General features: G+C 39.9%; 6 protein-coding genes and 1 long non-coding RNA gene across 26 annotated transcripts in view; 4 read left to right on the plus strand and 3 right to left on the minus strand.

Annotated features, from left to right (window-relative positions):
* Nucleotides 1–8,423, minus strand: part of LOC144072851 (uncharacterized) — a 56,043-nt gene extending 47,620 nt beyond the window's left edge. For all 4 annotated transcript variants that reach the window (XR_013299958.1, XR_013299957.1, XR_013299955.1 and 1 more), the window contains exons 1-2: nt 8,219–8,423; nt 5,171–5,257 (exon numbers count right to left, since the gene is read on the minus strand). This is a non-coding gene — a long non-coding RNA (uncharacterized LOC144072851). The remainder of the gene's footprint in view (nt 1–5,170; nt 5,258–8,218) is intronic.
* A 9,813-nt stretch (nt 8,424–18,236) lies between these two features.
* Nucleotides 18,237–25,620, minus strand: paqr7b (progestin and adipoQ receptor family member VII, b). Of its 2 annotated transcripts, XM_077598693.1 has the most exons (3): nt 25,439–25,620; nt 22,362–22,430; nt 18,237–22,069 (listed from the first exon to the last, which is right to left on the minus strand). In XM_077598693.1, the coding sequence occupies exon 3, from the start codon at nt 22,061–22,063 to the stop codon at nt 21,005–21,007; it is 1,059 nt and encodes a 352-aa protein (XP_077454819.1). In that variant the 5' UTR covers nt 22,064–22,069; nt 22,362–22,430; nt 25,439–25,620; the 3' UTR covers nt 18,237–21,004. The 2 variants fall into 2 exon arrangements, with proteins under 2 accessions (XP_077454819.1, XP_077454818.1); XM_077598692.1 differs by lacking the exon at nt 22,362–22,430.
* A 1,378-nt stretch (nt 25,621–26,998) lies between these two features.
* On the minus strand, nt 26,999–29,713 carry stmn1b (stathmin 1b). The gene is made up of 7 exons (XM_077598387.1): nt 29,579–29,713; nt 29,058–29,089; nt 28,357–28,529; nt 27,908–28,060; nt 27,683–27,835; nt 27,419–27,610; nt 26,999–27,339 (listed from the first exon to the last, which is right to left on the minus strand). The coding sequence occupies exons 2-7, from the start codon at nt 29,071–29,073 to the stop codon at nt 27,301–27,303; spliced, it is 726 nt and encodes a 241-aa protein (XP_077454513.1). The 5' UTR covers nt 29,074–29,089; nt 29,579–29,713; the 3' UTR covers nt 26,999–27,300.
* A 985-nt stretch (nt 29,714–30,698) lies between these two features.
* Nucleotides 30,699–36,273, plus strand: LOC144072949 (serine incorporator 2-like). The gene is made up of 10 exons (XM_077598386.1): nt 30,699–30,866; nt 31,524–31,685; nt 31,775–31,962; nt 32,086–32,165; nt 32,247–32,384; nt 32,479–32,648; nt 32,883–32,973; nt 33,343–33,493; nt 33,672–33,878; nt 34,579–36,273. The coding sequence occupies exons 1-10, from the start codon at nt 30,828–30,830 to the stop codon at nt 34,715–34,717; spliced, it is 1,365 nt and encodes a 454-aa protein (XP_077454512.1). The 5' UTR covers nt 30,699–30,827; the 3' UTR covers nt 34,718–36,273.
* A 4,215-nt stretch (nt 36,274–40,488) lies between these two features.
* Nucleotides 40,489–75,623, plus strand: hivep3b (HIVEP zinc finger 3b). Of its 11 annotated transcripts, none has more exons than XM_077597584.1 (13): nt 40,489–40,789; nt 41,740–41,909; nt 41,990–42,140; nt 58,725–58,770; nt 61,150–63,481; nt 64,281–64,570; nt 64,646–66,556; nt 67,096–67,235; nt 68,237–68,254; nt 70,685–70,860; nt 71,046–71,147; nt 72,111–72,763; nt 74,093–75,623. In XM_077597584.1, exons 5-13 carry the CDS (start codon nt 61,498–61,500, stop codon nt 74,720–74,722), a joined length of 5,904 nt encoding a protein of 1,967 aa, XP_077453710.1. In that variant the 5' UTR covers nt 40,489–40,789; nt 41,740–41,909; nt 41,990–42,140; nt 58,725–58,770; nt 61,150–61,497; the 3' UTR covers nt 74,723–75,623. The 11 variants fall into 11 exon arrangements, with proteins under 11 accessions (XP_077453710.1, XP_077453714.1, XP_077453703.1 ...); XM_077597577.1 differs by having other exon boundaries at nt 40,490–40,789; nt 72,108–72,763; XM_077597580.1 differs by having other exon boundaries at nt 40,490–40,789; nt 41,990–42,084; nt 72,108–72,763.
* A 2,758-nt stretch (nt 75,624–78,381) lies between these two features.
* On the plus strand, nt 78,382–100,642 carry phactr4b (phosphatase and actin regulator 4b). Of its 6 annotated transcripts, none has more exons than XM_077597593.1 (16): nt 78,382–78,505; nt 83,283–83,392; nt 83,513–83,557; nt 89,266–89,436; nt 89,685–89,765; nt 91,377–91,874; nt 92,943–93,284; nt 94,300–94,431; nt 95,818–96,337; nt 96,892–97,190; nt 97,722–97,920; nt 98,101–98,156; nt 98,566–98,627; nt 98,724–98,861; nt 98,939–99,015; nt 99,122–100,642. In XM_077597593.1, exons 3-16 carry the CDS (start codon nt 83,545–83,547, stop codon nt 99,135–99,137), a joined length of 2,604 nt encoding a protein of 867 aa, XP_077453719.1. In that variant the 5' UTR covers nt 78,382–78,505; nt 83,283–83,392; nt 83,513–83,544; the 3' UTR covers nt 99,138–100,642. The 6 variants fall into 6 exon arrangements, with proteins under 6 accessions (XP_077453719.1, XP_077453717.1, XP_077453720.1 ...); XM_077597591.1 differs by having other exon boundaries at nt 78,479–78,626; XM_077597594.1 differs by having other exon boundaries at nt 78,479–78,626; nt 83,513–83,554.
* A 283-nt stretch (nt 100,643–100,925) lies between these two features.
* rcc1 (regulator of chromosome condensation 1) lies at nt 100,926–106,048 on the plus strand. The gene is made up of 10 exons (XM_077598049.1): nt 100,926–101,018; nt 101,688–101,779; nt 102,935–103,122; nt 103,269–103,448; nt 104,052–104,151; nt 104,255–104,377; nt 104,462–104,602; nt 104,933–105,052; nt 105,129–105,281; nt 105,421–106,048. The coding sequence occupies exons 2-10, from the start codon at nt 101,704–101,706 to the stop codon at nt 105,594–105,596; spliced, it is 1,257 nt and encodes a 418-aa protein (XP_077454175.1). The 5' UTR covers nt 100,926–101,018; nt 101,688–101,703; the 3' UTR covers nt 105,597–106,048.
* Nucleotides 106,049–108,512: the final 2,464 nt, after the last annotated feature.

Here is a 108,512-nt window from a genome sequence, read left to right on the forward strand (position 1 = left end):
AGATTGCACTATAGCAATTTTAGAGTCTCACATAATGAATTCCTTTCATACAGACGTGGTTATGCATGGAGGTGTGGTCGTTGGATTACTGGTAATGTTCTTTGGGTGGTAAATCTTTTTTGCCATCTGCAGCACTCATGTCGGCTATGGTCACATTTAGAACGCTTGATGAAATAGGACATACATTTTAAATTTCCACTTAAAAATGTTACATGCATGCTAGCAGTTGTGATATATATATATATATATATATATATATATATATATATATATATATATATATATATATATATATATATATATATATATATATATATATATATATATATATATATATATATATAGATAGATATATAAAACCCTCGATACTCTTTCTGTTTTAGGGACACATTAGAGCAGGGGTCGGGAACCTTTTTGACGAAGAGAGCCACAAACAATTCATATTTTCAAATGTTATTCCTTGTGAGCCATACCACGAATTTAAAAGTCAAAATACATACCGTATTTTCACTACTATAAGGCGCACTTAAAAGTCTTAAATTTTCTCTAAAATAGACAGGGCACCTTATAATCCAGTGTGCTTTATATATGGAAAAAAAATTAAAATGTGTCATTCATTGAGGGTGCGCCTTATAATGCGGTGCGCCTTATAGTCGTGAAAATACGGTACATGTAAACAAGTGCCTTTTCAATTTTTTTTGTAATTTCACCACTTTTAAAGTGGAAAAAACTGAATATTTTTTAAAAGATTCTTAGTTGCTAATCAATGAGAGGGTGCATTCCAGAAGAGTGTACTGCAAAAAAATGAAGATTAAAGCAAAAAAAATGAAGATTAAAGCAGTTCTAAATGTAATATCTCAGTTCTGTCAACAGCGATTTCCATATTTTAGCTCACAGGTTAGCAAAGAGCCAGATGCACCCATCAAAAGAGCCACATGTGGCTCCCGAGCCATAGGTTCCCTACCCCTGCATTAGAGTGTTGAACCAGCCAGCATGGATCATTTTTGGATGTGGGAGAAAATCAGAGTACTCGAAGAAAACCCACACAGTCGGAAGGTTGGAACTCACTGGAGATATAACCCTCGACTTAGAACTGTGAGGCAAACATTCTGCCTCAAGCAGAAAATGCAAACTCCAAACAACTATCATACGACTGCCTTGAGGCTGTAAACATGAAGTTACATTCACCACCTTGATTTTTGTTAATTAAGGAGAGAAAATGCAATCTATTTAAAAATGCAGTAATCAAAAGTAAATTGAAATTCCTATTACAGATACTCATTTAAAATTAATTTGAATAAAACATTTTATTTAATGGGTTTTATCTTGAGTAGACCTTCATCTGTAAGTTTAAACTTGGTCTGATGACTAAGCAAGGCTGAAAAAAAAATCTGACTTTTGTATCTATATTTTTTTTCCTTCAACTGATGTACCAGTATAACAAACATATCCTTTCAATTTCGTTTTTTCATTCACACGTTTTTAAGCAGCTTATTCCAACACTTCTTTAGCCACCGAATACAATCTGAAATCAAGTTATACAGAATATGTCACGATCTAGATGAAATACAAAAGAACACTGAATAATGAACATTGAGTCATTCATTTTGGACAATAATATATTAAAATTACGAGACTCTGTGGAAAGATTGCAATCTGGTTCACTGGGAGTACGGTAATAGTCTGGTCACCTTGGGTATTGAAAATGTCACTTACATTAATAACATAGAGAAAATTAAATTAAATTGCATTGTGTAATAGAAATATTTCTATGCATTCTCGAATAATTATTTTTTTTCAGTTTCCTGGGCAACCAAAAGGGAATTGCCAATCTTAGGTTAATTATAGACGATAGATGAGTGCTTGCCAATATGTCTGGCCTGAATAACAGCAAACAATAAAGAAGCTATGAAATGATGACCATGTTAAAAAAATGAAAATGAATGCACAAATGGAGTCTTGCCATCATATTTGCCAGGTTTTTTTCCCTATTCCATTGTTATTCCAGCCAAATTAATGCACAAGGGAACACCCTGTATTTTCAAAAACTGTGTATAAATGAGATAATCCTAAGGGGAACAATGAAGTTACAAGGTCTAGATGTAAAAAAGGTAAAGGACTTCATGTACTTAGGGTCAACAGAGCAAGTTGTTGGAAAATGTGAAAAGGAAATGAAGAACCATGTGCAGGCAGAATAGAACAGCTGAGTATCAAGTGTGTTATGTGATCCGAGAGGGTCAGCGACGACGAAGGGACAAGGTCTACAGGACAGTGCTAAGGTCAGCCATGATGCTTACGAACTAACGAACTAATAGGCACTCATACAAACACGGCACAAAGATACCTCACATTCTGAACAAAAACTAGTATGCCTTTGCTCCAGTTGGCTCGTATACAGTGAAACTTGAAGGGTTTGAGGTCTGCGCCTCAGGCAATGTTGACTCTGTTTTTAAGTTTTATACAATTAACAAGGCATTTTTAGGACCATTGTTGATGGGTGCAGATGTCTGAGTATTAAAGCATATAAACAAATACAAAGTCAATAGTTTGTACAAAGTTGATGATGTTCAGCAATAAGTGCGGCATTCTGTTTAATTGCGTTTCAGTGAATCTCGTTAAGGATGAAAAACAGTATTGAATTATTTGGATGGAGAAGGACGTGAATGTCTCCTGTCAGATCTAGATGAGAGCTTTTAAAGTCGCAGAGGTTGATTGAATAAAACCCCTTATTCATAATTGAGGAAAATGTGAGCTTTTAAGGTAGATGTGAATATGAATCCCCCATCCCTCACAAAGTTAGGAATTATCTGAAAAAGCCTCTGACTTTTATGGGCTTCTGCTTGCCAAATTTAGTCTCCATGAATTGTTTAAGAAGCCTTTGATACAAAAACAATCTGAGGAATAATGCATAGAAATTCCTAGAATATGCTGACCCAATGTACATGTGATCCATCAATATATAACAAAGGATACATATATACATATATATATATATATATATATGTATATATATACATATATATGTATGTATATATATACACATGTATATATACATATATACACATATACATGTATATATACACATATATACATATATATGCATATATATACATATATATGCATATATATGCATATATATATACACGTATATATACATATATAATAATCACACATATGTATACATATATATACACATATATATATATATATATACATACACATACATATATGTACACATATATACATATATGTACACATATATACATATATATATATATATATATATATATATATATATATATATATATATATATATATATATATATATATATATATATATATATATATATTTATATATGCACATTGTCAACAACAAAATGAGCCTGGACTTGACAGACCGCCAGCTTGTAAAAATTGCTAGGAGGAATTTATGATCTGCCACTGACTGCTAAAAACAGTTGACCATCTGTGGCAAAGAAAATTCTTCCAGTGCTACTGTGATAGTGAACTGGATTTCAATTAGTTTTGGTGTGACAGCACTTTTCATTGTGCTGACAGCTGTGTAGTCAGCGTGCCAGGAACAAAATAAATGAATAACCACAGAAAGAACACTTATCGTCATGCCACTTAGTGTCTGCTGTTACTCTCTACGTGGTAGACAATGTTTAGTCTGTTAAGCCATGGCCACATCACATCAACGTAACATGACCGCGTCTGTCTATCTTATTGAGGTAATGACTATGGTTTGCGCAACATTACATTGTTTGAGACCAAGGCTTCACTGAGATCAGAACCAAAGATTTTGGGGTGTCGAAACAGAGAAATAACCAAGATTGAGCTAAGTTCAAAGAAAATAAGAATCAAATGAGGAATGTTATGTTTTAAGGTCTCACAATTTTACAGGGGTGGTGAAGGGTTTAAAGGTATTATTTTTCTTTTACCCAGTGTTTCGCCATATACTGTCAAATGAATGAACTTGTAGAATAGCAGATCAATTCTGGCATTGACAGATATTGCTGTGGCTAACATAACAGCCAGAACAATATAAAGCAAAAGCAAGACTTTTGGTACTCGAGACCAACGTTTTGAGTGTTACACCAGTGATGAAATTATTGTTATGAAGGCCCAAATGCGTTAATTCTACCAAAGTAAGACATACTACCCTACAGTGGGCTGTATTGAATATTTCACCCAAACCTTCAAACTATTAGTTATCATTCACTACCCTTGCAAGTTAAATGAAATGTACTTCTTCTGCTGACATGCTCTTCCAATAAATTAAGCTATTAAAATTGAGTTTTCATGTAAACTTAACTGAGATGCTATGGACTGCTTCAGTCCATATGGAACTTGAAGCCAGACCCTTTAGGACCACAATAGGCAAACATTGTTAAAGATTGCCCAGTAATTATAATAGCAGATTGTGCCATGGTAACTGTTTAAATTTATGTCAGCCTCCTTAAAATTATACAGAATTTTGTATGATAGCGCCGTACCAGGCTTCTGCTGAGAAACAAAACAAAGACATATCATGAAGACACTAGATTAACACCAGGCCAAAGTTACCTTTGCACAGTGGGAGGTCACTTGTCAATATATAGGTTGTGCCTAGCAGTGCGCAATATTGCTGCGATTACAAACACAGCTATGTTATGAAGTCCTGTGTTATACCTTCTTGGCGAAAAGACTGTGACCAAAAGAGCAGCACCCTTGAATGTTACTCTCTCCATATTGACTGATTCAGAAAGTAATTCTGAGCAAACAGGTGCAGGGAGCAAGAATGTACACTTCAAAATGGCAAGCAAGTCAAACCATGAAATTCTAATATTTTCATTGGAAAGCACCAATCCATTAATAGGGCAGTGACCCTAATCCATAATAAAAGCATGAATAAATGTGCGGGTGAAACAATGGTGTCTATGGAAGGATTTAGTGCCAGGATCCAGCTTCCATTCCTGTTCTTGTGGATAAGTAAGGTGACAAACAATTCCTTTTGTTCAGTTTGCAGTTGAATTACAGCCCTGGATTGCTGGAGAATTTCCCAGAGTAAATATTCTCATCTATTTCCAAAAGGGTAAATTGTGCATGAAGTTCTTTTTAAATGACAAGTCACATTTCTCTTTAGGCTCATTTCACATTATGTTTTCCTACGAAAAGAAAATGGTCTTACCTCAAGTTAGATGCATATTTAGATTTTATGTTGCTTTATGTGAATTCACCCCATTGGCTCCGTTAATATGCTGGCTGTCTTCTCCAGCTGAAAGATGACAGAAGAGAAGACAACTTATCGTATTGTTAAGTGAAGCTGAGATAGCAATCAGGGCATAGAAGAGGTGCCTGCAGAGACATCCCAGGTATGGTGTCAAAGATCAGCTGTTAGCCTCCTTTTAATGAAGTGCGTCTCATTATGATACCTGCTTTTTTCTCTAACTGTCATGACAAGTGAGGAGCAACATACTACTTAGCTTACAATGCTGCTCAGGTGTCTGCTTGGGCAATTTTGTGCGCGAGTTCTTCACAGCGATGCTTAAGATCGAGAAATACCTTAAGATTCTATTCACAAGATTTCAACAGATCTATCTATTATCCATGCATATTTGTATGCAATTGTTTAACAATAGTCAAATGCAAGAGATATGGGCTGCCCCTTTAAAAAGCAATTAATGTAGGCAAGTAAATTTCATATGCAAACCAATCATTCTATATGACATACACTGGCGATTCCCAAACTTTACTACATACAAAAAGAAGGCAAAAACAAATTACAGGTCTGTCTAGAGATACATGTTTAGTACATTTCCTGATCACACCTAAATCGAACGCAGTAATATTTATTGTTATTCACAGAGGCGGCTTGAGTGGTTAGCACGTCAACCTCAGAGCTCTGGGGTCCTGGGTTCAAATCCAGGTTTGTCCACCTGTGTGGAGTTTGCATGTTCTCCCTGGGCCTGCGTGGGTTTTCTCCGGGTACTCCGGCTTCCCCTTACATTCCAAAGACATGCATGGTAGGCTGATCGGACACTCTAAATTTCCCCTAGGTACGAGTGTGATAGTTAATGGTTGTCCGTCTCCTTGTGCCCTGCGATTGGCTGGCCACCAATTCATGGTGTCCCCCACCTCTGGTCTGAAGTCAGCTGGGATAAGCTCCAGCACCCTCCCCAGCGACCCTAGTGAGGATTAAAGCGGTTCGTAAAATGAATGAATGAATAAAGAGAATAAGATTCAGTATTCATTTTCACACTGTTCCTCTTTTACTGATTTCAATGGCTTTTTTGTGTGTGTGCGACTCTCTTTTGTCTTCTCTTAAAGCATTTAAAATGCATGGGGTTTAAACCTGGAGATTGACGTGGCCTGTCTAAATCCACTTCTTGGCCTTGATAAACAGTTTTGTTAGCATCTTTTTAACTTGCCAAAGAAAATGCTTCTGTAGACTAGCTGCTGGCATCATGTGTTACATCATTGAAGTTTAATAAGCCCATCTGCTAGAATCTATGCAAAGCATTGTCAAACACAAGGTCCTTTCTTTCAGCAAACTTTATCCTTGCAGTCACTTTGCAAAAGGTTACTCTTTCTCTAATCAGTATATAAATCTTTACTCCAGACTTTTGGGGGTTGTCATTATACTTTTAAATAAATTCCAAACTGACATCCTTTTCTTCATATTAATAGACGCCATTCATCTTTTGTTGCACCAACAATTGTATCTTTGCATCTTAATAGCTGTTGTTTTAATTGGTCAACTAAGTAACTAACCTTAATGGTTTTACTCCTTTTTTAGTCAATGTCTGTGCAACTGACTGATTTTTTTGCTTGACTAATCAATGTGACATGACACATTTGCATAGAAAAGACATCTGTCATTCACAATCCCCAAAAATAAATAATTGGTGGATTGTTGTGCAAATACCTTTTTTCATTCATTCATCTTCCATACCAGCGAACCTCAAAAGGGTTGCGGAGGTAACCCACCTGTCTTCAGGCAAAAGGCAGACTCCACCCTAGACTGGTCGCCAGTCAGCCATAGGGTCCACAGAGAGACAAACGACCATCTGCACCCCAAATCATACTGCCACCTCCAGGAATTGAGCCCGCGCCTGCCTGCACGGAAATCAGGCGAGTGAACCACTACACCTCGAGGCGGCTCTGTGTAAATACCTTTAAATAAAAAATAATGAACAAAAATAATACCATACCATTTCTTAAATGAAAAACTAAACAATGCCCCCTCATTGTGCAGAGGCTCGCTCGCCTGGCTTCGGTGCTGGCAGGCACGGGCTCAATTCCCGGTGGTAGCGGTATGATTGGGGGTGCGGATGGTCGTTTGTCTCTCTCTATGCCCTACGGCTGACTGGCGACCAGTCTAGGGCAGGGATGGGCAAAACGGTCCTCTAGGGCCAATGTGGGTGCAGGTTTTTGTTCCAACCAATATAGAACTCGATTTTATGTGGGCCGGACAATTTTAGATATAATATTTAGAATTTTTTTTATAAATGGATTAAAAGAACAGGATTAAAATTCCTGAATATTTAGTTTTTTATAGATCTAAAACAATGTTTATTTTAGCTTTTTAAAATATTTTTAGATTTTACAAAATGATTTTTGAACTATGACACAGAAAAAAAATGATCAAAAAATTACAATTATTGATTTAAAAGGGGAAAATCCGGAAATTTAATATAAATCTATATATACTCTTCATTTTAATTTGATCCTAAAACAGAAAGTCGGCACTCATGATTTACTTTCTCGGGCCGCACAAAATGATGCGGCGGGCCAGATTTGGCCCCCGGGCCGCCACTTTGATACATTAGATTTCTGCAGGATACAAGCACCTGACTGCAATCCACTGATTGCACATGTAGGACACCAGATTGGTGAAAATACATTTGGGTTAGGCTCCAGCAACCCCTGCAACCCTTTCAAGGATGGCAGGTATTAAAGATGAATGAATGAACACAAACTAAACAAATCAGTTTGCACTTGCAAAAGACAACCACCTACCTATTCTTTGTCCTGCAGGAATGTTTTTTGCACTTACCAAATGGTGGTCTAGTTTGGATTGCACTCTGCAAAGGACTCATTGATATAGGCAAAAATAATTCCGAGGTTTATGACAGCAACTATATAACATACGCTCATAACGTGTAGGAATGTCAGTCTACAGTTTGTCTCATTTCCACGTGCGTGCTTGTGTGTGCGTGTAAGACAGACTTCCTACCTTTTGTCGTGTGCACATGGCTGGTCTCCAATCACACAAAAATGGACGGTGGGTTCTTTTCACCCCATTAGCCCGTGTGTGTTTTCAGAGAAAAGGGGGAGACGTTTCTGATGAAGAACACATCTGCGGCTAACATCAGTTTCTACTCTGTGGAAACAACCAACTTCCTATCACAGTTTCTGTGATGCTAGCGTCCCCTGTTGCCTAGGGGAGAATATGACAGCATCATGAAAGCTGTCAAACACTCAGCAGGTGGATTTTTTTATACTCTGCCACAGTTTGGCAGATCATTAGGAAGAAAATTATTCATCTTTTGAAATGTAATATCCATCCAAAAACCTCATTTTCGACTATTAAGATAACATGGAATTAAAAATGACCACAGTGGCTCGTGCATGGTTTTAGTCATTCAATCCTTTATGCATAAGCAGTTACTGATTTTTCAGTCAAAGTCAAGTTTTTGAAGTTCATGCAGATAGAAAAAAAGATATAGATCAGCGTCCAAAATTTGTTTGATTTTGATTTCATTCAGTCCATGACCTTGAAGAGATAGGATGGCTGATGGGTGTATCGATTAGAAATTCTATTCTGACTGCCTGAGACATTAAAAATGCAAACCAGTACAGAGCCTTGGATAGGATGCAATTCCCTCAAGACCAACGCGGTGTGCCAAGTAACACAAGGTCCAGACAACGACAATAGAAAATGCTAATTAACATTTTTGTATGCAAGAACTTCACCACTTTTTATATTTGCCAAGTAGCTGATGCATATGTCATGGTTGTTGAGTAGCCTCCAGTGGCTATTCAAATGGTAGGAAATATTTAAATTCCATAAGCGCCGCCTACAACAGCTGCTTTTACTTCATCCGCCCACTATGTATGGATGCATTTTTGGGATTACAGCAGTGCATGTACATAGTTTGAGACATTGCTGGATATGTGGGAGCTCCATTTGACAGTGTTCCATTGGAATGTCATAATACTTTTCATTTTGTTTACTTAATGTATGTGTGAAAGTAAAGCTGCTGTGTTGGACTAAAAAAAGGAACATGATGAGAGCACACGCTAAACATGCTTCTTGACATGAAATATTGAGATTACACAAAGCCTCAATGGGAAACCTTTTGTTCCAAGATATGAAAAATATCCAGGTTACAAAATGTCTAACAAAATCAAGCATCCATGAAATGTAAATACACATCCTGTTTTGTTTACGTGCGTGTGTACGTATGTTTACTTAGCTGCCACTTGTAACTCCACCTCATTGCAAAACGTCTGCATGAAATAATTTTCTTATCAGTGTGGAAGCATTTGGAAGCTCTAACGTCAGCCCATTCAAACATATTTGGTCTGCAACGAAATTGTGAGATCAAATACACATTGTAACAGCTCGTTGAAAGTTATGATAAAGTACAGGAAGCTCAACTCATCTCATTTTCTGAACCGCATCATCCTCATTAGGGTCACGGGGGGTGCTGGAGCCTATCCCAGCTGACTCCGGGCCAAAGGAGGGCACAAGGAGACGGACAACCATGCACAATCACGCCCATACCTAGGGGCGGTACACGGTCGATTGGTCGCCGGTCTTTTGGTCGCCCGGAAGGTAAGTGATAATTACCATTTAAATCGTTGCTGAAATTCCCTAAATACAAACTGCGAATTACTATTTAGTCATACTTAATGCCCTAGTAATTATTAGGCTAAAGAAAAGCTCCAAATTTCCCGGACTTTTATTGTTTTTTGTTGGAGAACTTGTTAAGACCCTGACTGACGTAGCTTCTTAAAGGACAACGCATGTACATACAAACTCTTATACACTCACACGTCGGCTCAGTGAAACTGCTCATGGCCATTGTTGGTTTTTATTGATGCGTAGACCATGTTGTTTTACCTTGTTTTGTCGCCGGTCTTTTGGTCGCCCGTTGTCGCGGTCGGGGCGACCAAAAGACCGGCGACCAAAAGACCGCACACGCCTAGGGGCAATTTAGAGCGTCCAATCAGCCTACCACGCATGTTTTTGGAATCTGGGAGGAAACCGGAGTACCCGGAGGAAACCCATGCAGGAGAACATGCAAACTCCACACAGATGGACATGACCTGGATTTAAACCCAGAACCCCAGAGCTGTGAGGCTGACGTGACCCAGGAAGCTTTTAAATATAATTATAAGCAGCTTATTGCGTGGAGTTGGAATAACTAGGTGTTCTGATGCCTTTGCCATCATAAAAAAAACCTTAAAGGCTGCGGGTTCTTTCAGGGCTGACAAGGTTTGATCTGGTTTGGAGGCCATAATGAAATGTGCTGTTCATTAGGTCTGTAATTCAATTGGGGGGCTCGTGGGGGAGTGCAAGTTATTGCTTTGGCTTCCATGACAACAGTGCCTGGGAGTTTCGACTCGTGTTTGGAAGGATTTTGAAATAGATTTAAGGTTATTGGGAGAAACGGCATTGTGTGGATTGTGTGTTTGGATTGAGGATATATTTCAGATTGTACTTTCTCATAGTAAAAATACATTTGATAAATGTTATTATTAAATGTTTCATCCACGGTTTTAAAGTACCAAGGCATAGTTCAAAATTATAGGCTAGTAAATGTAACAGTGGGATTTAGAATTGCACTTACAGTAAACATTTATTTAGTATTCTGTTCAGGTGATATGCATAATATCAGAAGTTAATATCAGTTGTGATATTTACAGTTTTTCCTTCTTGTCCTTGCTGGAAGATTGAGCGCCCCTCCACGGTCATAGTTCAGACATATTGTGTCCTGGGCTGCCTCATCACACAGAAAAAAATGAATGTTGTCGTCCTTAAGTGTGAAAGGTTAAAGATGGATGTTCGTGCAGGTGTGTTCAGCTTTATTTAACACTGTCACGATGTGATGATCACAGCCACTGCCTGGAACACTCTTTGACAAAAAGCATGGGAACAACACAAAATTTCGATAAAAGAACCTCCACTAAAATGTCAGTCAACATTATCAGTACTGAGGACAGATTTTGTTCTCTATTATGTCCAAGGTTCAAGCTCTCACCATCCTTTTTACAGACCATACAGACATTATTTCACTGGTATTTTCCAATTCATATCTGTTATTCAACCTAATACTTTAAGGTTATTTTGATGTTTCTCTTCTAAATACATAGAATCTGTTTGAAAATAAGAGCTGAAAACAGTTATGGGCATAAACCCTTGTTTTTGTCAGGTTTTTGCCACTTTTTGTTTTAGGGGTGTTTAAAATATGAAACCTGAGTTTTTCGCATTTTTGTGTTCTTTTTTTTATCTATATGTCCCTAAATGTCACAATAAAATTACTGTCATAAATGAGAAAAAAATAAATTGCCTGATGGGAAATATAAAGGCATTTTTTCTGTTTTAACTTTTGTTCACAATCAAAGATAATAAATTGAGTGCAAGTATGCGTGGATGAGCACACAGAGCAGATGATGTACAAATAGTATTACAGACACAGAGTTAATATAAATTATGCATTCAGTATGAACAAGCACAACACTTGAGTGCTGTTTTACCCCATTTATCTGCAAGTAACTGTTGAAAAATTAAATGTAGTCAGTTGCAGGCAAAGCAGTCATGCTGATCTGATAAACAATATACACTTCTCACTTCCCCCACGTAATTGTGTGTGCCCATACTTGACTCTGATTCATGCCGGAAAATCAAGTGTCCTCATCTGCTTGTCTTGCTGTTGCTGTTGAAAAGCCCCGCTCAGGTGCGCACTCTGTTTTTGCCAGATGTTTTTCCACGGAGGACGAGATAACAGGATTAAGTCGCATTAGCATAAGCAAATAGTCTCAATGTGCAGCATTGATGTGGTGGGTCCAGTTGTGACCTTTGTAGGGACTATATCCATCCCAAGTGGGCCATTTTCTATAGGCAAAGTATGTACCTTTTATTCAACTAACATACTAAATGTTTAAAAGTAAATGAATGCCAAATAATTGGGAATATGTTTAATGAAACTCAAAAAAAGCAAGAGAGGGAACAAAGACTATTCCCAAATGATGAATACATGCTTACTGCCCCCTCCTCAGACTCTCAAGAGATGGATGCAGATAAGGGGAAAGTGAACGAGAAAGGGGTAACAGCTGAGTACGAGGTGACCCCACTTATTCCACCAGAACTGAATTTCAAACAGCCTACTCGTTAAACATGAACACTTGTGTTTGAAATGTAGCATGACTGATTGGTTCATAATTTGAATCTGATTATTTTCCATTTGTGCAATATTCCGAGATACGTTTCTAAAAGCAAAAGCATGGAAATCTGACCGTCATTACATTTTGGTTTTTTGAAATGTATCCTTCCAAAACCTGCCACTCACAAAAGCTTAAATTTACAGTCATGCTAATCTGAAACTCTCCACAGTTCCCTTAACTCTCATACCCATCTGTCTCAAGAGGGCTCTCAAAGCCTAGATTTGAAAACACATTCTCCAAACCCTCTTAGGGAAAATTAACACTGGACTGAGGCAGTCTGAGCCACACTTTGCTTGTTTTTCTCAAAAGAAAAGGCTGGTTAAAAACCCCCATCCTGTATTATAATGCCAACACATCTGAGGAAGGTCTGGGGGACTTTGAGTGTCAATTCAAAAATAACAATACCATCCACATTCATCAACACTTTTACATCATAGATGCATTGGATTACAATACTATCATAAAGTACTTTTCATAAACAAGTTGGACATTAATCTGCACTATATATTTACCAGTGAAACCAGGTAGAAACCGTGAGGGATTTACATGTGAAAATGGAAAAAGTGTACTGTTATGTAAAAGTAATTAAGTGTATAACCAAAGCGTGAAGCTATTATTCACGTTGTGCTGAATCTGGGGCCCTTGGGGCATGTTTTCTGAATAGTAATCCCTGTTACCATAAGAAATACAATGATCATATTGAGAAGTTGTCACATGAGATCAGAAGGCTTTCCAGGTTTTTATGGAGGAATAAACAAAAGGAGTAAATTGTCTGGCATAGTTTTTTTTTCATTTTGTTATTATTATGACACTAATAAACTTGTAATGAAATATAGTACACTATGCTGGAAGAATATAACCAAGGTTTATGGCATTAAATCATTTTAAAAGAAAAAAAATACTGTATTAAAAAAAATAATAATATTCAAAGGGAATCCTGCAGTAGGGAAATATTTGAATGGGACTTCAGTGAAGGATGCAAGGCTTGGTTCTTCTTTGTTTAGCAGTAAGGGTACAGAATAACATATTTTTCTTGTCCGGTATCACTTTGAAACCCCTCGTTGGGAGAATTCGCATGTTTCATCTAATTATTACACTGCTCAATGTTCAGTAAATGTTTTGGATTTCTGTACAGCTTGCTTGAAAAGGCTGTGGCTTAGGTCTTTATATTCTTTGAAACGTTTCATTTCCAGATGTACAAACTCTACTGTTTGATTAAATATTCAGTCTGAATTCGACAGTGTTATCATAAATGGACCCATATTCCTTATCACCAAATGGCAGTCTCCTGCATAAATATTTAGCCCAGAGAGCTGCGACCACAGAAGAATACAAATACTTTGTCAGCAGACCTTCACGCCAAAGGCAAACAGTTTGTGGTCTATCACTGAGAAAAAGATTGAATTAATAAAAAGTAAAGCAAAACAGCATCTGTACACCTGGCTCCAAAAATGTTTACATGGAGTTTTTAAAAGTGCATAATGAGTATTTCCCCATCTGTGCTGCACCACATCATCGCTTTTCAGGTGTTGACTTTCTCTTGGTCAGCTTCTCAACTTGCAAGAGTTTGGGTTATGGAAATTGTTGAGGCTGATAGAAAGTGTATTGATTTTCAAGTCTGATTTTTATTTCAGCACTTACATTAACATTGACAAAGAAAAAAAAAACCATTCATCAAGACCTTTTCACCATTGCAACAGGTTATTAAGTGTATATGTACATATAGGGTCCATTGGGGTGCAGCATTTACTTGAACACATGCCACTCACTATTAGAGGATATAACGAACACTTAACAACAATTCTAACGACAGTTTGATTTCGCAATGGTTAATACAAAGTGGATCCGGAATAAATATGGTCAAACATAAATATGCGGAGGTAGGGGATGCAAGTCATGCGTGTACATAAGGTGGTACGCACCTAAAGGTAAGTCAAAAAGACAAAAATATTACTTTATAAATATAGTCATTCCTTCTCGGTCAGTGGTCTTCCTATGGTTTTTTTAGAAGTGAATTTGGAAAGAAAAGATTTTAAAAAATACAGTATCCTGACAATAGAAAGAAATTATATGTTATTGACCATATTTTCATGTAATTTCAGCACCAAAATAATGACGTGTAAGAAAGAAATGCATTGTTTAGATGTGGCTGTGTTGGTACCCCTGCAGTTGACATTGAAATATGTAATCACTTGTGCAAAAACAGCTGTCTATCCTATTTTTCAGGGTTTTTCCATTTTTATAATAGCCAAACAGCAAAACTTTTTAAAATATATTTCTTAAGGAAATTTGAGAACTAGCTGCAACTGAGTAAAGTTGCCAAAATCTGACAAAATTGACTCTATGAATTATTTTTACAGGCTGCCAAACTCAGTATTTTTCCAGATGTGAAACTGTCAGAAACATGGTCAAAATAGGCAATACATAATTCCAACAAATTGCATGGCAAAACTTATCAGTTCTTAAACACTGATTTCCTGTACCTTCTTGTTCCAACATATTTTTTCAAATATAAAAAAAAAGTTTTTAATTGGTTATGCTATTTTTTCACAGTAGATGCAGAATTAAACAGAAATCATGTGTTTTTATCAGGCATACTAGTCCACTGCTCCTCTTCTCTGACCACCATCCATCATCATATGTCAATCCAGAGAGATGTGCGCTCCAAACTATGGCAATGGCCTCTGCACACAGACACTTCTATTTAGATTTGTCAAGATAGTCTCGTCACATTGTTTGAATTGTTTCTGGGTGATAAGCATGGTGGGGAGAAAATACTAAGTATTTGGTTTCTGTATCTATTTTATCTTTTGGGTTGTGAGTGTTGGGAGTATATATGTGAAATCATATAAATATATAATCTATAATCCTTATAAAGCGTGATTTATGGGTGTGTGAGTTTGTGTGTGTGTGTGTGTGTGTGTGTGTGTGTGTGTGTGTGTTAAGATTTTCTCACTACGTTTGTCCAAACCGTTCAACGTAGAGAGTTGAATTTTTTTTATGGTGGCCAGAAACGGTAGTCGGGTCCTAATAGACAATTAATTTCTTCACCTTCTCTAAGTGTGTAAACTCAATCTTTTATTTGTTAAACACCCATTTTTCAAAATATTTTTTTAATAGCGCAACAATTGTCTTGTGGTTCTAAACAAACCTGCTTGTAAAATATAAAGTCAAAACCATTTCATCTGAAAGCAGGCAGTTAAGTAATTAAATAGTGTGTATATAGAGGAAGAGAAATGAGCCAAGGAGGTTTGCGACATGTAAAAAAAGAATACTGAGCCATCTGGTGCTTTTTAGAAAACACTTATCATTGCACAAACAGGAGGAATAATCTGCACAGGTGATGAGTTTTGGAATTGTAGTATAAAGATTACGTTTGGGACAGTTTAAACAATGTCATTTGTGCTTAACATGGAACAAAGTTGTACTTGACAAACTAATAGATGAATCAACGGCTGGGCAAGACCCTTGATAACATGGACACATTGTAATCTGCCATTCTGGACAAGGCTAGTAAATTCATTTGAGTCATTTGTCACGTGTATCATATTCAGGGCTGTAGGGAGTTGGATTCTGGGTGAATCCTGGCAAGACTACACCCTAGACTGGTCGCCGGTATATGAACAGGCACATACTATCGAGACACAAAAATAGCTACACTCGGATGCTTATTTTCACTAGTGGTGTCCCAAGTAAAAAATAAAAATAAATAAAATAAAAAACACCACATTAGCAGTGACCTTTACATGTTGGAAAGAGAATATTTTGCGTGAATACAAATAACATTTAATTAACTGTACTAAACCAAACACTCATGTTTTCGCAATAGGACTGCTACTAGAGAACACAATGTCCAAAGTTGAGGATGTTTCTGTCTAAGTGGTTATTCAAAAATGTTTGGAGACTAAGTCTGTACTCTGAAAAGAGGTTAAAGGACAGGAAGAGGGAATTCATTATCCTTGAGCGGCTCCAGGTTTTGGCAGGAGAGACAAACTGAGATAGGGTCTACGTGCTCACTCCTCACCTCCGCCTTTCACTAGTATCTCCACTACTAGCTCATGATAAATGGGCTCGACTGGCAGGCGGACTCATTGGTGAAGCTCGTAGCAAACGGGCAAAGATTGAAAAAAAGTAGGTCATCTTTCAGTAAATTCATACTGTAAGAGATACGGTATAATATTTTTATTTTTATTGCTAGCTTGTGAGGATAGAGCCATAGTAGGTCTTATTAAACCTTAGTCTATAGCCATGAAGCCAAACCACAAAGCCAATTATAAGCCTATTATAACCTCTTACCTTAAGAATAGTAACTCTGATGAAACCCAGAGCCAGACAGTGTCCCCTAGGAAAAATACAAACATATTTTTGGGGGGGATTGATTAAAATTTAGTGGATTGGTTATGCAACGTCCTGTGAACAGTATATAGTCTATTCTAATATACATATAATACATTGGATATTTTACACATATACAGTATTTATATCATTAATTTTAAATTCTAATAATTATTTGTAAACCAATTTTGTTAGACACTATGCAATTCAATTATCTAAGACAATGTAGTATATTTTCGAGGGAGGGCCAGGCAAAGCCAAAAAAGCTCAATGGAAAAGGAGATTGTTCACAGGAAAAGGAAAGGAATTCTGCGCGGGAGGAAGGGAAGCAGACAGAAAAATTCATGTGGTCAAGTGGAAGCAACTGATGAAGTATAGGAAACAGGCTGTAAGGCAATAATCACTATATCTACCATTGGAGTTCTGACGGCGGGAAATACAGTGAAATATTAACATCCAAATTAGATACATTAGGAGTCATGTCCTAACCCTTAAATAACAGTGTAAGTTCATTGTGAGAAAGGGTTGTTGTGAGATGTTCAAATCTGCATAGCATATGATTTAGCACTTACTGAGGGTCAGAGGTGATATGTGGAGGCGGGCACTAGCCGATAGTTTGCACCAGTTTATGTTGCAAGCAACATAGCATCTCATTTAACTTATGTAGACTTATGTAGATGTGGTATAGTGTTCCCAAGCAATAGATCCTGACATACGTGAAGAGAAATGGTGAATTGTAAGCACAACGAACTATTGTTGCACATAAAAGATGTTTTCAGAGCAAAATGTGCCAGTTGTTCCATTTGCAAACACCTGCAAGAGACGCATTCAGGTACTATATGTTCTTTGACTGCGGGTAATGCAGTGTGCCAATGTGAAGATGTTTATTAAGCCAGGAGCAATTTTGTGTGCTGAAAAGTCAGTTTAGAGATAATAATGGCTTGGTAGAGCTCAACTTTGTTTCATTGCATCTGAGAAATTAATGTCTGGTGTTTGATTTGCTATTGTTTGTGAGCAAAGATCATACTGCCATTCCATTTTTTATGAAGCTAATTGCTGTAGGTCATATTCAATGTTAAGTACTAATTCTATTATAGCTATAGGAATCATTGACTAAATTATATTTGTTCAAAATGATGACAACAATTAGAGCACCATTTAAAGCTAAAAAATAATTTTTTCCCCATCATTACAGAGCATAAAAAATGGATACCAAGTTACAAGGCTGCTCTCTGGTGGTAGTGATGTGAATGGCCTTTAGATGTGCTGTCTTAATTTCATATTAAAATTTAAAGGTGATGAAAGACAGTCATAATTGACTTAATAAGTGGTTTGGATAGCAATTTGTAGTTGTTTCTAATTGAGGTTCTTACTTGAGAAGGCAAGTTGTGCATTTGTTGTTCTTTTCATATTTACTTGTATTTCAGTCAGGCAAAGCAACACAAGACAAACACGGAGGGCAAGAGTTCAATTAATGCAACACTTTACTTCCCTTAATTAGTACAGTCAATCACACAGTCAGGAGGCAAAAGACATTCTGGTCATTCTCACCCTGCTTTCTATGTTGAAAGCAAACCTGGGTGGCATCTTTAGAGGCTTTGTTAGCACATTCACTTTAACACGTATTTCGGTTTCTATTTTCCAACATGCAAATAATGCACCAGGACACAATGTGTCACCTGCAGACAATAAAACAAAAACGGTACAAAAAATAGTCCGAATTTGATCATTAGCGGAGAGAATATCACAACTTGAAATAGATGTACTACACGTATAAAATATCCCCAAATCTGATTTATGTGCCAAAGGAGTAATATTTGGGGGGCATTTTTTTTTACCCTCTGTGTTAAAATGTCAAAACAGAATAATGGAATACTCACAATCAAAGTAGTTTAAAAAAAGACAAATAGAATACCCACAATAAGTTTTTTTTTTATCAAGACATGCGTGTAAACATAGCTAATGTGGTCAGCCACAATATGTATAGTGCTGATTCAGGCAGTGCATGACCAGTCATCTGATTCGCAGTTAAACCCAATGAAGGGCTTTTGTCAAGACATCATTTTAAGTCATCTCTGAAATTATCTTTCAATAGTGCCATCAGTGTTGAGAAAAAAACACATTCATTTAACACCATCCAGAACAGAGTGCAGCAATGAACAACTCCTTTTTTTTAAAGTTGCATTTAACATTTTGCAAGCTAAAACATTATAATTGAACCTAGAACCTAAACAAATGGATGCTTCAATGCTCCAATATGTATTCATAGCAATCACCTTGGAATCTGGTAAGCAATAAGACATTGAAATATTAAACGTTTGAAAGAACACACCAAAATAGAAATGTGGAGTATTCCTTCAGTAAAATATGCATTAATCTCAAAGTGCTGTCAGATGGTGAGCATCGTGACTAATGCCAGATTTTCAGGAGGAATAGGTAATGCTTACTGTGCAGGGAAAGCTGTCACACCATAACATCTGTATCATATAGACAGACATGCTTAGAGGCACGTACAATTTCATCATACAAAAACAAAATGAAAGCTAAAGTAGAACAGTATAGTGCACATACAAGCTTTGACACCACGGGATGTGAAAAGGCAAAAGCTGAACTTCCAGCCCTTTGAGTATAAATAAATCAGTATTGTCGGGACAAAAAGGTCAGTCCTTTCGCAACCCACACATCGCCCCTTGAAATGTAGTATTTTTAAACTTTTTTTTTTAACTTTCCTCAAGTACATTTGACCGTTTGGTTTTGCCAGATATAATAAAAAAATACGATAATGCTCATATCAAGGAAACAAATTGAAATAAGAAAAAAATATGATAACATGGAGGCCTGGTGGCTTGAGTGGTTAACACATTAGCCTAACAATTATGGACTCTTGGGTTCAATCCCAGGTCGGTACTACTGTGCGATGTTTGCATGTTCACCCTGGGCTTGCGTAGGTTTTCTCCGGTCAGAAAATGAATGAATGATAACAGTTAATTAACTAAACTTAGTTAACTTGTGTTAACTAAAAGTTGGTTTGACCGCCCAGAGGGAGGGATCAAATTTTCATACACTTTGTTCTATTTTTTTTCTTGCCGAGGACCTAAAATGGCTATTCATCCGTGATTCATGGACGGATCAGAGTTAAATTTAGTACAGGGGTGTATACGCTTTGACGCTGAGAGCTCAATTTTTGATATAATATCTCTGGGCAAATGAATTAACTGCCGACTTATCATACATAACCTGTAGGTTCCAAATAAAAGCCATATGCAATTTTTGGGTTCATTTATCATGTCTCTGGGCTCATGACACATTTAAAAAGTCAGGCGGATGCAGTTCATTTTAAATTGTTTTTTGGGGGGTGATTTAAAAAAAAAATTTGATAAATTATTGGGCCAATAGTACAAAAAAAAGTTTTTGATAAATTATTGGGCCAATAGTACAAAAGAAAGTTTTTGATAAATTATTGGGCCAATAGTACAAAAGAAAGTTTTTGATAAATTATTGGGCCAATAGTAAAAAAAAAGTTTTTGCTAAATTATTGGCCCAATAGTACAAAAAAAAGTTTTTGCTAAATTATTGGGCCAATAGTACAAAAAAAAGTTTTTGCTAAATTATTGGGCCAATAGTACAAAAAAAAGTTTTGGGATAAATTATTGGGCCAATAGTACAAAAAAAAGGTTTTGATAAATTATTGGGCCAGTAGTACAAAAAAAAGTTTTTGATAAATTATTGGGCCAATAGTACAAAAAAGTTTTTGATAAATTATTGGGCCAATAGTACAAAAAAGTTTTTGATAAATTATTGGGCCAATAGTACAAAAAAAGTTTTGATAAATTATTGGGCCAAAAGTACAAAAAAAGTTTTTGATAAATTATTGGGCCAAAAGTACAAAAAAAAAGTTTTGATACATTATTAGGCCAAAAGTACAAAAAAAGTTTTTGATATATTATTGGGCCAATAGTACAAAAAAATGTTCCTTTTCTCTGTTTTGTCTCTTGATTAAAGACATTGAATGCCTGAGAGGAAAAAAAGGTCACACAACCGGACAAAAGGTGAACACATGTAGTTATGCTAAAATATGTTCCCATATGGATTCAACTCTCCCCTCGCTGACTAATAAATCTGTTGAAATTGTTACATTGTAGTTTGGCAGATTACACAAGAACGAAATCAATGTAAGAAAATAATTATGAACAAAAACAGTTTCCATGGAGCAACTTCCGATGTAACATTGCATTTAATTGTATTTTTTATGGAGAGAAGCGTGCACACGTTTGCGCACATAAAAGGCAGTGAGCGCACTGCAGCAGGTGGTGAAGATAAACAGGGCGACCGCGTCGTGAGCGAGATCGCCGTGTAGTCGCTCGTAGAGGGGCCGGCGCTCAGTGAAATCTATTCGCAGTCCTTCGATCTGCAGCAGGGTGCTGACCATGACGAACACGTGAAAGATCTGGTGGCCCTGCCCGATGAAGTCGCACCTTCCCGGGAACCAGCTCTCTGGGTGGGGGCAGGAGAAAAAGTAGGCGCCGATGAGAAAAAAGAGCACTTGGTAGAGATGATACACGGCGACCAAGTCGGAGCAGCCGTCCTGGTAGCACGTGTAGATTCGGTGAAGCACGGGACTGATGTCCAAACAGTAGGCCATGGCCGAGGGGACCACTTGGAAAAGCTTGTGGGTGAGCTTGGGCAGCGTGGGACTGGCATATTTGCCATAGCAGCAGCCAAAGCATGTGAGCCACGACAAGAATGCAGCGGCAGGTAAAAACAGCCCTTGCACTCTGGCGTGCCAAGACTCCTCGATGGCGTAGTAGTAATGGGTCAGCGCACTTCCGTACTGGTAGACGGCCACGCCCACGTAGTCGAGGAAGTAGAACGTGTAGTGCGAGAGCTCAGATTTGGCAGACAGGAGATGAGCGAGCGCGCTGAAGGAGAGGTAGGTGAAAGCGGAGAGGAGGATGATGAAGAGGGGCTGAGCGTGAGGGTCTCGCAAAAAATCAACTGTCTGGGCGAGCTCCTGCCACTTCACCAAGATGATGAGCGCAGCCAGTAGATGGGTCCATACGTTAATTGTCTCATTGTGCCTTTGGAAAAGCGTGAAAAAGTAATAGCGCCAGCTATGGTCTGGCTGTCGATAGCCAGTCAGGATGTGGCGCTCTTGGAACACCCAGGGAACGTCGGACACTTTAACGGTGCAGGGTAGGGTGGGGAAAGCCGACTCCAGTAGCTGAGGGATCTGACGTAGCTGCTGAGCGTTGATGAAAAGGCGACCGATCTGCTCCATCACCACCGTCGCCATGGCAAACTAGGAGCAAGGAGGGAAGGGGACAGGAGACAATAGTCACATTGGTTTCAAGGAATGTAAGCTGTGTCGAGGCATTATAGACCCCATGTTAATGGAGGTTTGTCACCAGCTTTACCGTTAGAAGATTTACACTGCATGAAAATTATAGATAGGTGTTGCATATGGGCAAACTAATCGGAACTGACCTGCCAGAAATTGTCAAAACTGATTTAATTTAAAAATAAAATAAAAGAAGTAACACTCAAACCCATGTCTCATAGATACATGCAGCCGGTTCGAGGCAGCCACTTACCCACTAGGTCACAGGTGTCAAACACACGGCCCGGGGAACAGATCCAGCCGCCACATCATTTTTTGTGGTCTGCGAAAGTAAATCATGTTCCCACTTTCACTTCATATTTGTCACTAAATTACGAATTATTTAGCCCTCAACGTTTCTCACTGTTAGAAAAAAAATAGTTTTTTTTTAATAAGAAATCAATATAAAAGGAATCCGTTGTTTTTGCCCATTTCATTTGTTTAATAATGTAAATAAATTGAAAACATTGAGAATTTTAAGTCAACGTCCTCAAACAAACCACTATCACAATAGCTGCCGATTTGATAATAAATTAGTCAATCATGGTAGCACAATTTGGCAGAGATAATGGACGAAAGACAGCACAACAAAAATCTGCCCTTCTACAAAGATGAGATTGTCTGGATAATTTGTACGACTAGTTTGACGAGCTAAAGGTCTGACATTATGAATGTGCTTAGGAGATAAGGTGAGGAGGATTTTTTTTCTAGACGGTGTGGGTAGGACTTACAATCTGACAAAAACATTGCATTGTCAACAAGGCCTTCGTCACAGCGAACACGTGAGTAGTTTTTTTTTCCTGCCAGAAGTATTTCACATGCAATTGAAGCACTCCTTCTCAGGAAAACAGATTGATCAAATAACTGCTAGAAATATATTTATTTCAAGAGTAATTGATCAAATAACTGCTGAAGGTTACTGCTTACTCAAATTGAGTTATGCCATGAGTTAGTGTATTTTTTAAACCTTTCAAAGACTTCTGGGAAATGTGTTGTTTTGAATGTATGGTATGAATCTTTGAAATAAACAATCTGGCAAGTACAGTACGCCTCTCCATACAATGGGTTGGTGAAAACAAAACATATATACATATAGAGATGGCTACATATAAGGGATTCACTCCAAATATTGGCAAACCATGTTACAACACTTCCTCTAGCAAGGTGACTATGTTGTCATTTTTGAGTGCAAGACTAACTTTATAAAAATCACATAACTGACCTCTGCTCAATTGTACATTGAGAATAGAATTTCTCACACAAAAATCAATAACAAATGCCTTAGATAAACAGCCTTTTAAATTTGATATAAAAAATTAATCGTCAATTACAACCCTGCCAAAATGTAAAAGGTAAAAAAAAATGATGACATTGTTTTCTGAGTAATGGCATAGTCTTCACTCATAAATACTACTTTGGCCTGGAACGCAAAATATGTTAAAACCACACCTAGCTCAAGTGCCAACTGTCTATCAGAAAAACAGACCTATTACCTGAAAATGAAATGCTTTTTGCGGTGCAAATATTTTTATGCCTTTACATTCAAGCCACAAGGGCCAGAATTCAATTCTGAATATGATTATGCACAAACACCTCAAAAACAACCAGCCTCTGCTCAGTCTACAATAGAATGAAGTTGTTTTTCTACAGATTCAAGTTACCCAAAAAGTATCCACTTAAACTGTGGTCTCAAACATTCCAAACCGTCCGTCACTTTACCAAATTGTTTGCTCAAGTTCTCAAATAGTGGAGGTGATGGTGCCCGCCAACCATTTGAAAAAATCCCAGGGGGAAAAATTAAACACAGAATTGGTGAAAACCAGTTTAACTCCATATTATTTTGTACTAGGCCCACATTACCGTTCTCATACCTGTCAGCCTCAGCCAATTGCTCCCCTTACTAATGATTGCAACGCCCCTTATTAAAATAAGATAATAACATATTTACCCACATGGGGTGCACTTAAGTCTAAAAATTTCCCTGAAGTGAACGGGATGCCCAATCAGTCGGTGCGCCTTTTGTATGCACTAAATTCAATATTCTGTACATGTCGCTGTATGACGCTGACAGCTTGACTGTCTGGGTACATTGCTTGCTGACACGCTATATAATTATATGGTGAAAAGGCATAAGTGACTGACGCGTGTCCACATATCATGCTCAAAGCATGACAACATTAACAATCGAAACGAACAACGATGACGTTTTCATCTGCTACCAGTGACCGAGGCGATCCGGATTAGTGAAAAAAAAAACTACTTTTTTCACCCGTACAAAAATTGTTACACAATTGGAAATGATAAAAAAACATAAAATACCGGAAATACCTATAAGTTGACAGGTATAAGTTCTTCACATCTATTTTAAATGTAATCTAACTTCCAAATCTTCTTACATCATGTTTTACCTAACAACCCTATTATTTTTATTCTTTCATGTAAACTGCACTCAATTCTAAACCTAATCTAGAGGAACTGGGCATCTATCTAGATTTAGAATTTGGAGCTGATCCCAATATCCTTCCTTCAATTTTCATGATGAAACTTTACAGTTTCATACCTGTCAACCTCTGCCGATAACTGCCCTTAGAAATGATTATGATTCCCCTTACAAACCCCCCAAAAACCTTACAAACACCGTACGAGTCGTACGGTGTTTGTAAGGTTTTTTGGGGGGTTTGTAAGGGGAATCATAATCATTTATAAGGGCAGTTATCGGCAGAGGTTGACAGGTATGCAGTTTGAAATCTCGTTTAAAAAAAAAAGCAATCTATTAAATAGCAGATCTGTGAAACAGACAGTGAATTGTGAATTTCTGTTTGTGTGCATGTGTGGGTGCGTTGATGTGGGAAGCCCGTACAGTAGTGAATGGCACGAGATTACGTAACAATAAGCATCCGACGTCCACACCCTTCCCCTCCACAAAGGTCGTGTACGTACACGACTTTGATATCTTTGAAAAAGATTAATTAATACGGTGGATTAAAGTCAGTGATGACGCAAACATCAGCGTTTAACTATAGCCTACAACGCGACGGGCCTGTTGCATTCCTTCTCAATTCTATCAGTCTAACCATGCACCTGATTCGCGCGTGCATGAATTCAAAATCATTTTTTTCTCTTTTGATCTATATTTTGCCGCAGCTAGGAAATTTTTATTCCCCGATAACACGCACCGCCAAAGGAAGGGGCGTTTAGCGTGTAATGACTGAGATAACCCGTCACATTTGGTAACGCTCGAGGCGGAAAATCTCCCTCTTATCATTGGAAACGGTAAAATGACCCACATACCTGTAGATGATGAAATCAATTCAATGTCTTGGTATTAGCCGACGACGATGGACTGAAAGCCTGATAAATTATTAAAAACATTGTGCGACGAGTGACACGGATGGAGGACAGCCGTGGCTGGAACAGTGCTTGCTTGCTTGTTGGGCGCAGACTCCAAGAGAATGTCAAGGTTTTCTGACAGACGGCTCTTGCAACCAATCAGAAGACAGGGTTGGACATCTTTTTTTTCCGCAGGGTTCTTCACATCAGCCAATTACAGCCATCGTGTAAGCTTATCATCCCGCCCACTCCACCGTGATATTTTACCACATTCAAAATGATTTGCAGTTTCCATATTTCCAAAGGATCAGAAGTTATCAAGTGAAACTTGTGTAATATTATAACCACTAATCATATATTCATGTTTTAATGCCTTTTTTCCAGTTTTAAGCAGTCTGTACCGTTCACGTAAAGCTGGGGAAAAACAATAACACCAAATTCTTGGTACTACACGCCTCCTACGTGGAAAAACAACTATAGAAATATTTCTACACAAACACAGATGTAGAAGTGCAGCAGTTACAAAAGCCCAATTTGTTGGTGAACATTTGAGCCTCAAAAACTCCACAGAGTTCTTTAAAATTCTTCATACACATCAATCTTTATTCACCCACCAAAATGAATAGAAACAGTATTATCACAGGGTTTCTGTCAAAGATTATAGTTGCAGTGTGAGATTTATGTCAAGTGATTTACCCATCTAAAAGAAACAAATGTTTTCATTAGACCGGTCAAGAAATTGTAACTTCACTCATAAGGAAAGCCATAACATTTTCTAGAAAACAAGATAACCAGCGTGTTTGCTCTGGTGACAGCAAATACCAACATGATCTTTTTTGTCATCCAATCAATCCGCCATTCTTGTGTGGGACATTCACTAACAAAGTCTCCTTTGTTTGTGTCTGTCAGAGGTCTGCATTGTGTAAGGAAAACTCGAACTTGAAGTTGTTGGCTGTGGATTTCCAAGCATTTTGCAGTGACTTATGCGAGAAAGAAATGCATGAGGTGTCATTGGTGTCCAAGAAAATGGAATGTTAATAGGCTCCAACTCACCTGCAAACCACCCCTATGATGCCAATCTATAAGAATGGTTGGATGAGTCACAGATAATTGACATTAGAAATAGCTTAGAGTCAGCCTACAATAATAAGAAAGGTCTAGAAACCTTGAGCTTGTTGGCACTTGTGTAGAATTAGTATAGTTATTCAACTGTTTTACTTGACAAATGACAACTGTCCAATATCAGCCACATCTCTCAAATGATTACCTACCAAACCAACAAATTGAAGACTGGAAATGAGGAGCAGTTCTGCACGTTTCCCACAAACTCTAAAATATTCTGACTTTAATTCGCAGTTAAAAGCAAAAAGTACAAGTACCATAAGAGTCAGAAAATTATTTGCTCCAATGCTTTCCTTTTTTGGCAGGTGAAAACTCACTCCGACTGTTAGTGCCCTTGGGTATCAGCAGGGTGAAATACTTAACAGGAAAAAGGCCAGGAATTGAAATGTGCCACTGTACTATCTTTTTATCTGGAGTTTATTTTAATAGTGCATGAATACAGGGTCAACAAGGTAAAAAGATGAAAAAGAGAATGAACAATACCTGTACCTTGAAACACAAACTGTCAGAAGTGCTTAGTATACTAACCAGAATGCCCAATAGAAAAACATACCACCACAAACAGTTCAGTGTATACAGCTGCCAAAAGAACTACACGTAAAAAAAGGCACTAAATTTTAAACTGGAACTATTACAATAGATGTAATACAAAGCTTATTCTTGATGCTATATGAATGCATTTTTCGCCTTTCCAACTTTAGTTAGGATCTTGTCTTCTTCAATTCTTCAATCTTCTTGTCCTGTTGAAAAATGAGAATTTAAAGTTGTTTTTAGTGGGCCACTAAGTTCCAGATTTAGAGACCAACTTTAGCACCCTACCTTCTCTTTGAGTTTCTTATCAAGAGCGGCCAAACGCGCATCCCGCTTGTCTTTGTTTGCCTCCATCTTCTGATGAAGTTTTTCTTGAGTGGTCTTGCTAAAGTTGCAACAGTCATCTAAAGCCCTCTGGAGCACTTCGCGTTCGCGCTCTCGTTTCTCAGCCAATTGTTTGAGCACCTCAGCCTCGTGGTTCTATGAAAGATAAAAAGTTGGTGTTTGGCCCTGAACAGAGAATTATTTTTAATAAAAAAAACATTAAAAGACCTTGTATCTCTCTTCTGCAGCCAGCATCTTCTGAGTAAGCTTCTCCTGAGTGCTCTTGCTGAAGTTGCAGCCTTCTGCCATGGCCCTCTGGAGCACTTCCTTCTCACGCTCCCTTTTCTCTGCCAGATTTTTCAACACTTCAGCCTCGTGGATCTGGCAAAAAGAAAAACATGTTATATTTAACTTGTCTGGTGGTTGACTTATAAATATGTGTTGTGATGATACCATATGTCTCTCCTTTGCAGCCATCATTTTTTGAGTAAGTTTCTCCTCTGTATTCTTGCTGAAGTTGTGGCATTCATCTATGGCCCTTTGGATCACTTCCCTCTCGTGCTCTCGTTTTTCCGCAAGGCTTTTCAGTACTTCAGCCTCATGGGTCTTTAAAAAAAGTTGCGTTAATTCTGGGGTCAACAGTACTTCTGAACTCTACAACTGAAGAAGAAACTGTAACAGAGATTATACACCAGGTGTTTCCAAACTCCTGCCCAGTTTTACTAGCCTGCAGCAAATGATGAAAATATCATTGAATACGGCCCATGCGAGAATAAATGAAGGCTGCATTGCGCTTGTTGGTTATAACACTAGAGGGAGCTCATCACTTAAACAGAACATCTCTATTAGCTGAGGGGTCAAACCTGAGTTGTTGAAACAAAAGCAACTCTTATTGAAGATACCTTGCGTCTCTCCTCAGCAGCATCCAGCTTTTTGATAATCTCATCCAGCGAGGTTTCTTTCTTTATGACAGGGCTAAGTGGAAATTGCACTTTTGCATCAGGAGAGGTGGGTCTCAGGATGAGTTCAAATGCTTGACCTGAAGCACGCCTGCTCAGCTCCTTAACTTGAATTTCTGTAGAACAAAATGTGTGTTGGCACGAACCTGTTAATGTAATTTAGCATCAATAAACTGGCAACTATTAATATTTCACTCCCTTTATTTAAACATCCTGATTTTGACACAATAAAGATTTAAATCAAGTTTGTTTGTTTTTTTACTGCTAGAAAAAAATGGGCAACGATTGCCTCTCACTGGCAAACTGGTTGTAATGACTATTTTTCAGTGCAACTGATGATAGACATCCAATCATGTGGTTCTTTTTACTCTTCTGATGAGATGTAAATTTAGATTTGTCACTAGGAGACATTGAGTCCAATTGAAGTGGAATGGCTGGCAGAAGCATCAAACAATTCACAAAGCTGTGCCAAAGCAGCTTTTTTTTGCAAATAAAAATACAATAAAATCCTGATTCCGCCACAGGAGAAATCATTATTTTAATTATACATATTAAAAGTTGCCAGAATGTATTTCACCAACAAATGTGCATTTCCCAAACGTTTTTTCATTTCAGCGCAGTGCAAACCTTTGTCTTTCACTCACCTGCAGTCTCTGCCATTTCAGCCGATAGGAAACTAGTAGAAAGAAAAAACGGTTTTTTTTTAATTCAAACAAGAATCCACAATGTTGTTCTTTGGATTTCAACTACTAAATCAACATACAGCGTAAATACAGTTCAGTTATTTATGTTAACACGATGACGACAAAGAAACGTGCAAACAACAGTGTTTTGAAGACTACTTAACCATAACGGCCATGGAAGATTATTAGGGACGACTCATTTTCACAAATGTGTATTAATAATGAACATGTAAGGTTATAAACAAAAAATTAACTTGGTATATTGTTCGAGTGCTATCTCAAAAGTGGAGTTTTGTTCCAGGTGTAACCGTCTATTGTTGTCGTGTCGCGTGTACAGCGGCCATGTCAAAGGTCCTTTACCTTAAGTTGACTTTTTATGATGGTTAACACAATTTCAAAAGTCAATAACTTTTCAAGTATCCACAATTAGCTAATAAACCAAGAGACTATATTTAAACGGTAACGTAAGGCATTGTTCTCACCTATCACTGTAAGAAACTGGTATCAAATTTCCAAGTTCTATTTTGCCAAGTAACCCGCCAAAAGAGCAGCCTCGCGCACAAACTCAGACTTTTGACGTGAATCCAGCTCTGGCTTTTTATTGGTCAAAATCCACCAATTGTGGTCATGTGACTTCTTTGGGCGCGTTGAGGGGTGAATACATAGATATCAATTATTTAGGCTAGATGTCTGATGCACGCTGCAAATCAACGGTCGGGCGCGTCGTTCATTTTGTGTCATAGCAATAATAAATGAAAAATAAAGCGTATCCACATGAATTAAAAACAGTTTCTTATATATACATCTACTGCTTATATTAAACAATGATAAAGAAGGCAGGGATATTGCAATATGCAAATACGTTTTTATTACAATGCTGTAAGAGTAGTAGTATTTGAACTCTAGAGTTAGACATGATATCTATGAACGCATGGGGCGTGACCGTGTGACATCACAAATTGTAATAATACTTTGTAATAAAGGCAACGAAAATTATCCAAATCGGTGCACACAGTAGTGTTCAATTCCATATTTGCATGCGTTCTACTTTACAAAATCAAGAATGTGTTTGTGTGTTTCTTTAGTGTCTATACCAGGGTTGGGCTTCCAATCAGAAGAAAAAGCCACTATTTTAAGTGAAATGAGCCACAGACATTTCTGTCTTAAGTAAGTATATAAATGTAGAAAAGTTCAAAGTAAGAATGTTCTTATATATTTTAAAAATTTTGTTCAACAAAGTTTAGTTTATCATTGCTGATAGAACTGAGTTTGTACCCAATAGTGTGTACTATTGACAAAAATCTGATATTTAAAAATGCACTTTTTTCTTCTGTACTCAAGTACAAGCACGTTCCTTTTATTATTGAATACATTTTAATATGAATAATAACCCACTCCTTCATTAAGTCGTTTCTCATGCAATGGTATGACTAGGAGCCCACTGATATTGTGAGTGTAAAGAGCCCAGAGTTTTGGTGCTACTCCACTAGTTTTGATCACAGCACTACTATATTTATATAGTATTTCTTTTTATTTATTTATCTGTATTGTTAGTTTACTCCCAGTTTTTGAAATCCCACCACTAGGTGGCGATGTTTAGCTCAACACTGTCTACCGTCCACCCAGCAGGAACTAAATAAAAAAGACATTTACCCAGTTTGTCAGCTGACTGTTTCGTACGGAAGACGGCAAGAAAGAATACTCAGCTAAGTTCAACATTTTGATGCCATCATGGGGGCATGTTTGGCACTGTGTTCGTTAGCCAGCTGTGTAAGTATATCGTCCCAATTTCGGGCACTTTTTAAAAATATTTCGGATTAAACGCCTGAAAAACACCTGGCCAGATGGTAAACGTCACCGAATACCTACTAAGATCGAGTTCTGTATCATCATGTATATGTGCTGTTAAGATCATTTCTGTGGCTGTGGGTGTTTAAATAATATATAAATGTAAACAACACCAATCTAACGACGTGTTTCCCAGGAATTTAGCCGAGCAGCTAACTCGACTATATGTCTTGTTTGCTGCTTCTTTATTCTAAATTATTTTCGTCTCTGATGTGTTTTGAAGAACACTGCTATTTAATATTTAAATAAACGCACCCAGTATCGTTGATCGTTTACCGTTTTGAGCAAACTTTCTTTGTTTAAATGAGGTCGAAATGTTTGGTAAACGCACGTTGGCCTAACCCCCACCAGGTGGCGATATACCAGGTTCCTAAACCTTGTAATCCCAGTGATAGTCAGGGAGGAATTAATCATAACCTATAAAATCAATGATTAATGTCACTCAAATTATTTGTAAATTTACACGATGGTATTATAGAAATTAACACCTTGTTCCCCAACACATTGAAATTGATCAAATTTGAGCTGTTGAAGCTTAAACTTGAATTGTCTTGTGCTTTGTGTCTCCATTCCCCGCAGGCTTCTTGTCTTTGTGGTTCGGCGCCATGTTTGCTGTGTGGATGCTGTCCCTCATCCAATAACTCCACAGTTACACGACTGGTTTTCAGCTTCTTTTTATTCTTGGGGACCTTGGTGTCTGCCATCATGATCCTTCCTGGAATGGAAGCTCAGCTGCGCAAAGTGAGAGATTTTGTTGTTGTTGTTTGAATCAATTTCTCCTTTACTATCAAAATGTATTTAAACATCATTTTATTTTTTGGATGTTCCAGATCCCAGGATTCTGCCAAGGTGGAAGTACTATTCCTGGCATTGAAAACCAGTTCGACTGTGATGTGATCTTGGGCTACAAATCTGTGTACCGCATGTGCTTTGCCATGACCTGCTTCTTTTTTCTCTTCTTCCTCATCATGATTCGTGTTAAAAGCAGCAAAGACCCTCGTGCAGCTCTTCAAAATGGGTAAATATATATTTAGACTGTATATTTGTATATTCACTAGTGGAGTTTTGTCTTAAATGAGTTTGTGTGGTTCACTTATCTGGTGCATTGCTGAATGTCTGTGTTTAACTGTCTACTTTTCAGATTCTGGTTTTTTAAATTTCTAATCCTTGTTGGAATTACCGTGGGAGCCTTTTTCATCCATGATCCAATATTCAATACTGGTGCGAACAAAATGCATTTATAATTTACTCATAATTTTTGGTGGTGTTGCGAGCTGTTTCCATTTCTTTTTATCTTCACAGTGTGGTACTATTTTGGACTAACGGGCTCCATCCTCTTCATTATCATCCAACTCATTCTCCTCATTGACTTTGCTCACTCCTTGAACAAAGCGTGGGTAGAAAATGCTGAAAATAATGACAACAAATGCTGGTATGCAGGTATTGCATATTTTTATGGTATTTTCTATCATTTGAATCCAGTTATGCAAATGTGTCTGTAAACATTCTATTGACATTTTAATTTGCTTCCCAGGCCTGCTTACTATCACAACCCTCAACTACGCCGTAGCTTTTAGTGCTGTCGTGCTGTTTTATGTGTTCTACACGCAACCCGATGACTGCACAGAGCACAAGGTTGTCATTAGCCTCAATTTTATCTTCTGCATCATCGTCTCTATTGTCTCCATACTCCCCAAAGTTCAGGTAACTTTCTTCTTTAAAATGCATTTCCATGTCCCAGTTGTGTTTCCGTCTAGATAAATATTTGTCTCCAAATGCGCAGCCTAAATCTCATTATTTAGAAAACGTTTAAAAGCAAAATCCTGGTTTAACATTGTTTGCTTGACTCATCTCCTAAGAAAAATATTAAATTATATTATTTTAAGTGTCCTGTCTTAGCGTCTCATGGCATCCAGATGTTCATTGTGTTGATTTCAGGAAGCCCAGCCTCACTCTGGGCTGCTGCAGGCGTCTGTCATCTCCCTCTACACCATGTATGTCACTTGGTCAGCTATGACCAACAATCCAAGTGAGTCATTGACACTTGTATTATTGTGAGTGTTTCAGTTTTTAAGAAAGTATTTCCAACTGAGGCCATGGCTCATTCAGAAATGTTAAGAAATACACCTTCAATATTGAAAATGACCACTTCAGACCAGCACCTTGTTCATTGAACTTAAATTTAACTGGCATTCCTAGTTTTTTTATATACATTTAGTCCTTCAGCTTTTCATCACGCAGAGGTTGATACTTGAAGGCTGTACTTCAAGTGAAGGTCTTTATGAAGTCCATAAATGTAGTATCGTGGAATAATAATGTTGCACGCTGAAGGTTAGTCACAATGATCTTATTAATTATTTGTACTCAAGGTGTATTTGTGTGTGTCCTGATGTCATAGATCGCAAATGTAACCCTAGCCTGTTGAGTCTATTGACGAATGTCAGCTCCTCCACACCCTCCGATGAACCCAAGCCAAGCTATTTGCAGTTATGGGATGCTCAGAGCATTGTCGGTTTGGTCATCTTCTTCTTATGCACCCTCTATGCCAGGTGAGTTTTAACAGTGGTACCTAGGTGATCATGAAGAATAAGATTTGGATATCACACCAAGCAAGAACTATACAAAATAATCAGAGGCTCACAATATGCCCGAGCATGAATTTTACCTGTTTAATGCAATCAAAAATTCCAAAATGATTTCAGTGTGCTTATTTTTTTTGTGGCCCAGCATTCGCTCATCCAGCAATACACAGGTCAACAAGTTGCTGCAAACAGAGGAGGGCAATGGAGACAGTGGAGGTGTTGTGTTAGACGACGGTCAACGCAGGGCTGTGGACAATGAAGAGGACGGGGTCACGTATAACTACTCGGCCTTCCACTTTCACCTGGCTCTAGCCTCCCTGTACATTATGATGACCTTAACCAACTGGTACTTGTAAGTATGACTTCCCAAAACATGACTACACGAGTAATCGAACACCCAGATTGTTTAACAAACATTTTTTCCCCTCCATTTTCTGTTGAATAAGTTATTTTTTTTAACTGGTATTCTAAAATTTCTGTTTGCTGTTTCTATATCTGCCATCATTTTTTTTCTATATGCTTCATTTTTATGCTTATATCCTTATACATATTCTTATCCTTATACATTTTTACCCACCACTAGTTTACTTTTCAGTCGTAGAATATTTATACGTATACGTTTCTCTGAATCAGTTGTAAGGTAACTAACAAAGTTCTGTCCTTTTTTGAAAAAACAAACTTACTTTTAGCCATTTTTTGGTGCCAGCTCTAAAGCCATTTTGTCAAGAATATCATCTTTCAATAATTTTTTACTGCTCACAAAAAGTACTTTGGAGAAAATTTAGAGCGTACAGAAAAGAACGAATATTGGATTTTTATTCAGCACACCAAAAGCATGTAAGAAGTGTTTGCATCATACAACAAATGTGACGTCAAAGCCAGTGCAGATAACTGCACAAGTTATTGTACCTAAAATGCTGACCACCAGAGGGTGCACAAAATGTCTGTCTTCAAGTGATGGAAATTTAAACTGAGGGCCACTTTTGACACTGCATTTACATAATGCATGAATTCGGTAATTTACTTCATGGTGCCTTTTTTTCCTCTCACAGGCCCAACACCAGCACTCAACTCATGCAAAACAGCATGCCTGCCGTATGGGTAAAAGTGTGCTCCAGCTGGCTCGGCCTCAGTCTGTATCTGTGGACTCTCATCGCCCCCCTCTGCTTCACCGACAGAGATTTCAGCTGAGCTGCAGGTCCTTTTATTTTCACTTGCTTTTATGCTTTCGTGGTGTGCTTTAGAGATTCAAAGGGCCACAAATTGAATGGAAATATACAGGAAACCCATTTCAATTCTTTTTTGCCTTTGCCATTGTGATAATCAACTGCATATATTATTGGCCCACGTTAATGGAAGCTTAAGCTACAAGGAGTTGTGTTTAGCCATTATTCACCTTACTGGGCCAATTCCTGCCACCTGATTGGGTGTGAGCTTGTGAGCTGTTTTTTCCTTTATGCTGAACTTTAGTTACCTGACAATCAGAGAGGCAGTTTTGAAATAATGCAATTGTTTAGTTTAAAAAAAAAAAATAATGTCATGCTGAAGAACAACCACCAGATTTCCAATTAGCCACGTCTGGATTCCTCTCCCCTTCTGGGGGCAACGGGGGGAAACCTCCTTTCGAGCCCCAGCGAGAAAGGAGTGCAAAAGTGAGATAAGAATAAAATGGCACACCCCGCACATCATGACGAGGGTTTCCTATTGCAACACAACTATATGAAAGCACAGCATTACACACCCGGAAGACTAACATAGCACTTATTTGATATCAAATCTTCCTAGTCAAGGTTATATATCCATGTTGTAACACCTTCCTCGTATCTGACTGTGTTTGGCCTTGTCGACCATGCTAAACCATCTGTACCTGTATAGCAACAACCAGGGAAACGTATTGATCTTTGGCAGAATGCCTTCCTCTTTTGATTCACACCGGACTCCCTGTGTTGGTGCATATGTCATCATTTTCAACAATTTACTCTGCATTATGCTAATCAAAAACCAGTTTGAAACCATGATCTTGCTCTACTGCTTTGCTGGTGGCTAAAGTTGTTGCTTTCAAATAGTTGTGGTTAGCCACATTTCACTATGAATTACATTTTAGTATTGCTTTTTTTTTTAAACCCCTATCACAATATGTAGTTTTCAGTGTTTCCTTTTATCAAATCAAAAAACAAATATTTGACATTTGAGCAATCTAAAAACAAACCTATACTGAAATGCCAAAATTAGCGTAATTGCACTTTTTACCCCGTAGAAGAGCAGTTACATGTTTTGTCCAGCGCTAGACAATGCCGGCCAGTATAGTAGAGGAACTAATATTTTATAAAATAATCATTTCAAACCAACCAAATTAATTGTTCTAACCTCCCACACAACACTGATTGTCTAGTCTAGTGAATGTGAGATGTTTATTCTATTAGTCATTTGTGAGCTATTTTATTCCATCGGTCATTTCCGCCCCCACGCAAAACAATCAAGTGGCTTGTTTAAAAAAAAAAAAGTGTTGCACCTGATCCTTTTTATATTGAATTTGTTTTCTATGGGTTTTTTTCCTCTTTTGTTTTTAATCTTCTGATTTATGGATATTAACAAATTGCTCATGCCCATGCACCGTATAAAGTGCCTTATACTTTTAATTTCATTAAAAATTGTGGATACTGATATTTGTGTGCTACCAGACATAACAAAGCCTATGTATTGTATGTTTTGGTTTTATTACAAATTAAAATCTTTAAGCCACTCTATTCTGATGCATTTTATTAATGATATACAATTACTCAAGTTATCACCAGCTCTTGTCCACCAGTGATTCACGTGTGGGTTTAACTGATTCTTTTGAAAGTCCCCTTATCTTTGCCTTAAAATTGATGTAAATGTGCTTGCTTTTAGATTCACTTTGGGGTCATGATGTGTTACCAAGTGTCAATTTTAATCTCTTTGAACATGCAGGCATTGTTTCAGATTCCTTGGTGATATTTCCATCTTGCCAGGCTGGAAGGAAAGTTCCTGTTAGTTTTGGCTGCCATAATGGTGGTGCACTTGGAAAAATCTGAAACTGTACATGACACACTCCCTTTTGCTGGCTTACTTCACAGCAACTTTAAACAACACCACCCAAGCTTAATCCATGTGTTCTGACTACTGGGTTTGTCACACTGCAACTAATTTCCTCTTGATATATTAAGGGGGCAACTTTGGGATGGCAGCTGTTTTGTAAAAAGTTCCAACCCTGACAAAGATAATGCTCGGTTTTGATGGTCTTTGGTCACAGCGATAGTCCATTTCTTTATGGAAGCTAATGCAGCAGTTAATTTAAATGGCTGTGAATGAGTGAACATGCATAATTTAAAATGCAGAGCAGAACCACTGAAAGATTTTAAATCATGCAGTTGTCACAAGGTCTCTCCAAAGCACTGAAATGGTAAAACACATCATATCAACCACTGTTTTACATAAAAGGTGAAAAGAGAGTATGTGCTTCTTTTTTGTTGTTGAACTCTTCACCCTCTCCATGTCCTTGCATTAGCTGGCTATGAAGCAGGAACAATCAGTGTTTTTCAGACTGGAAATCCTGTCTTGTCCGCTTTCAACAGTGCACTTCATTCATATTGGCATGACACGCGGGTACAAGACTGGATCAGAAGCTCTGTTAACTCTTACACAGGCATTATGGGCAAAAGCGTAGCTATTGTACTAAACAAACCCAGGAAAAAACATACCAACACAGAAAACAGAAAGCCCAGATGTTTAATTTAAATGTATCTTTCAAGTGTGTAACCTTAACATATTTATTTCTTGTCTCCTTTTGTAGTCAAATCAGAATATCTATAACTTTCAATAAATCTTTGCTCTCGAAGTATAAGTACCTCTTCATACAGTCAATGGTGGTTTGTGATGAAATAACTCAGTTGTAAATTAGTCTTATTTCCACTCTCACCGCCATTACTACAAATTAGTCATTTTCATGGAAAAAATTAAAGTAGTTTGCTTTGACCAACTGTTGTCATAAATCTTAGCTTCACTTCCTCTGTTATCTGACACAATTTGTTGCTGTAATATGAGATCAGGAGTTGCAATGTGCTAATTATTATGGACCACTTAGTGTAGCATTAGTTTGTTTGGTATCATGGGATTTTTACTCGCAGATCCACTTGGAGCTCAGGTTTTCCCTGACCTCAATCTTCACTTATACCATGATGTAAACATCAGGCAGTGTTGTATTTTTTTGTTCCTTTTTTCTTTTCTTTTACAATGTCTTCATAAAAAAGTGGACAATGACCTGATGTAAGACTACAAGTGGACAAGACTCAACAACATTGCCTGTTTATGCATGCGAGTCAAGTCTGAGTCATCCTATTTTGTTGATCTGACGATACCGAGTCCTGATCCAATACCTCAGAAATGTACTATCAGAGGAAAAAAAAAAGTGTGAATGGTTGTCTCTACATATGCCTAATGACTTACTGGTGACCAGTCTAGGGTGTTTCCTCCAATGTGTGAAATGTAAATAACTGGAAAAAGTTCCTCAACATTTTTTCAATTTGGGGTTTTCTTTACCTTTGCATTCCCTGGCTGCAGTGACAGCCCACTGTGATTGGTATTAGGACTCCAAGTATGCATGCAAGACCCCACCAACTCCACATGTACACAGACACACACATGCATGCACACCCACACACCTCAACACCCCCCTCAACCTCCACAGCTCAGAGGCGCAGCTGATGCAGTTATATAAGTCAGTGCAGCCGGCGTCTGCTGTGAGCCAAATGCCAAGCCAGTCTGGTTACATAAGCCGGTCAGAGTCATATTGTAGCATGCAGTAGGGAACACTCGCCGCGTCTTCCTGCACGCCTCCCATCGCCTCCTCTTGTCTCTCACTTCCTCCCACACATCTTTCCTTTTTTTTCCTCTCCTATTTTTCTAAACAGTCCAACTCTCTCCAAACCTTGCACTGTTGCTTTCCTGTCTTGGCACAGTGGTTAAGCACCGGGAACAAAGAGACACCAACTGTAGCGATGTCGCTGACTTTAAGTGAAGGTGTTTACATTGTAAAAAGTACATATCATGGCATGAAAAAGTTTGGCCACCACTGATGATTTTCAACCTTTTCCACCCTAATTCAATTGTCGTATGGATCAACAATTGCGTTTAAATATATCATATAGTGCACAAAGTGGCACGGTGGTACCTCTACTTATGAATTAATTGGTTACAGAAGTAATTTTGATTTTTTGTGAGTTTTACATTAATTAGCATCATTAATTCCAGTCTTTAATACTACCCCAATACAAGTGTACAAGTTTTGTATAAAATAAGTATGTAAATATATGCATGCAAAAAAGAGAAAAATGATAGGAATATTGTTTATTAAGTCATTAAAATAAATAAGAAATACAACAACAAGTTCCATTGGGGTGGAATAGTGAGTCATACCTGAGCACACACACTCATAAACTTACATTTTAGCAACTTGAAATTACGTTACGCACACTCAAGAGCCAACCCCAAACTCAAGAAACAACTTTTGAAAAACGCCTAAGGCACACGAATCGGGAACTAATTGCCGGCCGTAGATGATCAGCCATGGTCCCCGAGAAGATTAAAAACTGCACACGGTGGGCACTACCCTATTTCGGAACAGCAAAGTGTTTGTGCTTTGAAGGGTTAAATGCGAAAATCAATTTGGCACCTTCATGTTATATATTTTGGGGTCAACTCCGGTCCTGGAGAGCCCCTATCTGTCCTGTTTTCCATATCTCCCTCCTCTACCACACCTGAATCAAATTATTAACTCATCAGCAAGCTGTCCAGAAGCTTGATACCAATCTCGATTATTTGATTCAGGTGTGTTGATGGAGGGAGACATGGAAAACAGACTGGATAGGCCGCCTGGGTGTCAAACCGGTCCTCAAAGGGCCGCAGTGGGTGCAGGTTTTCATTCCAACTCAACAAGAGGATACCTTTGGCAAGTGTAATCAGTTTATTAAAGTCAGGTGCTACTTATTTTAGAAGACACCTGATTGGTTAAAATGCCGGCACTGGATCGGTTGGAACAAAGACCAGGACCCACTGCGGCCCTCGGCGGAATCGGTTTGAGACATGTGGGATAGGGGCTCTCGAGGACCAGACTTGGCCACCCCTACTTTAACCAATGAGATTTCTGCAGAAAACAAGAAGCACCTGACGGCTTTCCACTGATTGCACTTGTTGTGAACCAGATTGCATACCTGTCAACCTCTGCCGATAACTGCCCTTATAAATGATTATGATTCCCCTTACAAACCCCCAAAAAACCTTACAAACACCGTACGACGCAAGTTTACTCGCGGTAACCAGACAGTGTAATTTACTCTATGTGTATCTACGCATGCGCATGTCATCCTTTATCGATATTGCCGTACGCACCGCTAAAAAAATACATACGATTGAGGATATTTTTTGCTGGTATACCGTGACAATAGTAACGATCGATGACAGTAGCGTCGTTGGCTACCAGCCTACGAGACTATCTGGATTTTAGCCAAAACGGTCTTGTTGAGATCGGTTTTCATAAATATTCGCGATTAAAAAAATAAATAAATAAATCCCCGTACAAAAGTCGGTGTACGGCGTACATGATTTGAAATGGTAAAAAAACGTATAAAATACGTATAAAACGTACAAGTTGACAGGTATGAGATTGGTGAAAAGGTGTCCTCTTTGTGGGTTGGAATGGAAACCCGCATCCATTGTGGCCCTTTGTGGAATAGTTTTCCCACCCCTGATATATATACTCATGTATATAGAGAGAATAATGTATTTTTCTCTTTAAATAGGCCTATTTCGCTTGGCCTCCGTTCATTATAGCCAATTAAGTTAATTAAGTTCCGTATGATTGGTATAAATTGTCCCACTCATGGTGGCTCCTTGTCACTCATGGCTATTCATGAGGTGGGCGGGACCGGGCCAGCCCACTGGAGGAGGCTGAGAGGGGGGCGGTGCCCACCGGACCTGCCGTGCGGGGTGGTGCGGAGCCACCGAGTGTGTTCTGCGTAATGTTGTTTTGTTGTGGCCAGCAGCTGAATGTGGATCCGCCGTCTTTCTTGACACCACGGCGGGGAGCCCCGTGACCCCCCTCGACCCTCCTTCCTTCCCTCCCTCCGCAAAGAGCCGTGGGCTCGCAAAGCGACTCCATCCGTCGCATCCCAATCCAGGAAATGCGGACTGCTGGCCCGTTCGCCACCGGATAAATGGCTGCAGCGCTCGTACAGTAGCAAACTGGTAAATATAAAGCCGTTAACACCGTTCCTGTGTGGTTTTTGACGCTATTATGTCAGGGGCTTGTCATGGTGGGTGTGAAGTTGCTGGCAGAATTGCGTTGACGTTTCCACATGCGTGCAGTGACATGAAGTTGGCTCGCTCGTTGTCTTGAACACGAAACGCACTGTTAGAAAAATTAAATTATGATACGACTGTTTTTTTACGAGTAGGGCAGGAAAGATGGGCACCGCAGAACACTCGATTTGGGGTTTTTGACCATTCAAACTGTATATATAGTGAAAGACCCGTGCAATAGAATAACCTCATTCGACCAGGGAGCGACCGTGCCTGCTAGTGGGTTCTAATGTAAACGCGTGAACTTATTTGTTGTGGGCTACACATAGCACATTTCTACTGTATGACATCATACTTTTCTGCCCAGCTGATTTTGTGCTAGCCTTTTTCAGTGCTAAAGGCTTATTCTCGTTGGATTATGTTAATAGACTTTGGTGAAATGTGTGCCATGTGAGGGGCTTGCCTTAAAACCTGGGCTCATGTTTGTGGAAAAACATCTGGCCACAGAGCAGGTGGATTACTGATGGGGTCTCCTCAGGCCACATCCGTTTTTCTTATTGTTATTGTTATTATTGTCCTTTTCTTATAACTACTACTAAATGAATAATATTTATTCTGTAAAATCAAAATTGTCCTCCAATGGTGATACAAATATGCATAGTTCAGGTGCCACTTTGGTTTGTTTATTTTAAATGACTGTCCTAAATGAATCATAGCATGCATTTTGCATAATCAAGAAACAACCTAAGGAAAAGTGTCACAAAATGGATATAATATATAGTAATATATAATTACATGACTTGTTGTTGGAAGAGATTTTTTTTGTTTTACAGGCCTATTTAGAGGAAAAAAAGATATATGTTTTTAAAAGTAAAATTTAAATCATTTTTCCATAGCATTCCTGGTGAGGTGGGCGAGTGGTTAGTGCATTGGCATCAGAGTTCTGAGATCGAGGGTTCGATCCCAGGTACACACCTTCCTGTGTGGAGTTTCCATGTTCTCCCTGGGCTTGTGTGGCTTTTCTCCGGGTACACTGGTTTCCTCCTACATCCCCAAAACATGCAGGGTAGGCTGGTTGAACACTCTAAACTGCCCCTAGGTATGACTGTGAGGGTGAATGGTTGTCCGTCTCTTTGTGCTCTGCAGTTGGCCGGCCACCAATTCAGGGTGTCTCCCGCCTGGTGCCCATAGCTGGCTGGAATAGGCTCCAGCACCCTCTGGGACCCTTGTGAGGATAAGAGGTACAGAAAATGAATGAATACCTAAAGAGGTTACACAACTGCAGCCTGTTTTAAAGGTACTGTAAGGTCAAATTGATGATATTTTTTCTAAATACATGAAATATGTTTGAAACTAAATGCTTATACCATGGGCACAAGCTGAGGACAAGTGAGTGCTGAATCTCTGAGTTATTAACAGAAAGTCTTTTGGTGTGATTTTTGCATGTTCGCCACCCCTGATATAGTGGTTCACCTGTCCTTACGGTGTTGCTTGATACTACTATTGTTGAATATGTTATACCCGATACCCGATGTAGATCGGGAAAATATTTTTGCCGGAAGCAATTACTTGTGTGGGAATGGTGCTCTCTATTGAGAAGCTTAAATTCATATTGCCAAGTCACAAACAGAGCTTCAGGAAGAATGTCCTTCAGACAGATAAGTTAAGACTAGCATTTTGGCAAGTCACATCAGTTCACTACTTGTAGAAACAAATGAAGTATGCAAAGATAAGAAAACCACCTACTGTGAAAAATGGAGTAGGCATGGTCATGTTCTGAGGCTGCTTTACAACATCTAACAAAGAGTGTCCTTGGTCTTAAGTCGTAATTATCAAACCATTATAGAACAAAATCAGATTCAAATCTGCAGGTAATGTCCACAAACAAGGGTTAACACAAGAAGTAAAAAAATATCAAGAATGTCAAAAAATAATAGGTTGGAATGCTCAGATAAGAACGAACCCTGGTCTGAAGAATTGGAATGAATTAAAACATGCATTATGGGACGGTCACCATTCAGAAACTTGCAACAGTTTGAGCAAATGGTATGCAGAGTACCCGTGAAATGGGGCAGGAGACCCATTGAGGGTCACTAACGTAATTGGTTACAGTTCTTTCCTCAAAAAAATGTGCAGCAAAAATATTAAGTGAAAGTTAGTTAATATCCTTCGTAGTTAACGACAACTGCTGAGTTTCATGAATTTGGCCATTATCATTTTTATTCTTGTATAGAAGCAAACTAAAATATTTTTCCAAATGATACAGATGTTTTCCCAAGCATTTTTGTGTAAATGCCAGTCATGGGTTTACCACCGTGGTATACCTCCTCACCTCTATTCTCTAAACGACTGCACAGAAATACAGCACAGTATCAGGCCACAGCGGTGAAGGGGGATGAGTGGAGAAAGTCCAATATGCAATTATTTCTTATTGAATCAGCACAAAACGGCAGGCTCACGGTGTGTCGCGCTTGTCTGGATGGAGACCACTTGTGGTGCCGGCTGAAAAAAAGTCGCAAACTCAGCAGGCACTCATAGAGTGTGCTGCTCCATTTTTCCTTTTTGGAGGGAGATGGGATGTGTTATTTGCCTTCATAATGTGGTAGAGAATTGAACATAATAATAAATGAATAAACCTAGTATAATACCCTTTTTGCTCAGAGACTAATTGTTGGCTGCAGACAGAGCGCGCGTGTGTGTGTGTGTGTGTGTGTGTGTGTGTGTGTGTGTGTGTGTGTATGTGATGACCTCCCTTTCAGGATGTCGGTGAACCACATTTGTTCATATTTTGATTTTTGAATAATACTGCCTGTGTGGGTAGTGTCAGGATGAGCATCTGGCGTAAAACCAAATCCTTCATGTGAATCGACTGTTTTGCTGTTGAGACCCCGGTGGGCAAAAGCCAAAAAGTCAGTCAGACAGTTAACTTATTTTTAAAAAATAGATGGATTTAGAAATATTCTTGAATTTATATTGAAGTTCAAACTTTTTGTAACAGACTTAAAAAATCACTCATTTGAGATTCAACAACATTAACATCTGTCTGATGCTACAAAAAAGAAGCACACATGCACGGAGTGGATTCTTTGTGCTTCGGCACTGAGTTCACGTAAGGTAACCTGAGGTGTTGCGGAATGTGTTGTTGTCTCAGAGGTCTGACTTATGGAAATTATGAATGGCTGCTAGTCTCCTTCCTGAGTATTGTCTAGGTACATTTTAGTAGGGCATCATGTCTTCCAAATCTCTTTAGGAGCTGGAGAAGTTTGAAGCTCCCTGTCACTCTAAATCACTTGCCTTCATGTAAAATCTTACTTGGTTTTCTGTGTGGAACTGTGCAATATAAATTCTGTATATTCCGCAATTGTGTTAAGAAAATACATTCTTGTTGATTTTAAAACTGAATTATGCTCAGACGTGGCAAAAATACTCTCACTCGGTGCTTTTGAAGAATTATAGACATGCCAGTAAAAGTAGAGTGAAAGTATTGATTTAACTGTAATCCTTGCTATCTAATGTCTTATTTTGCTTGTTTTTAAATACCAAGATAACATTACAGCAGGCAATTTATCTGTGGCCATGGCATTCTATTTTTCACCAGTTTAAGCGTTTTGCTCAATTGAAGATACAGTAGGCTAAAATAGCACTTTTTAATGTGTACTCGTGTGGTTAAGACATTTGTTTAAATTGCCATCAGTTTTTTAGCCCCAGAGAAGGCAAAATATATGTTCTGGTTGGAGTTATAAATAAAACCTTTTGAGACATGCTTTTCCTGGTTCTGAGTTGAGTATCTAGTAGACGTACACAATGATTTTGTTCAGACACAATGCAAGTAAAATGCACCTCGGTCTGTTTGCAGGAGACTTAAGTCAGTGTGTACCTGTACTTCTTTGCCTCCCACTGGTGCAACACTTAGATGCAAAAGAACACTTTTCTGCCAGTTGACACCGCAACAGTTTGTACACTCGATTCACCTGGCATCCACTCGCCCCTCCAGCACACTGACTCAACCTTGCAGGTGGCAACGTGTTGATAGAAGTACACCCAATGCCAAGATTAGACAGGTCGTGTGGAGTTCCTACTGCATCAGACCAACCCTTTTTATAGAGATTTCCAGTTGTGATAGTCACTGATGGAAAGAGCAGGAAAAGGTTTAGTGCAAGTTTTGTTTTTTATTTCACACACGAAGAGAGTTTAGTTTTAATGTCACTTCTGTACTGGGTGTTAAACAGATGGCGTGTCTGTGAGACTGAAAGAAAAGTGAGCATGAGTGTTTGGTGACGAGCGGTCTGGCCTGCCTGAGTGATTGCTCAAAAGTACTGAACGTGCTTGCGTGTGTGAGCATGCCAGACGTTTTTGTTTTCTTTAACACAACATGCAACAACTATGCCAATGGTTTGCTAAAAGAAAAAGTAAAAGTATAATTTTTTTTTTTTTTTTTACATTTACCCAAAAAATCCTAAATTTGAGGGGAGGGCCTAATCCATGAGTAAAATCATGAGTATTCTAGTTTACCGATACCAAAGGCTTGTGAAAACATCATCTCATTTCATTTTCTGAACCGCTTTACCCTCATTAGGGTCATGGGGGGTGCTGGAGCCTATCCCAGCTGACTCTAGGCCAGAGGCGGGGGACACCCAGTATCAGTGGCCAGCCGATCGCAGGGCACAAGGAGACAAAGGACAACCATGCACCCATACCTAGGGGCAATTTAGAGTGTCCAATCAGCCTACCATGCATGTTTTTGGAATGTGGGAGGAAACCGGAGTACCCGGAGGAAACCCACACAGGCCTGGGGACAACATGCAAGACTCCACACAGGTGGACGTGACCTGGATTTGAACCCAGGACCCCAGAGCTGTGAGGCCGATGATATATATATGTGTGTGTGTGTGTGTGTGTGTATATATGTATATGTATGTGTGTATATATGTGTATGTGTGTATATATATATGTATGTGTATGGATATATATGTGTGTGTATGTATATCTATGTATGTGTGTATGTATATATATGTATGTGTATATATGTATATATCTATATCTATCTATCTATATCTATATCTATATCTATATCTATATCTATATCTATCTATCTATCTATCTATCTATCTATCTATCTATCTATATATATATATATATATATATATATATATATATATATATATATATATATATATATATATATATATATATATATATATGACCTATATTTAAATGATTAGGGTCAGTGTGTGTGTGTCTGTTTCCAGCTCATGTCAGCAATATGCAGTAGGCTAGTGAGGCGGCCTGGCCCTTCCTCATTTGTGCCAATTTCAGTTATGTAATGTTATGTGGACAAGCAGAACGGCAGCAGTGGATCTCCCGAGTATGGGTAGGAGAGGTTCATTGAAAACGTCCTTTCACAAGGGTTAATCATTACATGCATCTTTGCGATTGCAAATTTGAAGGTTTGGTTTTATCCAATACTCTACGTAAGTTGCTTAGACACTGTAAGGTTGTTATGACTAGCACACAATGTGTCTGGCTTTTCCTCTGCACACTTTATATTTTAATCTCCCCTGAGTATCAACTGTGGGCTTGTTTTGTGCATGTGTTGACTTCGGTAGTGGCGAGAGTTGTGTAATCATGTGATTTTAAGCTTTTGTCCTTGTACACCACAGGTATGTAAAAGAAGGGCTTGGTCAGAATGCCATTGTTGTAAATGAGGAGGCCATGATCATGTAGGGTAATGATCATGTACTCGAAGACATAGTACACAATGAAGACAAAAGTTTTGAGTCACTTGTCCTGTACGTACACCTGCAGGAATGTTGACATGCTTCTGGCATATTGAACTGAAATCACATTTTATTGCACCCCAGTCAATGTTTTATAGCTTAACAGTGCTGAAATGTCAATGGATGAGTAAAACATTAGGAGGTAGTTTCCCATGGAAGGTCTTTGATGAGTAAAGGAAGATGCCCTCTTTAGTGTGTCAATGTGTTTGTGTGTGTATTGATTAGGAATGCAGCAGAGGGATTGTATTTCACCACTATCTTTTTCTTTCACATACTCACTCTTTTGTCTGCAGTGTTACATCAGACTGGCAGCTCCATTTTTACTAATTACATCTAACCACACTGGGTTTTTGTAGCAGTGTAGATCTATGGCCATTGCTTGACAACATGTGACCATGCATATGGATGAGTGGATCTGGAGACGGAGCAGCCGCCCTCTCCTCTTTCCTTGTCTCAGCATATGCTTTAAGGTTCCCCCGCAGGAACAAGGCCTTCAGGATTGCATGGGGATTTCTTCTATGCGGGAGTCTAAGAGGGGGCTTTTGGGAAGTACTTCTAGGCCTGCTCCACTTATGATGAGCTCATCTCACTCGTGTCCCCAAAAATTCCCCACTTAGCTTGTGACTTAAGTACAGATTGTTTTTAGATTCCTTTTTTTAACTTGGGGATATCAGGACAGTATTTAGTAGAATCCCTTTTTTTCTTTACTGATTTCACTAGAGATGGAAATTTCCTTGATAACCAATGGTAAACATTATTTTTCTCCATATTATTTATAATATGTAACAATCTCTTTCTAATGCTTATATTTATCTGACTCCCCCTGCAGCACCTAGCTTTTGGTCATTATTTTTTTCGTTTTTTTTAAGGGAAAAATATATAAAACACAGCCGTGTGAACTTTTGCGTCCCTGATAAATGTATTTTGCCTTTGTAAAACGTGCATTTATTGAATTACATGCCTTACTATAACATGGGAAGCAGCTAAAATTTGAGTCAACTTTGAGCCTTGCTTTTCATTTCCTGTGTTTATCTGTCATTTGGTGAGTTATGAAAGGAAAATGTAAGCTTTTTGTATCGATCATACATGTTGTGTGATCTCAACAACATTGAATAATGCAAATACAAAATGCTATGAAAACCTGAAGGAGAACGGTGTGAGTATGGGTGGCACACATGCATTCGTCAAGACATTGTCTCTGTTGGCAAGCTGCACCTTACTTTGTCAGGTAAGGTCATTTAAAGATCACCTCACTTTAGAAGCTGTTAATTATGCACAAGTGTGGTTGACTGTAATCACTTGCTAAGGTTGTTTGCTCTTCAACTTATTTAAGGTTAAAACCCAACAGATTTGCAAAAGATTAAATTGAAGTTCAACACAGAACACTTTTTGCATAAGCCTACTTTTTTTCCATCTAACCAAGCTGTGAACGGAGTAAATTGAGCAGATAAAAGTGGAGCAGGCGGTTAGTAGCCTATTCTGTTGTTTTGATCCAAACATTTTATTGAAGATTGCTTTGACCAACTGACAAAGGACCTGTGGCCAATGAATTGAGTTGTCTTTTGTGTTAAACTGCAGTAAAATATACCGGTGTTAGTTGGTTAGCATGTAGTCCAGCTGCCATAGGGAACAATGGCATGGAAACCAGAACAACAAAGCTTTAGCTGAGGTTTTTGGCCAGCATCGCCAACAGTGCACCCACCAGTAAAAAAAATATCTCAATTTTTATTTCCGATGATAAATCATTAGTTTTTCAATTGCTATCCTGAAGCAAGAAGTAAAAACTCTAGAAGCAACTTCACTTCTGTATCAGGCTTAATAGATCCTCTGTGTGGATGCGTCCTTTTTCTCCCAGTCATGAGGCTGTGTTAATGGTGCTACAGCCTCCGGTTTGAATTTTTACGGTAAAATATGTTATTCTGACTTACTTCCTCCTCCTGATTGACTTTCAATTTTGTATTTCAACACGTCACATGATAAACACCATTTTTCCATTGATTCATACGCCCTCTGCCGGCTTCTGTCTTCCCGTTACGTCCACGTTTTTTTTTAAGTTATCCACAACTGTTACATGAATGATTGTTTTTGTACAATTTCAATCCTTGTGGATCTTTCGTGAGTCTTGATAGTTCATTTTGAAATACTTCTTGAGAGGATTCTATCGTTAATTAGTGTGCAAAAATATCTTTCATATTGAGACTTTTAAAGAGCAATGCTGTTCTTTTCCATTTGATGTCATTTCACACCATGAGGTTTATTTTTACGACATGTGTTTATGTACACTGTACAAGTATGCCCCTACCTGTTTATATACATTAAATGCTTATGATGTTTTTGCTGATGCATCTATATTGCTGCCCCCAAAGTGAGTCGACCGTTTCAACTAATTGAAGGTCAATATTTGCTCTAGTGTTCCCTCAGACAACTTTCCTGGCATGGTCTAGTCGGAACACAGGCTGTGCTCTGTGCTTCAGTAGAATCAGAGGGCCTGTCATATTCTTGGTCTTGCACTGCCAGACTAATCTGACTTCCCTAAATTTATGCCGTGAAAACATTGTGTTTTTTCCAAGAGGTATGGAAACTCCCATTTTCAGTAGGATTTTTAGGATGTATTAGTTGAGGAAAGATGCGAAACCCAGTAGTCCACAAAAAATGGGTCTTTGTCAGTCATATGTCAGTGAATTACTTCAACATCACTGAGTTATCCTGTCATATTGGTCACATTCTTCTGATGGAATGACCTCTGAAAAAGAATCAGGTTTTTTTGTGATTAGTCAGCTGGCGAAGCCTACATAGCCCTTGCTACCTAATGATTACAGCGACTTTTCTCAGTGGCATGACAACACAATATTGCAACTCCCCACAGACTCTCCTCCTTTCTTGCTCGAGCAAACCGCCAAAGTTGCTGACGCATACTCGTTCATTGTGAAAGTGAAAAAATAAATAATTAATTAATTGGTGGGGGTTCATTTGGTGCCTGTCATGGGTCTTTATGTTTTTTCCATATCTAGAGAGCAAATATGGATGAGGTGAGGAAATTTTTAGGGGGCTGATCAGTCAATATGGGCATATACGTATTAGCTGAGGCATATTCCAGCATATCCTACAGTCTGTGTACAACTTTACACTTACGTTGTTTAAAACTAAGCTAGGTGTTAGTTAATTGCACTTGTCAGAAACAGCTATGACAAGGTCCTGCAAATTCTAAAAGGCTTCATTAACGGGTTGTTGTACAAATAATGGTAATTTCGGTAGCTGCTGGAGTTTCAGTGATGGATTAATGTTGGTCACTGGGAAATGCTGGTCTTGATTCATTTTTGTTTTTGTTCCAATATCGCAAATCAGTCATGCATTGGTAAAAATGCAACTTTCTATTTTCTTATTCCCTAAGTAATATTGCTTCTAAAAGCAATTTTTGATTTCGATACACTGCAGCATGACGCCTACCCTAGACTTAATTGTTTTAAATTTGACTCTCTCAGCTCTGGACATCTGGTTTCCTCCCACATTCCTAAAGCATGTATCTTTTGTGAACCCAAAGAGCCCCTTTGTCTTAATATTAGTGACAAATGTTGTATGTTTCCTGTGAATGGCCAGCTTCCCGTAAAAATACATTTAAAAAAGAATAATAATAATAATAATAATATAAGCTAAGAAAATTGATCTTTTAAAGATTATGATTGAAATACACCTCTGTGAAAAGAACAAAGAATACTAAACGAAGCTGTTCTTCGATCTAAGGTGTTTTCAATTATGTAAGCCTGCTGTCATTAACTACCAATAGTCAGCAGTCTTGTTGTTTGCATCCAGGTAGTCACAGAGTTTTGCACTGTCAGCAACAACAAGGAGCAACCCCAGCTAGGTCAGCGCAGAGCCTGAATATTCATCAGTTCTGCTTGTGCCATGTTTATACTCAGTGGAAACGTTTTGCCCTGGTCTTCACCCTCGAAGAGAGGTAAAGGCCTTTTGGTTGTATCTTTAGATTCATTTACCTTGGACAAAAGTATCCTTGGGGAAATTAGAAGCTCCTTGAATGTTACCTTGTGGAAGAATTAACTCTCTTGACGCCTCTTCTCCGTTTGCTCTTGGTTTCTTTTTCTTCCTAACAGCCTCCTAACCAGGTGCTATCTTTGCTCATAGGCATTATTGGGGAATACACTAGCTCAAGCAGCAGGGCTGGTTTCCCACTCTCTGCCGTTGAGCAGGCGTCCATTACTGTGGGTGTGCCTAAATTACACAGGAGAGGGAGACCAATCTGAAATCTAATGAAAGCTAGTGAGTTCGAAGAGTTGGATTGAGGGTTACTTGATGTATAAATCTTCTCTATGAGTATGTCAGAAAGTTCCTAACACACTCATTTTACATTGGCCAAAGCTTTGGCTCCATCTTGGCAGGCTGGGAAAAGTTGGCGGAAAGTACTATCAGGTGTGTTATCTGAGAGTGTCAGGGACGATGAAGGTAAAGGTCGAGAGCACAGTGGTAAGGCCCGCCATGATGTATGGCTTGGAGAGAGGAAAAGACAGGAGGCGAAACTAGAAGTAGTGGAGTTGAAGATGCTGAGGTTCCTTAGGAGTGACCAGGTTGTCTAGGATAAGAAGAGACAAGAGGCCAGTGAACATAGTATCTTCTCTTTTTCACAAATGCAGCTACAGTTATACCCAAAGCTGCATGATTCGATGCTGAAAATATCTTGTGCTAATGTTCCCTTCCTGCCAACCTTTGTAATTCACACTTTATTGCTTTTCTCTGCAACAACATTGTGATCAGATTATTCTTGGAGTGTGTGTTTTTCTTGACGTTGTGTAATTGTGTATTGTGTTGCGTTGCTTTCTGCGCTGTTAACATGTTGTTTTCAAACGTGCCTTTTTGACAATCACAAATACTGTATGCCTCTCTGCTGAGGCACAGCAGAATTCAAGTAAGAGGGCAGCTATTTATGTTTTCCAACGCCAATCATCTTTTAAGTATTCCCTCTTTGACTGTCATTCATTTTTAGTTGTGGCTGCCTCCAAATTACTTCAGTGGGGTTGTTTTTAGGTTTTCAGTGACATACTTGAGCAAATATTTAGCAATTAATCTATTAGGTTTTACTTCCGGTGGGAACGATAACTGCATGCCAGTTGGCTTGCACACATTAAGCCTTTTCACCAACATGTATGACTTGAGCTTTTCATTCAACCTATGTTAGCTGTGTAGTAGATCAGTTTAATAGAGTTATGCTCCAGCAAAATAGGTTTGAGGGCATTAAACATAACCAATTGTGGTCTGTTTGTCTCCATACATTTGAAAATTAAGATGTCCAAAATTGTTCGATTTAGTAACATTGCTGTATTGTTGTTATTATTATTGTTATAGTATCAATTGACCTTGCTGATTTGGACTTAGCCAGTTGATTTAAAATTATAACAAACCAAGTATAATTATTTAAATGGTGAACTTTCTAAACTCGTTTACTTACTTAATTTTGCATTCGCCAGACAGATTCTGCTGACCACAAAAGGTTGAAAACTTTATTTCCCTCGGGCTCACATTATTACATTAACAAACTACATTTTTGATTAAATTGCTAATTTTATTGTCGTAATATACAGTACTCGTCTTGCTCAAGAATTTTAGGGCCCATTCTTTTGAAGGGAACGTTTGGGCCTTAAGGACAATTTGGCGCTGTGCCTGAAGGAAATGTAGTACATTGGAAATCACCAGGTAGAGAGGTAAATGTAAGTATTTTTGTCTGTTGATCGTTCAGGACTCTGGAGTATGGAGGTCAGTTTTCAAGTAGCAAATTGCTTCTCAGAGTGAACAATGTGACTGCTGGATGCAATGATTATGATCATATTTTTCCTTACAGTAAAGCTTGTGGCTGTGCTCTTGACAGACATAAGGCATCCACAGCCACCAGGCAAGATTTACCAGGAAATCAATGGCCTTCGTCACCTAACGTACATCAATGCACTGTCTCACATTTCTTATTGTCCTCACAGTCACTTGTCATCTCACTGCATTTCTACAATTTGCCTCTTTGAACACATTCCTATGTTAAGGATTTTTTTTCTTACAAATGATAAGGCAGCTCTGGCCTGATCCTGTTGCTGTTCAAAGGAGGTGTGCTTGCTGGCAGGGAAGAGCTGTAGCGAGTCGGGTTTCTCTTCACTGTCGGTTCATGTTGTGATGACAGCTGCAGGAATGCACCACTAATTCCCTTTACTTGAGTCATGTGGCCCTTCTGGCTCGATGATTACCTCAAGAAGTTATAACAAAGTGTGATTATTGTGTCATTCATGTTTATGCACTACATATGAGTGTTTTCAAAATGGTGGCATCTTCCTAAGCAGTGCGTTGTCTCTAACTATCGTGGGGTACAGGTTTTCCTCCCAACTAAAGAAGATGATTTTTTTTCAAGTTTAATCAGTTGATTGCAGTCAGGTGCTCGCTTGTTTAAGCAGAAACCTCAATGGTCCAACTGTCCGTGCTGTTTGAGTTGGCATGATGTCCTGCTCCCACATGCCCCTTTTTGGTATTGGTTTGATACCTGTGAATTAGGGAGTGGCCCGGCGGCTCAGTTGTTACTGCGTCAGCATCAAAGTGGTGGAACTGGGTTCAAATCTAGGTCAGTCCCCCTGTGTGGAGTTTGCATGTTCTCCCCAGGCCTGCGTGGGTTTTCTCCGGGTACTCCGGCTTCCCTCCCAAATTCTAAAGCACGTGTCAAACCAATTCCGCCGAGGGCCGCAGTGAGCCCTGGTCTTTGTTCCAACCGATCCAGTGCCGACATTTTAACCAATCAGGTGTCTTCTAAAATAAGTAGCACCTGACTTTAATTAACTGATTACACTTGCAATAGGTATCCTCTTGTTGAGTCGGAATGAAAACCTGCACCCACTGCGGCTCTTTGAGGACCGGTTTGACACCCCTGTTGTAAAGACATCCAAAGTAGGCTGATTGAACACTCTAAATTGCCCCTAGTGTGTGAGCATGAAAGGTCGTTTGTCTCCTTGTGCCTTGCAATTGGCTGGCCACCAATTCAGGGTGTTCCCCGCCTCTGGCCTGAAGGCAGCTGGGATAGGCTCCAGCACCCCCGCGACCCTAGCGAGGATAAAGCAGTTCAGAAATTGAGATGAGATGAGGAGACCTGTGAATTAAAGGATTTTTTCATTTGTGAATGCTTGGAGAAAAAAAATCAAAATTAATCTGTAGTAGATCTGTATCTGAAAGGTTTTTGGAGCCATTTTACATAATTTACAGTATCTGCCAATACTTTTGCACTTCTACATGTTAGTAATAATGGCAAGAGAGGAATGTTATATAGTTTTGACTGTTTTCTGACCTCATGCACTATTTATATCCATTCTGTTGTTTTCAAGCATGCTTTCCAAGTCTCATATATTCTCAAATATTCGCACACATCTCCACATTTTTATGAGTACACATAAACAGGGGAGATTTGGCCACAGTGTCGGGATACGAGTATAAAGATTGAAGAGGGGCTGACTGTGCGGTGTCCTGTGAGTGTCTAGTACAGGATGGCAACCAGCTAAAAGGCCAGTGGGGGCACACGTAGGCGACGTGAGAGTAAACTGTAAACTGACATTCAGTCTGAATGGAGTGGTTTGTCACAGAGGGTAAGCCATTCCTCAGATCGACTTGGCCTCAAGAAAATTCGGCCTGTGCCCCTCTTTTCAAAACCAGGGTGAGGCAAGAGTGGGTAGCGCTCATACATTGATTTAATCCATGTATCCAAATATAATGTGGTTGAGTTTGCACCTGTTGTATCTTTCATTTGCTGAATACAAACTTTTAGTGTAGGCCTCAAAATTGAAGAAAAATAAATGTGTAGCAAAAGTAAAGACAATTCAGACACCCCAGACTTTCTGTGTCAGGGTCGTGAGGCAACCCAGATGCCAACTTTGAAGTCTTTGTGTATATCACACTACATGAAGAAGACTAGTGAAGTGATCCGCAAGGCCTCAATAAAGAAGAAGAAGAAGAAGAAGAAGAAACCCCTGAAGATTGCTTGTCTACAATGCATGTCTCACTGGCTGCATTTGTATAGACTAAGCAAAGTATTAAAAAAATGCTAAAAAGTTGCTATCCATCCGTTTTAGTATCAATAAAAATACACATTAAGCGTTTTAAACTTCCACAAGTTATCACGGTTTAATTTCAGTTGCAATAAAACAAAAAGGAAGCAACCAGTAAAGTATAAAACTAATGTTATAACGGCACAAGAATGAGGTGAATATATTAAAACTAAAAAACTGATGCTTGAAGACCAGACAGCCCGCTTGATATACAAATATCCTCTTCTTTCTCAGTTTTTTTCCAAAATGGACGCAGTTTTAGTAATAGCTGGACACACTGAGTTTTGTACACTTGGTGGGCTTCCTCTTTAAATAGATTGTGTTTCTGTCACAACCCCAACACATATGGACACAGCACGTCGAGTTACTGGAATACCGCACCTCTGAAATAATCTGGCCTAAAAACCAAACAGAGGCACCCCTCTTTCAGCCTTTCCATATTTGCACATTTTGTTGCCTGTGTCTGCAATTTAAGGCACAAAGTCCCAAAATACACCATGGGTGCGACTGCCTGTAATGCACTAACCCCTCACTGTTTCAAAAACGTTACCTTGCGGTCTTACCAAAACATCTTTAAATGATTTCTCGAAATTGTGATGTTGTTCTTCTGTAGTGGAAGAATCAAGACATTATATACTATATATCTATATATATATAATATCAGACTGATTCAACTATTACTGCTGCATGTTTCATTCCTAAAAAGAAGACAATGTTTAAAAATGGTGTAAGATTGGTAGTCAAAAATGGTACTGCAACTATAATCAAAATATTGAGGTGTCCAACACCCCCTGCCCCTTTGGGTTGCCAGATAACGGCTTTGCGATGGAAAACCAAGCCACATTATCTTACCAATATTGTATTTCAATCATAAAAGACAGAGAGGCTAATGATAATAATTGATAATGACAATAAAAGCATGCAATTCAATTGAAATGTAAGTTTAGTATTTTAGCACAAAGAGGCAATAAAAGAGTCGAGTCACGAGCTCTGTTTGCTTCTTAGAGCTTTTTCGAGAGCAGCCCTGTGGCAACCTGGACGAAGATAAAGAACTAGTCTCGTAACTGATTTATTCTTGGAGGCCGAGACATCCGTTGTAAACACATAATCAAAACAATAACAACTAACGTGCTAAACATAGAATTTTAAAATGGGGAAATCTTGCCTTACCCCTTGTTAGAAATACTTCCAAAAACATGTTTCTTGAATGTCTATTGAAGTGTTAGGGCCATTTATTAAAATAAATGAATTGCAAAGCTTACAAATCGCTCCTTTAATGTTGCATATTCCCAAAAACTAAGTATGAAAATATTAAAGTGGTATCTTGATTTGTGAATTCCGAGTAGCACCATTTATGAGTTTGATTGCTTTGTTGATGTAACCACACACACAAATTTGATTAGATTCACAGCTGAATATAGCAATTAATGTTTGTTATTCCCTCACATGTGCACTTTCAGTTATTTAATTTAATCAAACCTGCTTTATGGAATGGTAGCTGGAGTGAGTAAAGTGACCCCTGCCAAGATTCCTACACGTTAATGAACTGGCAAAGTTCTGCCAGATTCTGACATCACTGCTTAGTAGTGTTGTACTCGAGGAGATGTGGTGCTGTAAAACGATGACACTGGGCACATTCCCGCTGATTCAATGGAATGCCTCGTCCTGGGAAGTATCAGGGGGGCCACAGAAAGACTGCAATAAACCTCTTTCTGACATGACCCTTATTAAATGAGAATAGTGTACCATTGAGACAGAAATTAACACGGAGAATACATTCATTAATTCTGAACCGCTTTATTCTTACTAAGGTCGCAGGGGGTGCTGGAGCTTATCCCAGCTGACTTCGGGCCAGAGGCGGGGAATACCCTGTATCGGTCGGTGGCCAGTTGATCGCAGGGCACGAGGAGACACCCAAACACTCATACCTAGGGGCAATTTAGAGTGTCCAATCAGCCGACCATGCATGTCTTGGGAATGTGGGGGGAAAGCGGAGTACCCGGAGAAAACCCACGCAGGCCCGGGGAGAACATGCAAACTCCACACAGGTGGACAGACCAGGATTTGAACGCAGGACCCCAGAGCTGTGAGATATAGAAATACATTTTAATTAGGGATGCCCCAATCACGAATATTTGCACCCGAATCCGAGTCACCTTACTTATTACGAAGGTTCTGTCAGGAGATATGTTGTTAAACCAATTGTTATAAAGTTTGCACACATTGTCAGTCAATAATGAACTGTTTTCTTTTTTTGACTAGGGCCACAAACGCATATTTTGATAGAGGATCTATCACTTGTTTTTAAGCGATGTTGACCATATTAGATTGGCTATAAAAATATGTTGTGCCCGCAGGCAAATGCTGTTATATAACTACTATCAGCTACCAATTTTAGGTGTTTATGTGAGTACAATAAAGCTTTTTTTTATAAAACAACTTTCAACCTGTACCACAATTTCTGAACTATTTACAAATGATGTAAATGAAATTCATTGTGGTATTCCAGGCTTACCATTATAGCTGTAAAATGCCAAAAAGACAACACGCATAAACAGAAAATTGTGAATTTTTGTTATTGTTTCTTGTTTCTATTCATCCTCCATATAACCAAGTGTCTAAACATACAAGTGCAAGCATGAATAATCTTTTAATTCATGCACTGATGGATAATGAGTACATGTTTGACTTTGTATGTGTGTTTTTTTACACATACATACTCACACTCCAAATAGTTTTCATAAGTTGAGACCCCTGTCAGTGCATTTTAACAAACCCAATCTATTTCATCCAATTTGGATCTTCTGAAAAATGCCCATCACATGAATGGAGTTGGGACATCTTCTGATGAATCAAGCAGGCAAAAGAACTGTCACTAAGCAGCTCCTCCTTGTGACTCATCCCGTCATCCCACCAGGCAACCATGCGTTGTTAGCGTGTGTAGTGTGCCTCTGTGTTCCCGACCGCCTTCTTTCTGATAAGCCCGTTCTAGTATGTGCCGGCTCGTCGCCCTGTGAGCGTGTTTATTTTAGAGCGTGTGAGTCACACTTCCTGTACTCTGCTAGTGAGGCGACGCTCTATGGAACAGCAGGAGTTGAGCTGCGTTCATTCTCAATTCTCGCTTTCTCTGTCCGTGCCTCTCCCTCTCCCTTTCTCTTGTGTAGAAAAGGTTGATAGGCCTCGCCTCGTTGCTGCGTAATGCGGGGGCTTACTTGAATGGATGGCACTCTGGAATTCATTTACAGATGTTGCGCCCCATGCTATTCGGGATAGGAAACCCAGAAGTGACTTGTATTTACTGTAGGTTAGATGGCAATGGTTGTGACAGAAGTCAAGACCACAAGAATTGGAATATTTACAATTTTCTTTATCCTTAAACACCACAAGAATTGATTTGAAATTAAATAAGATATTGTGCTTTAACTATTGTTTTTGGCATCCCTCTCACTTTTTAAAGAATAAACAGTAATAGGAAACAAATGACGCAGGCTACATATTTGGTTCTTGGTGGTTACCTGCTGGCTCCTGCTCTATTGTATGTCAAGAAACCAGATTGCCTATTTGGAACCTCTATGGTCAAAATACGAACAGATGCACCCTGTACAAAGCATAACAAAACAGACCTTGGCTTTGTAAAACACATATTTTTTTCTAATCTCTTTTTCGGGGAAATGTAATCTTTGTGCAAGTTAATGAATGACAAAGATTCATCTTATTGTGGCATTTGTTTATTTTTTTCACTTTCCTGCTGTGCCACACAATAAAATGTGTTTTGAAGTGATAATGACATTTCAGAAGGTTTTTAGTTGTTTGACTTTATTATGAAATGCCCTCAATTTCCTTCGGCGCCCTCCTGTCCTAACGTTTATACAGTACAGTGGAAACATTCATTTGGTGTTCCCCCCTGGTCCCCTCTCTCCATCATTCTGTTTTTACCTCACCCCCACCCTCTCTGCCTCTCTCGGCAACACACCCACTCAAGCAGTCATATCCGCTCTTACTCTCTTGCTCTCCATGCTTGTCTCACAGAGCCTGTGAAGCGTCTCCGAGGGGGAAGACCAGACTGCTCTGTCAGGTAATCTGTCTGTCTGTCTGTCTGTCTAACTCTCAGACCCCCCCTCCCTCCCTCAGCCCCCCACCTATTTATCTCTGTGTCATTTAAATCCATCTTTGTCTTCCTCAGAATGCTCAGACTCACTTTATTTGTTTTCTTTTTTTCTTTATCACTATCTGTCGGATAAGTTCAATGAGTAATTTTCAAAATGCATTGGCTCTGTTCAAAATGGCGAAACTAATGTATCTCTGCTGTATGTATTTGATTTCGCAAATTCTACTTAAGTTGAATTCCATGAAACTTAGCCACAGGCTGTGATATTGACTTGGGGAGATCCCATCAAATTCCGATGTACAATTTAATTTATTGCAGTTGACATTCCCATCTCACTATGATGTATTTTTACTTTATTTAGCCGGTGGAATGTGCATTGTGGCACTGGAGCTTTAACCAAAACTGAAGACTATTTTTTAAAGTGTTACTCTTCTTTCTCCTACTTCATATATTAGAGTAACCACTTGGCTGGCGATTTCCAACTACTAGTGTGTATTGCATGGGAAATTATAATTTATTTGATTATAATTGGTATGAATAAATTCTTTCTTTACAAATAATGTTGTATGAATAATGTTTTAATGATTTTCCAGAGTTAAGTATGTGCCTGTGCCCAATAAAAGTTAGAAAGGGCAACCACTAGTTGACATTATTGGCGTAGTCTGGAGACAGACATCAGTAGCAGCTTAGTTGAAAATTCTTCTGGTGTATGAAAGCACAGAGTCAGAACCACTCACAATCTTCTACATTTTTAAGCAATGAATCTGTTGAAAAAATTGATACAAAAAATGAATAGGGAGACTCTTTTGTTGTTCAGTCTCTTCTGTTGTTGATTGCCTAACATTGACAAACAACAATGTACAAAATGAAAAGAAAACCAACTAATAATAAACTCGTGAAAATATGTAAAACTATGAAAACCAAAAGGAAATAGTTTTAAGATATGAGAATAGAAGAGAATATTCTATTGTTACTGTACTTGCTACAACGAAATTGTGGAGCAGATCTGGTTCAGCAGTGTAATAGTAATAAATACACACTAAAACCTGTCTCATCTTAAAATATTACTGATTGATAGTTGTTTTTCAATGTTTTGACACTTGATAATGACACCAAAGTAGCATTTTGTCGACCTATAGGAATATTATCAAAACTATCAAGGTGATGAATGTTATTAAGTCGAGCTTTTTTTCCTTATCAAAGCATTTGGAAATCCTTCTCGAAAGTCCCAATAATTCCATCATGCCCTGCGCTGAGCATATCGAGACTGACCGAGTATGTATTTTTAATACAACCGGTATGTTGTTTCCTCCACTGGTGTCCACTGAGACATTTTGACTTAAGTGGCAACCCACAGCAAGTAAGAGTACTTAAGCTTAGGTCCAGCATCTGCTACAGTCGTTTCTAGTTTTTCTTAAACCCAACCACGCTTTTCTGGAGTTTCTGGCTAAATTGTAGGGCTGGTCCTTGACTGAAATCTCCAGAAGTGCATTGAGTCTCACACCCAATGTTGGATTTTTCAGGACAACAGTGCACAATACAAGCGTACTCTTCATTGACATCTACTGGCTGTCACTCAAAAACAGAGTGGATGTCAAAGGTCATGCCAGCTTGTCCATTCAAGCAGAGGGCACACATTCCTCCCTCCTTCACTTCCTGCTGCCAGTGTGTGTTTGTAGTCAGAGAGGATGCTGGGAGATAAATTTAGACCTCCAGTTCCCTCTCCATCTGCCGATGCTCAGAGTAGGTTTGTTTCCATGGGAACCAGCACCAGGCTACCGTCAGTGAGAGAGAACTGAGAGAAAGAGAGGTGTGTGTGTGTGTGTGCCTGTGTATGGCGGTACGAGGGGTGACAACGGCTTTTTAAAAAGCACTTGGGAGACTTTATCAGTCCTAAGGGTTCAACATAATTTATTGTTTGGCCCGTATTAGTATCCATCATTACCAGCTGTGTGATTACATGTGGGTATTGATATTGAAATGATCGCGCACTGAGCAAGGTGTTTTGTTTTATTGATACAAAGCTCTGAAAGTGTAAAGCCTGGACTTGACAAAAAGACGTGCACAAATGTGTTCGTGTTTGGGTGTGTGTGTGCGTGCTCGCACACACATTCAGGAGCATTTCAGTGTGCCATGGCTCCCTGAATATCTGAATCTCACATACTATAAATCTCTCACTCTTGCTTTTTCAGAAGAATCAAATGTTAATCACAAGTGATGAGAATTTGAGTACATTTCGCTGATCTAGTAAAGACTCATTAATGATGCTTCCGCCACACACACAACATTTAGGGAGCCTTTTTATCGATTTGGCAAACTCATACTTCTTTTTCTGTTTTTCTCTAGAACCGCTTCTTGGTTCACCCATCAAGAATATTGACCACAAGCAAGAGACATGCTAAGAAGATATTGAATGGGATGTTATGATGGCTGCAACTGGACCGAAGAAGAGCTGCTATATGCCAAAGGATGATCTATGTTTACCTTTTTCACTGCTGCTCCAGGGCACATTCTAACAATGCCTCACTTGGTCCTCTTGAATAACTTCAGGCCTACATTGATAGAGGCACTTTGGTGTGATTTACAGTCACCGTCCACAGCCCCTTGTCTCTGACCTCCCTGCTGCCATGTGGTTAGCTCCCTGAGGCTCAAAGAGCCCTTGTGTATTTTTCTGTGAGGCTCCCTCCTCACTCTATGGAGGCTGAGCCCAGCCATTCGGTTGATGGGGACCGCTCTGAAACACAAGAGCAGCAGGATGTGACAACCGGATCCTCTTTTGGGTCTTGTCCACAGCCCCAGCAGACTTCCAATCCTCGTCCAGTACACAGAGCTTTGTGTCGACTGCAAAACCGCCAACCCAAACGTGATGATCTTCTTCGGTTACAACAGCAAGCAGTAGCATGGCAGCATACAGAAACCCCAGGTCCTTCAGGAGGCAGCTTTTTCTCTGCGGGTGCCACATCAACCTCATCTCATCGCTCATCAACCTCCACCCAAGGTGAACATGGCCACAAAGTCTCATCTCAATCCAACCAAGAGACAAAAGAAGGGGTTAGCTCTCCCAGGAAAGGAGAGAAGAAACCCCCCAAACCAGGGAAGTATGTGTGCACTTACTGCGGTCGTCCATGTGCCAAGCCAAGTGTTCTTCAGAAACACATTCGCTCTCATACAGGAGAAAGACCTTATCCTTGTGCCCCGTGCGGATTTTCTTTCAAGACCAAGAGTAACCTGTACAAGCATCGAAAGTCCCATGCTCATCGTATTAAGGCAGGCCTTGCATCTAGTCGTGATGAACCAAGTTTGAGTGGGCCAGACTACAGTGGCGTTGGAGAAGATGCCGAGGAGCATACCGAGGGAGAAAGCACTGAGTCTGAAGATGAGACAGGTCAGCACAAAAAATCCTCTCAGGAGATTTTGGCTCGGCAGAAGAATGTTGGTAAGGAGCTGGGAGGAGGATCAAATGAGAGCCAGAGACCTGATGATACACAAGCTGTCAAGCAAAGGCTTGCGATGAGGCTTAGTGAAAGAAAACGTGGCCCAATGGCTTTACCTGATGATCCTCCTTCTTCCCTTTCAACCTCATCTTCTTCTCTTGGCCCTGGAAGTAAAGGCAGCACAGAATCTGGTTACTATTCCGGATCAGGCAGCACTGACTTATCCCATGTTATTCCTCCCAGTGCAAGTGCCAAATCATACGCAGAAATCATTCTTGGGAAATATGGAAGGTTGGGTGGGCAGCAGCGCAGTCCTCATTCCCAGTCTCCCCTTTCCCCACTGTCTGGAACAGAGGACAAGAGCATTCCTTTTGCTGTACCGAAAACCCAAGTAATAGAACATATTACTAAACTTATAACAATCAATGAAGCAGTGGTAGACACCAGTGAGATTGACAGTGTAAAGCCCAGGCGTTCTTCTCTGTCAAGAAAAAGTAGCCTTGAGTCACCCAAATTGACAACCTCCAAAGACCCGTATATATTTGATCCCAAAGGAGAGACCCCTGGTCCAAGCGGCTTAAGCGACCTTCAGAATCCAGAGACAAACACACCTGTAAATCCAGTATCGTCAACCGTTCCGCTTCTCAGAAGCCGCTCAATGCCATCAACGACCAGCCAATTAGAGTCCTCTGCATCTGGCATCAGGTCTAACAGAGGCTACCGTCTCTGTCAGTCATTTGATGAGCAGCAGGCCATGGCAACAGAGATTAACATTGGTCATGCCCACCGTATGCTTAGGCGACAACCAGCCATAGAGGTTCCCTTGGGTGCCGAACTTATGCCGGAAGAGATACCCCTCAACCCTTCCTCTGCAATCAGTGGGACTGACACAGCCAGATATCCAGAGCAACAAGCACCACACGGTACTTTGAAGACATTTGAATGCAAAGTATGTAGAACAAGCTTTCAGCATGTTGACAGCTACACAGCCCACAAAGGTGTGTGCAAAGCGCAGCAAACACTGGAACAGGAAAGTAGCGGTCCAAGTAAGACCGGCAGAGAGGAACGCCCTCCAATGATGATGCACTATAAGTTCAGAGCACTGGCTATGGCTGTAAGAAAGAGGAGGAAGGAGGAGAGTATAGAAGAAGATCTTTCAACTCCTGGGTCCGGAACCATGTCCGGGAGGTCTACGGGCATCATTGCAGCCGGAGGTCCACCAGTACAAAGCCAGGCACTCTCAGGTTCGCTTGCATATTACTATGGTAGCGGAATTTCAATGCAATTGATATGATGGGTCATTCATTTCCTTGCTCAGTTCTCACTCTGGCTAGTGGTTCCCCATAGTTACTTACCAATAGCCATTTTTACTAGCAGCGTTTGTTTTTGTAAATTATTTTTCAGAATGTGGGTACTTTATTTGGTAAGTGCTATTCGCAACCAAGTATCACATGCGGTAAAGCCATTCATCAATTAGGATTAAAGGAGAGCCAAAATAAAGATATAATGTAGTGTTGATCATTTTTGTTAATGTACTGTAAAATAAATTACAAATTTGTCATGCATGTGGCAACTAATTCTTAAGTAATGACCTTCAAGACTCAAGCAAGTTCCAAGCTATTACTTGGATCAAGCAAGTCATCAGTCAAGTCATACAATATTTATCAGTCACATCATTTTTTTAGTTATTTATTTATTTTTACTGATTTCAACGCAGAAAGAACTGTTATGTCTAAAATTAGAGACGACTTGACTGTATAATATACGTGTTAATGTATTGTTTTTATTGTTACAAATAATATTATTTAGAAGTTGGACTTTCGTCTTATCCCCTCAGGGGTCACCACAATACCAGTTTATTTCTAACATTTACATGAATGATTCCAACTACTAATTTTATCTGACACTTTAACTGTTACCCTAATTGCTATTGAAATTTAATAGCCAGTATTAGCAAGTGGGCACACGTCTTTTGTCTCAAAAGTCTCTCATCCACCTCATTTAAAAATGCATTTGGTTTGTCTCTAATCATGGTACATGCAGGTGGTACTGTACAGATGGAGACGGGACAACAGCAACACCGAGATAGAAAGGGTGTGTCTGTAATCCAGCATACAAGCTCCTTTGAAACGCAGGAGACTCTTTCCATGGAAAGTGAGAGAACTAATGTCAAAGAGGTTCACCAAGCACAACCGCCTGTTCCAAAACCATCACCTTCTACATCTCGCCTCATCCGCCAGTCCAACATCCAAGTGCCGGAGATTCTTGTTACTGTGGAGCCTGATACTGACATGCCATCCCTGTCTCCGCCAGTGACTTCATCTTCATCTAAGGTACAGTAACAGCTTTTACTACGATCAAAATATTGTAACTGTTGTGTAATATGATCTCCTATGTATCCATCCTAGGAAGCAGACAGGGTGGAGGAGTTTCAGTGGCCCCAACGTAGCCAGACTCTAGCCCAGCTCCCTGCAGAGAAACTGCCCCCAAAGAAGAAAAGACTTCGCTTAGCACAGGCAGCGCAATCTTCTGGGGAGTCTAGCTTTGAATCTGTGTCACTACCCCGCAGCCCCAGTCAGGAGAGCAGCATGTCCCACACTTCAAGTCTTTCTGCTTCTTTCGAGGACGCAACAAAGTCAGAGCCCGTAGTCTGGGGCGGCAGTAGTCAAAGCACCCAAATGTTGACTGTGCCATCAACTTGCCAACAACAGAACCAAAGCCACAAGGAGATGAGGCGTTCTGCTTCCGAGCAGGCCCCTCAGAAAACAGAACAGGTGTCAGACACCAGAAGTAAATCTTTTGATTTGGGTTCTTTGTCCTCTCAGCAATCAGCATCCGCCTGGAAAGAACGACGGAAGTGTCTCCTTGTAAAGCACGCGACATTAGGGGAACCTGAGCAAGAGGAGGGGGGTAGCATGAGTCAATTAACCATAGCAGAGAGTCCAAAGCCTGGGCCTTCCCACTTGAGCCAATCTCTTTTCTATTCAAGCACCCGCTTAAACCTGGAAGACACAGAGAATGTTACGCAGTTGTTACAGCAACAGATCCATCCTCCAACTATGATTCCTTCACAAGAAAGCATCCAACAGACGTTACCTCCAGCACCTCTATCCCAGTTACTCCCAGTCACCACGGCCTCCCAGTTCATGACCAGACCTTTTTCACATACGCAAACTGTTCTCCCTCTGCAGGTCGACCCAATACAGATGCGCATGGCGGAACAAATGGGTATACCATTCCACCAACTTTCTGCTTTTGTTCCTGTTCAATTTCCCTACAGTGGGAGTCAGTCCCTATACTTGCCTACCACACCGTTACATTCCCTGCATATTTTAACCTCTCCTTCCACAGAGGGAAGCGCCTCATGCCCTTACCCAGGCCCCTTCATTTCCACTTGTGTGGCACAGTTCACACCATCGGTGTCTCTTGTGGTCCCAGTCCGCCTCCATACCCACATTCCTACCAATACGCGAGCTATGTACACAACCTTGTCCCAGATCCTGACATCTGCGTGTCCACAGGATCCCATTTTGAAAAATACCATGACAATCATGGAGAAAATGGAGCAGCGCAATTTACAAAGGTCTTATTTGAAGGTTCCCTCACCAGACATCAAGATTCCCCATCCTGAGGATCTGCTTTTTCCTTCTGTTGAGGAATGTGGTCCACTTGGAGCAGGAGGGAGTAAACGTATGCTCTCACCTGCAGCCAGTCTTGAGCTCAGTACTGAAGCCCAACGTCACCAGAAAAGGGTCAAAGAGGAAGCAGACGGCGAACAACACAAGTCTGAAGTTGAGGTAGAGGATTTAGATCCCAATGTACATAAGGAGGGAGACTGTAAAACAGATGGGGAACAACAGGAAAAGGTTGACAAGATAAAAGATTTGCTTGAGGTAACACACGTCAAACAGGAGGGGGATCGGAATCAAAGGCACAGAGAGCTGAACAAGGAGAAAAAAGAGGGGGAAGAGTCAATAGTGAGAAATCAAAAGGAGATGGAAACTCCAGAGAAGGGAACTGAGAGATCAAACACCCGCTCATACCCAAGCCTTCACACGTCAACCTCTGTCAACTGGTGCTACCTTAACTATGTCAAACCCAACCCAACTGCACAGGGGGACCCCCGCAACTCAGTTTATTCTACCTGGAGTGTCAGCGGACACAACCCAAACTTGCCAGGCCTCAGTACGAAGGTGGCCTTGTCTCTGCTGTGCTCCAAACAGAAGTGTAGCTCAGAGACATACACCATTTCCACGGCTCAAATGCTGGCCAAAATTGAAAATACCCCTGCAAGTAGCAGAACCCCACGCATATCGGAGGTAAAAAAAACAAACAAACAAAAAACAACAACAACATGTTATTCAATGTTAATATCGTTTCCAACTTGCTGTATCTATACTTTATCTTCTCTCTGTCTGTAGATAACCATGTTAATAGAATATTTCTCCCAATGAGGTCATACTGTGACATACTTTCTGTGTAATGATGGCTTACAATGACATTCAGATACTCAGCAGTTTCTTCTTAGATGTTTACAAAAATAGAACCACAGGTCTACATAAAACTTATCAAAACAAAACAAACAAATTTTCTTTGCTGCCTTGTTTTTCATTGCTCATTCTCAATAGGAGGGGGGTTCGAAAGGCAATTGTTGCAGCTGACGTAACTTTTCTTTGACAAAAACATGTTTAAAAATAGGTTTTATTTGCTCATTTATCTACAATTTTGTTGTAAAAATAGAGGAAATTCAGTGGCCTTGCAAGCTCCATGTCATACAGATATAATTCAGGGTAACACAATAAATTTGCTGACATAAAAATTGTTATTCATGTATTTTCCAACTGTGTCTTGAGTGTAGGTACATCCCATCAGAGCCTGTTCCACTGATGTAAAAGATCACCAGCATAAAAAAGAAGAGAATAATGAGAAGAACGAAGAGGAGGGACCTTCCACCTCAAAACAGTGCGAAGCATCACATGTTCGCATCTTTGAAGGCGGGTAAGACTATTATCTTTTCATTCAGTCATTGTAGTGCTGCATTTAGTGTCACAAGAATAGTAAATAAAACTCTGCTGCCAAAATAGTGCACAGTGACGGATAGGGAGTGGGAATAGATGCAACTGTTGTTGCAGCTAGGTTTTCCCCTGCTTTCTGCTTGCTCAAACCTCTGAGATTTAGGAGGGTTTGTTTGGGGAGATACCAGCATGTTGGTGCTTGTGCATCCTGCATTGACTGACGATCTCATGAATACCTGAATTCACCAGTAATCTAATCCAATTGTCATGATAGGGTTAAGTGTACGTGAGTTGTGTTTGTGGGGGGGTGCATGACCGTATTCCTTCACACCTCAAATGTTTGCTCAGCTTACTGTACTGTGTTCACATTCTGTCTGTGTACTTACCATAAATGCCCTAGTGATCTTTTTTCCCATGATTTGCCAAGCTTAAAGGTTTGCCCAGAAGGTGCAGATCTATTTACGAAAAAGACACTCTAGAAATAGAAAACATTCAAAAGGAGGAGGAAGAATAAGTGGAAAGGGTCAACTCATGAACAAAGAAAAACTTTTCCCAATGCTTTTTCCCCCCACACTGGAGACTTTTATCTGCATTGGCGGAAAATAGAATGCACTATTAACTGCAACTTGTAGAGGCGTTCTTGACTCAGTCACTTCTAGTTATTAACCTTAAGGGTTAGGCCATTATTCTAAAGACACTGGCTTACTAACATTAGTTCAAAACATTTCGTTTAAAAATAAAATGAAAATATGTTCGTTGAATAGATTCGCTCATTGTTTTTGTTTTACTAAGTCTAACTGGATAATGTATGCAATGCTCGATTTTGTCTATTCATCATAGTGCTAAAGGCAAAACATTAAATTGTGTGCACAAGTTAACTTTTGATTACATTGTGTTTTTAGTCTTATTATTTTTAGACTGCCCATTGAGATGTCTCAAAAACTGATTTACTTTGTTCTTGTTCTTCTTCTATTGTTCTTGGAGGGATCCGAATGAAATTTGGTAGGTACTATAATCTAGGGAAGTAAAGACATCGATCCTCAGAGAATGATTTAATTTTGGAGGGTTATTTCATGGCTGATTGGTGCAATTGATTGTCAATGTCTAACTGTAAACAGTTAAGTTGTTTTCATTTTTCATTGTTGTCTTTTTTTTAAGTCTGATTTGTCAATTGGATTCCTTATTTCGACTGTTCTGAAGGACAAATAGGATTTACATAAGGGTTCAAGTGATTCCTTTCTTTATGGGTATTCTGGGCTTTATGGGTATGAGGCTCTCATCACAAAGCTAGCATTGGTGTCGACTAGCTTCTTCCTTGTTTTTCTGGAGCTGTAGGTGGATATTTTTAGACCTGGTTAGAAAATAAATGCCAGTGAACAGTAACCGTCCCTGTATAAAATTAACACTCGCACTCCCACCCACCCCACACATACACAATGGCACTGTTGAGACCATCCTGCTGTTAAATATATATAACTTTGACAGAAATGTGCTCCCTGCCCATTAATCAAATACATTAAGCACATGTTTATTTACGAAATCAGAATGGATTTGCAGTGTCAGGGGAGTTTTAATAAAGGACAATTCATTCAGAGGACCACAAACTTTTGATGAACATCTTCATGGTGTATATACATATGAGAGCAGACCCAAACGAGTTGCTAGATTCATGATTCGTGTCTATTTTAGGTTTGAGGGCCATAACTAGGTTTCTCCTTGCTCTCTTTAGTGGTCAGAAGGACCACCCGAGCAGACGAAGTGCTAATAATGCGTTTTTGTTTGTTTGCGTCTCTCTGCGAGTGTAGCAGGGGGAGAAGCATGAGACTGAGTGCTGCAAGGGATTTGGTGGGCATCCCTAATCCACAACTATGAAGATGTGCTTTTTTTCCCCAAGAAATCCCTTGTGTCAGTGTCTGTGTGTGCATGTCGTATGACTGAATATCTGAGTAATTGTCTCATGCGCTTTCATCCACCCATTGGAGCCACGAGTACAGTTTTGCAGTCTCATTAACATACACGTAGTGTTTTCTGAGGGCAACAAGCATCGATGTGATCAGATCCAGCATCTGTTTCTGCAGCTCTCCCATTAACGATACTCTCATCTATTTTTTTTAAATCTCAACCCGAGGTCTTGCTAATTGCTTTTTAATTGTTTGTGTTTTCACTTTTGATGTTTTTTTGACTGTTTGTGGAATAGACACCACCTCAGCACAATTTTAGGTATACTTGCACAATCCAATGAGATCGCAAAGGCTAAATTGACATATTGATGCAGCTCAATAAAGTAATCAAAATATTGGGGACAGATTTTATAATGTCCATAATGCAGTAGAAACCAAAACACTGACCAACTGGCAGACAATGTAGTATTTAAAAGTTCGGCACTGTAATGTAGTTAAATTAGGTACCCAATATATGTCTAGTTATCTTGATGTATCCTACTAAACTATTCATATATTACTTTAAAATTTGATTAGGAATCATTTCTTACCTTATGAAATAGATGATTATATCTATTATTGTGTATGGGCAGCCCGGAGGCTGAGTGGTTAGCGTGTTGGCCTCATAGTGGGAGACCTGGGTTCAAATCTAGTTCGGTCCACCTGTGTGGAGTTTGCATGTTCTACCCGGGCCTGCGTGGGTTTTCTCCGGGTACTCCAGTTTCCTCCCCCATTCCAAAGACATGCATGGTAGGCTGATTGGACACTCTAAATTACCCCTAGGTGTGAGTGTGAATAGTTGTTTGTCTCTTTGTGCCCCGCGATTGGCTGGCCACCAATTCAGGGTGTCTCCTGCCTCTGGCCCGAAGTGAGCTGGGATAGGCTCCAGCAACCCCGCGACCCTAGTGAGGATAAGGTGGTTAAGAAAATGAGATGAGATCTATTATTGTTGTAGCAGTTGTAAGGTATTTTTGATACCGCAGTAGTAATTATTGTGTACTATTTACTGTTGTATTATTGTCATTATTCCTAGGGTTATTTAGCTCATATTTAAATACTTCATTTGTAATGACGTCAACTGTGCAGGTGTACCTAATATTGTGTCTTGTGAGGTGTTATTGATATTTTGTCTCTATTTGTGCTTATTGAGTTCCTGCACTGACGAACCCAATCGATGCTCTCTTTCTGCTTGGTGTATAATAGTTAGACATACATATATGCTAATAGCTCCAAATGTGATTATTATTTTGAATTATTATTGCTTAAAGTCTTTGCTAACCCGTTCAATTGTGAAGGCTGAAATAACAGTATAAATATTTTGTTGTGGAAATCTGGACATATTTGTCACCCGGTCGGTGGTCCCCTGACCTACCAGGCAGCGAGATGAGCAATGTATCTAGATATCAAAGTGACATTATTTTGTGATTTTATAACTTTATGTTGCTTCTTTTTTATGTATCAATAACGCATGCCCATCCCGTCTGTCTGTCAGGTATAAGTCTAACGAAGAGTATATTTACGTTCGAGGGCGTGGCAGAGGAAAATACATATGTGGGGAGTGCGGCATCCGCTGTAAGAAGCCCAGCATGCTGAAGAAGCACATCCGAACACACACTGACGTCCGTCCGTACATTTGCAAACACTGCAACTTTGCCTTCAAAACCAAAGGTTAGGGGATGGTCAACGAGATACTTCAGTTCTGTTCTGTTTCTCCACTATTCTGTCTGTTAAATGAAATCCATCAACTTCAAGCGTGTGCTACATTTGATGTCTGTTGTTACAAAGTGTCCAAGTTTTCTTTGCCCAATGGAAATAGGCGGAAGTTTTAATGTGCTTTTCATGTTGCTTCGCAGGGAACCTTACCAAACACATGAAGTCAAAAGCTCACGGGAAAAAGTGCCAGGCAATGGGAGTGTCTGAACCCTCTGCAGATGAGCCAGAGAGCGAAGAAACAGGTATGGTATGAAAGGGATGTGAAGCAGCGGAGCTCTTCTCTACCGACAGGTTATGCAACCGCAATGTACAATTCCCCAACCTTTCGCCCTTGCATAAAGAAAAAGCACAAGATAAATAATGAAGAATGAAGAGCATTCAACAGTGCTCTTGTTTTTGCACAAGAGCTAAAGTATCGTTATTTTCCTCCTGTCGGGTTTTCTTTGTGTACAGTCTGCAAGCTTCACATACAAGGACACACATTTAAACCTTGATTTCAGTCCTGACATAGTTTGCAAATACAAGTGTGATGCTTTTCAACCATAGTCTATTTATAGAATGGTTTCGATGGGTTGTGGGTTATCAGCAGACTAAGCATGTTACTTTTGTCTGCTTACTGCAGGTTCTTTCTCACAAATTATGTTGCTTTGCATGGGTTTTTAATTTAAACTGCTGCCACCATGTTTTCGAAGACGAAACAATAATTACATATTCTTGACAGGAATAATTGAATTATCATGAAATAAAAAAATGAATGTAATTTTGTTACGCCTTCACCATGATACAACTGTTAAATTGTGATCAGACTTATTTTATAGAAAAGTTAACCAAACAAAGATTTTATACTCGTATTGCACCAAGGGTGATTTATATTGTAATTAAAAACGGTAAACTCAAAGTAAAAATTAATAATATGTTGGTTAGCGTGTCAGTTCTGGTTGTCCTACCAGTTTCTAAAGTGTCTTACTAGAAAGTAAAAAAAAAAACTTACTCTAGTACTGAACATGTACCTTAATTTGGATACTAAATGTTCTAATGACTTTCCATATATCTCGTCATTATCATTTAATGCCTGGTGGGAGTAATACATAAATAAGCCTACGGCAGAAATTGTATTGCTCACTTTATGTTTAGCAAAGGTAATAAAATTGGATGGATGAGAATTTGATAAATGTAACTAAAAGTAGGATTATGTTTTTCAGCAGGTAGTGATGAACATGCGTGCTGCTCCGAGGAACAAGAAGAGCACCGATTTTCCAACGTGGAAGATTCGGACGACGACGACGATGATGACGACAATGATGATGATGATGAGGAGGAGTCTCACGACGATCCTCCTTCCTCCTGTTCGTCAGACACCCTCGTAACACCAGCGGGTCGTTCCAAATGCAGCGGGCGTTCTCAACAGTGTACTCCAGAACCCGAGCCCGCGGGCCTCAGTCCCGCTCTGGAGGTCTCCCAAAGAGGGGCTTGGCACAGTAGACGGGCCACCTCGCCGGGAAGCAGGAGAGCTCTGTTCTCCCGACGGAGCTGGAAGGCATCACCGAGAGCCTTCTCCCCCAGCAGTGAGAGTTGTTCCCCTAGCCACAGCCTCTCCCCCCGCCTGCAGCTATCCCCACCCGTGCACGGACTGTCCCCAAGAACAGAGTTCCCCTCGCTCCCCTCACGACAAGTGTCACCCTCCCCTGAAAGAGGAGCGTCTCCCATCAGACCCGCCTCACCCCGTCACCCCATGTTGCCAGGCTGCTACGGGTTACCACATGCTAGTACTCCACTCACGTGGGTTGGAGTTCAGCAGAGGACCCTTGGATGTCTTCCTTGGGAACACCATGGCACAAAGGGTAGTCAAATTAAACTGGTAAGTCCTCTTAATTTCTCTTGACCTTTGACTTTTTTAAGGTTGTGGCTGGTGAGTTCGAGCCTAGTCTCGGTACACTTTGGATTGGTCACCAATCAAGGGTACATAAAGAACCAACTACAATCATGTTCACATTGATGAGCAGTGAAGTGTATTTACTTGTTTTACAGTCATATTTTTGGAATGTGGGTGTGAAAGCCAAAGTATCGTTTAACTGTGACGTTCAGAATTTTGAGGTTCGTGTGCTAATCACTAGACCCACCGTGCTGTCTTCTGAATGGCAATCCTTCTTTTTAGAGAAAACTGAGATCATTTTAATGTGCTGGTTCAGACTAAACTCGATGAACATGCTAACCATACTCAGACGCTGTGCCGCCCTGGGTCACGGTTATCAACTTTTTTTTTGGGGGGGGGGGGGGGTGCTTCAGTTCCTGCTCATGTTCCAAAAATATGCATGATAGATAAGTGGAAGAGTCGAGATGGGTTGCATAAAATAAACGGCTTGTCCTGTGAGGGCTCGCCACAGCAAATCTACTTTTTGCATTTGACCATGATCTTTGCATCAATCTCCTATACATCCACCACTTTTATGTCCTCCCCTACTACATCCATGACTCCTAAATATACTTCAGGGATTTGCATGGACGACATATTCATTCTGTTTATAAGGGGCAAAGGTTGATTACGTAGATTAACTCCTGCCATTTTTACTGTCTATGTTAATCCGGTGTATTTTGCATAAATTATTCATTATAGATCATAGTTTTCGGCACAATTAAATGGAATTGTATCATTTCCATTCAATCACCTACATCTGGCATGACACAATAGTTAGGAATTTGTTTTGCCCTTTGTGTGTGTGTGTGTGCGTGCGTGCGTGCGTGTATGTGTGTGTAAATGCATCTTAACAGCACCAATGGCTGTTATAATGGTTAAATTCCACATTGATAATGCTTTTTAATTTGTTATACAACCAAGGGTGTAACCCAGTTCACTTGTAGATAAGATCAATGTTACTCCTTGAAAACAATTGAACTATAGAGTGCACCTTTAATAACTGATTCTTAGTTCATTTTTTCACGTGTGACTGGTTGTATGAAAGTGCATTTTCATAAGGAACCGGACTCATCAATCACGTTACCATTATAGAAGGGATGCTATGACATCATATTTCTCACTCCATTCTTTTATCACCACCACTATGGAATTTCTATTTGTGCTAAACATGCCATATATTTCACAGTTATTGTGCACTGCATTAGGTCAAGCTGTTCAAACAATCTTTGAAAGAGTTTAACACGAATGCTTGTTTCTGTTCTCCACCTTCAGGACAAAAGTGGGACCGCACGGGATGGTCGCTCATTGTCAGAAACCGAGTTCCCACCTGTTCTTCGCCTTTCCACGTGTGAGAGTTATCCCGCCCACAGAGCTGTAGATAACATCTTCAGCCATCTTCCCATGCACTCCCAACAAGCCAGCGTCCCCTATCTAATGATTCCCATTGGAGGGATTCAAATGGTACGGGCCAGGCCAAGGTCCAATTCTTCCACCCCTTTGCCCCTGATGTCTCCTCCAACAGAGGGGCCTTCACCGGCCGGGTTTGACTCATTCTGGGGCGGGACCCCAGGACCTCACGGCAGTAGGACTCTTGGAAGCGAGTGGTTGACGGACTCCCAGGCAGCTGGAAGCAGCCAATCGGGACTGCGCAGTGTCGGGGCACAAGTCATGTGTTCCAAACTGGAGTTGGAGACCACGGACTCAAAGCAATATGGCAGCTCGCGAAGCTCCGCCCACACTTGCAGGCGCGCCACGGGGTTGAGCGAGCGTCGCGTTGAAGATGTTCGCTCGGAGAATACCTTCGGTCTCGCGCCTTCTGCGTCCTTGGACCTGATTGGACAGCCTCCAGAGCAGAAGGGCACAGCGATGGCGGATGCAGCTAGAGAAGACCAGATCACCTAATTAGATGCATCTCCAATTTGCTTTATGAGTCGCTACATTCGTCTTGTTTTCCGATTCCTTTCTTTTTTTAATTGACTTTTCAATACTATTGTTAACTTAAATGTTTGTTCTTTGGCAATATTCAGGTTTGTCATAAAAAATGCACTTTTTTTCTTTGTGAAAATAATGTTTCTGTAAATGTATATAGAAGAATTATATATGATCATGCCCTTCCTGTATCTCCTTGGATACCGGTAATCTGACATTTGTTTGAATATGTGTCAGAGTAATACAAACGTGTGTAAATGACCAAAATCTTAAATCAAAAATAATTCTTTTGGTTTTTTTGTTTTGTTTTGTTTTCCCAGTATTACTCCAATTATAGTTACTTGTGCCTTTTCTGTCCAGGTTTGTGTTTTGAGGTGTATAGTACAGTTAGAAAATAAGAAGGCTGTGAAATTTTATATTGGACTATTGTGTCATTAAGGAAGATTCATATTTGGTGTTCTGTTTTGTTCTCAATACTGTTGCTTTAATTCCAGGGTATCCAAGAGTCACAATGATGATGATGTATTGAAGGAGCAGCAGAAACCAGTCAAAGGAAATGCACTGAAGTTCTATTTTTTATTGTAAACAATTTTGGATTAGGTATATCTTGACAGGGAAGAGTGCTCCTTATTTATTGCTATTTGAAGACAGTGATTGTTGTTCCAAAGTTGTTGTTTTATTTTTTACTCTTTGTTAAACGGAAAAAGATGTTTCTTTTTCTTACTTTTTTTCATAATGTTCATGCAATTTAAAGTGGGGATAAAGATGAGGGATGAAGTTTGACTGGTGCCGGCAGATCAAGTGCCCTGCAAATTCCCCTCATGATGACAACATTTGCAGTCATTGAAAAAAAATTAAAAAATATTGCACCAAACGTCCTCTAGGATTTACCTATTTGTACAACCAACATTTTTAAAAGTATTACATTCCAACAAACTAAAAAATCACGCTGTTTGATCCGGGGTCAAGCACAGAGAGCAAGGTCTTGGGGTATGTAGACTTTTTTCCCGCATTACAGTATACCTGTATATACGTCTGTGATATCAATATAACCCACCATGTTTTTTCTCTTTGAAGACCCATGTTGGGGGAGGCATCCATGCTGTTGCATGTATCTGGAGCTGGAGGCCGTCCTTAATGTGATTGGATGCCTGGAGAGAGCAGCACATCTGCGCTCGTGAGGGAACTGAACTTTAACCTGTGGAACACGAATGTTTGTCAAATCTGTGCAGTCATGATGATGCGTGGCCATGTCACACATTCTTCTCATTCATGAAGGGCAACATGTTCTGCACTTATGAAAGGGATTCTGTGTCGTGGCAATAATTTTGACCTAGAAAGTTGCTTTAACTACACCTAGCCAACTACAAATGTGTCCCCTTTTCTCAATCAATCATTAAATCAATTCATTAGTTTTTCTAGGAACACTACGAACTGATTGCCGATAAACGAACAACACATGAAAGGAACACTGACTCTCAATTCAGCGGCAGTACAGCCATTGTTATCATAAGGATCCCAGCAAAGAATGTAGTGTTTAGTAATATTGCTCTAGGGCAGACAGGGGTGGGCAAACTATTCCACAAAGGGCCGCAGTGGGTGCGGGTTTCCATTCCAACCCATTGAGAGGGCACCTTTTCACCAATCTGGTGTCCTACAAGTGGAATCAGTGGATTGCAGTCAGGCTCTTCTTGTTTTCTGCAGAAATCTCATGGTTAAACTGTCTGTGTTATATCAGTTGGAACAAAAACCTGCACCCACAGCGGCCCCCAAGTTCCGGTTTGCCTATCCCTGCTCTAGGGGTTGAAAGGGAGGTACATAATAGCCTGTCACCCCGCGTTTTCATGTAATCAGCCTGGACTGTGCATACTGTGCGTGCACACATGAACAAGTTGAAAACTCACAGATCATTCACCTGCCACCTCATGATTGAGGAAGATGGGTGCTAACCTGCTTTTGCTGTTTGATCAAATAACTTGCATGAACAAAACACTGTCAAAAGTCAATATTGATTCATGTGGTTGTTTATACTGCTTCATTGCATGCCTTTGAGTGGTCAGTCTACGCATATTTTTAGACAAACAGCATACCTGTCAACCTCTGCCGATAACTGCCCTTATAAATGATTATGATTCCCCTTACAAACCCCCCCAAAAAACCTTACAAACACCGTACGACTCGTACGGTGTTTGTAAGGTTTTTGGGGGGGTTTGTAAGGGGAATCATAATCATTTATAAGGGCAGTTATCTGCAGAGGTTGACAGGTATGAAACAGTCTGACACACGTGAGCCAATGAAGAAAAGAGACTATATTTTCCGCCTTATTAAGAGCTGTCCGTGGTCCTGGCTCGAGAACAACACATGCACTATTTGAGGTTTAGACTGTTATACTAACATTTTTACACACTATCTTTTTTGTCAGTGAATGAATTTTGATATCATTTTCTCACATTTAATTTAAATCATAGCTTCACTTTAAGGGACTATCCTTAACGGCAGTACTTACCAGTATATGTGTTTATGTGATATTTCTATCACTCACTGATCCAGTTACTTGAAAAAAGTGGAAAAATTACACTTATAACTTGCATCACTGGCTGATGGGTATAAACTTTGTGTCAAAAATGCACTGTTTAGCGGAAAAGGGGAAGTAGCGTGCCACTCATACTTCCTTACTGGAAAATGTGGGGCCCAGTTGATGCTAGAGGAAGTGATATTATTCTCCCCAAGTTTACTTTGTTTTCATTCCATTTCAAAATAAATATAGTATAACTATCCAGAATATTTGGAGGTTTAACTATGAATTATAGATTTTTATTTGATGGGGTACCCAATTTTTTTCTTCTTTCTGTACTGCTTATCCTCACAAGGGTCATGGGGGTGCTGGAGGCTATCCCAGCCCACTGAATTGGTGGCTAGCCAATCACAGCTCTAAGTTTTTCTAAGCTAAAAGGTATGCTGTGTCACCCTGGCCAGGTGCCAAGGACCATAATGACATGGGGGGAAATATTAACTTTCACTTGAATATGTATAAAAATATATATTCCCTTTATTTACCAATACCATATTAAGAACAGAACAATTCATACACTCTATAGAAAAATAAAGAATATGAAATTTCACAGTGAGTAGTATTTTTTAAGAAGACAGTTTAGTTTTGTGCATTTTATTTTATTTTCATGTGAGAAACAAAAAGAAGAGGCATGCAATGGCGATACTTGTCCACAAGACGGCAACCTCAATCTAGAAGGGCGTTTACATAAGTAGACAGTTTGACCTCGAGTAAGTAGCTTGTTTTTTTTTTTGTTACACTCGGGAATTACCCAATTAGAAAAATACAAATGCAAATACACGTATTTGAGGAAACAACACAGACAACCTCCAAATCTGTGTAATTACGAGGTATATTAGGGTTGCCTTTGCAATTTTTTTTGCATTTTGCAACGGCTCCAATTTGAGTCATACAATGTCGATCTCTTTTGGAGTTAAATTCGTGATAGGTCATTCCTTAAAAATAAAAGGTGTAGTCAAAGAATACGTGTCGGAATTCCGGTGACTTTGCGTGCTAGAAACGCAAATTGGCTAACCATCCTCCACCCTTTTTTCCCCAGCCGGGATCACTGTCTTCCCGCAATGGTCTCTGGGTAATGTAGTATTTTGGCCGTGGAGACGAGGTGTTTCACAGCGCCAGCGGAGGAGTCGCAGCCTCCGTCGAGGACTACCGGTTCCGCCATGCCCAGCTCGGGATGGCTTCCGGTAAGCGCAAAGTGTTTGGACTTTGGGGTTTGTGGACTATTTGAAGTGGGTGAAAGTGCCCTGCTTGATATTTCTACTTTGGCTGTAATTTGGGGGGAAGAAAGGGAGGCGGAGAAAAAAGGTGAGTCACGAGCGAGGAATGCGAGCGCTTTTGTGTGAACGTTTGCCTTTAGAGAGGGAAATAAGCCAAGTTGGCCGATCGGCTATGAGACAACCCCGTGTCACGGTTAAACATTCACAGAGCGACATTGTTTGCAGACCTGTGGCGTGGTTTTTCTCTGGGGAATCGCCGTTGAACTCGAGTATTGCTACTTTAATGGGTCAAATAGTTCTACTCGCTGGGAATCGGGGTGCATTTTTGCACGCATTCCCCGCATTGGGTGACCGCACATAACAAAGGGTACGCGGTGAGACGTGGTAGCGTATGTGGGTTGTATTGGGGATTTTCATTATGTTAGACTCGGATACAACAATATACATTTAAATACTGTAGCTTTTTTCTTATAAAGCATTTGCACATTGGACTTTTTTTAACCGTAGGGCCTCGGGTCACGGCGAATTATTTGCTTGTATTATTTGTTATGGGGGAAAATAATAACAGGTATTTGACAAGTTAGATGTCAAAATGCAGGTAAAGTACATGGACACTAGTGTTCCCGGGTGGGGCGAAAAATGGACATAATCCTCGAGTGTATGTTTGTTTTTCTGTTGACATTTCAGTCGAAATGCATCTAGGTCGGACGTGTTGAGTCAAGTCATTGCTGTTCCAAACGCGTTCCTTGAATAATTAGCCGGTTGGGTTTTACTCAGAAGAGCACAACCGGATGTTGTCGTTTTTCTCTTCCGCCAACTTTCTCATTGTCGGTCATTCACATTCACATTAGGCGGCATCTTGATCCCACTTGACGCGAGTGCGTTTCGGGTTCGGAGGTGCGGGTCGATACCGGAAGCCTCCGCTTCCTATCCGGCCGTTACCGGCTCTTTCACGCGACTGGCCACATCGTTTCAAGCGGCGTCATCCAACCAGGTAATGGTGCACCTTGTTGCCAAAATAATGCGCTTAACTGTTAGACAACCAGCCGCGTCGTTGTGTTTGTCAACTAACACGCAATTGAGAGCTAATCAGGTGTTAGGGCCCGTCTATCCATAGGTCCCGTCTGCCATACACGGATGTATCCAGTACAGGTAGTATTAATATTTATGAATTCGAGAATTGCAGTATAAAGGCACGTGCATGTTTTCACTGTCAGGTGGAATTTGTCGGATGGTTTGTGAACGCAACATACTGTACTGTTCTGTATCTGGCTGCTTTGCCTGTTCTTGAACTTGTATATTTTTTCACTGTTATAGCAACACTTCCTCCAGTTTAATGTCGTTCTGGCCAAATAGCTTCTTGAAGGCAATTTGCCCCTCTGAGGAAATGCCTTTTGGAACTGCTGCTCTTTCCATCCACTTACGATTGGTTGTTCATCTGTAATGGGCCATTAGGAGGCACTTTTGATGGGTGAGCTGTCAGGCTGGCGTGATTGATTCCAACCGATAAGGTTGAGTTGAGATCTCTAATTAGAAGAAAAAAACAACTATAGGTCTCATCTCCATCACCACGCGAATCCAGACAGCTAGTTGTCTGGAGATGCTTATATAAGGCTACAGTGGGATTTCAAGTTCGAGATTATTCGTTCATTCATTCATTTTCTGAACTGCTTATCCTCACAAGGGTCACGACAGGTGCTGGAGTCTATCCCCGCTAACTACGGGCACCAGGCAGTGGACACCCTGAATTGGTGGCCAGCCAATGGCAGGGCACAAGGAGACAAACGACAAACATTCAAGCTCACAGTCATACCTAAGGGCAATTTAGAGTGTTCAACCGGCCGACCTTGTATGATTTTGGGATGTGGGTGGAAACTGGAGTACCTGGAGAAAACCCGCGCAAGCCTGGGGAGAACACGCAAACTCCACACATTGAGAACCAACCTTGGATCGAAACCTCGACCCCAGAACTGTGAGGCTGGCGCACTAATCACTCGGCCGTCATGTATTATCATGTATTTATTCATCCTTTATATTCCCATATTTGCGGATGACAAAAAGAGCGCAAAATTTTGCTATATTTTGGTTGAATGCACAATTTTAAAGCATTGAAATGCTGAAATTGATGAAAGTGGGCCGGTGGTCCCTGTAGTGCACATTACTTTTCTAGGGCGGATTGGGTAATGATGATCACCTAAACCTTATTTTAAAACACACACACACACACACACACACAAAAACATCCTCGACCATTCTTAGTCATGAGGACAGCACATTGGAGATTCTGGTGAATAAATTCAACAGTATGCACAACAACTAAACTAACTTAATCCGTTGTTCATCACTTGGGTGAATTGGTACTTAAAGAGAGTGCACTTAATGACTGTCCTTCACTGAGTTTGTGACCTTTGTGCCCAAAATATAAGAATGGGAGTGTGAAGCAAACTGCTATTTTAAGATTGCACAGATGCTGCTGTTCACTTTCTTGTCTTAATTGAATTAAGCCAAGTAGTGTCGTGTTAACGGTTTGTTCACTCCACAGATGGCTGTTTATAGAGTCAACTGCTCTGAGGATTGGTTTGCCATATATGCTGTCGCATGCCCGATTGGCTTTTATCATCCTACTTATTGTGTTTGTGGAGCAGGCGCTGAGCAGAACAGAAAATGCCTTCTCGTGTCATCTGTGTTGTTCCCTAAATGTGGTTTACCGTATTTCTATTTGGTTATGTTTCCCCCCCCACACCCAAGTTGTCAGGAAGCCAAAACAAGACAATATTAATGAGAAATATCCATCTGATCTTATTCTGCTTTTGTTGGTAATGGGCTAGCTGCATGTATCACGGCAGACTTTCTATGGGACACAAGGTACACATCCATTCCGTCCTCATGAACCTATTGACCATTTAGCATTGTCCTTGAACATAAGAGGTGTGGTTTTGGAGTGTGGGAAGCAGCCAGCACAAGTACAGCCTAAATATGCGAACTCCAGATATCTCATGTTCTTGAACTAATTGAGAGTTTGATAGAGAGGAGGATGTTCACAGCACCATATTAAAGAAATTACATTAGCAGGCAAAGTGGGCCACCTACGTCCCATTTTAAAGGACATGGTCTGAAACTGGCTCCGTGTGTTTGAATGTGTAACATTTATTCAGGCTACATGGTCTACATTGATATCTCATGCAAACATAATCTGTGTCTAAAGTGGTGGAAAATCACTGCCTCCGATTTTCTCCTATTTTAATGCATAGATGCTTAGTTAAGTAGTACAATTTTGCAGCAGTTGTGGTTTTCTTTTAACAGACTGACAGGGGAGCTTAAATTTGGCCTTACCACCCAATAGTTTTTTAACAGAACTGATAAGAAAGGGAGTTGGGAGGATATACAGTTTCTAAAATTGAGAATTTAGAGCTTGTAGCTGTTTATCAATGTCATTTCGAATCAGTGTTGCTGGTTTGCACTTCCCCAATGGCAAATAGAATGGTGTGATGATGCACATTCATGCCATAAAGCTGTTTGCAAGATTATATTGATTCTAAGATTAAAGTTGATCCATTTCAAGATCGAGATCGCAAAAAATTCAAGTGGATTTCAGTGATGAGCCATGACTATATTTCATCGAACATATGCAGATTAACTAGTTAAGCAGATTTTGAACAGTCCTTCAGAAAAAGTGCAATGCTGATAATTTTAGTTTAATTAGTACACTCCAAGTAGATAAACCGTAATGCTACACAGACTGTGTACTAAAATAGAAAATTCATTTCATCTATCAAGGGCCCACTAAATTAATAATAATATTCAATAATAGAAGCCATTCAAGCACTAACAAATATTAACATCGCACCGCCTCCTAAAATAATGAATATTTACACACAAATATCTCGGGAACATTCGCTGGCAAGAAATACAGGGTGTTCCAAAAGTCTTACGCACATTTTGACATTTCATTTCTTAAACTATTAAAGATACTCATTCATTAAATATCTGAACTGCTCACGTGGGTAGCCTATCCCAGCTACCACGCACAGGCAGTAGGCAGGGGACACTTCTTGCCAATTGTGATGATGTTTTCAGTTGATTATTTTAGTTATTTCATATTGCACTTTTGGTTTGAAGGCAAATTTATAAAAATAAAGATTCTTGTCAAAGTTTCTGCTTTGGTTTTTCTATGCATTACTTTTCATAGGAGGGAGTTGAATTATCTTTACTGCACAACAGAACAACACAAACATTTTTAAAAATCATTTTATATTCTTTTTTTAAGTAAGGTAACATTGTCATTGAACGACAAGGAAAGTTATTTATTTGCTTAATCACAGAAGTTTCAAATTTGAAAGACAAAGGATGTGAGGGATGTGATAATGATTGATATCGACTGATATACATATGGTACTCGGACGTTTGGTCGCCGGACGTTTGGTCGCTGGACGTTTGGCCGCCCAGACGTTTGGTCGCCGGACGTTTGGTCGCCGGACGTTTGGTCGCCGGACGTTTGACAACATGACAGAGAGTTTACTGTTGAAACCAGCTCTCAAAATTATATTCATGAGAGAGAGTTTAATATCTAAATATATACTGTTGAAACCAGCTCTCAAAATTATATTCACCCGGGCGACCAAACGTCTGGCGACCAAACGTCCGGTCATGTATACATCTATATATATTTTATCATGATCATTTTTGTCATACCGCCCAGGTCTGTTGGCATAATTTTTATGTCTTTTGCCTCTCTTTGTTAAAGGCTATAAAATGGGTGGAGCCACATCTACCTATATGCTGGTCACCTGAGGAAAACAAATTCCATACTGGTGCTGATGAAAGCTGCCCCTCCCACTCATGACTTTCTACTCTGTATGTTTACTTTATTTCTTTACACTCATTTCTTCAATAATCTATTTAATGTGCAGCAACATAAGTCATCACTCCACTTGACTTGCTGAACTTAACTGTGTTGTTGTTGTCGTTTTTCAGGAATATTTGATTGGTGTGCCACAGTATCTGTGATGGAAAATCGTGGTGAGTACAAGGATGGATGTTGTGTTAATGCTGGAGAAAATGCTGTCAAGCTACTTATTCTGCTGTAGATCTACTGTGTTAATAATGTTTGTCTCGTTTTAGAACACATTAGCCACTCAAAAAGTCAGCCACACATCTTCAGGGCCTCAGTCTGTGGCTCCATTTGTTCTGTTGTTCTACATTAGTCGAGTGTCAAATGTGCATACCGCCTTGCTGGAGGGCGGTGTTGCCTGAAGTTCATGAATATCGAATGCTAGTTTGTTGTCTTTGTAAAAAGACTCGCTTAGCTTAATAACAAAGGAATCTAGAAGCTATAGGAATGTTATATTTAATCATTTTTTAGGCTTTTTCTTCAAATGAAATATGGGTGCCAAGCAACTTGGGAACATACTTTTAGCCTGGCCTATTTGAATAAAACCGGCTCGGCTCAAGAGTCGGCGTGAGGGAATCAAATACTGCAGCGCAATAAATGTTTGATGATAGTAGTTTACTGTGAACCAATGCTTCACTAATCCATGTCATGTACCGTAACATGCAAAAGAGGCCAAAGTCACATACTTCCTCACAGACTCATTCTCTCGAGTTTTCTCCCAACCAACGATACATGTCTTAGCTTTAGATGGGTCTAAACCAGTAAGAGTTGAAAAGATTTGAGAAATGGTAAATCTATGTAGCGCATTTATCCACACATTAGCTCACATTCATCCATTCACACACACATTCCAGTGGTGTCTTTGGCGGAATACATTGTTTCCCTTCACACTATAGTCCTCCTTTTTGTTATTTTGCCCTATTATGGAGTACAGACTGTCAAATTTACTCCATAACTCATATTCCCATTAACCTCCTTGGACATGGCGTCCACATGTGTAGACATCACATTTTTGGTTGTCAAAGACTACAATGTTAAATTTTGGACTACAAGGGCGTGGTCTCCACTTATGATGTGGACATCATGTAAAAAGATAATTCTTCGTTTTTACACTCATCAGGTCCCAATTAGCCTAAATATCAAAGACAAAATAAAAATGCATGATGCATGCCTTGCCAGACTGGGTCTTAGGATGTTAAATATTGTCTGCCTGTTTGATGATAAAGAACTTGCTGCGGCCAACACACTTTAAAATCTATCCAAGTCTTTTTGTGTAAGAAACAATGGCTAAGCTTCAAAGAAAGCACGACTATGTCTGTTTGTGTGTGTGTATGTAGAATAGAATGGTACATTAAAACACAAACCTTCAGTATCCCAGTTTGCTAAAGTCTGGCCCAGTCTATTATCCAGGTCAGGCCAACAGGTTCTGTGCCCATGTGGATTGGCTCAGCTCTTTCTGGAAGCTGGCCCAGTGTGGAGGCTGTATGTGGGGCACAGAAAGAGAAAGGAAACACTGTTGAATGCACACTCGCTCACCATCTTTTGGGAACAGCTGAGATTCAGCCAAACACTAAGAAAATTCCATTCAGGCATAATGACACAGTTCGTTGCATAGGAGTCCTCGTAAGGCGCATCTTAGATCGGGTTTTATGAACGTACTATAACCTCGGAAGAAATTAAACCACTTTCTCGGGGTTAACTTCCCCCTTCTATCTCATGTCTAGCTGCCTTGTGTATGGCCTAAACATTTCATTAAATTTAAGCTAATTCAGTTAAGACTCGTCACGAGAGACGTGGAGACGTGCCATGAACTGTGTTTGGCTGTAATGAGAGGGTAGAGCAGCATGGTAAATAGGTGGAAATACTCAGCTATTTGCTAAATTCTAGGTCAACACTATTGTAAGGGTTTTACACATCTCATCTTTCTTTGTTCATCTCATTTTCATGACACGTGGCTTGTGTGAATTTTGCATGAATATCTGTCCATGGACACTGAGCAGTTCCACCCTCGATCCTTTGCGTGTGAATTAGGCTTCTTATTTTTTTAAGCTGCTTCTTGTCTTATCTAGTTCGCTTCCCGTGGTTATCCTCGAAAATTTCATGAGGCTAAAGGAACACTGAGGTGCCTTATGGGGAGACTTATCTTTTGTGGTTCCATTTTGATACATTCACTGGCCTACATATCGTTACACACTCTCCCTCCTTTAAAACATAACTCGGCTTACCCAGGAATGGTTGGCATCTTTTACTGAATACTGACCTGTGATATAAGCCAATGAGGGAGGGTCGGTCAGTCAGGGAGAGGGAGTCCAGCTCCTGCAGGGAGGGAAGGACTTAAGGAGATTGAAAGAGGGAGGGGGCGAAGGAAGTACTGGAAGGAATTGAGGAAGGGGAGACAACAAGAACAGGGAGAAGAAGAAAGAACTTGAGTTTGGGAAGACTTTGTTAAAAGCGCAAGGAAGGCAGGTGCAGACTCATGTTTGTCAAGGTTGTGGAGATTTGAGCACAAGGACGGAGTCCCCCACAGGGGGTTAGATCATGGGACAGAGTCTCCGTGTGGAGACCCCAGTTCAGGAACCACAACAACAAAACAATGGCGGTGAGTTTCTGCACTCATTCTTGGATTCTGTGAACATTTCAGAACACCGTAACCTTACTTACCCTTTAGTGAAGCTGATCCAAAAAGGAAAACTCATGGTTAGACATTAGTTTTTCCACAAGTACTACGCAGTCTCGCTCTCTTTCGCTCCTTCCCCTTCATAGTACCATCGCAAGGAATGTTAAATCACTGGGATCACATGGAGGAATGTCAGCTGTGTTTGCATGTAGTTGTACACGTGTTATAGATGATATTTATCTTTCTAAGTGAATTAATGGAAAATATCTAACAATGAGGCTCAACTAGAATATTCTGATTTTTTTTTTTTGGGGCTGTCAGGCTAATCTGCGTTGCAGTTATCCAATTTCAAACTACTGAAATCTCCCTTTCTGTAAATTGTTGTATGTCACTCATATTGGTTGTCTCTATAGTCAATGGTTAGGAGTTTCATTGTTATGTAAGCTATTTATAAGGTTCGGCTAAAAGTTGCAATCTTTTTCTTCACAATCTGATGTCATCACATGCTAACCTGTAATGAACACAGTTGTCATGACTCATGGAATCATGTGGTCACAGGGAAATTGAACCTGCCTGGCGCATGTTTATGGGAATGGTAGGTGTGGCCTTCTATTCTCACACACCCGCATGTTTCCTGAGTCCAGTCCCTTATCTCTGCAGCTTCTGATTACACAGCAGGACAGTCAGAACTACTGTGTAGTTCTGCACCAACATGTTATACACGGGCAGGTCACTGTTAATGTGTTAACAGGCTGTGGTAATGAGCTTTGTTGGGTGATTGTCACAGTATTGGACCTTGCAGAGCAGTGTTTTAAGTTGACTGTGTTGTGTTTTCAAGGGGAAGAGGTTGTCTTTGTTCTGTCACAGAATTAGGGTGGAGTGCCGTTTCCTCCCTGTTTCGGAGCTACCCCCCCTCACTCCTCTACGTTTGTGTGCTTTTCCTATTTTACACACATTTCAAGTCCCACGATCACTAAAAGCGGCCTGCTTTTATTGGATCCAGTTTTGAAGAATAAACTGCAGTCCACCATTCACTTGATTGAGAAGTTGGATTTGGACTTTTTTTTGTAATTTGTAATTCTTTGAAGCAAAAATCTATTCATGCAAAAATGCTTGTCTTCAAAGACCTTTTTTTCTTTTTTTTTAAACGGATGATTACTTCATGGGCTGAGCAATCATCACCTCTGCAGTGCTGCGGTGTGTGCTGGCCTGGCACAGTCTGCTTTTATCCTGCTTGACTAGCTTCAGCTGAGCCACCGTGAATCTGCAGTCAGTTGTGTGACAAATATTTGGATGGCAGAGTAACTACAGCGATTAACAGGATATTATGGCACATGGTCTGAATCCTCTGAACTGTACCTTGGAAATAGAAGATGGATTTCCTCAGGGCGGACACACCCTTGGATCCCCGACCACTTGTGATTTAGATTCAACAATTTCCTGTCTTCTGTGGTGATTTAACTGTTGGCATAAAGATATTATTTGAATTTGGGATCTCTTCTTACCCATGGCATGCTGTTTTAAAACCGGCCAGTATGGAAGTGGGATTCTTACCAGCTACTCTCCAGGTAAAAGTATTGCTTACATTTTTAAGATTAGAATGGTTTGCAACCAGACCAACCGTGTTCAATTTTGGGACCTTAAAAGATGTCAGTGAATGTTATGTGTAATCTGTGTGTCTTTGTGTAAGCTTTGATTTGCCAGTTTTTTTTACTACATGATACTCAAATTAGGGGCTATTTTCTGCTCTACACATCATTCTGTATCCCTGCAAAGTAAATAATAGACTGAATATAATGTCAAAATCTGTACTTATACAAAGTATTAGCTATACTTTCATTGGCATTAAGAGATTGCAACAATGTTTACAACCAAATTCTTTAAAAATGCAGTTGCACAAGCTTTTGAACATTTTCAGCAGTGCTAGTATTTTTCATTCATTATCCGAGCCACTTATCCCCACAACTGTTGTGGGGGTGCTGAAGCCTATCCCAGCAATAATAGGCAGTAGGCAGGGTACACTGAATTCCTATTTTGAATTGTAAAATTAAACTTTGAGTCAGGAAGCAGACATAAGCCGTGTGCAGTGGAAGGTTTTCATGTGAATACAGAGTACTGTAATCCACATCAGCATTTTAAGATTTACATTGGAAGCAGTCTTTGGGGCATTAGTACTGCAAGGGCATGCTGTGTGTGGGAGTGTGTTTGTGCAACAAAATGGATGTTTTGAATCAGACCAGGGGTCCTTAGCGATGGTAAACAAATATAAGTAATATTATGCTAGACAGCTATTTATCTTCCTCGACAATGTGGAATCGTTAACAACCTGGGATGGCACATACAGTAATCCCTCGCCATTTCACGGTTCAATTTTCGCGGTTTCTCTACATCGCGGATTTACTTCTTGGGAAAAAAAATTTTTCAAGTTCAGAAATTGTATTAGATTCTTGATGCAGTAGTACTACTTCCATCAGTGACTGGCTTGTATAATGTCAAATTAAAATAAAGTTGAGTGAGGTAAAAGGTGTCGTAATTGTATATTTCTCATCATATTTTTTTTTATGATTGATTATAAGATTTAATTGAAATTATTTTTTAATACTGCTGTGGCATATTGTGAGATAAAATGGACCATGTCGCGCAGCACTAATTCAGAGGATATGTATAATCAAGAATTTTTTAACTGCTGATCCCCAATTTATGCTGCATGCAACATGACTAACAGACATTTGTGCTGACAAAATCCATGCGTGTATACTTTATTTTCCTCTATTGGGACAGTGAGGGCTAGAACATTGATAAGATACTAGCCTCCGCCAACCCTAGGAATGTTGGTGAAAACTTGCTGAAGATGAGAATAAAACCTCTCTTATAAACTGTGGCTCTGTGTCCATGAGCTCTCAGCATCACCCTGCCAAAACACAGTAGTTTCCTGAGACCACTGAGCTAAAGATAATAACTGTCTTTCACAAGAATACCGTTAGTATTCTTCATAGAGGCGGTAGATGACCTAGCTTGGAATCATTCAAGTATTGTGGGCTCTTCGGGAGCTGTAAATGTTGATTTATTTTTTTCCCAAGATGACATAGACCAAAGTTGTGTGTGTTTATGCGGAACAAATTTACCTTACAGAGATGTTTGAGATTTTAAATAGGGCGCAATGGAGTCTCGTATGTGTTCTGACTGGTAAGGTGTTTCACATTATTGCTTTTATTACAGGTGATGAAGGTGAGCAGCAGCACAGCACGAGTGCGGGAGAGGCGAGCAGCACTGGCGACACCACGCCTCCCCCAAAACGCAAGGGCAAGTTCTCCAGCCTTGGCAAGATTTTCAAGCCATGGAAGTGGCGGAAGAAGAAAAGCAGTGCGAAATTCAACGAAGCATCAGAAGGTTGTGAGATTAATTATTTGGAAAGAGCTCCACCCTCTATGCTATCCCTCACATTTATCTTTTTAAACCACTTTAATGCTGCATAGTTCATCTTAGTATGATTGCAGTCTTGATTGGAAAAACAAGAATAAGTGCTACTTTTCTACCATTTTGTTGCTCCAAACTTGATTTGTTGAATATGCAGCTGACTAACCTATACTATAACAATGTATGTAATTTGCTGCTATGTATCTTTGTTTATATGGCAGAGCTGGAGAGAAGGATGTCAACGAGGCGTACCCGGCAAGAGCTTATAGAACAGGGATTGCTAAAAGAAGCTCCAGACAATGGTACAAGTTATCTGATTCCTCTGATCTTTAGCAGTGTCTATATAATAATAATAATAATAATAATAATAATCGGACATAGGCTTTATCATCATCATTGACTTGACAAAAGCCTAATTGTCATCATACCCAGCTGCGTATGACGAAATTGGTAGTGCTTCTCCATAAGGTGCGCTTTCCTGGCAAAAGGCCCAAATAAGTGATAATTTCAGACTCGTTGGCATTCTGCCGTGATGGATACATCGCATCATCCAGCGAGCGGATCACTTACCTCTCACTGTCTCCTCACTTACCTTCAGTCAGCTAGTAGGAGGCAGATCACCGCCCAACGTCTTTTCATGTTACCTCACCCCGAAGTTATTACACAGAAGGGATTGTGTGTCGTGCTACCACAAGTTTAGAGTCCTGATGGATGTGGGAAAAAAACTCCTTAAGCCTATTTGTCCGTACTTTGTGAGACCTGTAGCATTTGCCAGAGGGCAGCAGCTGGAACTGGTTGTGACCACGGTGGTATGGGTCCCCGACAATGTTCCTGGCTCTGCTGAGGTAACGAGGGCTGGCAAGGTCTTCCAGTGAGGGCAGAGAGCAGCCAACGATCTTCTGGGCAGTGTTAATTACTCTCTGCATGGCCTTTCTGTCTGCTGCCGTGCTTCCAGCGTACCACACTGTAATGCAGTATGCCAGGATGCTCTCCACAGTGGCTCTATAGAAGGTTACCAGAAGCTTAGTGTATGTTGTTTAGCACTGCGAAAGCGGTCGCACCCACGCAGTTGGGAAAGTGCAGTCATCGGTACATAATGGCAGGAACACTAGAGTTCTATCCAGCAGGGGTCTGAGATATGTTTAGAAATGTCAAATCCTTTCGTCTTGCATGCTGCCTTCTTTTTAAAACTACTGTACTAGCTGTTTCATTATTTTCAATATGTGCTCTCGAGAACGGAAAGTGGAACAAATGGTACCCTGCAGCAATGTGGCTTTGAGAGGGGCATGTACAAGTTATAACAGAGGCCTCATTTTTTTTTGTTTTTATCCCCAGGAGCCCATTTATTAAACCTGCAGGTGCTCCTTCAGAACAACAACCCACACTCTCACTCACTATCTATAGGGCTTAGCTATTTTGACTGAGCAATATAATTGCAACCTTGGTTTATTTTCTTCTGAATACGTCATTTTTAGTCAGTTTCATGTCAGACAACTAAATATCACAAGCAAATGTTATTTTAGGAAAATATATGAACTAAAAGCCCTCCAGGTATACTTATAAAGGAAGGTGTTCAAAAGTAGTGAATACCTCTGTATGGCACGTTGAAACATGTTCCTCAAATCGCTTGTCTTTATCACCCAATAGGAAGCTAGAATTAATCTCGTTCGAATTTAATATTTAGGATTTGGATTTTTTTTTTGTGTGACTGAATTTAATTGATCGACTATAACTCCCCTTAGTTTTATTTGCATTGTTCAGTGATATATGCCCACTACTGCCTAATAATTTACTCCATTTTTAATGGCTGGAGGCTTGGTGTCTTCAACAATGTCAATTGTTTTATTGGCTTATCAATTTTATATTTTTACCTAAAGTCAAATCAAAGAAAAAAACAATTTGTTCTACTTTAGATGCAGATGGAGCTCCACAAAGCCTGAAGCAGCACTATGTGAAAAATGGCCACACTTTGCCTGTGACTGGAGGTGGAGGGGTCAGTGCTGGAAGGAGCCACCAGGGCAGAACCTCTTCGGATTCAGACTTTAGGATAAACCCTACTTGGCTCGCCCATTCAGACGACCATAGGGGCCGGTCTCCCTCGGAAAGAGACCGCCGAAGAGTTCCAAGCGCTAAGGGTTCCACAGCCCCGGAGGAAGAACACAGAGGAAGTGGGGTGATGGTGTCCCGTGGCCATGGAGAGACTGAATGGAAAACTAACACGACGTGGCACGGACACAATCAGATGGATGAAGGCCGAAGTGGAGGTCAATTTCACCCTGAAGATGGACACAGAAGGGCCGGTCTCCAGAAAGCGCCCTCAGAGGATATCAGGAGAAGCCGACAAGCAGACGCAGATTGGAAGCCTACACTTCCCCGACATGGATCTGCCGAAGAGGGAAGAGCCCGGAGAGGTGAGTCATTCCATGCACCCTCCCCCTAGCTTTCTTGAAAAGGAATGTAGAAGTTTTACACGGTGACATCATCCGTGTATTTTGAAGGGATGTACTCCTGCTGAATCCCTGTAGTCCTGGTCCAGCTTCTATTCAGGAACATGGGAAAATAGCTCATTCTCTCATCCCCTCTCCTAATTAATTCGAAACAATCACTCTTCTCTTCACTGCCCTTTAAGGCTAACCTTGTAAGGACATTTAAACACTGATAATTGGTGAGAACAGGTACTTTTAGCAACATTGCACTTTGTAAAACCTTAGTGCTAGGTGCTCTTCCAGTTGGTGCTTATTTGAAGAAGCGCCGGCTTGAAAATGGCATTCTATTGTCCTGCGTGTTTTACACCTGAATTGCTGAGCAGACACATTAGAATGTTGATGAAGATATTAAGAATTTTCAGTAAATTGGGATAATATTGCATCCAAATTGGGGGAACAACGTTGCTAATTGGGTAAATGTGCAACCAGCAGAAGTTGATAGACGCCCACTTCTTCAGACCTTCTCTCAAAGATGCTTTAAATCCCAACTGCAGATGCAGGGCTGAAAAGAAATACTGTAATCAGCAATTTCAGAGTTATAGCTTTGAAGTGTGGCATGGGAGTTGCAAAAGAATGTGGGATGACACAGATACATTTGGGGCTGGCTTAGAGTTGTGTGTTAGTGTGTGGTAATTGCAGCCACCTACACTGTTTTTTGTTTCTGCTGATCCAGACATAATGCAATTTTAAATCAAGTGCTATCGGAGTGCATGTTTGGAATGGTGAAACCGCAGAAAAAGGCTCGTACTTGTATTGTAAAGGGCTTCTTTCCATGTTAAGATTTTAAACAAGTACAAAATAAGATCCCGAAACAGTAATGGAAATACTTTTCCCCCCCTTCATCCGGAGTAAAAGTACTGTTTGAATCTGAACTTCAATAGATAAATTGCCCATTACCTTTTTATTTATTTATTTTTTAGCCAACTCCCAGTGTGTGTTTGTGTGTGTGTGCGTGCAAAAAATGAAGCTGACAAATCTCTCTTATCTTCATAGAGTCAGACAGCCATTTTGTCTCCGACCCTGAAGCACTGAAGGATACCCTTCGTGAACCTCTGCCTCCGAAACAGTCCATGATGCCTCCAAAATGGTTGATCAGCTCTACGCCTGAACCAGGCAGCGCCTCTTTGAACCAGGCCCCAGTCCAATACGCATCCCTCTCGTCCTCCTCGAATACTGCACCGAATACTGCACCGAAACCTACAAGGAACGTCTCGTCTGTGGCTACGAACGCACAGCAGTCTTCATCTGCCGGCTCATCGTCCGCCACTCAGGCTACCAAGCAACCGCCTCTGCCTCCTCCTAAGCCAGTGAACAGGGGCAACCCCGGCATGCTAGGTAAGCTTTTTAGAGTTGTGCTTTGACAAATACCCGACGGTGATTACTTGCTCAGGTTAATCATGAACCATCAACTAGTCTCCAGCACCCCCCGCGACCCTTGTGAGAATAAACGGTAAAGAAAATGAATGAATGAACGATTACATGATATTTCAACATGCCATGTGTCACAGCGGACAATCTAAAAAGCCCCCAGTCACACTACTGGGGCTTATCGAGCGACATTAAACTCTCTTTGTTCCCGCCTAAACAAGTAGAGCTATTTTCCCTGTCCTGGCTTTCTAGCGCAGCAATAAAAAAAGACATCTCTTCAGGCTACGGTCTGCTTCATGTCTAGGAAAAGCTTTGCTGATTACTTTCTGATACACAGTTACATTTGCATTTCCAAATGAGGACATGCTGGTTCCAGGAGGCCGTTTTAATTCCACTTGGACCTTTCGCAGTAAGCAAGCGCAATTGTGAAGATGCTGTTATTGCTTACTGCAAAAGGGTGTTGTAGCTGCAACCATTTGCCATCATTTGACTCGCTGTGTTGTAGCTGCAACCATTTGCCATCATTTGACTCGCTGAACATAACAAGGACTATAAGTGTGAGGTTCAGTTCGCACGACTGTAGCTCAGTAGTCATTGTTGTTCCTCTGCAAGTCTGTCTCAGTAGCGATTATTACCGCATTCCCATTCAAGGGAGAGGTCTTACTTTGATTTACTCTTCTCAATCATGATGATTCAACTTATCATGTTTTGGTACTGTGTAGGAGTGGATGACGTTTCTTTGCACACATTTCTGTGACAATTTTTAGGATCTTATCTAGTGTTCAGTACTTGTTTATTGGCAACCCCTAAAAAGAGAAAACAAGCTGTCTCACCTTCAACCACACTGAGACGACACATATCTCAGGTGCAGATACTATCATTGCCTAAACTTCCGTTGACACTCGGTACTTACACCCTGCTGCCCTGCAGTTATGTTAAATAAAAAACCCTTGGCTGAAGGCCTCCATCTCCTCCTTGTTAGTCTCCGCCTTACAGGGTGGAGCGCACGCACAGCTTCCGCTCTACTGGTCCTGCTGGAAGCGAGAGTGCGAGTATGATGTCTATCTGTCCCTGCCTGTCTACCTTTGCCGGCGGGCTGGAGGCCTGCGCTCAGGTAAAAGGATGCGCTCTGGTATCTGTAGGCAGGGTGACCATGTCTGAACACCCCCTCTTTTCTTCAGAGTCTGCATTTTCCATCATATGACATCCTTTCTAGCTGTCTACGTATTTACTTCCTGTCGTCGTCTTCTCTTGATGGAACTTGTTTGCGTCACCTTTAATGTGATGTATAGCGACGAACAGGAGTATTTGCACAGCCCGCGATTTGACAAGTTCTCCCATTTAAAAATTATGTAGGAGTCTGAGATTCACATCATAGGGGTGCATTTCCAAAATTGAAAACATTAGTTGAGGAAATCAATTGTTAGGAATTTTAAATAATTCATTTGCATTGTTAGAAATTGGAAGAAGATAAAGACAAGTGTAGGTCTCCCTTGGACTGGGGTGGAATGCCACGGAAGGTTCCCCTGCTCAAGTCAGCACATGTCCAAACCTGTGTAAAGTTTGCTAATGGCAATCTGGATAAACCAGTAGAAGCATCAGTCAAAGTTGTCGAGATTTTAATTAAGTCTCTCACATTGGAAGTGCACCTATGATCTCAATTTCAGATCTCTCCATAATGTTTGTGTGTGAACTTGCCAAATCGCAGGGTGTTCAAATACTTATGCTCTTCACTGTATACAATTTGCATGAGCAGTCAATCTGTTCGCCGCTTGCTTTCATATACATACTTTAAGAGGCAAGTGCTACAGCAGTTGAACATATTAAGTTTGAGATACTCTGCTTTTGGCATGTGAATGAAAGTGGGCCTTCAGTAGGTCTCTAGCCTGCCTACAATGCATCAATGGAATTTTAAGGACGTAATCCGCTCAACTCTGCTGCCTGAATGGAATGGATATAAATGAATGGACAATAAAGACTGTAACATAATGGTTGACTCAAGATCTTACCTGGCTCTGTCTGGCTTGTGTTCTGCCAGCACTCACCATTACTTAAATTTGATTTTAAAACCTTTTATATGCTGCATATATTAAGATTTATGGAGTAAATGATTTTGCATGTCACTTATGAGTCTGCTTTTGAGCTGCTTGTTCACAAGACACCGTTATTGACAAAGACCAGACGTCTGGTTGTGTTGAGCATGCAGGCTGTGTTTGTCTTCTGTGGGGCACATGTTGAACACAAGCGTGTTAGATCAATGTGTGCATCCATGTTGACAGTCATGTGATGTCATTCTCTGTATGCATTCACGCTCGGTTAGACGTGTAATTCCAGTTGTTAATCTGTATTCTGTCAAACTGGATGTCTCCAATGTTTACAGTTGAAGAAGCATGTGCTTTCAATTCACTTTAGCGGAAGCATAAAACAAAGACTTAATGGGCTAAGAGGTTTTATGTTTTGTTTTACGGTTGGATGTTATTAATCGCGCTTCTGTCCTTAGGAGACCTCGCCCAAGCTGCCGGGGGCGCTAGTCTTGTCCCAGCGAAACCCTCCCCACCGATGCCTCCAAAGAGAACCACCCCTGTCACCAAACGCAACTCCGAAGACTCCTCGGTTTCAAGCCATCCTATCACGCCCTCGCCACTTTCTCTTGAGGACCAAGGCTCCGTGAGCTTTCAGCTGCCTGCTGCACCCCCATCCCCTCCGCTTCCTTCACACATTCCGCCATCTCCACCTCGACAGCAAATACACCACCTTCACCATCAACACTCTTACCCGCATCCACTACCCCAACCTATCCCCATCTTGTTTGATCCCCCAAGCCCTGTCAGTGAGTCGCCCCAGCGCCCAGCTCCCGTCCCACTGCACATTATGATCCAGCGAGCTCTGGCCAGTCCCGGCCCTATTCAACCCAACCCAGACGGCTCACAACGTGCTCACACATTGCTGTTTGAAACACCTCCAGACTACCAAGCAGATCGAGGTCGTCCCCTTGCCGTCAGCATTCAACCCCTTAAACTGTGAGTTCTTACTATATAGGAACAAAAGTCCTGAAAAAAGTACAAGAATGTCTTTCTTTCTTTCTTTTTGTATTGGATATTTTCTTATTGGCTGCCATTGATGGAAATTACCAAGCCATCTCTGCTAAATTAACTGTTTACTTTGATGACACAGCAAAGTTTGCATTTGACGGATTACATTACTAAAACTAAGTAAACAGATCAACTAACTTCCTTTTGTTAACTTTCTACTGTTTCATGTTAATTAATACATCCACTCATTGGCTGCCATTGCAACATTAATGATCCAATCCCTTTATACTTGAGGGGCCATTAATTGCACACAAACATAATTATTCACTGCCAGATCTACCAGTTCAACTACGGTGAACATCTATCAACGTCAATGGCAATCAATAAGTTAATATTGCCTCTAGATATCATTTAAATGAAATTTTGTTTAAGGAACAAAATATTTAACTAATTACAAGAATCCATTGCTGCTTGAATAGATTCGGAAAAATGCATTATTATTTTCTCTGAAAAGTTTTATAACACTTTTCCTCCACTGCTAGATCTGAAGATGACTACTCTGAAGAAGAAGAGGAGGAAGAGGAAGAGGACGACGATGATGAAGAAGAGGACGAGTATGAGGGAGAGATTCCCCAACCAAAGCTAGAGCCACGCAGCCGCCGCGGTTTGGTTGTGGATGCTGGAATTTGCGTCATTCCAAGTGAAGAAAATAGTGATGAGGAGGACCACGACGATGAGGACGAAGAACATGGCATGTGTAGAGACGACAGTGACTCAGATGGTCCTGTGCTTTATAAAAAGGAAGATTCGGATGAGGATGAGGAGGAAGAGCCCCCACTGAGTAAGCTATGTTCACCATATCATGAAAAAAATCAAGGAGTTGTGTATGTTTGGTGAAATGATCAAAATACCTACATTTGTATTTTTGGGGTAACGTGGTGATTTTGAATTTTGACTCTGCTCCCTTAGTAGAAGAGCATTTGTTTTTTTTTGGGGGGGGGGCTTTCTTGGACATTAGAGAGTATTATTAAAGGAGTAATAATGAGAACAATTAAAAAAGAGTAAATATTTTGAATGATAATCAATTAGGACATCAACCCCCCTCCAAAATGCATGCAAAACTAAATATATAATATACATTTTATATATGATAATACATTTATTTTGAAACAATGAAATCAAATGCGATCATTGCCCAACTGGTAGTCACTAAATGACACAAATTCACTCTGGTTGTTAATACGATCGTTGGTCATAGTAAATGACCTTCTGGATTGTAGTGAACTATCAATCATAACCCCTACAGATACAACAAAAACTCGGGCAGTCTTCTGCATCAATAATAGCCATATTTGTCTTGCTTTTTATCCAGGTGCCCTGGCTAGCAGAGTGAAAAGGAAAGACACTCTGGCTCTGAAGCTGAATAGCCGTCCCTCTGCACCCGATAGGGACAGATTTATACAGGAGATGAGCATCAGAGATGACCAGCCACCAGGTCAGGCGGGTCTCACCTGGCAGAGCAGGGAGCAGTGGGAGGCCATACGCACCCAGATTGGAACAGCGCTCACAAGGTTAAAAGAGACCTCATAACACTGCATTATTGCTTTAGCGTTATTCTAAATGGCGTGGAAGTGTGTGACTTGGGATGAAATGCATGCGCCAGCTCTAAAAAATGTTGTTTTACTTTGGTCTTGTATTTCAAAGTAATGACATTGTTTAAAAATAGACCTCGCCGCTTTTCTCTCCATCAGACGTCTTAGCCAGAGACCCAGTGCTGAGGAGCTTGAACAAAGAAACATCCTTCAACGTGAGTCTGACACTTTCTATCACTTACGTAAAATACATGTTAAAACTCAACGCTACATGGCATGAATCACAGAAGTTAGTTTTCTATCAACCATTTGAATATGCCTGAATCTACACCTAACCAAAATTTCAACTCCCTTAGTCATCTCTGTCATTTCAATCCATTAAGTTAATGTTCACTTCATGTACTCTATGAAAAGATGTTTCCTTACTTTCAGGTATTTCTCATATATTTTTGGACATCCAGTATCAATGGGAGGAAATGACATTTGAAACTCCAATAGCTGAATGCAATCTAATTTTGTCGTCTTTTGTTGTCTTCTATCTCAATTGTCTGCACATCAGCCCAGACATGAATATGATGTCTAAAAACAGATATTTTTATTTATTTATCCTTTATCTTCTAATAGCCAAAAATCCGGCTGACAGACAAGCAGAGGTTCGAGAGATTAAGAGAAGACTGACCAGAAAGGTGACCACCGCCTGATTTATTTTACTGACATAACGTCCAGTCTAATATTTGGCTGCATATTGAACTAAATATATTTTGGTTCATTTTTCCTAATAGCTGAGTCAAAGACCAACAGTTGCAGAACTACAGGCCAGAAAAATTCTGACATTCCACGAGTATGTGGAAGTCACCGATGCCCAAGACTACGATCGCAGGGCGGACAAGCCATGGACCAAGCTGACACCTGCTGACAAGGTAACGCACGTGCAAATCTTAATTGACCTTTGCCTGCTCACAATGTCTGATTTTAAAGTATTCAATTATTTTCTTAGGCAGCCATTCGGAAAGAGCTTAATGATTATAAAAGCACTGAAATGGAGGTTCATGAAGAAAGCAGAATTTACACAAGGTATCCCGTCATTGTGACGCTTAAACATCCAAATGGCAAATTTGAAGGTTTCAAAATGATTCTTCACATTGGGAAAATTCACCTGTTGATATCTATTTCCTTTTAGGTTCCACCGGCCCTAAATCCACCATATTCCGCTGGTGAAAAAAAAGCACTTAAAGTCTCTAGCAAGCAGCTGTTGACTATGCAGACAGACCAACCCTTTCTCATTTCCTGAATGTACTGTAAAATTAATCAGGGAGAGCCTGGAACTTACTAGAGACAAGAATGCTCCCCGCTTCCCCTCCATCACCCACACAGACTTGATTTCAGTGGCTGCTAGAAGCTGTAGTGGTGCTGGAAGAAGATGCAGTATCCATCCCAGACAACAGGGGGAACCACGTGCCAACCAAATGGAGACATTTGCTAAGGACTGACCGTGCAGGGCTTCTGCCCTCCCGGTGCTGTAATGTGGTGTCCTCAGGGACCTAGGTCTAGTAATACCTTTAATGCGGCCTCATTCTGTGTTGCCTTTTTTTCTTCTTTACTCCTATATGAAAACGCTAACTCATTCATCGTGTTCATTTGAGAACTTAAAAGTAATAATAGCTTCAAAAAAAATGATATCAACTTCTCCACGTAATAGTAATGGAGACTCATGGCTATAGGTTTTGTGGAATGGAGGATGGAGACTGGGATATTCTGTTTTAGGATCGGACATCTCTGGGAAATTGTGTGTTTTTATATTAACTGTACAGATTGCTATTATCATATCTTAGAATGAAACTCGGAAAAATCTAATTACAAAATGTGTCCTGCACAAGATATTTTATATTATAGTTTTGATCGTGAGTAGTGACGGCGCTTGGTTTTGAAAATCTCTTCGGCTTGCCTGTATTTAAAGTTGTGTCGTGAATTGGTCATTTCACCGTGACTCTTTAGAAATAGAAGAGGAGATGCACAGGTCAGGATACGCTAGGTGAATTTTTGTGCCAATGTACCCCAATGCCTAGGGAAAAAAAATAGGATATTGGTATTCATATCAATTCTTTCTGAAATCTGCATGAGCCAACTAAGATCGCAGTGTCATGGATCTGGAAAATCTCTTATCCTTTATACTTTTCTATGAGTTTTGTACTTCCCTTTAATCACACATGCAATGTATTTCTCTAGCCGTTTTTTATAAGGTCATGCTGGTACTGTCCACCAAGGATACAAATTGCTGTGATAGATCAGGGGTTTGTCAAAAAAGAAATATCTGAAAATGTATGAACGGTCAACAGGGGATCATTTTGGCTGGAACTTATCTGCAACTGTTTTATTTTGTAGTGTTTTCTGGCCAGTAGCTTACAGGGTTCTCTGCTGTGTACAGGTGGATTATAGGTTTTACTGATGCTTGTGTATATCTTGTCTTCCTTTCATTTGAAAGTACATTTTAAATAAAGTATTATAGGTTGATATTTTTAAGCACCAAATCTTAGTTTATGATTAAGTGCTACAAGAATGGGAATGGCAATGTACACTCTCTCTTCTAAAGGCTAAGTTCATATTTTAAATGAATGTGAAGATGTATGGACTGATAGTTGTTTTTTTGTTTTAATTGTACATAGTGACTTCTGAATCTAATTAAAAAATCTTACTGCTTGAACCATTTCTGCACTGATTCAACAGGTTGTTTTATTTATTTATTAATCATCCGTCATACATTTATTCATCAAGATCCGGGCCAATGACAAAAAGCTCCATCATCTTGAAGCTTGAAGAATGGTGTTACCATCCCCAAACAACATATATGACTACAATGTCAACATAAACGTGTCCTTTTACATAGTACAACAGTCGAAAAACTGCAAACCTGGCCTGAACAATTTGTGAAATTTAAGTGCTACTGTCACTTTAAAGGGGCAGAGCCTCTCCCCCAAAATCACGTGCAAATCATCGCGAGATCAGTCACCCGGCTCCCGGGAGCAGGAGCAGCTTGCGTGTTGTTACTTCCAACCACGCCGCACTTGCACAAGTCTCCGGTTGGTAACTTTAATAACATACAACATTGTCTAAAACATTTTTAATCAGAGAAATTGGCAATCCTACAATAGTGAATTTGTCTGTTGATTAGATGAGTTTCGACCCATCGCGGCACTAATGCTAAAGTTGCTAACTAATGCTAACAGTGGTGCAAACGTACTGTCTTGTATACGTATCTTTGCTCAAAGTGATGTACTGGGGGCAAACTAACGTTTTTGTTGAATAATTTATTAGTATTCCATGCTAAACATCTTTATAGCCATTGTAAGGTTTTGTCATTCACCGCACGCTAACTAGAAGCAACATTTACTTCGGTAGGCACGCGGACGTTGCCAACTCAATGCAGTGCGATTAACCTCAGAATCTTGTAGTTGAAGGAATCATGTTCGTGAGCATTCAAACGTTGACAATCTGTAGACACCGACGTGAAATTAGGTTGAGCCTTTCCCTAGTTAATTTTAAATGCGCACATAACTTTCGAATGAGCAGCAATGTAGTGCAAAGGCGGTTGTGCGCAACTGTTCAGTCCACTTGCATGCAACACTTTCCCCACGCATTGCAATGCATTGCGTATACTTGGATGTCGTCTCTGGTTTAAAAATATATTTTGAAAAAAAAACCCTTATCAATTTCATAAGTCACAATGTATTACTGTGCATTCTCCATAGGAACATTGTTGCAGTCATGTCTTCCAAAACGACGGGTTCAAAGAGGAAATCGGATATTGTTGTCGAGCCGACCGACAGAAAGAAAGTAAAAGGTATTGTTATTTGGGCAGACTAAACTCACTTTATTTCCATGGATCTTAAAGTAATCATTCTCATATCGCATAGTTATTGTAACTGACTCAAAGAACTATTACTACTTATGGAGTAGCATCTATCTTAAGCTATTATCAGACGTGTCTAAAGTTAAATAAGCATGTGTCACAAGCTTTATCAGTTGGGGTGGAACATTGCAATTGTTGCTTTTAGTTTGAGATTCATTCTTTTTGCACCATGAATGAGTCCATGTTTTGGGGCTTTACTGCGAGGGAGAACAGCGACATCTGATGGTAGGATTGAATTACTGCAATTGCTTCATAGCGAAACATGTGCAACATGATCTTCAAACGTTTGTAAATAGATGCACTATTATGCAACCTTTTTCTACGTTTGTAAATAGATGCACTATTATGCAACCTTTTTGTATAACTTCAAAATATGGTTACAATGCTTCAGCGATTTAACCTGTTGAACTACACAAGCAGGAGTTGGAATATTTTCTATATGTTTATTGGCACCAAGCTAAATATATGACGTCCAAAGCGGTTTTGGTACGGGGGAAAGCTTGTGATTTCCTCATTCACATGACTGTTGTTGTTTGATACGTCGTGTAAACTCGGGTTCAATTCCCACTTGTGGGTTCCGGCGGGAAGGGCATCCGGCCCAAAAACATTTGTCAAATCTATCATGTGAATCAACTGCTTTGCTGTAGTAGCGAGGGGAAAATGCCAAGGTGGATGTCTTATTTTATATTTTAATGCTCAGTTTTTAGCTGCGATTTTGACTTTGCATCATTCATTTCCCAAGAACACACATTTTTGAGCTTCCACCGAAAAGATTAGGTCTGTGCCAATGTTTTTATGTGTAAAGTATTCATACAGACAGTTATTCCCAGTCTTAGTTTCATAATTCAGTGCCCTGAAATTCACTTTGAACATGTAAGGTTAATTAATTTTGTAAAATATAAAATAGCAACCTAGGTTATTTTTGCATTTTCTTTGATTCTTTTGTAAAGGAATGTTGTCACTTTGCTCGAAAGTAGAGTATAAAAAGCCATTCGCTGTAGCCAGACCAATAACATTTCATTTATAAGATAGTTTGTGTGGTTGCTTTATTTATTGTCAACTTCTCGCTCTATGCATTTGCAACAGTTTACCACAGGAGTCATGGAAAGGATGGTGGGCATGTCCTTGTTTTGGGACAAGGTGATGTTGGACAGCTGGGTTTAGGAGAGGACATCTTTCAGAGGAAAAAGCCAGCTCTGTTGTCGCTCCCCGAGAAAATTGTACAGGTGACAGCTGGGGGCATGCACACGGTCTGCCTCAGCGAAACCGGCGTGGTAAGTCATTCTATAAATACCTTTCCACTTATCTTAGATGTAGTGCCCTATTAGGTGCAAAAGATGACACTTAGCCAAGGATGCATTTGACTTAAATGAAAATTGGACGGGAAATTGCAAAATTTGAACATATACCTCTTCCATAGGTCTATACGTTTGGCTGCAATGACGAAGGGGCCCTTGGTCGCGACACAAAAGAAGAGGGGTCTGAGATGTCTCCAGATAAAGTGGTACTGCCAGAGAAGGTTGTTCAGGTGTCAGCAGGCGACAGCCACACAGCCGCACTAACAGAGGAGGGAACTGTGTACGTGTGGGGCTCCTTCAGGGTCAGTCATCTTACTGTTTCCCCATATTGTGTGCTGTGGTTACATATATGCTACAATGTATCAAAACAACCTATTCCTAAAAAAAGGTCCCAGATTCGAACTTTCGCAAGTTGCATTAGTATTATTGGCCAACCAGAGATTAGGGCTATGATTAAGGTTAAACCCTAGTTTAATCTTGCTGGATTTTCCATTGCACTCGATTTAAACGCGTCGCTCCATTTTTTTTTTTGTAGTCATTGGATTTTCATTAATATCGTACTCAGTGGCACACAGGTAATTACATCTCTATTATCTCTGCCTTCCACTGGCATTACAACTCCCTTTATTAAGACCAGAGCAGATTTCCCCAAAGGCAACACACTCAACTTCTGTTTAAAGCGTGCGCACACACACATTCACACATACACTATAGGAAATGTTTATTCAGCATTAGTGCATCCAATCTGATTGGTTGAGACAAATTCATAATTACTCAATCAACACTGATTGAATCCATTGTAGGCACTTGATTTATTTTTCTTCTGTTAGTTTCTTAACATAAAAACAACTGTCATGTTTTTTGCCCCCGATCTCATTCCGTTTCATCAATATTTTGTACCACAGGATAATAATGGTGTTATTGGTCTTCTGGATCCTTTCAAAACAAGTCCAGTTCCTAAAAAACTACCCTTGATGGAGGAAACTGTTGTGAAAGTTGCATCAGGTAGCAATGACTTGTTTGACCACGTTGTTTTAGCTACAGTTTAAGTAGCTGGGAAAAGTTTTTTTTTTTAATTTACATATGAAGTTGGGCAATGTTTCACCAGGTAATGACCACCTTGTAATGGTGACCATGGAGGGAAATCTTTACACGTCTGGCACTGCTGAACAGGGACAGCTAGGTCGAGTGCCCGAACAATTCTCAAACAGGGGAGGCAGGAAAGGCCTTGGTAAGTAGTGTTCGCCGCAGTTGTTGTCGTGTTTGTCATGCGTATCCCACGTACAGGTGCTAGTTTCCATTCTTTTGATTTCAGATCGATTGCTGATTCCTCAGATGGTAAAAGTCAAAGGGAAAGTACACTTCATAGATGCCTTCTGTGGCGCGTATTTTACATTTGCCGTGACCAAAGAAGGACACGTTTATGGTTTCGGCCTCTCCAACTACCACCAGCTTGGTGAGTGTCCTGCCAACTTTTGGGTTTCTAAAATACACTATGATAGATACAATATTATTTTTTTTGTCCATATAAGCAATACAAATGTTTTATTAGTAGTTAGAATTATTATTGAATTGACCTGTATTGTTTTCCAATGAAATTTAGTCACTTTAACAAAATAGTGTGTGCAAGCTGGCAAGTGAAAGTTCAATATAATCCTTCCTAAATTTCTTTTATATGCTACAATTAGCAAAATCCTTCGTCCTTTGTTTGTTCAAGCTGGGAAAAAAATACAAGATATTGGTGATGTGAATAATTGGCATGCTTTTATTGAATTTATGCACCTAGGTACCAAAAGCACAAAAATGTGTTTTGTACCAGTAAAACTGACCACCTTCAAGAATTCTACCACGTCCTGGGTGGACTTTTCCGGAGGACAACATCACACGGTCTGCCTTGACTCTGCAGGTAAACCTAAAGATTTTTTTTTTAGGCTCTCTATTTTTAGTGCAGTGCTAAGTCAAAGTCGTTTCTCTTTTAACAGGGCAAGTGTATAGCCTGGGTAGAGCAGAGTATGGGCGCCTTGGCCTTGGTGAAGCAGCTCAAGAGAAAAGTGAGCCCACAGCTGTCAGTGGAGTTGAACCAACCAGCAGAGTGACATGTGGAGCATCTGTCAGCTATGCTGTCACCAAAGAAGGTGGAAAATTGAGAAAAAATAGAATAAAAAAGGCTACCAGATGAATGGCAGACATGATCCTAATTTTCAAATACATTTTTGATTTCTACAGTTTCTGTATTTTATCTGAAATGCCTAATGTTGGGCTTGTCTACTCTAGGTTCTGCGTATGCTTGGGGAATGGGCACCAACCTCCAACTTGGCACGGGTCAGGAGGATGATGAATGGAGCCCTGTGAAAATGACCGGTAAGCAGCTGGAAAACACCATAGTACTCATGGTGTCCAGTGGAGGGCAGCACACGGTGCTTTTGGTCAAAGACAAGCAGGAAAGCTGATGAGCCTCACATCATGCAATGATGCTTCAGCTGAGTTTAGTGTGCCTAAAATGGGGGGAGGGTTGTAGGATAATTTGTTTTACTATGGCTTCATAATGCCGGAGAACAAGTGGCAAATGATGGTAATGGACATTTGCAGTACGTAATGACAAATGCAAAACTATTTTTTAAAATTTTATTCCTCAGTTTCTAATGAACAAGGCGTTTAACTGTTTGTGTGAACATCAGAGCCTTTTTTAATTAGTTGTCCCCAGTCTGGACTTTTAAGTGTTAATTTTTCACATTAGAACATTAATTCCCAGTCTTTTTGGTTCACCAAGAATATTTCTACCCATTGGCTTTTGTCAAGCTGCTGTCCAGAGAAAATACTCAAATGTTTTCATTTCATTTGCAACACAGTGCTGTATTTTGCTACTATTCTTGTCTTTCCAAAAATAAATGTGATTATTTTACATGGAGTTCTGCTCTTTTTACCTCCACTGTTTGTCTTAAGTTTAACAGGAGCAGCTCTGGTTCCCATAATTTGGATCAGTGTTGCTAAAATGGCGTCTTACTACAGCTTTTTGCCTCTTGAGCTTTCTTATACTCCGTATGCTAGGTTCTTCTAGCTCTGATATGCCTCATGTGATGTCTTCCACCTGTGGAGTCAGCACTGTTCCAAACATTCTAAATCAGTTCATGTCTAAGCCATTAATCACATCATGACTAACGTTGCATTAAATCCTCAAGCTTGTCTAGGACCAGCGGCTGTTTTTCTAACAGGCACTGGCAAATTCAAACAGACTCAACATCTATTTTACATTTCTAGGCTTAAAACGCATGACAATTATGGGTTTCTAGATGAGTCTGCTTGCACTGGTACTGTTTGGCAGACCTCTTTTTTTTCTGCCAGATGGTCTATTGACTTCTCACCCATGTACAATAGATGATTACTTTAGATCTGGTGATGTAACCTCAAAGTCGGGCAATAACGTATGCGCCAACTTATTTTGGTGCCAAGAGCTGCTATGTTCTACCATCTGCTCTGACGGTCTTTGTTAGGACCAAAGTGGTTTTCTACGTGTGTTCGAGGCCCATGGGCCATCCCTAACACTTTGCAGGACATCAAGTGGAGTACAATTACAAAGGTTGTTCTATTAAAGCGTGTGGAACTTTGAACCAGAATCCCAAACTATTTGTAAATTCACCTCTTCGTGGATTTGTTTTTATTCACCTGTTTGTTAATTTATCAGGCCTGAGCCCCGACTAACAAATTGTTGCGTTGATGCTATATCTTTGCATCTCGATAGCAAGGAACTATGTTGACATCATGGAAGGAGCTTCCTTTTGACTGTCCATTGGTTTGTCTGAGTACAAACTAATGCGTAAAGTTGCTGACTTTTCTGATCAAGTGTTATCAATATTTCTATTATCTGTATACAGCATTTTATAACATTCGGTGGTGATTGTAAAACTTGTAAATAGGTGATAGTTATCTTTGCAGCACAAAAAAGCAAAGCCTGCCAGCAGCAGGGGCCTAACATAATGAATGTTTGTGTATTATTCAAAGTAAAATGGGTTTATAAATTGTGTAAAACCCCTAAATTGCTTTTTTGTCAGCATTCAACTAACATGTTCTATTTCTGTATCATAAAGGCAGGCATTTAGACTGGCAGATGATGTTAAGGGGAGAGTGCGATATACACAGAAAGAGGAGTTGAGAGTTGTTTGTCCTGAGAATGAAATGCAATCAGCAGGTGAAAGAAGTCGTGGAATACAATGGACAGGTAATGTTTGTCCCCACAAACAGGTACAATATCACTTATGACAAGAGTAACAATGCAAAGCTCATTTTGGTGCTCTATTGTTCATTTTTTTAACTTTGTTTTAATATGTTTGCCAACGTTTGCTTTAGAAGTTCATACTTTTTCTATTTTCTGACACATAGAGAACAAACCACAATCATGTAAATGAAAAAAAAATCATTAAAATTCATTTAATGCTAATGAAGGGATTATTTCCAGATGCTTTTGATTAAAACAAAATGCATGCCTATTTCCCTGGGTGGAATCCATGTAAAATAATGTTCCTCACACAAGTTCCTTCTTTCTTAATGTTTAGCGCATTTCTCGCTTGACTGGATTATTCTTGCAACGTTGCTGTTTCTGCAAAGCGGGAGCAAAACTTCTCTCCTTTTAATGTTTCTAATTAGCACAAGAACAAAACATTGTTTTTTTTAATTAGCCATTTAAACCTTCACCATGGCTGGATGTTATCATCCCTGTGTATCCTATTAAGGCATTAGTGCATGATACAATATTATGCTGGTTTTTAATATTTGCTTTACATCTATTCACGCAAATTATGCTGTACGCACATGTAAATAAAACACTCAAGGATGCAAATGAAGGCATGAGCACAACCATATGCCCTGCATGTTTTTTTTTTTAATTTGGGCTACGTACGGGTTATTTAATTAAAGTTAAAAATGAGGCTTCTGGAAGTGTAATGTATTCATAAAGTATTAAAAAATATTTAAAAAAGCAATTATGCAACACAACTTTAGAAATGCGTTCCTTTGCACCATTTTGACTTGTCTCTTTGCTATATGCTGATGATCGTTAATGAGCTTGTCACGGTGCAAGTATTGCTGTTGCTGTAAATTTGGGCTCATTAACAATACAAGTTGAGGTGCCATTTTTGGACTGGATACCGAAAGAAAAAAAACATGTTGGCTACCACTTCCCATGTCCACCTCTGAATAATTCATGTGTTAAATAGGAAAAAATCCAACAAAATATATCAGTTTTCCCCAATTAACCTGAATTGCTATCGCAATGGGGGCTGCAAAGAGAGAGTAGCCGGTTTACAAAATGTAGTGTGACAGTTAGGCAATTTGATGGGTATATTTGGTTACAGTAGTGATATTTAGTTTAT

This window comes from Stigmatopora argus, chromosome 4 (assembly GCF_051989625.1).
Source record: "Stigmatopora argus isolate UIUO_Sarg chromosome 4, RoL_Sarg_1.0, whole genome shotgun sequence".
Taxonomy (NCBI): domain Eukaryota; kingdom Metazoa; phylum Chordata; class Actinopteri; order Syngnathiformes; family Syngnathidae; genus Stigmatopora; species Stigmatopora argus.

Bases quoted from the DNA above. Each gene is read 5' to 3' on its own strand.
- paqr7b (XM_077598692.1), bottom strand. From the start codon at position 22,063: ATGGCGACGGTGGTGATGGAGCAGATCGGTCGCCTTTTCATCAACGCT.
- stmn1b (XM_077598387.1), bottom strand. The intron at 28,061-28,356 runs GTATCTTCAATA...CTTTTTTTAAAG, and splicing joins CTGCTGAGGAGAGACGCAAG to ACCCATGAGGCTGAAGTACT. The intron at 27,611-27,682 runs GTCTTTTAATGT...TATCTTTCATAG, and splicing joins CTGCAGAAGAGAGATACAAG to AACCACGAGGCTGAGGTGCT.
- LOC144072949 (XM_077598386.1), top strand. From the start codon at position 30,828: ATGGGGGCATGTTTGGCACTGTGTTCGTTAGCCAGCTGT. The intron at 31,686-31,774 runs GTGAGAGATTTT...TGGATGTTCCAG, and splicing joins TGGAAGCTCAGCTGCGCAAA to ATCCCAGGATTCTGCCAAGG. The intron at 32,166-32,246 runs GTGCGAACAAAA...TTATCTTCACAG, and splicing joins TGATCCAATATTCAATACTG to TGTGGTACTATTTTGGACTA.
- hivep3b (XM_077597577.1), top strand. From the start codon at position 61,498: ATGGAGGCTGAGCCCAGCCATTCGGTTGATGGGGACCGCTCTGAAACA. The intron at 64,571-64,645 runs GTACAGTAACAG...TATCCATCCTAG, and splicing joins TGACTTCATCTTCATCTAAG to GAAGCAGACAGGGTGGAGGA. The intron at 71,148-72,107 runs GTATGGTATGAA...TATGTTTTTCAG, and splicing joins GCCAGAGAGCGAAGAAACAG to CAGGTAGTGATGAACATGCG.
- phactr4b (XM_077597589.1), top strand. From the start codon at position 85,968: ATGGGACAGAGTCTCCGTGTGGAGACCCCAGTTCAGGAACCACAACAA. The intron at 86,029-89,265 runs GTGAGTTTCTGC...CTTTTATTACAG, and splicing joins ACAACAACAAAACAATGGCG to GTGATGAAGGTGAGCAGCAG. The intron at 89,437-89,684 runs GTTGTGAGATTA...TTTATATGGCAG, and splicing joins ATTCAACGAAGCATCAGAAG to AGCTGGAGAGAAGGATGTCA.
- rcc1 (XM_077598049.1), top strand. From the start codon at position 101,704: ATGTCTTCCAAAACGACGGGTTCAAAGAGGAAATCGGATATTGTTGTC. The intron at 104,152-104,254 runs GTAGCAATGACT...ATGTTTCACCAG, and splicing joins TGTTGTGAAAGTTGCATCAG to GTAATGACCACCTTGTAATG. The intron at 105,053-105,128 runs GTAAACCTAAAG...CTCTTTTAACAG, and splicing joins GGTCTGCCTTGACTCTGCAG to GGCAAGTGTATAGCCTGGGT.